Below are 144,179 nucleotides of genomic sequence, written 5' to 3' on the forward strand. Positions count from 1 at the left end.
CCATTAAGTGTTCAGTGCTTAACTAGTTTCCAATCTGCTGCCCAGTTGGGCTTCTTTGTATGGCGTGGGACCCAAGCATTGTTCTACACACCAGCCACATGGGTTCGGCCCAGCCGAATTCACTGAAAAGCTCAATAAACCCTTATGCCCATCACATGGACCCTATGGGCCCAACACTTACATTAAGTGGTCCCTGGGCCAAACCATCTTATAAAAACCCAGGGACTGTGGGCAGGTGCAAGATTATCCCATCAGGTACTATCCTAAATGGTCTTACACTTAACCTCTCATCCCTTAATGATCAAGCACTGCCCGACAAGAGAGGACCTCTCCCTTAGCTGCAAGTAACAGTGCCACACTCTCCACTCACATGGATCCCGGGAATTAAAACCATTTGCAAACATTTTGAAACCGTATAAATATATATATATATATATATATATATGTATATATTTATTTTGCACAACAAAAATTCCAACAATTGAAATCAACTGCCGGCAGTTTGGTTTCCATCAGAGAGAGTGCATTCCCGATCATTACCCTTTGTCCGACAAAGGGGCTGATCCTATCACTATGATCACCCACTCAGATGAATTCTCAGACTGTCCCAACATACCCAGGTTTTGATCCCCATCTAAGGATCTCACTGATTGGCATATCAAAGACAGCCCGATTCGACCCCTAGTGAAGTGTCATAATCGAGTCTAGGGGTCATGTGTAACTTTCTAGTTTTGCCCATCTATCCCCAAGGTCCAGGGCAATTCTGGAAATCTGGTCCGGTTCAAGGATTCGAGTAATCCCATACTGCATGTGCCTTGGGTCTCACCCTGGTGACCGAGACAGGCCATCCCAACACTTGGTGGCACACCAGTATTAGCCTTGGCAGGATAAATCTCCCCAGACTTATCCAATGGTTGTGAACATTTAAAACTAACATGAGTCTCTATAACTGTCTAGTTTTAGGGTCTTACACAGAATCATACCAAACAACATGAATCAAACATGCACTTTATTTATTTACACTAAATAATAAAAGTACATCAAATCGGATTGAAGCTAAGGGCATACAAAACTGTCTAACTGTATTGACCTAAGGGAAGGCTAAAAACCAAGCTATCGGGAAGACAATAGCAAGCTGCAAGGTACGTTAGCCTATCAGAAGTTAGGGTGGGAGGACCAAAGTCATCTGGATCCCGAGCCCAAGAAGAAGATGGGGCATCCGTCCTAGAGGACTTACCCTCTTCCTGAACCTTGGTCTGCCCGAGCCAAGATGGCTCAACTTCGGGAGCAGAAGCTTCCACTAAAGACAGAAGAGGGGAGTCACCTTGCGACGAGCTGACCTCCCCAGCAAGGGCCGCGGATTGCACCACGACACCCTCAACCTCACTAGAACTACCTAAAAGTCTATCTACGCTAGAACTGGACATGATTAAAAAACAAATCTCAACGTTTGAAATCAATTACCAATAGTTTAGGTTTCCATAAGAGAGAATGCATTCCTTGATCATTCACTTTGTCCGACAAAGGGGCTGATCCTGTCACTATGATCACCCAGTTAGGTGAATTCTCGGAATGTCCCAACATACCTAGGTTTTGGTCCCCTCTAAGGATCTCACTGATTGGAATATCAAAGACAACGCAATCCGACACCAAGTGCAATACCATAATAGTGTCTAGGGGTCAGGTGTAACATTCCAGTTTTTCTCATCTGTCTCCAAGGTTCAAGGCAATACTGGAATTTGGTCCGGTTCAGGGTTTCAAGAAACCCACACTACATATACCTTAAGTCTCACCCTGGTAGATGAGACGAGCCACCCTAACCAATTTGGTGGTACATCAATGTCAGCCTAGGCAGGATAAATCTCCCTAGATCTATCCAACGGCTGTGAAGATTATAAATTAACATGAGTCTCATATGTGTCCATTGTAAGGGTATTACACAGAAATACACCACAATGACATGAATCAATTATGTACTTTATTCATTTACAATAAATATCGAAAAATACATCAATCTGATTGGAGCTAAGGGCATAATTGTCTAATAGCATGCTAACGGGTCGGGCCAAATTACCCCTCATCAAAATCCTTGGCCCAAGCCCAAAAACTTGCAAGTAGGCTTCTGAACCAGGTTAAAAAATTCATGTTTGTCAAATTTCATTTGTTGTTTTTATTATGATGCACATATTTGTGCTTTTCATTTTTTAAGTAGATTCATCAATGAATATTTGGTTGAAATTATCTTGAATCAATCTACCTTACATTGACTCAAGATAATTTTTGTAACCAAATTTTAAAACCTGTCAATTCAACACCTGAACTCCTAAAGCATATCAATTTAGTTCAAAATCGTTAACCGCCATTAAAGTGGCATGTGAAAAGATGCAAATGCCCTTCGAATGTCATCTAATTTTCTTTATCAACCACCCAAATGCCCAAATCCATATGTCCTTCAAGTTGTTCACCATTGCTTTGGTTCAATCTTGATTTTTGAGGAAGAAGATGATGAACGATATCTTATTTTAAAGGGTAATTTTGATATTTTTAAAAGTTTAAGTGTAATATATCATCACGTGATACAAATAATTGGCGGAATACTAACCGCATGGACTAATTGGACATTTTGGGAGTTCAGGTACTGGATTGACACATTTTGAAATGCAATTTACCCTTCTAAAAAACATGCACATAAGACACTTCAGATTAAAATCTTATCCCTTGCCATATATCATGATCTCTTGCTACCACACCAATCATGCAACACCCATTTCCTCTCCTCGATGCAGCAAAATTGGTCCTCGCTTCACTCATACGAGGACTTTTCCGTTAGACCTTAATGACTATTTGACATGCAAATTTGTTAATTGTCTTCAAAGAGGAAAAAAAAAGAAAACTCCAAGCTAGAAGCTCAATCTAGCTTTATCAATGATCATTGATAGAGGTAAACAAGAATTTTTGAAAATCTTATTGTTTCTATTTTTCCAAATATGCCACAAAATCATATATGAATTTTCCAAGAGGTGTTTATTTGTATCAAGGCCTCTTCCATTTTTTCCCTCTTTTTTCCTTTAAACCAAACATAGCCTTAATAAATCATCGACAACCCAAATGTCACTAAAAAACTTAATTGACTTTCCATGCCCAAGATATTGATATCCACATCGTATAAATCCTTCAATCTAAGGTACTTATTTTTAACAACTTATACCCAAAGGTTATTAGGTTGAATAAAAATTTTCCACCATAGTTTTGTAATACAAGTTGCACTCATCCACCTCAAAGTTTTTGAGGACGCATCCACCATTTCTTTACATATTAAACTCTATTTAACCAAATTATTTGAATGTTTTTGTCTTTTTCCCCAAAAGAAATGTCTTGGCTTTCTATCAGTGCTTTCCACCATTGATTTCCGAAATTTGAAAGATTTCATTATTATAAAACCAAGGAACCATATAGATGGTTGACTTAAGGAGAGCAACCCTCATTTCTAAGGACATATTATTTCTTTTTCATCTATCTAATCTTTTTTTTTCTCAATTTTCTCCACAAATTTTTAAAAGTCTTTTCATTAACTTTGGCGATTCAATAATGGGTGTTCCTATAAATAACTCTCTCCCTCTTTTTTTTTCTAATAAATGGTAATTCTCAAAGTCCTTGAAATGAACCTCTCTTGTATCCTTTGGATACTTTTAGAGAACATAATTATTGATTTATTAAAATTTGGCCTCTAACCTAGTGTTTTGGCAAAGATTTCCATAATTTCTTTTATTCTAAAAGCATTATTAATCATTGTTTTAATAAAAATTAAGCAATCATCAACAAACTAAATATTAAGAATATTTGGTCCATTCCTTGAAACTCGAAAGCCTAACTCCTCTTTAGGTTGTCCTTGATTTTCAAAGACTAATTTAGATAGAGCTTTACTACACAACACAAAAATCTAAGGAGAGAGAAGGTTTCATTGTCTAATACCTCTTGAGAGTTTAAATATCCTAGACAGGGAACTATTAATTGACACTTAATAAGAGGCAAAACTAATATATTCCATTACCCAATTAATCTATTTCTCTACAAATTCATATTTTAATGAATATTAGTTGATTGTGGTTATCAATTTTTTAGGTATCATGCACTTCCAATATCATAGTTGGACTCTTTGTTCTCAATAATCTCTAAGAAATGATAATAAGCCATTCCATATCCAATGCATTTGGACTATGAATGCAATTCCATTCATAGTCCCTTTGGTTGTCAAGAAAGGATGGGATGAGAAAGAAAAATTTATTTTTTTCATTCATGGCACCCTGTATTTGGTTGTTGAGACCAATTAATCCTATAAAATTTGCTTCCTAATGTTTGGTTGTTGAGAAATTTTGCAAGATGATTGGTTTCATTCTACTTTGATAAATCCTTGCATTCTCCAATTCCACAACACAAACCGTATTTATGGGTGACATGGCATAGTAGTAGTTGAATCTTGCCATATAACATGCTAACATGGTAAAATTAAAAAAAAAAAAAACCTAAATATTGAAAATATAGCTTAGTCATATTAGTTAAGAAAATAACTCAAAATCCTATATTAACAATACCATTTAACACAAATGTCACAAGCAGATTTCCTATGTTCATTACAAGCAAATACTTCCAACCGTCATTTAAACAAGTATAAAACTTCCATAACCACCGAACTGACTACTTGATTGTGAATGGAGTTCTTTTGATTCCCTCACCTCCGCATTAATATCCTTTACATGGGCCTTGGGGGTGTTCCCAATTGTTGGGTGTTGGGGTATTGGGTTTATATTAAGTTGGTACTATTGCAATTATAATGCTACTTCTTTATAGGTGCTATAGAAGCAAAAAAATGCTTAGCTAAATTTATGGACTATGCACTTAGGCATTGCACTCTGCCCACGTAAAATAAATCCCTGGTTGGCGGCCTTTGAACATAATGTAATATTTTTCCACTTTACTACCTATAAACACAAACACATATTCCATCGAACTTGTAAACAAGTTGTTTGGGAAAATTTAGAAGTTTCACCAAACACTTGCTAAATAAATCTGTGAGCAAGAGCATATATTCATAGGAATCTCTGTATATAGTATTACCTACAACACCATCATAACAAGAAAAAAAAAACCACATTATGTAGTGGATTAATTCCAATGCACATATAACCTGTTAATAAACCTAAATCTGATTCTAATATCAAATTCAACACCATGATGGCAAGAAAAAGAACAACTACATTATGCAATGTATTAATTCCAATGCATGTAACTTGTAAATGAACCTACAAATAACTTAACCATCAAATTGCAAGATGTTTGAGAATAATCAATGGTTTCACCCAACACTTACTAAATAAACATGTAATCAAGAGCATATATTTACAAGAATTTGTATAAAATATCAAATCCAACACTACTAACAAGAAATAAACCAAATTGTGTAGTGGATTAAATTCAATGCATATATAACCTGTAATGAACTTGAATTTGCATCCAAAATCACATCCAACACCACCATGTCAAAAAAAAAAAGAAAAAAAAAACACATTATGTAGTGGATTAAATCCAATGCATATATAACCTACAAATGAATAAAAGGCTGCATCTAACACCACAATGATAAAAAAAAAGCAACCACATTGAGCAATGGGTTAAATTCAATGCATATATTACCTACAAACAACTTAACCATCTAGGCTACATTTGGAAATGATGCAAATAGAATGTAAATCCCATATCAGGGTAAATTTTCACTCTAGTTCACTTTTGCCTGTGTTTGGCAACATTACGTTTATGCATTGACAAATGACAGAAAACACATTTTCCAATGCATATTTACATTGATAATAAGATGTAAAAGTACATCAATAAAAAAGAAGTAAATTTGCATTCAAGTGGGCTTTTGATAAAATAAGGCATATGCTTTATTGGAATTCGTGTTTGCATCCATTACAGCTAAAAGTCTGTATGGTAACAAGGTAAATTCGTTAGTGAAAAACTTACCCAACATTACAATTTATATTAACCATTTTAACACTCTAGATATTTGCACTCACACTTATTCGCATCGTTTCTAAATGTAGCCCTAATTGCAAATAACTCCCATCAAATACATATATAACCTTTAAAAAATCGCACTATGTAAATGTTTAAACCATATCATAAAACAAATCTCCAATGCATCCCCAAAAGACATACAAACGATGCAATGGATATCCAATTAATTAATGTGTCATATCAATATCTAACAAGGATTCCAAGTCTAAGCTAGTATTCTTAAGTGAGTTTCATATACGACCATGCTTTCCTCAATTTTGGCTTGAGGGCATAAAATGCTATTGCCCTATTCTTGGACTAAGATAGAAAACCTATCGCTTTTATGAGGAAATCTAGGTTATCATCCCCAAGGTTGTATACATCATCAAATATTTTGTCATTCTTCAAGAGAGAAATACTCTTCTCTACTGCATTTTCTAGTGACATAATGCTATGGGCAATTATTTTCATTTTATCTAAAACAATGCTAGCATATGACATTCTTTTTTCCAATGAGCTCCTCCCTTCAACAGAGCTACCTTCTTCTAATGATCTAACCTGTAAGGTGAAGTCATCAGCATTGTCTCCCTCGTACACATCTTCATATACTAGCTCCTATATTTATTGTGTTTTATTGGGAGTTATTGATGTTGTTGCCTCCCATCTAAGTGTTTCTCTAGCCATGAAAGATCCAACCCTGGTTACTTGGTCATTACCATAAAATTATTGCAAGCAAATCATAATTATGGATTTCTTTCCTTCTAAATTGCTTTGTCTCATAAGGGTTAAATACTTAAACTACCCTTATGGTTTAACAAATGGATACAAACTTACCCTACTCTTTAAGAAATTACTTAAAGTACTCCGGACATTTCTGATAATGGACAACTATTAAGAACCTATAATGGAAATCTCAAAAAGCCTACTTTACCCTTGCTTTTTCTTCAAAATTTCAAAATGTAATATTCTTAAAAAGGAAAAAGGGCAATTTAACCTGATTTCCACCTAGATTCCCCTATTTTCTTTCCCATAATTTGAGTTTTAGACCATTCCAGTTCCCCTTTCACTATTCCCATGTTTTCTCTTCTTTGAAGAAGAAATACGAAAAGGGGAAGATGAAGTTATCTAAGACTGGCAATATAACTAATAAATGGGTTTATTTTAAGAAAATGGATATGCTCATGACATCATCAACATGTTAACCTAGATTTTCATGTGGATTGGATTCAAGTGAGTATGTCTTTATGAACCCCAGAGTTTATCTAAATCATGCCAATGGGTTGGACTAGTAGAGGGACAACCATGGGAATTTAGAATCATCAGAGGGTGATGAGGATGATTCAGATGGCCTTCCCCCTAATAGACCTAGATTTTGAGATGATATTGGAGGAGGGGGATTTATGAGAAGATTTGGAATTGTAGAAGAGGCAAATCCTAGAGAGGGCACAAGCTGAGGTTGCAAAAATACGGCAGGGTGTTTAAGACTGATTGCTTTCTGATTGATAAACTCAAATCCCAAAAAACTCCTTCCCAAGTTAACTAGCTTTTAAAATTGGTTCTTGGGCCTCTTCTGTTTTCTCTATTTGGTTCATAACTTCTTATCATAACACCGAGTTTCCATGTAAAGGTTTTCAGAAAGCCTTTGGAGAGAAAGAGAGAGAGAGAGAGAGAGAGAGAGAGAGAGAATGGGAATAGAGATGTTGGGAGTTTCATCTACTTGTATGTTGAGTACTTGTGTCCATGTTTATACTTGGTCCTTGCAATGTTAGTGAGTGAATATACTTGTCCCTCCAAGGTTGCAACATCAAACCAATTCTGAACATCTTTGTACTCTTTTCTATCAAGCATCACACAACTCCATGCCTTTACACTCAATTATTTTGATCTTGGAAAGAGAAATATTGCAGTAAAACAAAGCAAGCATCAACTGTCAGATATTCCTTTGAGAAACCCAACCTACTATTGTTTTGAGAATGTTTCTCATGTTCCTTGGCAGATGGGGTTTGATCTGTGAGAGGATTTTCTATTTGGTTTTATTTTGAAAATTTTAAGAATAATGAAGGGAAAAATTAACTATAAAAGGGTAATTTTGGAATTAAAAAAATTATACCGCTCATGTGATATCCCATGTGAATGGATTGTAATGATGTACTAGCAATAGGGGAGGATTTTGTCCATTGTTAGAAATGTTTGGGGTACTTTAAGTAAATTTTTAAATAGTTGGGTAGGTTTGTGTCCATTTGCTAAACCATAAGGGTAGTTTAACTATTTAACCCCATAATTAAATCTATCAAGTTTGCTACACTAGAAAAATACTATATCAAGCTTGCCAAATGTATCCTATCAATACTTTAGGCTTTACATCTATAGTATTCGTAAAGTTATTCTAAGAAAATCTACTTGAGTTGAGGATGTTTGACGGTGGTGAAGTTTTTCTTAATTTTTTTCAAGTGGTTTCTAATATTGTAATAATTGTAGTCCACCTTAAAGGTTGAGCTTATGCCCATGGCACCTGCATTATATGCCAGAGCTTTGAAGCTCTTGTCCACCTTGTTTTCAAGGTTTGCTTGTTCAACAAGGGTATCTATTAACAAGTTGTCTATTTTTGTTGTACAATACCTGGTAGACTTTGCAGATATAGTATCATCATGACTAGGTACCTAATCCATTGTTTGTTCAAATCAAGCAAGTGTAATTAAGTCAATCATTTCATGCATTTAATACAATATAACACACATTCAAGCAATTACAAATTGTGCAAATTCAATAGACAAAAGAAATGCACTAGTATAAGTTATTAAAATCATAAACATGATTAGAAAATATTAAAATATTAAAAATCCATACACAAAAAAATTTAATAACACAAGTTCAATCCAAGATCTGAAATTTCGTTGCCTAGATCGAAACACTTGGTAGCCTACCCACACTTGGTTAGTTATCTCCTCTCAAACTCAGTTCCCTTCTCAACTCTGTTCATTTCTACTAATGCATTGGGATGGTTGAGATGCTTGGGCATCCACCTCATCATTTGATTCTTCCCAAGTCATTTGGATCAAAGTCTGCATCTTCTTTATCTTGGTCATATTGAGACATGATTTGATCATTTGGATTTACTCTAATGACATGGTTATGTAATATACAACATGTAGGTACTATCTTCACTTGAGTTTTGAATGAGTAATGTTGTTCGAAAACCAAGATTGGGAAACACTTCTTGTAGGTAGTGTAAGGCTTGGTTGGGAGATGGTCTCTTTGAAAGACAAAGAAAGACTAGGAATCGGGGAGATTGACTTTCGGGCTCAGGGTGCTAGGCTAAGGAGTCCAAAGAAAGGGTGCTTGAATGATGGATGTTGAATGTTGAGTGTTGAATGAATTTCAGTACGAGGAGGATCTCTATTTATGGGGAAGATCCTGAGATCCTAAAAGGTAGGAGATATAAGTGTTTGTCTCCTATCGGGAAAGGAAATATTAGATTTGTTGTCAATCATTAAGTGTGCCACGTGTTTCATGGGGATTTTCCTGAGTATCAACTTTCCTTCCCCTGAAGATCCCTCATTACTCACGCATGCTACCACCTCTTGTGCGCTTTATTTTAATTGACGTGGCATTTAGTGATGTCGCCGCACAACTGGCGGTGTCTTGTTAATCCTACATGGCGTTCTACAACATCTTTCTTATGAGTTGTGGGTTTATTGCGGATTTGGGCACATGCAATCCTCACCATAGGCTCAACCCGAGTTTCTCGAGGCTCTTGGTCGTGAATGGACTCATAGGCATGCGGTGAACCACGGGTTTATCGCAGTTCTATGATGCACAATGTGAGTTCATCGCAGAACTTGTGGTACGTTGCGGGTTCATCGCAGTGGGAAAGTTGACTATGAGTTGTTCGTATGCAACCCCATGGTGTTAATTTAGTGTTTAATGTTCTTTGAGGCTCTGAGTGAACAATATATACCTACACTTCTTAAGGACACTAACGATTCTTGCAACTGCATTCTCAAGTGATGCATAATGAAGGTTGAACAATTCTCTTAGGTTCTCGAGTTGATGTGTACCCCATTCCTTTAGATGGTATCTTGTGTTGTGGTATGGTATTGTAAATCTAGGCTTTAAAGTAAACCCAACAACAATAAGATAATTTTTACTTGTTTAAATATATAAAAAAATATTAGAATCCAACCCCCACATTTACTTGGCAACATCTATATGGCCTACATGAATTTATATTAGTACCCATTGGAACATATGGTTTATTTCCCCTCGTTAGTGCGTTAGTTAACATGCAAAAAAAAATATGACGTAGCACCCTCTTATCCATGCAATACATATGTGAAATACAAGTTGAATGAACATGTAACAAGAATATATTGTGTCGAATAGGATTTATGGCCATGAAACCTAGCTACATCTGTGATAGGAATCTTTTTTGGTATATGTGTGTTATCAATTACCCCAACACAATGCATATTAAACATAATGAGACATATTTCAGAGTTTCACACAAGAGATAACAAATAAGTAACCTAATTGCAACTCAGATATAAGATATACACAAGAGCTGACTAGTTTTCTACCCCCAGCTTTTTCTTTTTTTGTCTTAATTGTACATTCATTCAAATCACTCCTTAGAAGTCAAATTTATTCATTTAGCCCCTAGGGCATTTTACATAAACAAAAATGCCTTTTATATAGTGTTTTAAACATTAAACTCTAACCCAACAAACAAAGCAACTTTTCACCATGGTGGTGGGTCAATTCTTCAACCACTAAGTCAGGTGTACCAAAGACAACCCGATCCCTGCTAAGGATCTCATTGATTGGCATATCAAAGATAGTCCGATCCGACACCTAGTGAAGTGTCATAATCGAGTCTAGGGGTCAGGTGTAACTTTCCAGTTTTGCCCATCTGTCTCCAAGGTCCAGGGCAATACTGGAAATCTGGTCCGGTTCAAGGATTCGAGTAATCCCATACTGCATGTGCCTTGGGTCTTACCCTGGTGGCTGAGATAGGCCATCCCAACACTTGGTAGCACACCAGTATCTGCCTTGGTGGGATAAATCTCCCTAGACTTATCCAATGGCTATGACCATTTAAAACTAACACGAGTCTCAATAAGTGTCCAGTCTTAGGGTCTTACACAGAATTATACCAAACAACATGAATCAAACATGCACTTTATTTATTTACACTAAATATCAAAAGTACATCAAATCGGATTGAAGCTAAGGGCATACAAAACTGTCTAACAAATATTACTTTAGATATTATTACTTTGGATTAAGTTAATTAATGTTGTTAATTTGGCCCTTATTTCAATAAATTAATTTAGATAATATTTTAATTTGGTTTAGTTAACTTAGTTTATAGGGTAAAAGACTTAAACAGCCCCTAAGTTTTATGATAAATATTCATACCTTCCCTCTAAGTTTTGAGAGGACTTAAACTTCCCCTCTTAAAACAAGATACCATTATATTTAACAAAACCAATAAAAATCATTTTTTTATCCTTCATCATTTTTAAAATTTTTAAAGCAACCCATTCAAACTATAACCTAAGGAAAGAAAAAGGATGAGATGGTTCTGTGGATGAATGAGATTCTTATATATGCAAATAAAGAATTCTTTCATGCAAAAGTATTTACATTTTTTGATAGGTAGCAAGAGTATTTAGATCAGGTCCATCAGGATTGAGTTCGCAGTGTTAGTCTATATGTAAACCGGTTCCCATTCTAGATATTCACTTAGGTGATGTTTGATAAATCTGAAAATTCAGATATGAAAAGTTAAAAAGATATTAAAAGTGTCTAAAATTCTGAAAAGAGGCATAAATGCTTTTCTACTTTTTAAAGGATCTAAATCCATAAGTTTGTTTGTGTTGGATCAACCCTTTACCATTTGAAATTTACTGATTTTACTATTTTACCCTAAAACATACTATTTGGAAATGTTGAATTCAATTTGCATTATCTCATAAAAAATAATTTTCAACCTGAAAATAACATTGAAACAATACAAATAAAAAATAATAAATTAATAATTAATAAATGAAATGGTTAAAATTTAAAAAAAAATAATTAATGAATATAAAAGTATTAAAATAATTAATAGTTACTAATTAATAATTTACATAAATAAAAATTAAAATAATTAAAAATTATTAGTTAATAAAAATAATTAATAAATAATAAATAACATAAGTAAATTTAATAAAAAATAATTAATGTTTAATAAAAAATATAAAAATAATTAATAATTAATAAAAATAATTTATAATTAATAATTAATAAAAAATATTATTACTACTCATCAAACCACCATTGTTGTGTGTTGCAACGGCGGTGGCAGTGGTGGGAAGACAGGGGAGAGAGAGAGAGAGAAGATAGGGGGAGAGAGCGAGAGAGAGAAGACAGGGGGAGAGAGAGATAGTTGCAACGGCAGAGATAGGGGGGAGAGAGAGAGAGATAAGACAAGGGGAGTGACAGATAGATGCAGTGGTGGAGATAGGGGAGGGAGGGAGAGAGAGAGAGAGAGAGAGAGAGAGAGAGAGAGAGAGAGAGAAGACAGGGGGAGAGAGAGAGCTGCCGCTGGAACTTGCAATGACGGTGGCGAGAATACAAGGTAAAGAGAGAGAGAGAGAGAGTATAGTGTGAAGAAAGAGAGAGAGAGAGAGGTCAAATGTTTAGGTTTTCTGGGTTTGGGGTTATTAGGGGTAATTCCCATAATTTCCAAAATATTGTAAGGATATTTTGGACTATGCACCAGCTCTGAAACTCGTCTGAGTGCGTTAAGAGCCAGCCCAATTTTAAGAGGTAAAACCAAACAAGGGGTGAGGTCTGAAAAGTAGCATTTTCAGATTTAGACCTCTAAAAAGTGCAATCAAACAACCCCTTAGTCTAATGACCAAGACAATGTATATTAATCTATATTTTGTAAAATAGATAGTTGTCCATATTTTATTATTTTTCATGTAAATAGAACTTTTTAGATAAGATCACAAGATGCAAATCTGATGTATAAATAGGTTCTGATGCAACTGCAACATGCCCTAAGGTTGTTGCTATACACAGAGGTGGGAAAGGAAGAAATTTTTACCCTTGGCAACGCCATCAGTGAAAATGTTTTTTTTTTTCATCTTCAAATCCTAGAATGAAGGGTAGGATTTATTAACATAGCTCCAATGATAACAAATCCCAATCTTAAAGAAGCATTTGTATCAGGAAAGCCACATGATAGCAAAGCATAGACAGTAGAAACCATACAAAATTCATAGTGAATGAAAGACACGATGAGAAACATTAGAAAAAGCAAGTGGTAATGCAAAAATCAACACGAGAAGGGGAAATCTTTCCACGACATTTGTTAGATCTACGACAATACTTCTAGGTCCAATTCTTTTGCTTGGTGTTGATACACAACCACCTATAAAGATGGATAAGATTTTTTTTTTTTTCAAACCCAGAAGAAGTGTTGTATTCCAAATCCGAAATGTAAGATTTTTTAAGACAACCGGAAGTTAACTTCTTGAAATAGAATTAAGATGAATCCATTCTTTTGACTTTCAAAGAATCAAATATATGGGATATAGGAAAAAGATGGCAATGGCTCCACATTAAAACATGAAAATATTACTTGAGGAGGTTGACGCCCAGATTAAAGTAGACACAAGAACTAAAGACAAAGGAATGACAAAGGGCAAGATTGGGTTTTTGAAAAAAAATTAGCAGACACATGAAATTAGGGGTGTAACTAGGGCAGGCCCAACCCGAGCCCAAACAGGCCCAGCCTGAAATTTTACATGGGTTGGGCTTGGATTTTTGGTCCTCAAGTTGGGTTGGGCCCAAGAAATTGGGCTATTTATTTTTCAGGTTAGGTAGTCTGACCCGGCTTTGAGCCTGGCCCAACTATACACATATGTATATATATATGTTAATTTTGCATACATATTTACAGATATATACATACATATTTGTATATATACATTTGCATACATATTTATCTACTTACATACATATATATATATATATATATATATTGCATACATATATACATAAATATATGTATACATATTTGCATAAATACACACACATATAATTTTAGAGTGGGTTCATTGACCAACTCGAGCTTGGCCCAGGCCCGAGCCCAACTTGAGTGCATCAAATTATAGTGTGGGCTGGGCTCATGTTGGGAAAATTGGGCTTGACCTTGGGTTCGGTTCGGGCTTAGGTCTTAAGCCCAAATTTTAGGGCGGGGCTAGGGTTGACCATAAACCTGGCCCAACTCGCTTGACTTACACCCTTGCATGAAGTCACATGTAAATGGATGTAAGGAGATTGTTAGCGGAGGGGAAGTTGTTGTTCGATGACATCATATAATAGGGGAGGCTTTAGTCCAATTTAAGAAAAAAGGGGATATTTCAATATTTAGGAGAAAATTTAAGGGAGGTTTAAGTCTTTTACCCTAGTTTATATTTACAAATTATTATTTTATGTAGGTCATGTCATGTTTTTGGTCTTGGACCAGGTTGATTAGGTAAACTATGGGGATGACAATTTTCCCCACACCTAGTGTGTCATACCCAGTGGTCCCCTGAATATAATATTTTGAATATATCTAAAATATTATTTTATATATAATATATATATATATATATATATATTATAAAGCGATTAAATCCCACATCAGCAACCCTCTCCTTTTCCCATTCCCCTTCTCTCTTCTCTCCTTAAACCTCTCTCTTTGTCCCTTTCCCCTTCCTAGCCCTTCCATGTAGCCACATGGCAGCCCTCTCTTCTACACTAGAGTGCTGCTTCAAATCTCTCTCATGTTCTCAATCACTTGGCCAATCCCCTCCTAAATTTTCTCCTAAACTATCTCTCCCACCTAAAGTTCTACCTAAAACACATCTTAATCTATATCGCCACATGGCAGACCTCTCTCCTTCATTAGAGTTCTACTCCATCTCTCTCTCTCTCTCTCGTGTTACCAATCGGCTCAACCCCCTCGTAAAATTTCTGCTAAACAGTCTCTCCCATCTAAAATTCCTCTTAATCTATATTATAAATGACTCTGTATCTCCTGCCCACAAAAACTCTTCCCACGTCTATCCACAACACACTACCCATGTGCATTGGGAGCATCTTCCCGTGCATAACACTATGTAGGAGGATGAGATGTTCTCCATGTGTGCATGCAATGTTATGTGGGTAGACGTGGGCAAACTTCTTGTGGGTAGAAGATTTGGACTCATTATAAACCATATAAAAACCAAAAACGTGGGTAAATTAATTTGGGTAGTTAAATTAATTTGTGAAATATTTTTTATATTTTCAATAATTATTGATATTATTGAATATTATTTAGTAAATATTGACACCTAAACTAGAATTTTTTGTAACTTTGGTAAATTGAAAATTTTAATTACTAAGAGTTACTTGTTGGAAATTACTGATTTTGGTAATTTAATCTTAGAAATAATTACTAAAAAATTAATAATTAATTATAATTATAATAAATACAAATTTAATAATAAAAAATTATCACTTATTTTTAGCAATTAGTAGTTATTGATATTTCTAGTAATTTTGGTCAATTTATTAATATTTAATGATATTATCAGACAATAATTAAAAATTTTCAGCAATTTTTTAGTGGAAAGTTAATTTCATTAAATAAAAATTTATTTGTTGTATTTTTAGTAATTTTGATATTTACTATAATTTTTTTAGCAATGATTAGTGATTTTGTTAATTTAGTGAAACTTAAATTATAAAATTTCAAATAAATAATTGGAAATTTTTAATAATTTCCATAAGTATTGGATACTACATCTATAATTACCATAATTAATGGAACTATAGTTATGGGTTTGGGGGTGTTATAGGTTTAGGGGATGACCCCAAGGTAGGAATTGCAATGGGCGGATCGGGGCGAGGATCATACTCCCCATTCCGGCCTTGAATTTTAAATTAATCCTTGTAAAAAATTTTAGCCTACATCCCTAGTCCTCGATAGAGAGGGCTTCCCCATTGGGGACCTGAATCCCTAAATTTTTTAATTAAAAGTTTGTTTTTAGAATGATATTTATTCAAAATAAAAGAAAAATTAAAATGCAAATAATATTTATATATATAATATAACACAAATAATATTATATATTTAATATAATATATACATATATATTTAATATACATAATTGGGGTTTAGGGCAGGGTGGGGACTCCACTCCCTGTTCCCAATCAGGTATTCCTATTAATTCCATCCCCACCCTATCCCTGTTAAGGCAATCTCCATCCCATCCCCGCCTGATTAGGGAGGCCAGGTATTTGGCGGGGATGGAGAAAATTGCCATCCCTACCCCTGGGTTGTGTAGTTCCATAGAACAATAAGTTTTAAGTTAAATTTCATGCATCATACGGGGCCTGCTAATGCATGCATACATATGTTAAATATTTTAAAGTATTATTTGTTTATACATTCTTAAATAGATTTATATTCATTTCAACTCAAACATATATTAGTTAAATTTTAAATAAGTTTGGAATAATGAATTGCTTTCTTTCATTCTAAGTAAATCCTTTTTTCATAGCAAATTTGTAATTAAAATTGAAAAAAAATAATTCAAGGATTCAGGTCCGAGAACTCGTTTCCATTGGGGAAACGGGGTTCAATTTTCTCCCCGATGGGGATTTAAGTTAAAGATGGAGGGTTACTTAGAAATTGGGGTCAAATTACTTAAATTAACTTTCTTGAATAAATTAATGCATTAATCATTTAATTCTTCATTGTAATTTAACCAATCTCCCCCTTTACTTATTTGGCCTATACAAATACCTCCCATAACTAACATAATTAATTTAAGTAACTTAAATAAGTTACTATAATATTTTTAATGCATGTTATTTACATTGTATAAACTGCATCATTAAGTTTTTTAGTCTAAATACCAACAAAAGTTTTTTTAGTCAAACATGTTCTTTTAAATTATTTAAACCTCCCCTATAGTTTGACATGTACAAAACTCTCTCATATTTATAAGGCAATTTCTTAAATGCCCTTATTAATTATTAAAACTAATGAATAAAAAATTAAAATTAATTAAAAAGTTTAAGGTGATGTTTGGCATTGATGATAATTTCTTGAAAATCACTGCCATGTTAGAACCACATAGAGGAATAGGCGTTGAAATTTTTATTTGATTGGGCAATTTTGGTGATTTTCAGGAAATCAACCAAAAACGGATCATTAAAATTTCTAGGGTTCACTTTCTTGGTGATTTCTTAAGTTAGAACCACGAGAACTCGTTTCCATTGGGGAAACGGGGTTCAATTTTCTCCCCGATGGGGATTTAAGTTAAAGATGGAGGGTTACTTAGAAATTGGGGTCAAATTACTTAAATTAACTTTCTTGAATAAATTAATGCATTAATCATTTAATTCTTCATTGTAATTTAACCAATCTCCCCCTTTACTTATTTGGCCTATACAAATACCTCCCATAACTAACATAATTAATTTAAGTAACTTAAATAAGTTACTATAATATTTTTAATGCATGTTATTTACATTGTATAAACTGCATCATTAAGTTTTTTAGTCTAAATACCAACAAAAGTTTTTTTAGTCAAACATGTTCTTTTAAATTATTTAAACCTCCCCTATAGTTTGACATGTACAAAACTCTCTCATATTTATAAGGCAATTTCTTAAATGCCCTTATTAATTATTAAAACTAATGAATAAAAAATTAAAATTAATTAAAAAGTTTAAGGTGATGTTTGGCATTGATGATAATTTCTTGAAAATCACTGCCATGTTAGAACCACATAGAGGAATAGGCGTTGAAATTTTTATTTGATTGGGCAATTTTGGTGATTTTCAGGAAATCAACCAAAAACGGATCATTAAAATTTCTAGGGTTCACTTTCTTGGTGATTTCTTAAGTTATAACTGATTTTGATTTTTTGAGAATGACATGACATCCAACATGGCATTAAATAATAACTCTAATACAAAAATAATGGGCCAGTACCAAATATACTCAGCCAATTTCTCAAAAATAGATCTACATTGGGTAAATGATATTGAACAACAATTTTTGATAATTTTTCAAAAGTCAATAACTTAAAATATTACCTATTTTTGGATAATTGTTAAGATAATCGATGTCAAATATCACCTAAATCATTAAATTCCTTGAGTAGTTAAGTTTCAATTTTTCTTTACAAAGCCCCGTACATTTGCACGGGTATATGTATATTCGAACTGAATTTAGAAATATGCACAAATCAAACCATCGTTTTGGCGACCATATATGATTGGACAGTGTATAAAAGGGCTCAAACATATTAAAACTATGATGCCGGAAAGGTACGATAACGGAAGAGCTTTGGCAATCAAAATACCCCATGATATTTGATGAATACAATCGGATTGGTCAATTTTTATGATACCGGTTGACTCGTAATAAGGTTTTCCGGTATCATAACCGTCAAAGAGATAACGTAGAAGAGACAAATGCCTCGCCTTCCCCCGGCCAACCGCCATTTCCGCCAACCTTGCTCCAAATTTTAACGAATTTACCACTATACCCCTTGATCCTACAAGAATCCACGGACTTATCCTGATCCCAAACTCACCAACTCCAGTTTATAGGGCTGTGAAAATAAAAATGATCTTGCCAAGTGGCAATGTGGCATCATCATAACTACGATACATCCATGGTCTTTGGTCCAACCCAACTTGGCACGAGCCGGTTCCAAAGTTTAATTGTCTGGTATTCATGTAAAACCGAAACTCTGGACCGGGTTAATCCATATGCTCTTTGTTGGACCCTGACATATTTGCCATTTGGCGACATTTCTCCCCCAGTCCCACAGTATAACACAATTGTACGAAAAGTGATGACAGATCGTATTATACGTTTAGGGCTTTGTTCTTTATTCTTTTACAGGTATCGAGAAAATCAATCTTCAATCTTGTTCCTGCTTCCTCCTTAACCTTAATCTGGAACCTTTTTTCTTTTATTTTTGCTGATTGGCAAATTTGGAACCTTTTGATTCGAATGATTTGCTATATATTTTGTATCAGATCTACCATTCTGATGCTCGACTCTTGATGGGCTAAAGATTCCAATCGTTCCGTTTAACGTGTGGATCTCCACCTTCTCATATGTAACTAGCATCATGAATTCATGATTTCATCTGACGTGATTATCTGTTTTTTCATTTTATTTGATCGTAAATAATTTTCTCTTTTGCAAAATTTACGTATGGTCTTAGCTGTAATCAATTCATGGTTGATCGTTCAAGGAGTATCGTTGAAAATTACAGAGGGGTATATTGGTAATTAAAAGATATTCAAAAATAGGGCATTTGTCGTAAATTTCATGTTGAATGCAGGAGCCAATCAGTAATTTCGCTCTGGTTTTGAAACGGGTTTCAGAAATCAGACCCCTTGGTGACCTGATCGAACATCATCGATCAGGTCTCATCTCTGCGTTTGTTTTAATTTTGTTTTTTTTTTTTTATTTTTATTTTCATTATCTTTCTTTTTTAGATAATCAGATTCATTCCATACGGTTTGCCGAAGGAATCAGAATGTGCAAAAATGGAATCTATCTGGAAAATTTGAATTTCTGATAAAAGCAAAACAAAGCTTCCTTTGAAGGAGGTCCTTTGATGCTTTTAATGGATTATATGCTGGTTTTGGTGAAGGAAAGCGTTAACTTTCCGAAGTTTTAATGACGGCGAAAACTCTAAAATACATACGGCCATGTTTCCGCCATTTAACCCTCTCTTGCAGGATTGCAACCTTCCTCCTTGATCGTTGAAACTACGTCCAGCGAGGATTCTTTTCCTCTCTTTTTTCCCGGTTAATTTATCAACAAACATGGCGGAGGGAATTTGTTGTTTCAGATATATTTTGCTTTTCTGATGGAACGACTAACAATCCATGTTGGCGAACTTTGTGCGGGAAAAGTTCGCTCTTTAGATGAAGGTTTCTGGAATCCTGTGTTTGAATTCGGCGAACGAGGCTAGAAAAACTGAATTTTGGTTAGCGTCCCTGTCCCACGGTTGGTTTCCGGTTTCTATCTGAGGAATTCTCGTTGTAATCCGATTTGAGGTTCTGGAATCATGTCAACGGAGACGCCTAGGTCCGCTGCTCGTAGCTCGCTGGAGGAAATGCTGGAGTCCATCCGGCAAAGGGACCAGCGGTCCAAAGATCTACCTCCGGCATTGCCCGTTCGTCCGACCTCCAAGGCCCGTCTCCCCGCGGCGAGAAGGGTTTTGGCTCTTAATTTGAAGATTGACAAATCCGTTCCAGAGTATTTGCCCGATAATAGCCAAGAGAAGGATAACGAGAAGAAAAACAACGACCGAACAGAGAAGGAAGAGAAGAGAAGGGACGGAATTTGTACAAAGGAAGATAAGGAACCAAGTCTCCATACTACCAACTTAGGGAACAAAAATATGAAGGCCGACCGGCCCGACCCGCCTTCCGAATCCCCTTATGCTACGGTGTCGCACGAAGGGGGACTGGAGGAATCTGATGATTCGAATCATGCAGCGGCAGTGCCTTCCACCTCGCTGCCATCAACTGGGGAATCTAGGTGGGAGGACAACATAGACTATATTGCGAAGAAGGTACACTGTGCTCTGCTCCTAAAAATCGTTATCAATAATTAAATACTTTCAAGCTGTATCAATAATTAAATACTTTAAAGGCATAAAAAGGATGAAGTGGGTCTTCTTTGACTGTAGGCAGTAGGCTTTCCTTCTTATCTCTGACAAACACAAAAATTCAGGTTTTCATAGTTCCGTACTTTATTGAAAAACAGAGGTCATCGAATGATTCTTCAGTCTTCACTACATTATATTACTTCACTTGATTCTTACACTTGAAAAATGTGACCGTATTTTTAGAAGTGCCATCAGGAGCAGCTAAAGGTACACATTCAAGATGCGATTAACACATATTGAACTGGGGCTCTGTTCTGAAGCAGACCAGGGGACTTTAGATGCCATGGTTGCGAGGATCTAACTCTTCAATTAGTTATCATATGGCCTTGTATTTCTGATCCTAAGTAAAACTACTTTGGCTATCTCTTTTATTGCAAACTAAGGATTGTATTCTTTCTGTTTCACTATGTGGACGTGCAATCTTGTTGTTTCAGCCACTTGTTGACACTTGCGCCCAAATATCTCTAAAACATTTTAACTGGGTCAGCATGGCCACTCTCTGGAGAGGATCAGAAAACCTTCATAATGGCAAACAGTTAAAATTTCTTGGGACCCATCTAAGTGATTTCTTTCTTGAATAACCTCTCCATAAAGGTCTGGGAAGAAGTGAAGTTGGTATTGTGGTTTACTGAACTGGAAGCTATCACTTGTTCTGGCCTGCTAGTTATCTGGGTTCTCCTTTGGTCAAATTTCTTTGTTAATTCTTATTGTTAGTTTCACTACAAAGGATGAGGAATCAATGTGGGGTAGGTACAAATGGATAGCAATGTTGGGGTTGGGCAAGGAAGATTATCTGCATGGTTCATTTTTCTCTGACCAATCATGCATCTTCTCTCTCTCTACACACACACATATACATGCATACGTACATGTATATACATAGTTCTTGTTTCCAATGAGATTACTTTCTTTTTGTGCAAATTCATAAAATTTAAGAATAATTTGTTTCCAGAAACTTCGGGTTTGGTGCCGTCTCTCAAATGACCAGTGGGAGTTAGGAAAAATTCGATCAACTTCTGGAGAAGATATGTGTGTTTTGATTTCAGATGGCAGTGTGAGTTCATAAACCCTAGGTGTCTTTTTGAAGCTACATGAATATTCAACTTTGGGTGCCTCCATGATGCGATTAGTTAGATTTATGTGCACTTATATTTTTCATTACCTTCAGGTTGTGACAGTGTCCAAAGGAAACCTCTTACCTGCTAATCCAGATATCCTTAATGGCGTAGACGACCTCATACAGCTTAGTTACTTGAATGAACCATCGGTTCTTTACAATCTTCAATACAGATATGCTCATAATATGGTTTATGTGAGTATTTTTTTATTCTTTTATGGATCAGATGCTGTTTCTTCCTTCCTTACTCCTTTTAACAATATAAAACTCTCTTTCTATAGAGTAAAGCAGGAACTGTTTTGGTTGCAATCAATCCCTTTAAAGATGTCCCACTATATGGGAAAGAATTAATTTCAGCTTATAGGGAGAAAGCTATGGACAGCCCTCATGTTTATGCTATAGCAGATGCAGCCTTCAGTGAGATGATGAGAGGTGAACATAGAATACTCATTTGGGAAAGTCTTTGTGCTTAGCCATACATAAACTTTTTTTCTGAAGTCACACATTCTTTTTTTTTTCCCTGGTGTTTTATATAGCAGATGAAGTAAACCAATCCATCATCATTAGGTAAGTTATCTATGCAGTATTTGTATGTAAACTGGGGGGCTTTTTTGGAACTTGTTGTATTGTTTTTGTTCTCTGTATGGGCTTTAAGCTTTTCTTCTTTTAATATGTCATATGAGTTTTTTACCTGCCTTGGTCTAAATATGAGTATGGACTTACTATAGTGGGGAAAGTGGAGCTGGGAAAACTGAAACAGCAAAAATTGCAATGCAATACTTGGCTGCACTTGGAGGTGGCAGTGGAATTGAGTATGAAGTCCTTAAGTCAAATTGTATATTGGAAGCATTTGGAAATGCCAAAACATCGAGAAATGACAATTCTAGCCGATTTGTGAGTTTCTCTTCCCCAAGGATGATATTTTCTTATGTATATTGTCATTTGAAGTTTGAAATATTTTCTTAATGAATACCTTTTTCTTATGATGTTTAAGCTTTCTGAAGGTATATGCATTTTGTAAAACAAACTGGTTGAGATTATTCTAAAGATTTTTGGTCTTAACATGTTTCTCATGCTGTGGAGCAGGGGAAACTGATTGAGATTCACTTCAGCACAACTGGGAAAATTTGTGGTGCTAAGATTCAAACTTGTAAGCATGTCTATATTGATCCGTTTTGCTTTTCTGTAATAAAGTTTCAATTTTTGTGATTTTCTGTTTCTGTAACGACTGACTTAGCTCACTTCTTCAACCATGTCTATGCTCATTAAACTTCAACTTACCGTAAAAATTGTGGATAGTTCTGCTTGAGAAGGTATCCCATTGTTGAATCTGAAACTATGTATTGTAGCTTGAATTTCATTTAATATCTTGTACCAACTTATTTATCCAAAAAAATCTTGTACTAACTTTTAATGTCCTGTCTCTTCTAAACAGTCAAGAGTGGTTCAGCTGGCTAAAGGAGAACGATCATATCATATCTTCTATCAACTCTGTGCTGGAGCTCCAGCCTCTCTTAAAGGTTGCCATTAATCTTGTTGCTTTCAAGCTAGCTTTTTATCTTGTTAGTGCTTACCTATCTAGTGCCTATTGGACTCTGCCTTTCTCTCTCTCTCTCTCTCTCTCTTTCTCGTCACATCAGCCCATTCCGTCTTTCTGTTCTATTAATTATTTTTTAATAAATGTAATTTGTCCAAAACTAATTATAATATTAGTGGACCTAATTTACTTAGCACAATTCAATTAAGTAAATTAGTTTAACATAATTCAATTAAGTAAATTAGTTTAACATAATTCAATTAGGTAAATTAATTAATTTATTAAATTTAACTCGATTGGCTTAACATGATAAATCTAATTTAATCAATTAAATTAACTTAGTCAACTTAAATTAACTAACAAAGTCAAATTAACTTAATAAATGTAAAACAGCTTAGTTTAGTTAACTAGGATACTTGTTGCATATCTGGCCTCCTTGGCTTGATCAGTTCAGGGATGGGGATTGCTTTGGCGGGGATGATCATGGGAATGAGGAATAAGTGGGGTACCTGATTGAGGATAGTTCTCCTCGATAAGGAACTCATCGGGACAAATTGAACAAATTGTGAAAGTAGTTTTGTATAATTACAATAATGCCACTACATATATTGGACAAATTTCTATTTTATCTTGTTGATTAATGATGATAGTTAACTGCTAAAAAAATTGAGATTTCTGATTTTTTCTTTCTTTTTTTTTAAAGTAAATCTTTCTCCCAAAGCAAGCTTTTAATTCAAAATAAAAAACAGAATTCGGGGATTCGGGTCCTCATTGGGGAACCTACCTCCATCAGGGATGGAGGTTCATTTTCTCCTCGATAAGGATCGGGGATGGGGGTGGGGAGTGAGTTAGAAATTGGGGACAGGGATGGGGAATACGGTTCCTGCCCCAAGCCCCCCTTGACATTCCTAAATTTTGCCATGTTAATATATTAAATTAACCAAAAAATTAGATATGTAATAGTAATAAAGAACTAATAATTAATAATATACAATACCAACACATGAAGTTAGTCACAATAAAACATTACTAAGATAAATTAGAAAAATTAAAATAAGTATTAGTAAGTATATATGCATAATATTTTATTAGATGTTTTAAATTATCTATTTAATATGAAATTATTATTTGTATGCTACACCTATATATTAGTTCCATTTAAAATAAATAAATAAAATCTAATAACAATAAAAAATTATCTAACAAAAAAAAAATCATACAAGTTTATCTAACAATATGTAACCCAAAAATAATGTTTGGGTTGGAATCAGTTTGGCTTTGCCCAATTGAAAATGTCACACGGGTCCTTCAACTTGACTTTTGTTTAACAAAGTCCGTGCATCGCACGGGCCACCCGCTTGATTAGATATGCTGGTTTAATTAACATAGCTTAATTATCTTTGTTAATGTAGTTTATATTGAAGTAAAAAACTTAGATTAATTATACCTATATGTGGTTAAATTAATTTATATATTGGTTTAGTTTAGATTAAGAGTGATTGGAGATAAAAAAACTTTGGTATTAATAAAGACTTGACCTATTTTGTGAGTAAATATATTATCCTAGATCAATTGTAAGTAAATATATAGATTCCATTTCTATTAATAGTAAAATAATTAATTATCTTTGATAAATCAATTATCTACTTAACTGTTTTTATTTTTCCGGGGCAATGATATATTGTTTACATTTCTTTTGAATCTCTTCTGTCATCACATTGGATATCGGGTATTCCCATGCAGCATGGGGCCCACTAGTGTATTATTAGTTTTTTGACTTCAGTTATGCGATATGTCATGTGTAGTCTCAATATGATTTAATGCTTGGCAGAGAGGTTGAACCTGAAAGCAGCCACTGGATACAACTATCTTAAACAGAGTGATTGCTTGACAATTGATGATGTTAATGATGCACAGAAATTTCATATATTAATGGTAATTCAAAAAAACATGTCTCTGCTACCGTACAGAGTACATTGTTTCCAGTTTTTTTGTCTTCCATGTTTCATGATTATATGGTTCTGCTTTTATTTTTCTTTTGTTTGACCAGGAAGCCTTAGATATTGTTCAAATTCACAAAGAAGATCAAGGGAATATATTTGCAATGCTTGCTGCAGTGCTATGGCTGGGAAATATTACCTTTCAGATAATTGATAATGAAAATCATGTAGATGTTGTCATAGATGAAGGTAATAATATGTGTATTGTATGGATCCTTGTTTTTTGCTAGTTTCTAGATTGATGTTAATGAGCTGATTTTCCTTTGGAGGAATGTTTGTAAGACAGGAAACTTGGACCTTTAACCTGGGCCTAGTTGGTATTGGCTTTAAAAACTGACCTGAGGCTACATGAATTATGAATTTGAGCCAACCTGAGTCTGATAACACATAATTTAGCATTATATTTAATTGTATGTACGTTTAAGGAGCTAAGGTGCTTGCCTTTCTGGTTAGGGAATTCAATTTAGTTTACTAACTTGGTATACCCAACATGACCTGATTTGGGCTCTTTTGGGTTAGGCTTATTTAGGCTTGGTTAATAATTGACTGTTCAGGTCTAAAAGATGGGCCTGGGATATGGCAACACTTTTTATCAGTCACCCAATATAAAGTTGCACCTCTAATAATTTTGTCAAGCAAATACTGCTTAATGTTGGATATGGCAATACTTCTCTTCTTTGGATTCTCTGCCCAAAACTTGAAGTAAATAAATATTTAAGAGTGTATATTGGATATTGAATTTTTTAATGTAAAAAGATTCAAGCACAAAGTTTGGATTGTAAATATGCCTGCTATTTCTTCACAAATTTATTGAATTAATAGAAGTGTGGTTTATGTTCTAAAGTAGTACCTATCATGATTCTTAATTTCGATATTGATGAACATTTTTCCATATAGATTTGGAGAAATTCTGGAGATATTTTTCTAATTTAGCTAAGACATTTGGAAAATCTAAGAAATTAGGAAAATTTTCTAGAAACATGGAATTAGTTAATAAACCTTCAAGAGATCATTAGAAGAAATATAATTACACATTTAAGGTTTAAAACCATAACAAACAACTATATGAATCAAATAGGAAAAATTAAGAGATTGTAATAGGTATGTTTCTCTTGGTCTCCCCTTCGGTCTTTAGCCATTTTCTCTTATTTATATATGTCAATTATTTGCCATTTAAACTTTTGTCTTTATTGTTACTATATGCTTTGATGAGATTTTGAATACTCTTTTGCAATAATATGCATTTTTCTTTTTGTTCTGAATTATAGTGACTTGGTAAGTGAATCATATGAAAATAGTAAGCCAATTATCCAATTACCAAGTCCCTGATAGTTCTTTTAAGAAAATACTTTTGAAATATTATGTTGATTTTAATGAAATATTGGAAAGTTTTTAATAATATTCTAAAATTTTTAAATTTTAAATATACAGTCTATTATTGAAATCTGAAATGTAGCCGTAATATCATAAAAATATCAGGGATATTTGGAAAAAAAGAATCATGGAAGATTTTGTATTGCCACACAGAAAATGGGGATATTTCAGGGAATTACCACCAAATATCATCGATATTTCAAACCATTGTACCTATAATTGATATTTTGATAATGTAAAAATAATAATAATTTATGAGTATAATTTTTTGAAGGGGAGGAGAGATTTAACTTTTAAGATGATCTTGTGTGGTAGATAGAAGTTCCTTGGTTCTACAAAATTTTGTGTTTACATTTGTTCTAAGTGTCTTGTTTTTTACCAATTGCTAGATTGGTTGCAACTTTCCTTTTCTTTTTTTTTCTAACTGAAACTTATTGTTATTGTAAAATTACTGGGGCACTTTTCTTTGATTTCAAGAAAGCAGTGTAAGTTCCTCTTTTTATATGGTTTTGGTTTTCCCTTTTGGTTATATAAAAAGGAGAAGACAGAACTGAGCACAAGGGGTTTATGACCTTTTATGATGGTTCAGATCATTTGATTCTTTACAGGGTTTAAGAGATAAAGAAAGAGGTAAGGAGGAAGAAGGTGCACAAGAGCATAGATTTGGGGTTCAGGGAAATTTCTCAGGCCTACATTATTTTCTATTTTTTCCACAGTTAAGAATCAGGTTGATCTTTCCCATGAACGAAGGCACAATGGCCAAACCTTGAAAATGCTTCGTTCTCTTGTATGCTTCTTTAAGTACATACATAAATATATAAGTACTTGTGTTGTTCATTTGCAATCATACATGCATGCAGAACACACATATATACCACCATCTTTCTTTGGTTATGCTTAACTCTTCTTTATATTTGTTACAGCGGTAACCTCTGCCGCCAATTTGATGGGTTGCAAAACCCAGGATCTAATACTAGCTTTATCTTGTCGCAAGATCCGAGCTGGAAATGATGATATTACTCAGAAGCTAACGTTGCAGCAGGTCTGATAAGTACTTAAATTGCAGTTTTAATGTCCCTCTCTCCCTGTCTTTCACTCACTCGATTACTCCTTAAACGACTGTTGCTTTTCTTCTATTTTTTATCAGGCTATTGATGCAAGGGATGCATTGGCAAAGTCTATCTATTCAAGCTTGTTTGATTGGCTTGTAGAACAAATAAATAGATCCCTTGAAGTGGGTAAACATTCCACTGGAAGAACAATAAGTATTTTAGATATCTATGGGTTTGAGTCATTTGAGGTATGTTTTTTATGGATGCATGATTAAGTATGCTGTATTTGCAATACAATCATGTCTTTTGCTGACTTCATTTGTACAATTTGCAGAAGAATAGCTTTGAACAATTTTGTATAAATTATGCAAATGAGAGGCTGCAACAACATTTCAATAGGCATCTTTTCAAACTGGAACAAGAGGTTAGCATCCCAGATCTCTTTTATCCTCAATTGCAGGGTAAAGATGACGCTAATTTAACTTGATTTTGCTGCATATTACCCTCCTGTTTAATGTGATGCTTCTAATTAATTCGGATTTAATGAGATATAGTTGTCATACTGGAAAATCTGATAACTTGAGAAGAACTTTCACATCTGATTTATAATTCTAGTATCTTCTGAGACAAATCTGCTCTCCTAACAAGCAAGATACGGTTTTGAATGTACTGCCAATAATCTAAATTTGTCTATTTTGAAGGGATTTTGACATCATCTACTTTTGGGTGGGTTCGATGTTGGGGTGATTTTCTGTATTTAAATTCTTGTGTAGAGATTTTCATTAATCCCTACCATTTTGTATTTTCATATCTTTTAACACTATTCATTGTTACTGATAAGAAAATGTTTTCTCCAAACATGAAAGAGATTATCAAGTCTTAAACACTTTATTTTCATTAGAAACCAGGAATTGATGCAGAATTATGGAAATAATTGGCAAGAAATTTACTGCTACTCTTGTCAACTTTGCAGATTGTTTTCACTTCAGCAATTCAGGATTTGTTTCTTCGCATTTCCTAGAATATTCTTTCTCTACTTGCTTGATAGGTAAAAGGCATCCAAAACAGAACAAGATGGGGAAAAACAATGTGGATCCAAGTTATCCAACACAGTTACCATTAACATGTAAAGGTGGATCTGTGGGTTTAATCCTTTAGTGGGCTATTTTTGGAGTGCTGAGTTGCCATTTAGGACTTAGGTTTAAGTGTGTAACCAGGCTTGCAAATACTGTATTTTGTGGTTCCTTTGGACACATTTTTATCAGATGCATTTGATTCCAACAGAATGGTGCTACTGAACTTCTAATTATAATGCATTGCCAACAAATAAATTGTGTTGGAGAACTGTGATTGTACTTTTATTTGTCATAAATGTCTACATTTGTATTGGTTTTGGTAATGTAATGACTATATCCCTCTCTCAAATTCAAATACCTTCTTACCTTCTCTTGTTGTTTCATATAGCAAGGACACCTCTGGTTAATTACTAGCGTTGTAACCCACTAATTTGCATACACTGATATTGTGCCAACTTTGTTATAATATATTCATGTGTACTCTGCTGAATTTCTTTCCACTTTCAAATGTTATGCTTGCATGTACAACTCTAGGTCTTGTTCCAATAATAATGTGATAAATAATGAAGCTGGATATCTATTTCAGGAGTATGCACAAGATGGTATTGATTGGAAAAAGGTTGATTTTGAAGATAACCAGGAATGTCTGAATCTCTTTGAGAAGGTAAATCTTCTAAACCTGCCTTCCTTCAATTGGATATTTTTCTACACGGAATTATTTCTCAGATTAGAAGCTAATAATCTTCACTATGATATGTTGTGCAGAGACCACTAGGGCTACTATCACTATTGGATGAAGAATCAACTTTTCCCAAAGCGACTGATTTGACCTTTGCAAATAAGCTTAAGCAGCATTTGAATGCTAACCCCTGCTTCAAAGGGGAAAGGGGTGGGGCTTTCCGTGTTTGTCATTATGCTGGAGAGGTGATCATGCTAACAGCTCAAAGGTTCACAAACTTGTTTTGGGCTCTATAGTTGCTCAGCCCTGTAGATATCAAATTTGAACAAGTTAGCTTGGTAATACAAGATATTAAAAGGGAAGATAATGAAGCTTTAGTTTTTTGCTCCTAAATCATTCAATGGAGTTTTAGTTTTGAGTGAATGATCACTCAAAGATCATTCAATGGGTTTTTGCTCCTAGATCATTCAATGACCTTTGTTTAGGTTGCCAACTGATAAACTCCATATTAGTAAAAGCTGTCTGTCTAGGTCAATCTCTTCAAGGTTAGCTTATATCATTAAGGAAATCCATATTGTATGAGCAAATTTTCAAGTCTAGTGGCATTTTTTTTTTAGATTTTTGACTCTATATTTTCAGAATTAAGATTCAATTTTCTTTAGCCTTACACGTCTGTGAACCTTCTGAAACCATTGATATCTTAGTTCTTAGTTTGTTTTTTACTCTACTAAGATGAGGAGATTTAACAGGTTTTGTATGACACAAGTGGCTTCCTGGAGAAGAACAGAGATCCATTGCACTCTGATTCCATCCAACTTCTCTTATCATGCAGTTGCCAACTAGCTCAGTTATTTGCTTCTAACATTCTTAATCAATCCCGCAAGCCAGAAGGTTCTTTGCGGCGGTTAGGTTCTTTTGATTCCCAGAAGCGAAGTGTCGGAACAAAGTTTAAGGTAAAGATTCCTATTTACTTATTTACTGAATTAGACCTAATTTTTGCAGCACTAATAAATATTAATTTGATTACTTTTAACAATTATGCCAAATTGGAAGCCATTTCCTATATGAAAACTACCTTTGTGAAGATATAAAGAGTAGAACGAATGGTACTTGCTGATGTAGTTAGGGAAATGCATATTCCATTTTTGGATATATTAGATATTTCTTGCAGAAAAGTGCATTTATATTAGATATTTAGAGCATATCTGGGAGAAAATTTAAGTTCTTGTTGAAGTGTCAATCCTAGATTCCTAGTGAAGTTTCCTCTTTTGGAGTTAACTTCTCTTGGCACCCATTATTGATATCATTTTTATAACAAGTGATGCATAATTAAGACTTTTTACGTGGCATCCCTTGATGGATGAGCACCAATAAAGGTGCTCACAGTTCGGTTAACCGAACCATGGGCCTAATTTCCAAACTGAATTGGTACTACTAGTTTTTGGAAAATCAGTAACTAAAATTGAACCGAAGTTAATCGGTCACTTGGTTGATCGGTTCAGTTGATCACCAGTTCGGCTTGTTGGTTTTTTTGTTCTTTGATATTTATAATTTAAATTATAAATATATAATAAAAATAATAGAAATACATATAAAATATCATGTTATAAATAATAAATAATATATATATATATATAAATAATGCATATATATATATTAATTTATAATATATATATATATACTGGTCAGTTCGATTAACCGCAATTTTTTTTATATTTGTTAACCAAAACCAAACCGGTACCTTCGGTTTTTTGAAAATACTGAATGAAAACTGAACTGGCTGGTTTTGTCTCGTCAGTTCGGTTCAAATTTTCAGTTTTTTATGATCATCCCTACACACCAAGAAGGCTAAATGTCTGAAGAAGATGGCAAACAGGCTCCATCCTAGTTGAACTAGATGGTGTCTTGATGAAACATACAAGATAAAAGCGCTATAAAGCCAAGATGAGATGTATTAGAAGGATTTGTGTAAAGTTGAACTATTGGTGACAATGCATATGAAATTGAGCTCGGGCTTGGATTTTGAAAAAATTCTAATGGGCCCGACCCGAAGCCTGAGACCGAGACAATGTAAAGTTGGGCTCGAAGCCCGATCCATGAACAGGTCTACCAGCAACCAAGGTTGAGCAAGGACAAGGACAAAGGGCTAGCAATTCTAATGAGTTTGAACAAGTAGAGTGTGTAGAAGATGTTCGAGTTACCAACACTCGAAATGGGGCCTATTTTATGTTCTTGGTCAAGTTGAAAGGGAAACCAACAATTGAGAACTCTTGGATTAGTGAAGAAGAGTTTATGAAGCTAGATGAAGACATGTGCAAGGCTGCTAAAATTGCTGCTCACATGGGGTTGAGCTCTTTTTAACCTGACGGGAATGATGAGCCCAAAAAAAAGAAGAAAAAGAAAAAAAAAGAAAAAAAAAAAGAAAAAAATGAATGTATTTTGTTTTGCATGTTTTTGTAGTAGGACCTCAAATTGTTGTTTTTAGGTAGCTTTGTTGACAGTTTGGGACCAGGGGTATTTTCGTCATTTTATAATTCAAATTTTGGTCAGGAGCAGTTGGGGGTGCACATCTGTTAGGTTTTGGTCTGGGTCTTTTTGTAACAAAATATTATCTTTTGGGGGGTTCATTGAAGTTAGTTTTGTTCTTAAGGAGTTGCTTGTGAGAGGGAAACATTCTAGGGGCTTATGTGTAAATATTTTATTTGGCTTCTCCAACAAGCCATTGGGTCTTATAAAAGAGAAGGAGGCTGTTTCTGTAGGGGTCTTTTTTGGTTCTTTCTCTCTTGGTTTGAGCTGTAACTCGGCCCTAGCTAGGGTTTTCAAGTATTGGAAGATTGGGTTTTGAGGAGTTGTCCCATTTTGGCACCTTCCAATCCCTCTATCGTTGCGTGTTTGCATGGGAGGTCAGCTTGCTGCTATTTTTACTATAGTGGAACTGTTACAGGAGTTGTTTTACTTACGGTTCAGGTCTGATATCCTTAAAAATCCAATTAGTTTTGTGTTTTCAGCTTGGTATTTCTTGTGCTTATTGCTGCATACTTGAAGTTCTACATGTAATTTGTTTTTGGGAGAATGACGGTTCAGCCAAGGGTCAGAATTCTTAGGCCCAAAGTACAGTTGGGGTAGGTGCCAGCTCGGAGTTGATGCCAATTCATGGGCAGGCATTGGTGTATAGAGTGGGGGTATTTGACATTTTGAATTTTTATAGGTTTGCAGTGGAATTCAGAAATCTGCAATGGGCTTGTCCGTACTTTTCTGTTTGTTTGTTTTTTTTTTTTGTCCACATCAATATCTAAGGACAAATGTTGGAAACTAAATCCCCATTTGAAACCAGAGAAGTTCAAGAGGAGGAAATGTAATGCCCATTTGGCCGTTGTTGGCAGTAATGTTCAGTATGTTTCTGCTTCATCTTCTGCCTTAGACTCCTTTGATGTGATGGATAAACTTCGGATTCTCTTGCTACACTTGGAAAAGAGTTGAACGTCTATATCTACTAGTTTTGGAAATCATTCTAGTGCCTTTGCTAAGATAGGTATTGCACTTGCTTGTTCCTCCTCTAACAACTCCTGGATTGTAGATTTTGGGGCTAGTAACTTCATGATCGGTATGTCTTCTTTCTTCACTTTGTATAAGTTAGCTCCAGGGAAGGGTAAAATTACAATAGCTGATGGATCTCAGGCTCCAATTTCCGGTCTAGGTGAAGTCAAGCTTACCAACAACCTCACCTTGGGTTCTATCCTCCATGTGCCTCAGTTACATAAAAATCTATTATCTGTTAGTTCCTTTATAAAATCTCATAATTTTTATGTGACCTTCTTTCCTACTTATTGTGTCTTTCAGGACTTGAGCACAGGGAGGATGATTGGAAGTGGACATGAGGCTAATGGACTCCATCTTTTTGATCACACATCTGAACAAGGGTTTCTGTGTCAGACTGAGTCCTATCCTAATGAAAATTTGAGCCTTTTAGAATTATGGTGTTGTTGTCTTGGCTATATGTATTTTGCTTCCATGAAACTTTTATTTCCGAAGTTGTTTACTTCTGTGTCAAACTTTAGAAATGAAATGACGAATTCAAATGGGTAACACAACATATGAATTTGACTATACAAGGGGTGGGAACTGGGAAGGGAGGATAGTGCATTTGCTGACTATCTAGCCAGCAAGGAGTAACTAGGAATCAGTTGTATTGGGCCCAATTGTAATTTTTGTGCTGTTTTTTTCTTTTAAGGAGTGAGGCTACACTTTGCACCTCCCCTTTGGAATGCTTGTAACAGGCATTTATCTTTTTGCTGATAATGAATTCTTAATGAACTTTTACCTATGAAAAAAATTGTGTCAAACTTAAATTTTCAGTGTGTAGCCTGTCATTTGTCAAAGCAATGTAGAACAACATATTTTGCGAGTAATAGAAAAAGTAATGTTGCCTTTTCTTTGATACATACTAATGTCTGGGGTCCATGTACTATTTTCGATACAAATATTTCCTTCTTTTCATTGATGACTATTTTTGATATAAATGGTTGTATTTGATGAAGAGTCTGGATGAGGTACTTACAATTGTTTAGAATTTTTTGAATATGATGGAGACATAGTTTGAGAAAAGAGTTAAAATCATAAGATCTGACAACGCAAAGGAGTACTTTGAAAAACATCCATGGCTTGGGGACTATTGTTCTAGATGCATGCTCCCACTCGTTTCTAGGGTTATGCTGTTGAGACTATTGTTTATCTTATCAACCGGTTTCCATCAAGAACACCAAGTCTTCAGTTTCCTCACAAGCTCCCTTTCTCTGATGATCCAGTGTTTAATTTACTCCTCAAGGTCTTTAGTTGTACTTGCTTTGTTCATGATCTGAGTTCTTCTAGACATAAGTTTGATCCTAAGTCCATTAAGTGTGTCTTCCTTGGTTATTATCTTATTTAGAAGGGATATAAATGCTTTGATCCTCTTTCTGGAAGGAGATATGTATCTAAGGGTTGTTACCTTCCTTGAGTCATTGCCTTTCTTCTAGTCATCCCGTCCTTCTCTTTAGGGGGAAAGTGTCAATGAAGATTAAACGCCTTTTTGCTTCCATATTCCTACCCCTGTCTCTACCTATCCATCTACTTCTTCTCCTATTTTCAATTTCCTTTCCCTCCTCCTCCTCCTATGTATCAGCTAGGGGTGCAAATGGATCGGATCATATCGAAGTCTGATCCTATATTCTCGGATTCGGATAGCCCCATATCGGATCTTTAGATTGGATAATAGGATCCGATAAAAAATCGGATAAAATTCATATCACCCCTATCCAATCTGAGATCCAATCTGATATATATGTTATTTATTTATTTATATAAATATATATAACATATATTATATATGTTATTTATTTATAAATATATTATTTATATTGCATTTTTGTAAATTTGTTATATTCTTTATTTTTTTATAGTTGAAAAGATACTTGTATTTTTTTGTTTTTCTGTATTTAAATTGTTACATCTTATTTTTTTCTTTTAATAATTTATTTTTTAAAATCAAATCAAATCAGATTGGATCAGATCCGAATATCTGATTGCCTCATTGGGTTCGAATTCAAATCCATGTTTATGAGATCTGATTGGATCTACAATTAATAGTGTTGGATCGGATTCGGATATACCCTGATTCGAATCCGATCCGATCCGTTTGCATCCCTAGAATCAGCCTTGGTCTTGGTAGTAGTTTTTTATTAGGCATAGTAAGAGGATGACTCTTGATGTTGAGTGTCGACCATAATCTGAACTCTTGGATTCAGGTAATCTTTGTAGAGAAGATGGAAGGTAGTTATGTAATTTTATCTTTCTTTCTTGTATTTTAGTAGGCATGTACATTAGCGTACAACTTCTTTAATAATTTTGTAAGGACAAACTTGTCCATTCATATTTCTTTAATATAAATACTATCCTTTTGGGTTGGTTCGATCAGATTGATCAACCTTAACAGATTTGGACTATTGGCTTTCCTCTTGTCTCTTCACTTTCTCACGAACTAATATGGTATTAGAGCAGGCTGTTCTCTGATCCATTATTTCTTTTTCAATCTGTTTAAGAACTATCCTCATCGTCAATTGGTTCTGGACTGTTTTGATCATTCTAGGAACCAGTTTTCTGTGTTTTGTGCATCCAGCAAGAGAGATTTTATTGGATCTCTCTCTGAAGACATCTATTTGTAGTGAAAATTGAAAGGAAGTGTCACCTGGTCTTCTTCTTCATCCTTTGAAAGTTTCATCGGTATCAGAGAAGTATTGAGAGAGATCTATACATCTCTTCTGGGCAGCAACAACGAGTCTTTCCTTTTTTGGACTGTGTTCTTAGATTTCAACTATTGCTGAATCTTGGACACTCTTTTCTGATTGTAAGAGGTTTCTTCTCTTAGTTTTTGACTCTCTTGAATTGGTTTTCTTCTTATATTGCTTGCTTTGACTGTTTTTTCTTTGTGTTCTTACTCGACATGGGTCTGGAAAAGAATGAAATTATTCCTATTAAGTTCGATGGAACCAACTATGCTCTCTGGAAGTTTCACCTTCAATATTTTGTTGAAGGGAAGGGTATGTGGGGTTATATTGATGGTTTCACATCCATACCTGATGCCGATGATATCAAAGGACTGTGTTTCGACTGCTGCTACAGTAGTCCGAACAGGAAGAAGAAGAAGAAGAAGAAGAAGAAGAAGAAGAAGAAGAGAAGAAGAAGGGTCAGTTGAAAATCTGATGGTTAACCCATCCAGTCGACCCCCTTAATCTATATTAGATTCTAATAATGTTTACAAAGACAGAAATGCCCTTACTTAAGTGTGGGGCAGAGTAACTCTAATAACACTGCCACATAAGCAAGTTACTTAATAAACAGAAGAAGACTAAACTACCCCTATTCGGCACATCTTAACACTCCCCCTCAAGCTGGAGAATATATGTCATATAATCCCAGCTTGTTACATAGATAGTTCACTTTCCCTGAGCTTAGAGCTTTTGTAAACAAATCTGCCCACTGGTTATTGGAGCCCACATGTTCTGTATTTATCTCTCCGGCAAGAACCTTCTCTCTCACAAAGTGGCAATCAACCTCTATGTGCTTTGTTCTCTCATGAAAGATAGGATTGGATGAGATATGGAGTGCAGCTTGGTTGTCACAGTACAATTTCATAGGTTTATCCATGTGAAACCCAATTTCTTGTAGGAGATTCCTCAGCCACACTAATTCACAGGTAGTGTGAGCCATGGCCCTATATTCGGCTTCAGCACTGCTTCTGGCTACAACCGTCTGCTTTTTACTCTTCCATGTCACAAGATTTCCTCCCAGAAATGTGCAATAGCCTGTAGTAGATCTTCTATCACTCATTGAGCCTGCCCAATCAGCATCTGTATACCCAACTACTTCAAGTTTTCCTCCTGGTTTATACAATAGCCCATGGCCTGGAGCTCCTTTCAGATACCTCACAATTCTAAGGACTGCATCCCAGTGAGGTATACGAGGGTTCTGCATGAATTGGCTCACCACACTGACTGCAAAGGAGATGTCGGGTCTTGTGATAGTCAGATAGTTCAACTTTCCCACTAGTCGTCTATACCTCCTAGGATCTTCAAATACTTCTCCTGTATCACTGCTCAACTTAACATTTGGTTCCATAGGGGTCTCAGCCGGTTTTGCACCTAACAGTCCTGTTTCTTCCAATAGATCAAGGACATATTTCCTTTGGCACAGATTCACACCTTGTTTTGACCTGACAACCTTTATTCCCAAGAAATACTTTAATGTTCCAAGGTCCTTTGTTTGAAAATGATTTTGCAGAAATACCTTTAATTTGCCAATCCTCAATTTATCACTACCAGTGATGAAAATATCATCCACATAGACCACTAATAAAATCTTCCCAGCTTCTGAGTCATAGCTGAACACTGAGTGATCAACCTAGCATTGCTTCATTCCAAAACTCTTCATCACTTCGCTGAACTTCCCAAACCAAGCACGTGGAGATTGCTTCAACCCATAAATTGCTTTCTTCAGCTTGCACACCTTACCACCCTCCCCCTGAGCAACAAACCCATGTGGTTGCTCCATATATACCTCCTCCACTAGATCACCATGGAGGAAGGCATTCTTTATGTCAAGTTGAAGGAGAGGCCAATCATACATAACTACCAAGGAAATTAGGACACGAACGGAACCATTTTTAGCCACCGGAGAGAATGTCTCCATGTAGTCCACACCATACAACTGTGAGTAACCTTTAGCAACAAGTCTGACCTTCAGACGCTCCACACTACCATCTGGCAAGTATTTCACAGTAAACACCCATTTACAGCCCACAACATGCTTACCAGGTGGGAGAGTAGTAAGTTCCCACGTTTGAGTATGTTGAAGAGTAGAATGGTATGCTGTGAAGTAGTTTGAAGGAACCGTTCATATTCATCACGCGGAACACTCACCATCTCCCTCCCAGAAGTAGATGTAGATGTGGGAGGTGTTCGGTCTGCCAGTTTACTGTCACTAATAGCAACCTCGCCTGCTACAGCATGATTAGCCCATTTAGAGGGAGGGCCATGTAGGTCATAACAAAAATTCACTGTGTGTCCATCCCTACCACAATGAGTACACTTCCTTGTAGAGTTGTTTTTTCCTTTGCCACGGCCTCCCCCTGAGTCACGGCCACCCCGACCAATCATGGAATTGCCACGGCCCCCTCTGGAATGACCTCCCCCTCTTGTACTATGTCCACCACCTCTAGCTGTCACAAGTGCTGATCTATCATACTGTGTGGGGTTCTCTGTTTGGCCCAAAGAAATTCTACGAAGTCTTGAGAATACTTCCTCAAGTGTAGGAAGAGTAGAGCCCCCCAATATTTGAGCTCTAACTGGTTCATATTCCGACCAGCCCCACTAAAAATCTTGTAACATCTAGCTGCTCCCTTTGCTGTTGCTGAACTTGAATATCTGGAGTAAGGGGATGATAGACATTGAGTTCATTCCTTATATTCTTCATGCAGGCATAGTACTCTTCTAGTGTTTTGGTTCCTTGTTGTAAATCAAAGTACTCCTAATACAGCTGGTATACTCTTGTTGTGTTATCTTGTCCAGAATATAGTTTCTTAGCATGCTCCCATATATCCTTAGCTATATCAAGGAACATGAAGTTGGCACTGATTTTGGGTTCCATACTATTCCACAGCCAAGTCATGATTTGAGCATCTTCTTGTTCCCAATCATCAAACCCTGGAGAGTCAACCGGTGGCTTCTCATCTTTTACATGCTTTACTTTCTTCTTTGCCTTGAGAAAAACTTCCACTGATTTAGCCCATGGAACATAGTTCTCCCCATTTAGCTTAATTGAGGTCATTTGTACCCCTAGGTAGTCGGAGGAAATTACTACACTAGGTTTCTGATCATTGTAGCCATCTCCTATTGCTGCCATTGTACTCTTTCACAGTTGTCTCTAACTTTACTTCTCAGCTACAAGCTGATTGATGTTGTTCACAGTTTGATATTTCAGCACCTATTGCAGCCTCAAAACGCCACAGTGGAAGCACACACTTGTTCTTATTCACACTACTGCTGACTTCACACACTTACGTCCCACATAAGCATCAGTTTACCATTCACTAATCACAAGTAGAGGCCCTCTTACAACCACTCAAGCACCACAACACAGCCAAATCTGCTGCTCCCAGTTCAGACTTGTTTAACACACTTAAGAGGGCATTACACAATCACAAGGAGTTCGGCAAGGTCACTGCATTCTACCTTACACCACTCGGCCACTTACAGCAGCCTTAACACCATTCAACAACTTACAACAGCCCTACACCATTCGGCTACTGCACACACAGCCCTTCCTAGGGCAACAATGAACCTAGTTCTCTAGGTTCTACTCAATACTAACAGCTTCTTGTAGGGTTTCTACCCAGAAATATGAGTAACACTATAAGAAGAGAGAACCAACCTTCCTTTGAGAATATCAATCAGCCATTCACTGCTGAAGTCACTTTCCTTGTTGAAGAAGGTTATGCGCAGCAGAGAGACAAGCTGTAATGTTTCTGACCTAGGGCGAACCAGTTCTCTCCATCGACTGGCCAGAAACGAAGGTGAAGAGTCACGAACAATGCTGAGGTGCTTTACCAACTGACGTAGGTCAAGTGCATGGCTCTGATACCATGTTTCGACTGCTGCTACAGTAGTCCGAACAGGAAGAGGAGAAGAAGCAGACGAAGAAGAAGAAGAAGAAGAGAAGAAGAAGGGTTAGTCGAAAATCTGATGGTTAACCCATCCAGTCGACCCCCTTAATCTATATTAGATTCTAATAATGTTTACAAAGACAGAAATGCCCTTACTTAAGTGTCGGGCGGAGTAACTCTAATAACATTGCCACATAAGCAAGTTACTTAATAAACAGAAGAAGACTAAACTACCCCTATTTGGCACATCTTAACAGGTTGAAACAGTGGAAAATTGAGAATGCACAGGTTGTTTCGTGGATTCTTGGTATTGTTAATATGGATGTAAGTATCCCGATGAGAGGACTCAAATCTACCCATGACATGTTTGAATACCTTGAAAATGTGTATCGGCAATTGAATATGTCTAGGCAAATATTAGATTGAAGTTGATATTTTCTCTTATGTTCAAGTGGAGATGTGGATTTAGGAATATTATGCTGGGTTTGTGAACCTTTGGACTAATATGAATTGGCTCACTTTGGGGATCTCTCTAGGACTGTTGTGTGAAAACTATGAAGAAACATCTTAGTAAGAGAAAGACTGCATTTTTTGATGCATTTTAGATCTGATTATGAAATTCTACGCTATAGTATAATCAACAAAGAGCTTATACCCGATCTTGATATAATACTTGGTGAGTTATTAAGAGAGGAAACTCGTCTCCTCACTCAGTCTGCACTTGATCAGGAGAAGGAACATGGAATAGATACTGTCTTAGTTACCAAACAGAAGGGGAAGAAGGATTTCTTGAAGATGCATTGTTATGAATGCAAGGAATACGGACACGTAGCATTCCATTGCATGAAGAAAAATTTTTGCACCTATTGCAAATAGCAAGGACACATTATTGTGGAATGTCCAATTAGGCCCCCAAGAAAGGACAACATAAGGCTTATCAAGTCTCAGTTGAACTGACTCCAACTGATACTACATCCTCCTCATCAACTGAAGATAAGATTCGTGAACTCGTGTCCTCGGCTATTTCCTCTACTTTTTCTACTATTGGACTGGCTAGTAAGTCTGTTTATTTGTGTTCTTGTCCTTCACAATGTGGATCATTGATTCCGGGGCCTCAAACCATATGACTAGGGCCTCCTTTGGTCAGTCTTCTAAACCTTACACCTCTGTCAACCACATTATTACTGGTAATTGTGATTCTCTTCCTATATGTGGATGTGATGATTTATTTCTATCCATTTCTAAGTTTACACCCTTACATCTCCCCAAAACCTCTTTTTGTGCCTAAGTTGACTACTAGCCTTATTTCTGTTGGACAACTTGTTGATGATGGTAATAATGTTTTGTTTACTCGTGATGGTTGTTTTATCCAAGACCAACACACTGGGAAACTGAAGGGGAAGGGGCATAGGCTTGGAAGATTGTTTGCTCTGGAATTTGAGAATAAGGAAGCTTCACCAAACTCTTGTTTGTTATCCACTACTTCTAGTTTTCCTCCTACCTCTTGTAATAATGTCTGGCACTTATAGCATAGATATTTGGATCACACTCATGCTAAGAACTTGGATAATTTATTTTCTTCTGGTTGTTTGCCTATGATTGTTACTTCTTTTAAGAATGTTGATAAATCTTGTTTAATTTGTTGCTATAGTAAAAGTCATGTTTTGCCTTTTCCATCTTCTACTGAACATGCTTCTATACCTTTTTACCTTATTCATAGTGATGTGTGGTTGTCTTTAGTTATTTCATGTTTGGGTTGTAAATATTTTGTATTGTTTATTGATGATTGTACTCGATACACATGGGTTTACTTCCTTCAGAAGAAATCAGAGGTCTTTCCCATTTTTAAGAACTTTCATGCTATGATTAGACCCAATTTAAAAGAACTATAAGCATTTTGAGGTTAGATTCAGAGGGAGAGTACTTTGATGGTGAGAATGATGAGTTTCAAACCTACCTAAAACATGGCATTTAGTCCCAGAGATCATGCCCAGGTACACCTTAATATAATGGGGGTATTTGAGCACAAGAATCGTCACATTGCTAGTATGGTGAGATCCTTGTTACAAGACTCCCATGTTCCCATTACCTTCTGGGTGGAGGCAACCTGCATTGCAGTTCATCTCATCAACATTCTTCCTACTGCTATCCTTGAAAATTCTTCCCCCCATCAATCCTTGCTTCATCGTCCACCTAATTTATCCATGCTTCACGTCTTTGATTGTGTTTGTTTTGTCCATTTCCCTCCTCATGAACGCACTAAGCTAACAACTCAATCTGCTATTTGCGCATTCATGGGATACAATTTAGAACACAAGGGATTTCTCTGTTATGATCCCAAAGTCTAAAGATCGCGCACTTCTCATAATGTCATTTTACTTGAGAACCTTTCATTCTATGAACATATTAGTAAATCACCTGGACCATCCTTTTCTATTCTACAACATTTTGGCTCTACAAGTGATCCTCCTCCCACATCTCGGCCACTTCAAGTTTATTTCAGGAAGCATCCAACTCACCTATTGCCTATGCCTCCTCCACCTTTAGCACTAGTGAGTGGTCATTCATCTCCATCTATCACTACTGTAAGTTCCTCTTCCCATCTTGTTAATTTGCTTTCATCCATTTCTTTGCATCAGTCATCTCGTGCTTCTCGTCCACTTGGCTGTTATGGCTTATATTCTAGCCATAGCTCCTTCTCAGCTATTCCGTCATCCATAGATATTCCTAAGTCTTACAACTAGGCTATAGCAGTTAAGCATTGGAAAGATGCTATGGACTCAGAGGTTTAGGCTTTATTGGAGAATGACACTTGGGAGCTTGTCACTCCGCCCCCAAATGCCTCCATCATTGGTAATTAATGGGTTTACATAGTGAAACTTAAATCAGATGGTACTCTAGACAGATATAAGGCCCGGTTGGTTGCTCAAGGCTACAAGCAAGAATATGGAATTGACTATGATGAGACTTTTGCTCCAGTGGCCAAAATGACAACAGTCCATTTACCCTTAGCCATTACTGCTATTAGACAATCGACAGTTTATCGGATGGATGTCAAAAATGCCTTTCTCCTTGGGCATTTACAAGAAATAGTTTACATGAAACCACCTCTCAGTTACTGTGATGATCCTCTTATGGTGTGTAAACTGAAGAAATCTTTATATGGTCTTAAACAAGTTCCATGAGCTTGGTTTGACCACTTCCGTACTGTGGTGTTGGAGGTTGGCTTTCAGCAAAGTGCTTCAGATTACTCTCTTGTCACTTTCAAGCGAGCACAGGGGTTGACTCTTTTCTTGGTATATGTTGATGGTATACTCATCACTGGAGTTTGAAGAAAACTGAAGAGAGGAGAGCTGAGAGTTCGGCAATGAGGGTCTGAGAAGAGAGTTTCGAACTTACCCTCTCTCTGCACCCTAACACTATTTTATTTAGATATATTTGAATAATTACAAGGAGGCCCTTAGTTGGGCAAGAATTTACAAAGAACTTAATATTGACAGGATGGGCCGAGAATAAGGCCCATTACAGAAAAGAAACATAAAAAACAAGAAAGAATAAACAACCTATGGGCCATTCGGCCCATCTTCTCTGCACTCCCCCTCAAGCTGAGCATAGATGTCAATCATGCCAAGCTTGCTGGTATCATGCTGAAGTTTTGCCTTGGGAATGCCTTTGGTGAGAAAATCTGCCAACTGTCCTTTAGATGTGATGAAAGGAAGACACACTTCCCCCGAAGAGACCCTTTGCCTAATGAAGTGTCGATCAACTTCAATATGCTTGGTTCTATCATGTTGCACTGGGTTGTGAGCAATGTTGATGACAGCCTGATTATCACAGTACAACATCATTGGCTTGTCATATTCAACTCCAAGTTCTTCCATCCAAGATTTGAGCCATAATAATTCAGAAACTCCATGTGCCATGGCCCTGTATTCTGCTTCAGCAGAAGACCGAGCAACAACCGATTGTTTCTTGCTTCTCCAAGAAACAACATTACTAGCTACCAAGCTGCAATACCCAGAAGTAGATCTTCTGTCATCAATGTTCCCGGCCCAGTCAGCATCGGTGTAGGCTTCAAGTTTCATATGACCATGCTTGGCAAACAGAATACCCTTTCCGGGGGAGCCCTTCAAATAACATAGGATTCTCTCTGCAGCTGCCAAATGAGTGTCTCGGGGAGCATGCATGAATTGGCTAATGCAACTGACTGCATATGCAATATCTGGCCAAGTCATGCATAGGTACAAAAGTTTCCCAAGGAGTCTCTGAAAGATTCCTTTGTCTTCTAACTATGTCCCTTCTGAGGCTGAGAGTTTATGACTCATATCAATAGGAGAAGCAACTGGTCTAGCACCCATCTTTCCAGTTTAGAGAGCAAGTCAAGAACATACTTCCTTTGGGAGATAAGAATCCCATCCTTGGATCGAGCCACTTCTATGCCAAGAAAGTATCTCAATTCCCCCAAATCATTAATCTCAAACTCTGTATGGAGAAAAGATTTTAGATCATGAATTCCTGAAACATCATTACCAGTCACTACAATATCATCTACATACACAATGAGGTATACTGCTAGAGGTCCACTCCTCTTCACAAAAAGAGTATGATCGGACTGTGTCTGCACATAACCAAAGTTAAGTGTTGTTCTAAATCAATCAAACCATGCACTAGGGGACTGTTTTAGTCCATAAAGAGATTTTTTCAGCCTGCATACCTTCCCTTTCATATCAGTTCCATACATCCCTGGAGGAAGAGACATGTAAACCTCCTCATGTAATTCACCATTCAGAAATGCATTCTTCACATCCAATTGGTAAAGGGGCCAGTCAAAGTGGGCAGCTAAAGATAGAAGAACCCTCACAGATGTCATCTTGGCAACAGGTGCAAAGGTCTCTAAATAATCAATCCCATATGTCTGTGTATAGCCTTTTGCAACCAGCCTGGCCTTGTACCTTTCAATGGTGCCATCAGCTTGGTATTTGATAGTAAAGACCCACTTGCAATCAACTGGATCCTTCCCTTCAGGCAAATCCACCACTTCTCATGTGTCATTCTTGTGTAGGGCATCGATTTCAGATCTCATAGCATCCCTCCATTCTGGAATCTTAAGAGCTTCTGACACAGAACTGGGAATAGGGTGAGAAGCAACAGAAGAGAGATAGGCAAAGTATGAAGGTGAAAGCAAACTGTAAGAAAGGTGCTTGGAAATGCAGTGTGCAGTTCTGTTTTCCTTTCCTAACAGCAATGGGAATATCAAGGTCAGGGAAGGATGAATCCAAAGGTGCTGAAACAATACCTGTTGTCTCTTCTGTGACTGGAAGTGTATGAGGCTCATGTGTTGTAGGAGAAACAACCTGCACATTTCTGGATCTTTGCCTTTGATACACCTTGGGATTGAGGATAGGACGAGGAGGTAAAGGAGAAAGAACACTGGGACAGGGAGAATGGAACGACTTTTCCGCCTTTGATTCATTTGAAGGAGAAGCATACTTGTCAAATGACTCAACTGGAACAGGAAGAGGAAGGGCAAACACCTGTGACAAATCTTCCCCTTGTGGACAATGTCCTTCTGGAGAGGAACCATAAAAGGGGGAAAGCTCATCAAAGGTGACATCCATTGAGACATACCGATTGCCAGACTTTGGATCAAAACAACAATAACCCTTCTGTGTGGGGGAATAACCAAGGAAGATACACTTTTGAGCTTTGGGTTCAAATTTATGCCTTTGGACACTTGGAACATGAACATAACAGGTGCAACCAAAGACACGAATAGGAACAGGAAAAAGGTCCTTGTCCGGATGAAGAAGAGTGAAGGGAGACTTAAACCCCAAAACCCTGGATGTCATATGGTTTATAAGGTAGGTAGCAGTAAGAACAGCATCACCCCAAAACCTGGTAGGAACATGTGAGGCAAATAAGATACTTCTTGCAACTTCAACAATATGCCTATTTTTCCTCTCAACAACCCCATTTTGTTCTGGGGTCCTAGCACATGAGCTTTGGTGAATAACCCCAATGACAAAAAGATAGCAGGATAGGTTTTTCTCAAAGTATTCTTTTGCATTGTCCGATTTGAAGATTTTAATCCTGGTATCAAATTTGGTTAGAACAAATTCATGGAATTGTTTTACAAGTCTTGGAACTTCATCACGGGATTTCATCAGGAATATCCAAGTGAACCGAGAAAAATCATCAATAAACAGGATAAAATATTTGTAGCCACCCATGGAGGGTAAGTGGTAAGGTCCCCACACATCAGAATGCCCAATATTAAAAGGATCAGAAGATCTTTTATTGCTCAAAGGATAACTGTTTCTACAATGCTTTGACAATTCACAAGACTCACAATGAAAACTGGACAAACTAATTCCCTTAAACAGTTCAGGGAATAGATGACTCAAGGCAGAAAAAGACAGATGACCAAAACGACAATGACACAACATAATCCAACTAACAGACTCTGAAGAGACAGATCCGAGAGCAACATTCCCAAGATGATCAGTGCATTGTCCCGGAGTATCAAACAGGTATATTCCGTTCGCCTCATGGCCACTCTCAATCACCTTCTGAGACTCCAGATCCTGAAAAACACAGTAGGAAGGAAAAAAGGTTACACAACAGTTTAATGACTTGGTTAAACTACTCACAGACAACAGATTTGTATTTAGTTTAGGTACATGGAGGGCAGAAGGTAGGAACAAGGAATCCGTAGCCTTGATGGTTCCCTTACCAGAGATAGGGGCAAGTGAACCATCAGCTAAAGTGATTTTATCACGTACAGGAAGTAAGTCATATGAAACAAACAAGGTAGACAGATTGGTCATATGGTCAGAAGCACCTGAGTCAATAATCCAAGGGATTTTGAGATTACCTGAAGTGGTAGCATGATTGGCAGAAGCCCTTATACTTAAATGAGCAAATGCTGAAGCAGTAGAATTTCTTGAAGGGTTGGAAGGAGAGGTCACATCACTCAGCTGACTGATCATCTTCCCAAACTTTTCATATTCTGCTCTCATGGCTGCCAACTGTGCAGAAGCAGACATCTCTTCACTATCTGGCCCGGTAGCTACATTTGCACTTCTTGATCTTTTACTATCATGTTTTTTCTGAAACCGAATGGGAACAAGATTAGGATGTAATTTCCAGCACTTGTCTTTGGTGTGTTTCGGCTTCTTGTAGTACTCACATATAACTTCTTTTTTTCCTGTGCCACCAGAAGTTCCAACATTCCCTTTAGGTTTAATCCCCATATTGGCAAAGTGATCATTAATATCAGCCCCTTGAACCTGAACAACCCTTCTGCTCTCTTCACTACTCACCAATGCATAAGCTTGTGACAAAGAGACACACTCCTTAGAAAGAATATTTTGTTTTGTGATATCATATTCTGGGTTTAGTCCAGTTAAGAACTCAAATACCCTGTTCCTTTCAATCAATTTTCTGTAGGTCTCTGCATCATTGGTGGTGTCCCAAGTTACAACTTCTATTAGGTCAATCTCTTGCCATAGGGACTTCAGGGTTGAGAAATATACAACAAGAGGTTTCTCCCCTTGCCTTAAATTCTTTACATCACTTCTCAATTTATATGCCCGGGCCACATTGAGTTTTTGGGAATAGGTTTCTGCAACACTGTCCCAAATTTCTTTTGCTGAATTTATCCATAGGTAGTGTTGACTGATTTGTGGCTGCATTGAGTTCACAAGCCACCCAATGACAGTGTAATTTTCTTGCATTCACTTCTCATAGGATGGATCATCTTCTGGGGGAGCCTTCTTACTCCCGGAAATGAACCCCCACTTTCCTCTACTACATACATGAATATTTACTGATTGTGACCATGCCAAATAATTAGTTCCATCTAGTTTAACTGTGGTCATAGTCAATAAGGAATCACTTGGAGTCTCCTGAACCAGTCCATATTCAGCACTACTTTTGTTTTCAAACTCTGAGGAGTACATCATGTAAACACTCCAAATATGATTTCAGATGACTTCTACAAGTATACTGAATAAGGACAAGAAGGCAACACACTGAGTTCAGCCGACCACAAGAAGGCAACACACTGAGTTCAGCCTTCAAGAAGTAAACAGAAACTTCTAGGCACTCAGCTGAAGTGCCTTTGCAAATCTGGACTTCAAGGTAAATACCACTTGGCATTGCTGAAATAGCCCTTTTTACAAACACAGTGTGGGCAATAGAGACAACCCCACTGTCAAAAAGAAAAAACAGGCCTCAAGAACAGTTCGTACAGCCCCCCAAAAACAGCCAAGTATAAGTAACAATCCACAACCTTGTTACAAGGATGTTTCGTCAGTTTTAACAGTCCAAGAAGGAGTGAAAAACAGCCCAGAAATTTCTAGGTTAAACCAGATTCAATGGCAGCCGAAGGTAGTACAGAACAACCAGAGTTTTCGGACACTTCAACAGTCCAAACACATTCGAAAGCAATACAGAACAACCAGAAGAAAACTGAACCCAGAAATCTGAGCACAACTTACAGTTTCGAGCTTCAAACCAGAACCGAGCTGTTCCCCTTCCCCTTTTTTCTTTTCTCTGATTCTTCCTGGCCACCGAACCACTTCTCCAAGAGATTCGAGTCTTGGGCACTTCCAATAACCTCCAAGAATCAGGCAACACGAGTTAAGCTTCCAGCCCTAGGATATTGAAGTTCAGGTATGCTTTGATACCATGAAGAAAACTGAAGAGAGGAGAGCTGAGAGTTCGGCAATGAGGGTCTGAGAAGAGAGTTTCGAACTTACCCTCTCTCAGCACCCTAACACTATTTTATTTAGATATATTTGAATAATTACAAGGAGGCCCTTAGTTGAGCAAGAATTTACAAAGAACTTAATATTGATAGGATGGGCCCAGAATAAGGCCCATTACAGAAAAGAAACATAAAAAACAAGAAAGAATAAACAACCTATGGGCCATTCGGCCCATCTTCTCTATAGAGTTGATGTGGATGGCATTAACACTTTGAAGCTCCTTCTCAGCAACTCCTTCAAAATGAAGGATCTTGGACTTGTCGCATATTTTCTTGGGCTTGAAATTCAGCGATGTCCTTAAGGTTATTTTGTTAACCAACAGAAATATGCCTCTGATTTGGTGACACTTGCTCGCTTGACTGATTCTAAACAAGTGGATACACCTCTGGAGCTTAAGCGTAAGCTAAGCAAGGATGAGGGTGAGCTTCTCCCTGATGCTACTTTATATTGGCAGCTTGTAGGTAATCTTATCTACCTAACTATGACTAGACCGGACATTTCCTATGCGGTCCAGCTTGTGAGCCAGTTTGTATATGCTCCATGTCAGCCCCACTTCTCTACGGTTTTCCGAATCATTTGTTATGTCAAGGGCACTCTATCTCATGGCTTGTTTTTCTCATCTTCATCCTCCACCCAGCTTCGAGCTTATGCAGATGCAGATTGGGCAGGTTGTCTTGACACTCATCGTTGCACTACTGGCTGGTGTATTTTTCTTGGTGATTCTTTTGTTTATTGGAAATGCAAGAAACAACAAACCGTTTCCAAGTTATCTACAAAAGCAGTGTATAGAGTAATGCCCTTAGCATGTAGTGAAATAGTCTGGCTCAAAGCTCTACTTCATGACTTGGACATTAATCACTCATCTGCCATCCCCTTGTTTGCTGACAACATCAATGCGATCAAGATTGCATCTAACTCGGTATTTCATGAGCGCACTAAACATATTGAGGTGGATTGCCACTTCATTCGTGATTGTAGAGAAGATGGGCCAAATAGCCCATAGACCGTTTGTCTTATTTTATTTCTTTATGTTCTTTGCTGTAATGGTTCTCAACTTGGGCCTTTTCTCTTATTTATTTATTTTTTTAATTATCTGCCCAACTAAGGGCCTCTCCGTAAATTACTAAAATTAAGTTAATGAAATAGGATTAGGGGTGTAAGAGGAGATTATGTTCGAAATCTCTCTCTGAACCCTTATTGCCGTCACCTTCTTTTCTCTCTTCTTGAAACCTGATCTCTGCTATTCTCAATCAATTTTCTGCAACTTTTTGAACAGTCCTTTCATTTCAAAAGGCTGTTTTTCTTCTTGGTATCAGAGCGGGCTGCTCTTCTTCTCTTTTCTCCTCTTTTTTCCCATACATCGTGTGTATGGAGAACTGAATCGGATGAATAGTTAAAGGAACTTTTTTCAGCCCAGTTGTTAGTGGTTTCTGGAGAGGAGACTGTCTTTGTCGTCCTCTTGACAGTTTCAAGTGTATTGCCTGAAACCCTAATTAACTTTTTTCAAGACTTCTTGTTCTTTATCTTGAAGATCGATTCAAGTTGCTTGGTGTTTTGTGAAGTCTACAAGGTGCTACTGAGTTTTCTCTGTTTCTCCTGGGTTCCAAGTGTGATGTAGTTAATAGGTACGGCTGCATAGAGGTTGATTCACAACACAGTATTGTTTCTGTCTTTATTGATTGTTATTTGAAGTTATTAGAGGTTATTGTAGAGAAGATGGGCCGAATGGCCCATAGGCTGTTTATTCTTTTATTCTTTCTTACTGTTTATGTTCTTGTCTGTAATGAGCTTTACTCTGGGCCCATCCTTTCTATGTTATGTTCTGTGTAAATTCTTGCCCAACTAAGGGCCTCCTTGTAATTATTCAAAGTTTATCTTAATAAAATGGTGTTAGGGTGTTAGAGAGAGAGTAATGTTCGAAACTCTCATTCTCTACACCCTCATTGCCGAACTCTCAAGGTCTGTTTTCTTCATGGTATCAGAGCAGGCCTGAACTTCAGTATTCTAGGGCTGGAAGCTTCAGCTCGTGTTGCCTGGTTCTTGGAGGTCATTGGAAGTTGCCCAAGACTCAAATTTCTTGGAGAAGTGATTCGGTGGCCAGGAAGAATCAGAGAAAAAAAGGGGAAACAGCTCGGTTCTTGATTTGAAGCTTAAATATTGTAAGTTGTGCTCAGACTTTTGGGTTATTTTTTCTTGTTCTGCACTGTTAATCTCCGAAGTTCCTTTGGAAACAGTACAGATATTCAGCTATCCTCTGATCAGGTTTAATCCAGAGATTTTTGGGTTGTTTTCATTTCTTTTCTGGACTGTCAAGTAACCAAAATACCTCTGAAATCAGTACTGCTGTTTATTGTCCTTTTTGGATTGTTTTTGGGCCCCTGTATAGACTGTTCTTTGGGGCTGTTTTCATCTTTGACAGTGTGGTCTTCTATACTGCCCACTCTGTGTTTGTAAAAAGGTCTCTTCGACAGTAGGGACTGTTCTCTTCCCTTGTGGGGTACTGTTTGGAAAGTACCTAATTTTTTTGTTTAAGAAAGGGAGCTTGGACTGGGTGCACTGTGTTTGGTAGTTTTCTGATTTATTCTTGAAGGCCGAACCAAGATTGTTGGTGTCTCATGCTGTCAACAAGGTGCTGCCTCTGTTTTTTGGGCTCTCTCAGCTTAGGTGTGACTCAGCTTTGTGTATTGCTACTTGAGGCTGGTTTAATACAGCCCTTGTTCATCCTCATCCGGTGTTGTTTTGGTTGAAGTTTGCTGAAATCTTATTTGAAGTGGTTAAGAGGATGGACTCATTAGAGATTGAAAACAAGAATGTGGCTGAATTCGGACTGGTTCCGGGAGCTCCTGTTGACTCTTTATTGACTGTGACCACAGTCAAGCTAGATGGAACTAATTATCTAGCATGGTCACAATCAGTAAAGATTTATATATGTAGTAGAGGAAAGTAGGGGTTTATCTCCGGGAGCAAGAAGGCTCCCCCAGAAGATGATCCATCTCATGAGAAGTGGATCCAAGAGAACTACATTGTTATTGGGTGGCTTGTGAACTCAATGCAGCCACAGATGAGCCAGCACTATCTATGAATGAATTCAGCAAAGGAAATCTGGGATAGTGTTGCTGAAACCTATTCCCAAAAACTAAATGTGGCTAGAGCCTACAAGTTGAGAAGTGATGTGAAGAATGTGAGATAGGGGGAGAAACCATTATCTGTATACTTCTCAACCTTGAAGTCTTTGTGGCAAGAAATAGACTTGATAGAAGCTATAACCTGGGACACCACTAATGATGCAGAGACCTACAGGAAACTGGTTGAAAGAAATAGGGTGTTTGAGTTCTTAACTGGACTAAACCCATAATATGATATCACAAAGCAGAATATTCTATCCAAGGAGAGTGTCACATTGTCACAAGCTTATGCATTGGTGAGCAGTGAAGAGAGCAGGAGGGCTGTCCAGGTTCAAGGGGCTGGTTTTAGTGATCATTTTGCAAATATGGGGATTAAATCCAAAAGGGTTGCTAGGACTTCTAGTGGCTCTGGAAAGAAAGAAGTGGTATGTGAGTACTGCAAGAAGCCGAAGCACACCAAAGATAAGTGCTGGAAGTTACATCCTGATCTTGTTCCAATTCGGTTTCAGAAAAAACATGATGGTAAAGGGATAGGGAGTGCAAATGTGGCTGCTGGGCTAGATAGTGATAAGTACTATACTGAAGAAATGTCTGCGTGTGCACAGTTGATAGCCATGAAAGCAGAATATGAAAAGTTTGGAAAGATGATCAGTTATCTAGAGGATGTGACTTCTTCCAACCCTTCAGGAAATTCAGCTCCTTCTGCGTTTGCTCATTCAGGTACAAGGGCCTTTGCCAATCATGCAACCACTTCAGGTAATCTTAAGATCTCTTGGATTATTGACTCAGGTGCTTCTGATAATATGACCAACCTCTCTACCCTGTTTGTTTCATATGACTTGCTTCCTGGACGTGATAAAATCACTTTAGCCGATGGTTCACTTGCCCCTATTTCTGGCAAGGGAACCATCAAGGCTACAGATTCCTTGTTCTTACCTTCTGCACTTCATGTACCTAGACTAAATACAAATTTGTTGTCTGTAAGTAGTCTAACCAAGTCACTCAACTGTTGTGTAACTTTCTTTCCTTCCTATTGTGTTTTTCAGGATCTGGAGTCTCAGAAGGTGATTGGGAGTGGCCATGAGGCGAACGGAATATACCTGCTTGATACTCTGGGACAATGCACTGATCATCCTGGGAATGTTGCTCTTGGGTCTGTTTCTTCAGAGTCTATCAGTCGGATTATGTTGTGTCATCGTCGTTTGGGTCATCTGTCTTTTTCTGCCTTGAGTCATCTATTCCCTGAACTGTTTAAGGGAATTAGTTTGTCCAATCTTCATTGTGAGTCTTGTGAGTTATCAAAACATTGTAGAAACAATTATTCTTTGAGTAATAAAAGATATTCTTTTCCTTTTAATATTGTGCATTCTGATGTGTGGGGGCCTTACCACTTACCCTCCATGGGTGGCTACAAATATTTTATCTTGTTTATTGATGACTTTTCTCGGTTCACTTGGATATTCCTGATGAAATCCCGTGATGAACTTCCAAGACTTGTAAGACAATTCCATGAATTTGTTCTAACCCAATTTGATACCAGGATTAAAATCTTTAGATTTGACAATACAAAAGAATATTTTGAGAACCTATCCTGCTATCTCTCTGACATGGGGGTTATTTATCAAAGCTCCTGTGCTAGGACCCTAGAACAGAATGGAGTTGCTGAGAGGAAAAATAGGCATATTGTTGAAGTTGCAAGAAGTATATTATTTGCCTCACATGTTCCTACAAGGTTTTGGGATGATGCCGTCTTCACTGCTACCTACATTATAAACCGTATGCCATCCAGGGTTTTAGGGTTTAAGTCTCCCTTCAATCTCCTTCATCCGGACAAGGACCTTTTTCCTATTCCTCTTCGTGTCTTTGGCTGCACCTGCTATGTATATGTTCCAAGTGTCCAAAGGCATAAATTTGAACCAAAAGCCCACAAGTGTATCTTCCTTGGTTATTCCTCCACACAGAAGGGTTACTGTTGTTTTGATCCAAAGACTGGCACTCAGTATGTCTCAATGGACGTCACCTTTAATGAGTTTTCTCCCTTTTATGGTTCCTCTCGGGAAGGACATTGTCCACAAGGGGAGGATTTGTCACAGGTGTTTGCCCTTCCTCTTCCTGTTCCAATTGAGTCTTTTGACAAGTCTGCTTCTCCTTCAAATGAATCAAAGGCGGATAAGTCGTTCCATTCTCCCTGTCCCAGTATTTTTTCTCCTTTACCTCCTCGTCCTATCCTCAATCCCAAGGTGTATCAAAGGCAAAGGTCTAGAAATGAGTAGGTTATTTCTCCCACAACACATGAGCCTCGTACACTTCCAGTCACAGATGAGACAACAGGTACTGTTTCAGCACCCTTGGAGTCATCCTTCCCTGACCTTGATATTTCCATTGCTGTTAGGAAAGGAAAACGGAAGTGCACTGCTCACTGCATTTCCAAGCACCTTTCTTACAGGTTGCTTTCTCCTTCCTACTTTGCCTATCTATCTTCTGTTGCTTCTAACCCTATTCCCAGGTCTGTGTCAGAAGCTCTTAATATTCCAGAATGGAGGGATGCTATGAGGTCTGAAATTGATGCCCTACACAAGAATGACACATGGGAAGTGGTTGATTTGCTTGAAGGGAAGGATCTAGTCGGTTGCAAGTGGGTTTTTACTATCAAATATCGAGCTGATGGCACCATTGAAAGGTACAAGGCCATGTTGGTTTCAAAAGGCTATACACAGACATATGGGATTGATTATTTGGAGACCTTTGCACCTGTTGCCAAGATGACACCTATGAGGGTTCTTCTATCTTTAGTTGCTCACTTTGACTGGCCCTTTTATCAATTGGATGTGAAGAATGCTTTTCTGAAAGGTGAATTACATGAGTAGGTTTATATGTCTCTTCCTCCAGGGATGTATGGAACTGATATGCAAGGAAAGGTATGCAGACTGAAGAAATCACTTTATGGACTAAAACAGTCCCCTAGAGCATGGTTTGAGAGATTTAGAACAACACTTGTTAACTTTGGTTATGTGCAGACATAGTCTGATCATACTGTTTTTGTGAAGAGGAGTGGACCTCTGGCAGTATACCTCATTGTGTATGTAGATGACATTGTAGTGACTGGTAATGATGTTTCAGGAATTCATGATCTCAAATCTTTCCTCCATACAGAGTTTGAGATTAAAGATTTGGGGGAACTGAGATACTTCCTTGGCATAGAAGTTGCTCGATCCAAGGATGGGATTCTTATCTCCCAAAGGAAGTATGTTCTTGACTTGCTCTCTGAAACTGGGAAGATGGGTGCTAGACCAGTTGCTACTCCTATTGTATGAGTCATAAACTCTCTGCCTCAGATGGGACATTGTTAGAAGACAAAAGAATCTTTTAGAGGCTTCTTGGGAAACTTTTGTACCTATGCATGACTCGGCTAGATATTGCATATGCAGTCAGTTGCATTAGTCAATTCATGCATGCTCCTCGAGACACTCACTTGGCAGTAGCAGAGCGAATCCTGTGTTATTTGAAGGGCTCCCCAGGAAAGGGTATTCTGTTTGCCAAGCATGGTCACGTGAAACTTGAAGCCTACACCGATGCTGACTAGGCCGGAAACATTGATGACAGAAGATCTACTTCTGGGTATTGCAGCTTGGTGGCTAGTAATGTTGTTTCTTGGAGAAGCAAGAAACAATCGGTTGTTGCTCAGTCTTCAGCTGAAGCAGAATACAGGGCCATGGCACATGGAGTCTCTGAACTTTTATGGTTAAAATCATTGATGGAGGAACTTGGGGTTGAACATGACAAGCCAATGATGTTGTACTGTGATAATTAGGCTGCCATCAACATTGCTCACAACCTTGTGCAACATGATAGAACTAAGCATATTGAAGTTGATCGACACTTCATTAGAGAAAGGGTCTGTTCGGGTGAAGTATGTTTTCCTTTCATCACATCTGAAGGACAATTGGCAGATTTTCTCACCAAAGGCATTCCCAAGGCAAAACTTTAGCATGATACTGGCAAGCTTGGCATGATTGACATCTATGCTCAACTTGAGGGGCAGTGTAGAGAAGATGGGCCGAATGGCCCATAGGCTGCTTATTCTTTTATTCTTTCTTACTGTTTATGTTCTTGTCTGTAATGGGCCTTACTCTGGGCCCATCCTTTCTATGTTATGTTCTGTGTAAATTCTTGCCCAACTAAGGGCCTCTTTGTAATTATTCAAAGTTTATCTTAATAAAATGGTGTTAGGGTGTTAGAGAGAGAGTAATGTTCGAAACTCTCATTCTCTACACCCTCATTGCCGAACTCTCAAGGTCTGTTTTCTTCCTGTTATTTTTGATGTGTTTTAAGAAGATGGACCCTTCAAAAGTTGAAAACAAGCATGTTGCTGAATCCAAACAGGTTCCGGGAGCCTCTGTTGACTCTTTACTGGCTATGACCATAGTCAAGCTAGATGGAACTAATTATCTGGCATGGTCACAATCAGTAAAAGTTCATATCTGTAGTAGAGGCAAATGGGTTTATATCTCCGGGAGCAAGAAGGCTCCCTCGGAAGATGATCCATCCTATGAAAAATGGATGCAAGAAAATTATATTGTAATCAGATGGTTAGTGAACTCAATGCAACGTCAAATTAATCAACACTATTTGTGGATGAATACAGCAAAGGAAATATGGGATAGTGTTGCTGAAAACTATTCCGAGAAATTAAATGTAGCCAGAGCATACAAGCTAAGGAATGATGTGAAAAATTTAAGATAGGGGGAGAAACCTTTGGCTGTTTATTTCTCAATACTAAAATCTCTATGGCAAGAAATTGATTTGATGGAAACTATAGCCTAGGAAGGCACTGATGATGCTGAAACCTATAGGAAACTTGTTTAGAGAAACAGGGTATTTGAGTTTTTGACAGGGCTGAATCTCGAATATGACATCACAAAGCAAAATATCTTATCCAAGGATAGTGTTTCATTGTCTCAAGCCTATGCCTTGGTAAGCAGTGAAGAAAGTAGGAGACTAGTCCAGGTTCAAGGGGCTTAAATGATCACTTTACTAATATGGGGGTGAAATCTAAGGGAATTACAGGAAATCCAGTTGGATCAGGGAAGAAATAAATCATTTGTGAGTACTGTAAGAAACCAAAACACACAAAAGTCAAGTGTTGGAAATTGCATCTAGAGCTTCTTCCCCTTCATTTTCAAAAGAAATCTGATCGTACCCTCTTTGTGAAGAGGAGAGGATCTAAGGCACTATATTTGATTGTGTATGTTGATGATATAGTTGTGACTGGTAGTGATGTATCAGGGATTAATGATCTTAAATCTTTCTGTTAACAGGTGTATTATATGTACTGTACACAAACTTAGTACCCGCAGGGGTATTTTCGTAATTCTGTAGACATATTGTTATGTACGACTAGAACAGTATAAATAGAAAGCTTCACTCGACTGAAGCTAAGTTTTCTTGAGGCCTTAACTCAGTTGCCTCTTATTCTTCTTCCTCTTCTCTTTCTTCTTCTTTTCTCCTTCTTCTTTTCTTCTTCTTCTTGGTCTCCTGCTCAACATGGTATCAGAGCAGGTTTGTCCAGGCCTAGAAAACAACTAGCTGAGGTCTCTCTCCTCTGCTGCGAAGGAGCTATAGTACTGATGCTTGAAGACAAGGAAGAGGAAGTGTTTCTAGTGCTGCGGTTAGTCTTCACTGTCGAGTAGGGCTCTGCTACAAGTATGCTGACTGTTCAACTTCCTAGCACAGAAAAAGGGTTCGGCTACATGTTTTTTTGCTGGTAACTGGGTTGCTTCGGCCAAGAGGACTGTAGAAATCCATCCCAGATGTTCGAAGGAAGGCTCTGACCTGAAGGGAAGTTCGAGTTCATGACTGTACTGCCTATTGCTGGTACTGAATTTTTTTTCCCTGTTTATGGCTTCTTGCACGACTGTTAATGTTCCAGAATCTGAGTAGGGACTGTTCCTCTTCCTCCGATTGTATGTTGCCCTAGTCTGCACTCTAAGGGGCTGTTGATGAACCCTAGAACTTGAGTGACTGTTCGGCTGCCCTTGGAAAGTGGATATCAGCCGATTAGGTGTGGTGAATCACCACTTGTATTGCTACTCCTACTGTGTTTTTTTTTTGGGGCTGAGAAGCTGTATCAAAGTTGTGAACTGTAGGTCTTTCAGACCTGGTTACACTGCATGTGCAGTTCGTATATTGTTCTGTGCACTCCTACACAGTGTAGGTGATAAACCCTAGTACTGCAGTTGCAGTGTTTGTGCTTGGTTCTCTGTGGGGCCGAAAATCAGCAAGTGTCTAGTTGTGGACTGTTGCAGCTCTGTAAGACTGTGCTTTGGTTTTGTGTATTTCTGAACTGAGAATCATGAGTAGTGAAGATTCAGCTACATCCAGAATCTCCACAATGCTGAATGGAATGAGTGGGAATAGTGATCTATCCTTCCCTATGGCTGTTGTTCCTCTTGACGGGTTAAACTACCTAGAGTGGTCAAGGGGGATCAAACTATACATAACTGCAAGGGGAAAAGTAGGCTACATAAATGGAAGAATTAAAGAACCACCTTCTGGAAATGCAGAACATGATAAATGGGATCAGGAGAACAATATGGTTATGTCATGGCTTTTGATCTCCATGCAACCGCAAATAAGGAAGAACTTCATGTGGGCTGAAACTGCAAATGAGATATGGGATCAGGCAAAGTCCACATATCCTGAACTTCGACACTATGCCAAAATTTATCAACTGCAAGCAGCTTCATCTACTTGTAAACAGGGGGAGAGGAGTTTATCAGTTTATTACTCTAACCTGACAACTGTTTGGAAGGAGCTGGACCATTACCATAACATTGAGTGGAAGTGTGAGGAAGATTCAAAATTGTATAAGAAACTTGTCTCACAGCAAAGGGTGTTTGCCTTTTTACATGGTCTCAATCCTATCTATGAACCCATCAGAGTACAAAATTCTAAGTTCTAAGGATCTTCCTTCAATTCAGGAGGTCTATGCTCTTGTCCAGTCTGAAGAGAGCAGAAGGAACTTGATGAACAACACCGGAGGGGATGCAATTGTGTTGGCGGCAATGGGGGGTCCTTCTACTAGTGGTGGACCTTCTTTCAAGAGAGGGGATCTCCAGAAGAAAGCAGAAGACAAGGAAAAATTGTGGTGCACTAATTATCAGAAGCCCCGACACACCAAAGATACTTGTTGGGATCTCCATGGGAAACCGAAGTGGGCTCAGGATTTACCTAAGAAGCAAGGCTCAGATGGTATTAGAAGACCCGGGCAGCAAGGTACCAAGAAACACCACATGGTTACTCGGGAGAATCAGCCCTCCACTGTGACTCAACCACCACATGGCCAACATAACTACTCTGGATCTGACCCAAGGGAGGATATTGTCAACTCCTTCCGTGACCATTTGGAGCTTTATGGTAGAACAATTCGCCAGATGGATGCTCCTCCCACCACCTCTTTTGCATCCACATCAGGTAATCCTACCACAACTTTCCATGTTGCTTCTCATGACCTTGACTCTCCATGGATCATTGATTATGGAGCGTCAAAACACATGATTGGTATGTCCTCTTTCTTCCAAACTTATCACCCTCTTTTCGGAAGAGATAAAGTGAGACTAGTTGATGGATCTTACTCTCCCATAGCTGGTCAAGGAACTCTCTCTCTTCCCCTTGGCCTTACTCTTTCTAATGTTCTTCATGTTCCAAAATTTCCTATGAATTTGTTTTCAGTCAGTAGTGTTACAAATTCCTTAAATTGTTTCGTGACTTTTTTCCCTTCCTATTGTGTGATTCAGGATCTGGCCTTGGGGAGGACGATTGGTAGGGGTCGTATGGTTGATGGACTCTATATGCTGGAGAATACGTCTGGCCTTCTTGTTACCGAGTCTATGAGTCAGTTTAGAAAGAGTAAAATGTATTTATGGCATTGTCGTTTGGGTCACTCGTCTTTTGAGTCATTGAAAGTTGTTTTCCCAGAACTGTGTAAGTCCGTGTCTGTTTCCAATTTTTCTTGTCAAACGTGTCAGTTAAGCTAGCATTGTAGAACTCAATTTCCTCAAAGAAATAGTAAATCTGAGTTTCCTTTTCACATTGTGCATTCGGATGTGTGGGGCCCTGTTACTTTACCTTTTGAGAGTGGCTACAAGTACTTTATTACCTTCGTTGACGATTATTCCAGATACACTTGGGTATATCCAATGCGAAGTCGTGAGGAAGTACCAAAAATTATCCAAGATTTTCAACGGATGGTCTTCACCCAATTTCAGACCGAAATTCAAATATTTTAATCAGACAATGCAAAAGAGTTTTTTCATAGTGACCTCACAGAGTTCTTTGCTTCACATGGCTCACTTCACCGGAGCTCTTGTGCCCGCACGCCACAACAAAATGGTGTGGCTGAACGGAAGAACCGTCACCTTCTTGAAGTGGTACGGGGTTTACTACTCCACATGAATGTTCCCAAATGTTTTTGGCTTGAGGCCGTCCTTTGTTCTACATACCTCATGAACCGAATGCCCTCTCGTTGGTTAGAGTACAAAGCTCCACATCAGCTTCTCTTTCCTAAGGCCCCTCTTCTTTCTATTCCTCCTCGTGTTTTTGGTTGTTGGTGCTTTGTCCAAAACCTTTCCCCCACCCGGGGAAAATTGGACTCTCGTGCCATCCCGTGCATATTTCTTGGCTACTCATTCTCTCAAAAAGGGTATCGTTGCTTTGATCCTGTTTCACGGAAATTCTATGTCTCCATGGATGTTACCTTCTTTGCGGATGAGCCCTTCTTTCCTGTTTCTCCTTAGGGGGAGTGTAGGTATGAGGAGAAACTGGTTCAACTTCCTCCTCTTCCTACTCCTTCTCCTTCTCCCCTTCCTCCTTCTGATCCTCCACCTTTCCGTGTTTTTTCTCGTCGTCGTAAAGGCCAATCAGGTTCAAGAGCTGAGGAGAATCCAGAAGCCGTACCTCAAATGCCATTAGATTCTTTGGGGGAAGATCATACTCACTCAGGTAACTTGAATCCCAACCTCCTTGTTTCTAATGATCTTGACCTTCTCATTGCCCACAGGAAAGGTGTTAGGTTGTGCACCACTAAACACCCCATTTCCATCTTTGTTTCCTATGAGAACATCTTACCTTTATTTCGTGCTTTTCTTACCTCCATTGACAGTATCCCTATTCCCAAGAATGTGGCAGAAGTTCTCTCAGTACCAGAATGGATGAAGGCCATGAAGGAAGAAATTGATGCTCTTCATAAGAATGGCACATGGGAACTTGTTGATCTCCCTGAGGGAAAGGATCTAGTTGGATGTAAATGGGTGTTCACTGTTAAGCATGGGGCTGATGGAATTGTGGAGAGGTATAAAGCTCGTTTAGTGGCAAAGGGTTTCACTCAAGTATATGGGGTTGATTATGCAGAAACCTTTGCACCTGTTGCCAAAATGAACTCTATTAGAGTCCTTTTCTCTCTTGCTGCCAATCTGAATTGGGATCTACATCAGCTCAACATCAAGAATGCCTTCTTGAATGGTGACCTTGAAGAGGAAGTTTATATGGTTCAACCCCTCGGTTTTTTGGCTCAAGGAAGTGAACAAAAGGCGTGCAAGTTGAAGAAGTCTTTATATGGGCTGAAGCAATCACCAAGGGCTTGGTTCAGCAGATTTCATACTGCAGTCCAGAAGAGGGGATACAAGCAATGTCAGTCAGATCACACACTGTTTGTAAAAAGAGTAGAAGGTAAAATGGCTGCCCTAATAGTATACGTGGATGACATAATTGTTACTGGTGACTGGAAGGATGAAATTCAAAGTTTGAAGGGCTTCCTTGCCACTCAGTTCGAGGTGAAAGATCTAGGTCCCGCCAAATACTTCCTTGGGATTGAGGTTGCCCGATCAAAAAGGGGTATCTTCATCTCTCAAAGGAAATATGTCCTAGATTTGCTTAAGGACATGGGGTTAAACCAGCTGACTCTCCCATTGATCCTAACCATAAGTTAAGTGACAGTCAAGGTGAACCACTTAAGGATGTGAAGCAATTTCAGAGGCTTGTAGGGAGATTGTTGTACCTCTCTATGACTCGTCCAGACATAGCATATGCTGTTGGTGTCCTCAGTCAGTTCATGCATGCACCTAGGTCCACCCATCTTGAAGCAGCAGAGAGAGTACTACGGTATCTTAAGAAGTTCCCGGGTGCTGGTTTATTATTCCAGAAACATGGACACTTGAGGGTTGAAATTTACTCAGATGCGGATTGGGCTGGATCTCAAAGTGACAGGTCTACTAGTGGTTACTACACCTTTGTAGGAGGGAACCTTGTTACTTGGAGGAGTAAGAAACAAACCGTGGTAGCTAGATCCAGTGTTGAAGTTGAGTACCGTGCAATGGCACACGGAGTAGCCGAAGGTACGTGGATAAAGAATCTATTGGGAGAGTTGGGTTTTCCAGTTGGTAAACCCATTACTCTGTGACAACAAGGCAGCTATCAGTATTGCTGCCAACCCGGTACTACATGATAGAACAAAGCACATTGAAGTTGACAAGCATTTTATCAGAGAGAAAATCATCACAGGCGAAGTATGCACTCCATACATCAGCTCTGAAGACCAACTTGCAGACTTATTTACAAAAGGGCTAAACTATTCCAGACATCAAGGTCTCTGTGACAAGTTGGGCATGATTGATATCTATGCCCCAACTTGAGGGGGAGTGTTAACAGGTGTATTATATGTACTGTACACAGACTTAGTACCCGCAGGGGTATTTTCGTAATTCTATAGACATATTGTTATGTATGGCCAGAACAGTATAAATGGAAAGCTTCACTCGACTGAAGCTAAGTTTTGTTGAGGCCTTAACTTAGTTGCCTCTTATTCTTCTTCCTCTTCTCCTTCTTCCTTCTTCTTTTCTCCTTTTCTTCTTCTTCTTGGTCTCCTGCTCAACACTTTCCTTCATACAAAGTTTGAGATCAAAGATCTGGGGGAATTGAGATATTTTCTTAGCACTTGACTTGCTCATTGAAACAGGGAAGGTGGGTGCTAGACTAGTTGCTACTTCTATTGGTATGAGTCATAAACTCTCTGCTTCAGATGGAGTATTGTTGAAAGATAAGGGAGTCTTCCAGAGGCTACTTGGGAAACTTCTCTATCTGTGCATGACTTGGCCAAACATTGCATATGTTGTCAGTTGCATTAGTCAGTTCATGCATGCTCCCAGGGAAACTAACATGGCAGCAGCAGAACGAATTCTATGTTATTTGAAGGGTTCTCTTGGAAAGAAAATTCTATTTGCTAAGCATGGTCATATGAAACTTGAAGCTTACACAGATGTTGATTGGGCTGGAAATGTCGATGACAGAAGATCTACCTCTGGGTACTGTAGCTTGGTGGCAGGTAATATTGTTTTTTGGAGAAGTAAGAAACAACCAGTTGTTGCCAGATCTTCATCCAAAGCTGAATTCAGAGCAATGTCTCATGGAGTTTCTGAGCTGCTGTGGCTTCGATCCCTGATGGAGGAACTGGCTATTGAGCATGATAAGCATTGATGTTATACTGTGATAATCAGGCTGCCATCAACATTGCTCACAGTCCAGTGCAACATGACAGAACCAAACATATTGAAGTTGACAAACACTTCATTCGAGAAAGAGTGGCTTCTAGAGAAGTTTGTCTACATTTCATCACTTCTGAAGGACGGTTAGCTAATTTCCTTACCAAGGGCATCCCCAAGGCTAAACTTCAGCATGATACTGGCAAGCTTGGCATGATTGACATCTATGCTCAGCTTGAGCTTGAGGGAGAGTGTAGAGAAGATGGGCCGAATGGCCCATAAACTGTTCGTCTTATTTTATTTCTCTACGTTCTTTGTTGTAATGGGCCTCAACTTGGGCCTTTTCTCTTATGTTATGTTTTTTTTAATTATCTACCCAACTAAGGGCCTCTCTATAAATTACTAAAATTAAGTTAATGAAATAGGATTAGGGGTGTAAGAGGAAATTATGTTCGAAATCTCTCTCTGAACCCTTATTACCGCCACCTTCTTCTTCCTCTTCTCTCTTCTTGAAACCTGATTTCTGCTATTCTCAATCAATTTTCTACAACTTTTTGAATAGTCCTTTCATTTTAAAAGGCTATTTTTCTTTTGTGATCTTCTTCTTGTGGGTCACATCTCTCTACCACATGTCTCCTCGGGCCTACAGCTTGCACACCTCCACCAAAGCTATGACCAAAGCCTGACATAATTTTCTTATAGACAAACTGATGCTTATCCCCCAACATTAGTTTGAGGGGGAGTGTAGAGAAGATGGAGGGTAGTTATGTAATTTTATCTTTCTTTCTTGTATTTTAGTAAGCGTGTACATTAGTGTACAACTTTAATTATTTTGTAAGGACAAACTTGTCCATTCATATTTCTTTAATATAAATACTATCCTTTTGGGTTGGTTCGATCAGATTAATCAACCCTAACAAATCTAGACTATTGGGTTTCCTCTTGTCTCTTCACTTTCTCACGAACTAACAATCTTGAAGCTAACGCATCTGCTATTGAACCTCATACCTCAAATTCTGATCTTGATCTTCCTATTGCCATTTGTACAGGAAAGTGGAAATGCACCACCAATTACCCTATTACTAACTATATTTCCTAGGTTGCTCCCTCACTCCCTTATTGTGCCTATATTTCTGCTATTTCATCTGTTTTCATTCCTCACAGTGTTGTAGGGGTAGTGCAATTAACTCAATAGAAGGAGGCTATGAACCAGGAGATGGAGGCTCCTATAAAGAACATATAGTGATATAGTGGACCAGACCAGATATATTTACTTGTGGTCCCATAAGTTCAGTTTTTTGTTGCTTAATTTTTTGCTTTAAGCTTTCTTTCTTGTACTGTTGTAAGTAGCAGGGCATTTTTGTCCTTTTACCTAATGTTATGTTAAACACATATAAATAATACTGCTTAGGGCAGTAGTAATAGAACATTCTGCCCCATTCCTCTCCTATTCTGCTTCTCTTCTCTCTTCTTCTCTTTTGATTTTTGGGTTATTTTTCAACCTAAAAGTTCTGTTAACAATAGTAACTTCAAATTGGTATCAGAGCATGTTTAGTTCTGCTTGTGAATCTCATGTGAGGTCTTCCTATCCGGCTACATAAGATTTTAATAGGGCTGGAGATTTAGTTCTCTTCGTGGCCTGATTCTTGGAGATCAGTGGAGTTCGAAGCTTGCCCAAGACACTTCTGTTCTTGGAGATTGCCCAGCAGTCGGGAAGAATCAGAGAAAACTTAATTTGAGGTGAGATTTAGGGTTTAAATCTCAGATTAAAGGTGCCACCCAAAAGTTTCTCGTAGTCTTTTCAACTCTCCTGAAGTTTTGTAACAGGAGGTAGGGTTTTTGAAATCTCTATGAGCAGCTGTCTTTTTTTCATCTTTCTCCAAGACTGTTTCTACGGTTTCCTTTAAAAGCAATAATACGATTTCCTTTAAAAGCAATAAATCTACCGGATTGTTGTCCCTGTTCTCAGTTTTGGGTTTTTTTTTTCTATTCGAATGTGGAGCCGAGTGTGTTCTTTCCTTCTTACTTATCTCAGACCTAGGACTGAACTAGTGTTAATCAAACCATTCAGAGTCTCAAACAGACTCCTAGAGATGGTTCAACAGATTTAAGAGGGTTATTTTGAAGATTGGAATTTCTCTTTTTTTGATCAGTAAACATGTATTTTATTAAATTTCATAGTTTATACAATTTGGTGATGGGTCTGTTGATCCCTTTAATCACTCTATTCTATCCCTCATTAAAGTGCAGCTCAAAATAGTTGTTGTCTCAATGCCCCCTATTTTGCTAAAACATCAACTAGCCCATTTGCACTTCTTCGGACCCATTTAAATTCAGCCTCAACCTCCTTTGCATTCTTTTCCACTTCCCTAATCACATGTCTAAACGTCCACGGGGTATGGCTTCTGTTTGCTGCCCAGGAAATTACTACTTTTGAGTCCCCTTCCACCTCAGCATGTTTGTATCCTAACTGTTTGGCTAACTTTAACCCTTAGTAATGCCAAAAGTTCAGCCTTCTGTGAGTTTCCGATGTCAATCGGTCCTGAGAACATTACCCAATGTCCTCCTTTCAGAATTTCTGAATACTCCTCCTGAAATGCCCAGATTTCCAAAGGAGCTCCCATCAAAATTCAGTTTCACTTTATTGCCTTTTGGTGGTTTCCACTCCAGCCTTACTTTATCTCTTACTCTTGATGACTGTGCTACTTCAGACCAGGTTCTTAGAATGTCTGTGACTGAGAAGACTTGAAAGCTATCCAAGGGTTTTACCCAATGAGCTACTTTTACCTTGATGCTATCAACCATTTCCTCTACTGTTATGCTTTTTTCCAAGAAAATCCTGTTATTCCTCTCTTCCCATATTATGCAACAAATTGCTGCCTTTGTTGCTTTCCACATTACCATCCCTCTCTTCTTTCGTTGTCTCAAGAAGTCACAGTTAAAGAGTCTTGCGACATCTTGAGGGGGAACCCACCTGCAGCCAAAGAGAGTACAAAAGAATTCCCAAATTCGAAGCATAAAAGAACAGGATATCAATAAATGAGATAGGGTCTCGCCACTTTCCTTACACAGAGAGCACACATGAGGAGAAAGGCAAATGTATGGCCTTCTTCTCTGCAACATAGCACAAGTGTTTACCTTACCAAGGAATATTTCCCAACAGAAGGCTTGAATCTTCAGGGGAATAGGCTTGCACCAAATTTCTTTCACAGGGAAATCCCCACCTAGGGGGTTGGGGGAAGCAAGTACTCTGAAGAAAGAAGAGAAAGAAAAGAGACCGTCTGGAGAGCCTACCCAGGTTCTAGAATCTTCCAGTGAAGGGTCCAAGTGGATTTGCCCTAGAAGGTCCAACAATAGGATTAAAGACTCACACTCATTTTCCCTTAGTCCCCTTCTGAAGCCCAAGTTCCAGTTTACACCATTTGGGCAGTGTTCCCAACATGGATATAGCTTCCCCTTAAGGTTAGATAGCACAAAGAAATCAGTCTTTAAGTGGGGTTTCCCCTACCCATAGATCTTCCCAAAACAGAATTTTATTACCTTGTCCCACATCGAACTGGACGGAATTTAGGAAAGTAGGGTAGATTTCATGAGTTGCTTTCCAAGGAGAACGAAGAACTGTGAGGGTAAATTTTTGCATCCCAACCATTTCCATCCACCCCATGAATGCTCTTAATCACTTTGTGCCATAGTTTGTCGCTCTCAAAGGGAAACCTCCATAGCCATTTATCTAGTAGAGTTGTGTTCCTTAATAGGATGTTCCCAATTCCTAAACCCCCTTCTTCCTTAGGTTTGCTAACCTACTCCCACTTGATCAAATGGTCCTTCCTTTCCTCTCCTGGATCCCAATGGAAATCTCTCATAAACTTCTCTAAGCACCTTGTTACCCTATAAGGGATTCTGAAGGTTGAAAGGAAATAGGTGGGGAGGTTTGCCAGTGTGGCTCTAATCAAGGTTATTCTTCCACCCAAAGAAATATAATTCCTCTTCCACAGGGCTAACTTCCTATCAAACCTTTCTAAAACTGGTTTCCAAAACCCAACTGACCTAGGGTTTCCTCCTAAAGGTAGACCTAGGTAACTGATAGGCCAAGATCTCAGTAGACCTAGGTAACCTTTCTAAAACTGGTTTCCAAGATCTCTCAAAGGGAGATCTTGCACCCCAAGATCTCAGTAGATCTTATTAGTTCTCCTTCCTCCAAATTGACCCCTTCAATTCCACTTTTGGTCCAATTTATCCTTAGCCTTATCACTTCAACAAAAGTATTCAGCAGCACCTACAGATTTTCCACCACTTCCTCATTGTTTCCTTCACAGCAAAAGATGGTGTTGTCTACAAATTGGAGATGGTTAACAATCACCTGATTTCTACCTATCTTCCAACCTCTAATAAGGCCTTGATCATCAGCTTTTGCCACCATTCCGCTTAACACTTCTGCCACTAGGGTAAACAAGAATGGGGGATAGGGGGTCACCTTGCCTAATTCCTCTCCTAGACGGGAAGAAGTCCTTTGCTGCACCATTGATTAGGATTGAGTAATTAGCTGAACTTAAGCATCCTTTAATCCAAGACCTCCATCTATCTCTAAATCCCAGTCTTTTTAGTATGTTGAGAGTGTAAGGGCATTTATGTCCTTTCGTGTTTTTTTGTATTTGGGCGCCTATTCAAGGGCCCATTTGTAAAGCATTCAGGGTGTGAATAGTAACAAACCTGAGATTCATGACAAAACCCTTTCTTCTTCCTCCTCTTCTTGTCCTTCTTCTTCTTCTTCTTGATTACTTTAACTTGGTATCAGAGCGTCAAAAGATCAAGGAGAGCAACAGCCGCTGGTCGTGACTTAGACGAACTTGTTGACGTACGTTATCGGTTGACATCAGTAGCCCATACAATCGGCATCACCCATTTGCAGTTTTGATACCCATTGATGTGCCTCGTTATTAGAGGAATTTTGATATACATTTCATGGAGGTTTGAAGCTCTTTTACATTTTTTTGGATTTTTCAGATGAAAAATGGGGAAAACTACAGATTTGGAGTTTAAGGGTTGCATGCTCACATGGTGGGCTGGTTGCTGTTAAATCCACTTTCTAAGATTACAGGAAGCAATCTCAGATTTTTTGGAGCCCTAAAATTTTTTTGGGAATTTTTTTCTTCCCCTATTTTTCCTCCAACACCTTTTCTTTTGTTTTATTGTTGTAGCCCGTGTTTAACCTTCAAGGAAAGGTGTTTGGGTGTTCAGCCAGTGTTGGGAGATTGTGGTGTTGGTGCGAAAAGTGTTTTTAGAGGAGTGGTGATCAATGGACTCACACAAGGATGTGTACGCACATACCTATGTCCTCCTGGGAAGTAATGACAGTGCTGGAAGGAAAATTACTACTGTAAAGCTTGATGGAGCAAATTTTCTTGAATGGTCTCAATCAGCTAAGCTTACAATCGGAGGAAAAGGTAAGCTTAGGTTTATTACCGGTAAGGAAGCTAAGTCGAAGCCTGAAGATCCAAATTATTCCAAATGGGAGCAGGATAGTTTGCTGGTTATATCATGGCTTGTATGCTCTATGCAGCCTCACATTGCCCACAATTATATGTTCCTTCCAACAGCTAAGGACATTTGGGATAGGTTAACTTCAACTTATTCTCAAGTTAAGAACACGACTATAATCTATCAATTGCAAAGAGAAGCATGTAATATGCGATAGGGGATGAAATCAGTGGCCATTTAGAAGCTTTGGAGTGGAAGGATCCTATTGATGCTAAACAATACAGGAAGTGCATTGAGAAAAAACCAAGTTTTTGATTTTCTTGCTGGACTGAATGCCGATTATGATTTCACCAGGCAACACATCCTTAGTGTTGATATTTTGTCACTCTCAACAACATATTCTTTGGTGCAGAATGAAGAGAGGAGGATTGCCATGATGCAAGTTCCTGTTAGTGAGAACACAGCTCTTGTGTCTACAAAACCTAAACAGAGTTCTGGTAAACTTGAAGAGGTAGTTTGTGAATATTGCAAGAAGCCAAAGCACACCAAGGATAGGTGTTGGAAACTAAATCCTCACCTAAAGCCCGAGAAGTTTAAAACCAGAAAGAAGGTAAATGCTCATGTTGCTAAGCTAGTCATGATTCTCAGAGTCACATGCTTAAGGGAAATTCTTCTGCTCAGGCATCTACTCTTGACACCTCTGATGTGATGGAAAAATTGAGAGGCATCTTGCTCCATCTTGAAAAGAGTGGGTTGCCTACATCTGCTGGTTCACATACACCTTCTATTGCCTTTGCAAAATCAGGTATTGCACTTGCGTGTTATGCCTCATTCTTTGGCTCTTGGATAATTGACACAGGAGTCAGTGATCATATGATTGGTATGCCTTCCTACTTTACCATGTATAAACTTTTTTCAGGGAATGGTAAGATTATTATTGCTGATGGATCTCTGACCCCAATCTCGGGTTTGGGTGAAGTTAAACTTAACAACAACCTTTCTCTGAAATCAGTTCTCCATGTCCCACAACTGCATAGAAATATCTTATCTGTTAGCTCACTTACAAAGTCTCATAATTGTTCTATAACCTTCTTTCCATCTTATTGTCTTCCAGGATCTGAGTACGGGGAAGACGATTGGCAGTAGACATGAAGTTGATGGAGTTTATCTTCTTGATCAGTCTCCAAAGTTTGGGTTAATGTGTTAGTCTGAGTCCTGTCATGATGAAAAACTAAGTCGATTGAAATTGTGGCATCACCATCTTGGGCATGTGTCTTTTGGTTCATTGAAGTTTTTGTTCCTAGTTTGTTTGAGTCCTTGTCTAGTTTTGGTCTACAATGTGAAGTCTGTCAACTATCAGAGCAATGTAGAACCACATATTTTGCAAATAATAAGAGAAGTAATGTTGCTTTCCATTTAATACATACTGATGTTTGGGGACCTTATTCTATTCCATGTATGGGTGGTTATAAATATTTCATTCTCTTTATTGATGACTACTTGTGTATACCTTGCTGTATTTGATGAAGAGTTGAGATGAAGTTCCTTCAATTATAAAAGGCTTTTTTAATATGGTGGAGACACAATTTGAAAAGAAGATTAAGATTATTAGATATGACAATGCCAAAGAATACTTTGAGAAGCACTTACAAACTTTCCTTGAAGAGAAAGGAGCAATTCACTAAAGTTCATGTCCTCATACCCCCAACAAAATGGGGTATCAGAGTGGAAAAACAGACACGTGGTTGAAGTTGCCAAGGGATTGTTATTCCAAATGCATGTCCCAACTCGGTTTTGGGGGGATGCTGCACAAACAGTTGTATATCTTATTAACAAACTTCCTTTACGGACCCTTCATCTCCAGTCTCCTCATTAGCTTCTTTTTTCCTGATGAGGATACCTTCCATCTTCCTCCAAAGGTCTTTGGGTGTGTCTATTTTGTCCATGACATGAGTCCTTATAGGTTGAAATTTGATCCAAAGTCTATTAAGTGTGTCTTCTTGGGATATTCTTCAATCCAAAAAGGGTGTTGTTGTTATGACCCTTGCTCTGGAAAAAAGGTATGTGTCCAAAGATGTCACATTCTTTGAGTCTACTCCCTTCTTTTCCTCTTCTCGTCCTTCTCTTTAGGGGGAGAATGCTAGTGGAGATCGGACTCCTTTTTGTATGTCGATTCTTGCTCCAGTTGTAATTGATATTGTCGATCCTTCTCCTTCTCCTCTTCCTCCTTGTGGTGGTAGTAATACTCCTCCTGTGCCTTGGTCTTGGCACCACTAGTTTGTTAGATGGAAAAAGAGGATAACTCCAGAGATTGAATGTCCATTACAATCGAACTTCCTGGACTCAAGTAATGTGGATTCCGAACCTCTTCTTGTTTTTGATACTTGCGGTGAACCTGTTACTAAGCCTCCTAGTGTGGTTTTCTGACCTTAACCTTCATATTGTGGTTCGTAAAGAAAAAAGGACATGTGTTAAATATCCTATCTCAAATAATGTCAATTATGATACCTTATTTCCCTCTTATTGTGCCTATATCTCTTCCATTGCTTCTGTTTTTATCCCTCACAGTGTTACTGAGGCAGTGTAGTTCCCTCATTGGAAGGATGCTATGAACCAGGAAATGGAGGCACTTGAGAAAAATCAAACATGGGAAATTGTTTATCTTCTAGTGGGCAAAGTTCTTGTTGGATGTAAGTGGGTTTACATAGTGAAGCATAAAGCTGATGGCTCAATTGAAAGGTATAAATCTCGGCTTATGGCAAAAGGGTACACTCAATCTTACAACATTGATTATCAGGAAACCTTTGCTCTAGTAGCCAAGATGAATTCAATTTGAGTTATCATGTCCTTTCGCTGCCCATTATTCTTGGCCCTTGTATCAAATAGATGTTAAGAATGCCTTCCTTAATGGCGACCTTCAGGAAGAAGTTTACATGGAACTTCCTCCTAGAGTAAACATCCCTGGGAGTGAAGCAAAGGTTTGTCGTTTGAAGAAACCCCTTTATGGCCTTAAATAGTTCCCTAGAGCTTGGTTTGACACATTCAGAAAAACTATATTAAAAATTGGTTTTTCTCAATCTCAAGCTAACCATACATTGTTTATCAGGAGAGCAAATGGAAAAGTGACTATGTTGATAGTATATGTTGATGACATTGTTATCACAGGGGAAGATATCTCTGGAATTGCTGAACTGAAGTCTTTTTTTGCTATTGAATTTGAAATTAAAGATCTTGGAAATCTTTGGTATTTCCTAGGGGTTGAGGTTGCAAGGTCAGAGAGGGGCATTTATATTTCTCAGAGGAAATATATCCTTGATCTGCTTCAGGAAGTAGGGAAATTGGATTGTAAACTAGATGAAACTCCAATTGATCCCAATCATAAGTTGGGAGTTGATGATGGAGATGTCCTTCATGACAAAGCTGTGTATCAAAGACTTGTCAGTCGCCTTCTCTACTTGTGTTTGACTAGACCAGATATATCATATGTTGTGAGTGTGGTTAACCAATATATGCACAAGCCTAGATCATCTCATATGCAAGCAGTGAATAGACACTTGCCTATTTAAAAAGGATGTTTAGGAAAAGGGATGTTGTATCCTAACCATGAGCATCTCAAGGTAGAGGCTTATTCTGATGCTGATTGTGCAGGTTCTATTGATGATAGGCGGTCTACTTCTAGCTAATGTACCTTGGTGGGTGGTAATGATATATCTTGTAGAAGTAAGAAACAATCAATTGTGGCTCGATCTAGTGCAGAGGCAAAGTACAGAGCTATGGCTCATGGAGTTTCCGAATTGTTATGGCTGAAGAACTTGTTGACAGAAATGGGAGTGCAGATTGATACTCCAATGATAGTATATCGTGACAATCAAGCAACCGTAAACATAGCCCACAATCCTGTTCAACATGATCGTGCAAAGCATATAGAGGTTGATCAGCATTTCATTAGAGAAAGAGTTGCCAATGGAGAGATTTATTTACCTTTTGTGAGGTCTGAAGATCAATTGGCCGATTGTCTTACTAAAGGTGTCCAATCAAAGCTTGACAACAATTTGAACAAGCTGGGCATGACAAATATCTATGCTTAGCTTGAGGGGGAGTGTTTAGAGTGTAAGGGCATTTATGTCCTTTCATGTTTTTTTTTTGTATTTGGGCACCTATTCAAGGGCCCATTTGTAATTTTCTTCAATATTTTAAGTAAAACATTCTTCAGCAGTGTGAATAACACAACTGAGATTCACGACAAAACCCATTCTTCTTCCTCATCTTCTTCTTCTCCTTCTTCTTCTTCTTCTTCTTAGTATTTTTAGGACGACTTCCCAATTTACGAAGTCATAGGCTTTTTCTTGATCTACTTTACAAACCAACCCCTTTCTTCTACCCTTTCTTCTTTCCACAGTGCATTCATTAGCGACCAAGATTTGATCAACAATCTGCCTTCCTTCTACAAAAGCACCTTTGAAAGGAGAGGTGATCGAGGGTAACACCTTTTTTAGTCTTTCTAATAAGACCTTTGAAAGAATTTTGTAAACACTCCCAATGAGGCTTATTTGTCTAAAGTCTTTAGGAGTTTAGGCCTCCCTCTTCTTTAGAATCAAAGTGATAAATGTGGCATTTACTCCTGGTAAAACCTCCCCTTTTGAGAAGAATTCGTTAAAGACTTCCAAGATGTTTGATTTCACCATATCCCAACACTCTTGATAGAAGGCCATGGAGAAACCATCCGGCCCAGGGGCTTTAGACCTGTCCATTGAAAAAGTTGCTTCCTTGATTTCTTGTAAAGAAAATATCCTTTCTAGAGTGAGAGATTGCTCTTTTGACAAAACATCCCCTTCCAACTTTGGCAAGTCTGGCATCACTTCACGTGGGCTTGAGAAAATTTCCTTAAAATGATTTACAAAAATCCTTGTAATCTCCTGACCTTCTCGTACCACTTGTCCCTCCTCCACACTGAGGATTAAATTCTTCTTTCTCCTTCCATTTGCAAGAGAGTGAAAAAAATTAGTGTTTCCATCCCCCTCCATGAGCCACTGACACCTGGATTTCTGTCTCCAACAAATTTCCTCCTTTTGTAATGTTAGAGTGAGCCGAATAGGAGTAGTTTAGTAATCTCATGTCAATTAAGTACTTTGCTTATGTGGCTGTTTTATTAGAGCACTCTGCCCAACACTTAAGTGTGGGAAGTTTAGTCTTTGTAAGTGTAATTAGAACCTAATAAACATAACGGGGTCGACTGAATGTGTGACTAATGAGTTTCGACTAAACCCTCATGTTCTCTCTTTCTCTTGTCTTCTTCCTCATCTTCTTCTACCTTCTTCACTGGTTCGGATTACTGTAGCTGCTCCAAAACATGGTATCAGAGCGAGGTTTCTGACCTGCTTCCGCTTGGAAAGCATCTCAGCTGTGTTCGTGACACCCTCTTCTTCATTTCTGGTTAGTTAATGGAGAGAGCTGGTTCGCCCTAGGTCTGAGACATCACAGTTCGTTGCTCTCTGCTGTGCACAGTTTTCTTCATCAAGGAAGGTGATTTCAGCAGTGAATGGTTGGTTGATACTCTCAAAAGAAGGTTGGTTATTTAGTCCTTTTGTGTTGCTGGTATTTCTGGGTAGGAACCCTTCAAGAATCAGTTAGTACTGATTAGAACCTAGAGAACTAGGTTCAGTGTTGCCCTAAGAAGGGCTGTGTGTGCAGTAGCCGAATGGTGTAGGGCTGCTGTGAGTTGTTGAGTGGTGTTAGGGCGGCTGTAGGTGGCCGAGTGGTGTAAGATGGAATGCAATGACCTTGCCAAGCTCCTTGTGGTCGGGTAATGCTCTCTTAAGTGTGTTAAACAAATCTGAACTGGGTGTAGCAGTTTGACTGTGTTGTGGTGCTTGTGATGCACAATTTTTTTTATTGTGTGGTTGTAAGAGGACCTACTGTTGTGTTGTGGTGCTTGTGATGATTATGTGGGTTGTAGGTGTGTGAAGTCAGCAGTAGTGTGAAGAAGAACAAGTGTGTGCTCCCACTGTTGTGTTTAGGGGCTGCAATAGGTGCTGAAGTATCAAACTGTGAACAACATCAATCAGCTTGTAGCTGAGAAGTAAGGTTAGAGGCAACTGTGAAAGAGTACAATGGCAGCAATAGGAGATGGCTACAATGATCAGAAACCTAATGTGGTAATTTCCTCCAACTACCTAGGGGTACAAATGACCTCAATTAAGCTGAATGGGGAGAACTATGTTCCATGGGCTAAATCAGTGGAAGTGTTTCTCAAGGCAAAGAAGAAAGTAAAGCATGTAAGAGATGAAAAGCCATCGGAGGACTCTCCAGGGTTTGATGATTGGGAGCAAGAAGATGCTCAAATCATGACTTGGTTGTGGAATAGTATGGAACCCAAAATTAGTGCCAACTTCATGTTCTTTGATACGGCTAAGGATATATGGGAGCATGCTAAGAAGCTATATTCTGGACAAGATAACACAACAAGAGTGTATCAGCTTTATCAGGAGTATTTTGATTTACAACAAGGAACCAAAACTCTAGAAGAGTACTACGCCAGCATGAAGAATATAAGGAATGAACTCAATGTCTATCACCCCCTTACTCTAGATATTAAAGTTCAGCAACAGCAAAGGGAGCAACTAGATGTTAAAAGATTTTTAGTGGGGCTGAAGTCGGAATATGAACCAGTTAGAGCCCAAATATTGGGGGGCTCTACTCTTCCTACAGTTGAGGAGTATTCTCAAGGCTTCGTAGAATTTCTTTGGGACAGACAGAGAACTCCACACAGTCTGATAGATCAGCACTTGTGACAACTCGAGAGGTTGGACATAGTACAAGAGGGGGAGGTCATGCTCCCCGAGGGGGCCGTGGCAGTTCCATGATTAGTCGGGGTGGTCGTGACTCAAGGGGAGGCCGTGGCAGAGGGAAGAATAACTCTACAAGGAAATGCACTCATTGTGGTAGAGAGGGACACACTGTGAATTTCTGTTATGATCTACATGGCCCTCCCTCTAAATGGGCTAATCATGCTGTAGCAGGTGAGGTTGATATCAGTGATAGTAAACCGGCAGATCGAACTCCTCCCACATCTACATCTACATCTACCTCTGGGAGCGAAATGGTGAGCGTACCGCGTTATGAGTATGAACGGTTCCTTCAAACTACTTCACAACATACCACTGCCACACTTGCCCAATCAGGTATTGCTTGCATGTCATCTAAAACCTCTCCTTGGATTATTGACTCTAGAGCCTCAAATCATATGACCAGGACTCCAGGTGTGTTCTCTTCTCTTTATGAAAACCACACATCGCAAACTGTTACACTTGCCAATGGGTCCTCATCTCCCATATGGGGTGTTGGTAATGTTGACATGGCTTCTGTGCCCTTATCATCTGTTTTATATGTCCCTAAGTTTCCATTCAATCTTATGTCTGTTAGTAAAATAACCACAGCTCTTAACTGTTTTGTTACCTTCTTTCCTTCCACTTGTGTTTTTCAGGATCTCAAGAAGGGGAAGAAGATTGGTGGGGGGCATGAAGCTGGTGGACTGTATTATCTTGACGGCGGTGGATCTTCAATTGCTCTTCAGACTTCACTTACTCCTCTACAATGGCATTGCCGACTGGGACATCCATCTCTCAAGGCTCTCAAGATTTTGGTCCCGTCATTGAGTCATTTGTCAGTTTTGCAATGTGAGTCATGTCAGTTTGGGAAACATCGTCGTGTGTCCTTCAGTCCAAGAGTTGAGAGTCGTATGTTGAGTCATTTTTCTTTGGTTCATTCAGATGTTTGGGGTCCAATCAAAATAGAGTCTTATAATGGGTACAAGTATTTTGTCTCCTTTATTGATGATTGTTCAAGAATGACATGGATTTACTTAATGAAAGAAAGAAGTGAATTGTTTTCCATTTTTCAAAAATTCCATGCTGAAATACGCACACAATTTGGTGTTTCAATCAAAATTCTCCGTTCAGATAATGGTCGTGAATACTTTCTTACTTCATTTCAACAGTATTTAGAACAGCATGGCATTATTCATCAGACATCATGTGCATACACCCCTCAACAATATGGGGTAGCTGAATGGAAGAACCGTCAGCTTCTTGAAACTGCTCGGTCTATTCTTCACCACATGAATGTTCCTAAACGTTTTTGGAGTGATGCTGTACTCACTACACGTTTTCTCATTAATCTAATGCCCTCCTTCATCCTTCATGGTCGGTCCCCCTTCTCTATCTTGTTTCCCACTTTATGTCCCTTCCCATTAATTCCTCGTGTCTTTGGTTGTGTGTGCTTTGTCCACAATCTGAGCCCTGGAATAGACAACCTAGATGCACGCTCAATTAAATGTGTCTTCCTTGGCTACTCACGGACTCAAAAAGGGTACAAGTGTTATAATCCCATTACTTGGAAGTGCTATGTCTGCCTTGATGTCACCTTTTTTGAGTCAGTCCCTTCTTTTCAAGTCCTGAAGCGCCTTCGTCTCCACCCGCACTTCCTCTTCCTCTCCCTCTCCCTGTCAGTGATCCAGTTCCAGATGTTGTTGTTGGAGTAGACTCATCACTTCATCCCGTGCAGATCACCACCGAACGTCCACCAATCTGGCAAGTGTATACACGTCGAACGACACCAGCCCCTCCTCCAACTTCTACCTCATCTGCGGATCCTCTCATGGCTCCTATTGTTGAACCTTCAAACCTTGACCTACCCATTGCCTTACGGAAAGGTAAACGCAGTTCTACCCTCCATCCCATTTCCAATTTTGTTTCATTATCTCGTCTTTCTACATCACATCGCCAGTTTGTTTCCCTTTTATCCTCTATTTCCATACCTAACAATGTTCAAGATGCTCTCAGTTCACTTGATTGGTGGCGGGCAATGGAGGAGGAACTTTCTGCTCTTCAACATACTCAAACGTGGGAATTTACTACTCTCTCACCTGGTAAGCATGTTGTGGGATGTAAATGGGTATATACTGTGAAATACTTTTCGGATGGTAGTGTGGAGCGTCTGAAGGCCAGACTTGTTGCTAAAGGTTACTCACAATTGTATGAAGTGGACTATATGGAGATATTCTCTTCGGTGGCTAAGATTGGTTCTGTTCGTATACTAATTTCCCTGGCAGTTATGTATGATTGGCCTCTGTTCCAGCTTGATATAAAGAATGCCTTTCTCCATGGTGATCTTGTGGAGGAGGTATATATGGAGCAACCACCTGGGTTTGTTGCTCAAGGGGAGGATGGTAAGGTATGCAGATTGAAGAAGGCAATTTATGGGTTGAAACAATCGCCGCGTGCTTGGTTTGGGAAGTTCAGTGAAGTGGTGAAGAGTTTTGGAATGAAGCAGTGCCTGGTAGATCACTCAGTGTTCAGCTATGACTTAGAAGCTGGGAAGATTCTATTAGTGGTCTATGTGGATGATATTGTCATTACTGGCAGTGATAAATTGGGGATTGGCAAATTAAAGGTATTTCTGCAAAATCATTTCCAAACAAAAGATCTTGGAACATTGAAATATTTTTTGGGAATAGAGGTTGCCAGGTCAAAACAAGGTGTAAATCTATGCCAAAGAAAATATGTTCTTGATCTATAGGAAGAAACAGGATTGTTAGGTGCAAAACCGGCTGAGACCCCTATGGAACCAAATGTTAAGTTGAGCAGTGATACAGGAGAAGTATTTGAAGATCCTGGAAGGTATAGACGACTAGTGGGGAAGTTGAACTATATGACTATCACGAGACCTGACATATCCTTTGCAGTCAGTGTGGTGAGCCAATTCATGCAGGACCCTCGTATACCTCACTGGGATGCAATTCTTAGAATTGTGAGGTATCTGAAAGGAGCTCCAGGTCGTGGACTATTGTATAAACTAGGAGGAAAACTTGAAGTAGTGGGGTATACAGATGCAGACTGGGCAGGCTCAGTGAATGATAGAAGATCTACTACGGGCTATTGCACATTTCTTGGAGGAAATCTTGTGACGTGGAAGAGTAAAAAGCAGACGGTTGTGGCCAGAAGTAGTGCTGAAGCTGAGTATAGGGCCATGGCACATATTACCTGTGAGTTAGTGTGGTTGAGGAATCTTCTACAAGAAATTGGGTTTCACATGGATAAACCTATGAGACTGTATTGTGACAACCAAGCTGCACTCCATATCTCATCCAATCTTGTTTTTCATGAGAGAACAAAGCACATAGAGGTTGATTGCCACTTTGTGAGGGAGAAGGTCCTTGCTGGAGAGATAAACACAGAACATGTGGGCTCGAATGATCAATGGGCAGATTTGTTTACAAAAGCTCTAAACTCAGGGAAAGTGAACCATCTATGTAACAAGCTGGGATTCTATGACATATATTCTCCAGCTTGAGGGGGAGTGTTAGAGTGACCCGAATAGGGGTAGTTTAGTAATCTCATGTCAGTTAAGTACTTTGCTTATGTGGCTGTTTTATTAGAGCACTCTGCCCCACACTTAAGTGTAATTAGAACCTAATAGACATAAGGGGGTCGACTGAATGTGTGACTAATGAGTTTCGACTAAACCCTCCTGTTCTTTTAAGATCTCTTCCAGTTTTTGCTTTTGATTCCATCTTTCCCCTCTTTCTTCTTCTGGAATTACTCTGGGAGCCTCTTTCTTATCTAGCTCCTCTATCCTCCCCACCAAGCTATCTTTTATTTCTTCTAACCTTCCAAAATGGGCTTTATTCCAATCTTTTATTTTTTCTTTTAGCCTCTTTAGTTTCCTAGCAAAGCTTATCATTTTCAACCTCTCTAGAGGTTTGAATTCCTCCCACCACTTCTTTTGCCTCCCTAAGGTTGAATCTTAGGAAGATCATGCTCTTTTCATAACAAGAGTTAATGGACATGTGATTATGTTGATTATGTATGTAGGTGATATTGCTGTTACTGGAGATGATGTTTCAGGAATTAGCCAGTTGAAATTCTTCCATGCTTTTGAATTTGAAATTAAGGATTAAGGACCTTGAGCTTAAATATTTCCTTGGAATTGAAGTTGCAAGATCAAAGAAAGGAATTTTCATTTCTCAAAGAAACTATGTTTTGGACTTACTCCATGAGGTTAGGAAATTGGGGTGCAAACCTGCTGAAACCCCAATTGATCCTAATCACAAGTTGAGTGCTACTATTGGAGATATTCTTCTAGGCAAAGGGGTTTATCAAAGATTGGTTGGTTGACTCCTTTACCTACATATCCTATGCAGTTAGTGTGGTAAGTCAGTATATGCATGAGCTATAGACCTCTCACACGCAAGTTGTCAACAAAATTCTTGCGTATTTGAAGGGATATCTTGGTTAGAGGATGTTACTCCAACCATGGACATCCGAAGGTTGAGGCTTATATAGATGCAGGTTGGGTAGGATCTATTGATGATAGAAGATCTAGATCTGGCTATTGTACTTATTAGGAGGCAATGTGGTTTCATGGAGAAAGAAACAACTAGTTGTTGTTTGTTCTAGTGTAGAGGCATAATACATGGCAATGGCACATGGAGTGTTTGAAGTATATTGTCTAGATGGGAATCTAGACAAATACTCCAATGAGACTCTACTGTGATAACCAAACAGCTATAAACATTGCTCATAATCCTGTGCAATATGACCATACAAAGCATATTGAAGTAGATAGAGAGAACATAGCCAATGGAGAGATTTTCCTACCCTTTGTGAGATTAGAAGACCCACTTGCTGATTGTCTCACCAAGGGAGTCCACAAACCAAAGTTTGATAGTAATTTAGGCAAGCTAGGCATGGCAGATATCTATGCTCAGCTTGAGGGGGGGAGTGTTGAGAAACATTGTATTGCAAGGGTATTTTTGTCTTTATCCTTGTTTATATTTTGGGCACCCAAGTAAGGGCACTATTGTAATTTGTCATCAAGTTAGAATTATTTGGTTTGTGGGTGTGGACAATGAATGACATACCACATTCGAACAAACCCTTCTTCTTCCTCCTAATCTTACAACTTAGCCACTTCCCATGCAAAGATAAGCCTAACACCATAAAAGGAAATAATGCTCTTTATAGTGACATTATTTTTTATAATATTGTTAAAATCTTACGATTTACGATATGATTCATGATTTGAATCATGTATCCAAGGGTTTCGATTCAAATCTTATGTCTGAATTCTTTTCTACCAAAACCTGACAATTTTTATTTGAATCCTATGATTTAGTTTATAAATCTTATGATTCATACTGTTGAAGTTCGGCTTGCCCTAGAAGTCTGTTTTGTTTGTTAGCTGAAAAGTAAAGTAAACAACAAGAAAGAAGAGAGGAAAGAAGAAGGAAGAAAGAGGAAGGAGAAGAGAAAAGGTCTGGTTTGAAAATAGGAAAAGTCAACCCTAGTTTCGGCCAGACCTGTTATTATATTATTAATGTAATTGGAAAAGACATAAGTGCCCTTATTTAAGTAACAGGCACTCGAACTAACATAATAGTACACATCAGCACTCTCAACAGGTACAAAGACCGAAATACCCCTTCACTGACTTCCAGCTTGTTACATATGTAGTCCACTCTCCCCCGACTCAAACCTTTCGTAAACAAGTCTGCCCACTGATTTCCCGTATTAACATATGCAGTCTCTATCACTCCATTCAGCACCTTCTCTCTCACAAAATGACAGTCACTTTGATGTGCTTGGTTCTTTCATGAAACACCGGATTGGAAGAGATATGAACCGCTGCTTGATTGCCACAATATAGCTTCATTGGAGTACTGATGTCATATCCTATCTCCTGTAGAAGGTTCCTTAGCCACACTAATTCACAAGCAGTATGTGCCATGGCCTTATATTCTGCTTCTGCACTGCTTCTTGCCACAACTGTTTGCTTCTTACTTTTCCACGTTACCAGGTTACCCCCCAGAAAGGTGCATTGCCTGTGGTAGACCGTCTATCAGACATAGAACCTGCCCAATCAGCATCGGTGTATCCTTCTACTTCCAATTTTCCGCCACTTTTGTACAGCAAACCACGGCCAGGAGCTCCTTTCAAGTACCTCACAATCCTTAGCACTGCATTCCAATGTGGGACCAAAGGTTTCTGCATGAACTGACTCACCACACTAACCATAAATGAAATATCTGGCCGAGTAATGGTTAGGTAGTTTAATTTGCCTACAAGACGTCGGTATCTGCCAGGGTCTTCAAATACTTCACCTATATCACTGCTCAGCCTCGTATTTGTTTCCATAGGTGTCTCAGTCGGTTTAGTACCCAACAAACCTGTTTCTTCCAGTAAATCAAGCACATATTTCCTCTGACACAAATTAATGCCATGCTTAGATCTTGCTACCTCTATGCCCAAAAGGTATTTCAATTTGCCAAGGTCCTTTGTCTGAAAGTGTTCCTGTAGGAATGCCTTCAATCTGTCAATGCCCATTTTATCATTCCCAGTCACAACGATATCATCTATATACACCACCAGTAGTATTTTGCCTGCCGGAGAGTCATGACTGAAGATAGAGTGATCAACTTGGCACTGTTTCATACCAAACTTCTTGACCACCTCACTGAACCTACCAAACCATGCTCGAGGGGACTGTTTAAGTCCATATATAGCCTTCTTAAGTCCGCATACCTTACCATCCTCCCCCTGAGCAACAAACCCTGGTGGTTGCTCCATGTAGACCTCATCGAGCAAATCACCTTGCAAAAAGACATTTTTGATATCTAGTTGATGTAGAGGCCAACCATACATAGCTGCAAGGGAGATGACAACACGAACTGACCCTATCTTAGCAACCGGGGAGAATGTCTCTGTGTAGTCAATGCTATAGATTTGGGAGTACCCTTTTGCAACCAGCCGCGCCTTCAGGCGCTCAACACGACCATCTGGCAAGTACTTAATGGTATACACCCACTTACAACCGACAGTCTGCTTCCTAGGAGGAAGAGCGGTGAGGTCCCAAGTGTGATTATGATGGAGGGCAGAGAGCTCTTCTTCCATAGCACGACACCACTCTGGAGAGGTAAGGGCTTCCTGGACATCCTTAGGAATAACCACTGAGGATAACACGGAGATGAACTGGCGATGGGAGGCAAAGAGGTGAGTAAGGGAAACAAAATTGGAAATAGGGTGAAGAGTGCAGGTGCGTTTACCTTTCTGTAAGGCAATAGGAAGATCAAGGTCGGAGGCTGGTGTCGGATCTGGAGCCGGATCTGTTGACGGTGATGAAGCCGGAGGAGGCGCAGCCGGTACACGTGGGTGATGTGTATACACGTGACGGATAGGTGGGCGGTCAACGGACGGTGGCACCAGAGGCAAGGACGTAGGCACGACTGGAACCAGAGGAGGATCAGCCACAGGAAGGGGAAGAGGAGGAGGTGATGTGGAGGAAGCAGCATCACCGGACCCCACGAAGAATGGAGTAGACTCGAAGAAAGTAACATCAGCACATACCAAAGAACGACGAGAACTGGGATGGTAACACTTGTACCCTTTCTGAGTCCGGAAATAGCCAAGGAAGATACACTTAAGGGATCGTGCATCTAACTTGTCAGTCCCGGGACCCAGATTATGGACGAAGCAGACACCCAAATACCCGAGGAGGAAGCGGAAACGGAGACATGTTGTGGAACAAGACACTAAAAGGAGAACGACCATCAAGAATAGACGTGGGCATCCGATTAATTAAGAAACAAGAGGTGAGCATTGCATCACTCCAAAAGGGTTTGGGAACATTCATGTGGTGCATGAGTGAGTGTGCCGTTTCCACAAGATGTCGGTTCTTTCTCTCAGCAACCCCATTTTGTTGTGGGGTGTAGGTACAAGAAGTTTGGTGTATAATGCCATGTTGGTCCAAGTATTCTTGAAAAGATGAAGACATGTATTCACGACCATTATCAGAATGGAAAATTTTGATGTGAACGCCAAATTGATTGCGGATCTCAGCATAAAATTTCTGGAAGATGGCAAATAATTCACTTCTTTCTTTCATTAAATAGAGCCACATCATTCTTGAAAAGTCATCAACAAAAATAACAAAATATTTGTCCATTATATGACATCACTTTATAAGGACCCCAAACATCTGAATGAATTAAAGAAAAAGGACTCGACACACAGTTAACAACCCTAGAACTAAAGGGAACACGATGGTGTTTCCCAAATTGACACGACTCACAATCTAGAACAGAAAGTTGACTCAATGAAGGGACCAAGAACTTCAGCACTTTCAGTGAAGGATGACCAAATCTACAATGCCACTGGAGAGGGTAAATAGATGACTGAAGGGCCGTTGACGTTCTTCCACCACCATCAAGATAATACAGTCCACCGGCTTCATGCCCTCCACCAATCTTCATCCCCGTCTTGAGATCCTGAAAAACACACATAGAGGGGTAAAATGTAACGGAGCAATTAAGGGACTTGGTCAGCTTACTAACAGACATAAGATTAAATGGAAGCTTAGGTACATATAAAACAGAGGATAGGGACACAGGGTCTAGGTCAACATTACCAACACCACGAATAGATGATGTGGAGCCATTAGCAAGGGTAACAGATTGTGATGTTGAGCAATGAGTGAGAGATGAAAAACAAGCCATACCTGAGTGTGCAAAGGTAGCTGTGTTCTGCTGCGACGTGGATTGAACAAACCTTTCATACTCATCACGAGGAACACTCACCATCTCCTTGCCTGAACCATCTGAAGAGGTAAAAGGCATTTGGTCAGTTGACCGGTTCTCCTGTCTAAAGCTGAACTGGTGTCACTAGTCATGGCATGGGTTGGCTCACATCGAGGGTGGACCATGTAAGTCATAGTAGTAGTTAATAGTATGTCCATCCAAACCACAATGAGTACACCTCCGTGGACCCGAGCCACGTCCTCTACCACGAGCTCCCCCTGAATCTCTACCTCCAATACGACCACCACCACGGATATGTGTAGATCCACCACTACCACTCCGGCCATACACTGGACCATTGAAGAGGTAGAAGGCATCTGGTCAACTGACCGGTTCTCCTGTCTAAAGCTGGAACTGGTGTCACTAGTCATGGCATGGGTTGGCCCACATCGAGGGTGGACCATGTAAGTCATAGTAGTAGTTAATAGTATGTCCATCCAAACCACAATGAGTACACCTCCCGTCATGTGATTGGAGGCTCCAGAGTTAGTAATCCAGGGGTTGGGTGTGGATGCCAAACAAGCCATACCTGAGTGTGCAAAGGTAGCTGTGTTCTGCTGCGACGTGGATTGAACAAACCTTTCATACTCATCACGAGGAACACTCACCATCTCCTTGCCTGAACCATCTGAAGAGGTAAAAGGCATCTGGTCAGCTGACCGGTTCTCCTGTCTAAAGCTGAACTGGTGTCACTAGTCATGGCATGGGTTGGCTCACATCGAGGGTGGACCATGTAAGTCATAGTAGTAGTTAATAGTATGTCCATCCAAACCACAATGAGTACACCTCCGTGGACCCGAGCCACGTCCTCTACCACGAGCTCCCCCTGAATCTCTACCTCCAATACGACCACCACCACGGATATGTGTAGATCCACCACTACCACTCCGGCCATACACTGGACCACTGAAGAGGTAGAAGGCATCTGGTCAACTGACCGGTTCTCCTGTCTAAAGCTGGAACTGATGTCACTAGTCATGGCATGGGTTGGCCCACATCGAGGGTGGACCATGTAAGTCATAGCAGTAGTTAATAGTATGTCCATCCAAACCACAATGAGTACACCTCCGTGGACCCGAGCCACGTCCTCTACCACGAGCTCCCCCTGAATCTCTACCTCCAGTACGACCACCACCACGGATGTGTAGGTCCACCACTACCATTCCGACCATACACTGGACTACTATTGCCACCACGGCCAGGCTGGGCTCCTCGAGCCCCACTTCTGCCACCTCGTCCTCTCGACACTGCAAATGCTGATTTATCTGAGATATTAGAGTTTTCCATAGACCCAATCGAAGTCCTCCTAAGATGAACAAACATCTCCTCTAAAGATGGAAGGGCAGATCCTCCTAGTATCTGGGCTCGTACTGGTTCATACTCAGACTTCAGCCCCACCAGAAACCGAGTCACATCAAGCTGCTCTCTCTGTTGCTGTTGAACCTTGACATCAGAAGTGAGAGGGTGATAGACATTTAACTCATTATGGATATTTCTCATACTGGCATAGTACTCCTCAAGGCTCTGATTTCCCTGTTGCAGATTGAAGTATTCCTGATACAGTTGATATACCCTAGTTGTATTATCCTAACCAGAATACAATTTCTTAGCATGATCCCACACCTCTTTGGCTGTGTCATGAAACATGAAGTTCACACTGATTCTGGGTTCCATACTATTCCACAACCATGTGATGATCTGTGCATCTTCCTGTTCCCAGTCTTCGTACTCCTGAGAACTAGGGGGGGTTTCTCCTCTCTTATGTGCTTTACCTTCTTCTTTGCCTTTAGAAAAACCTCTGCAGACTTGGCCCAAGGGACATAATTCTCTCCATTCAGGGTCATTTGGACATTCAGGTAGTCAGTAGATATCATCACACTAGGTTTACTATCACTGTTATCTACCATTGTCGAATTCTCTTATCACTAAATCCCGAGCACTACACACTGCACACTGCACACAGACACTTCACCGAAATCTGCACACTGATTTCAGCAATAACAAAGGCTGAAAGCCGTACTTGTAACACCACAAATCCTACTCTACAGCTACCGGAAGTTTCACCATTAAGTAAACACTACTTCCCTTCGAATCACACACAAACCAGCATAAACCCTAGCATAAACCCTAGCATACTGCAATCTGAAAACCCATCATACGATCTGTACCACACCTCTCATGTGTTCCATAACAGAAATTATGCATAAAAAAACTCCTTACCTCATCGCCTGAAGGCCAACCACACGAAGGAATGAAACACCACTGCACCACCCGCACCAGCCCTACATTAATTAGGGGAGGGCTTAGAAACCACAACAACCAATCACCAACAACACCACCGGAGGCATAGAAACCTCCAAGGGAAGAGGGTGATCACTCCTTTTCAGCCCTTTTCCCAGTCTCCAACCAACGACTGAGAAATCCAAGAGAAACCCTAGTTCGAATGCGTAGAAAACAGAATTCTAGCAGGTCTGATTTGTTTAATGTAGCTCTGATACCATGTTGAAGTTCGGCCTGCCCTAGAAGTCTGTTTTGTTTGTTAGCTGAAAAGTAGAGTAAACAGCAAGAAGGAAGAGAGGAAAGAAGAAGGAAGAAAGAGGAAGGAGAAGAGAAAAGGTCTGGTTTGAAAATAGGAAAAGTCAACCCTAGTTTCGGCCAGACCTATTATTATATTATTAATGTAATTTGAAAAGACATAAGTGCCCTTATTTAAGTAAGAGGCACTCGAACTAACATAATAGTACACATCAGCACTCTCAACAGGTACAAAGACCGAAATACCCCTTCACTAACACATAGGATTCCTACGATTGAAATAAGTTCAATTAAGAATTAGTTTTCTAATTTAACATTTTTTTTTGTTTATATATAGTTGTCAAGGGAGACTTGTTTTAGAGCCCTTACTAGAAAATGATTTTTTTACATTATTCACGATTAGACATTGACTCACACTGACTTATAGAAAATGATTTATTTACATTATTTAAGATTAGACATTTGATAGCTATGATTATAACCCTAGCAAGTGCACTAGTTATCAAGTAGTATAAAAATATCGTTCCCACGAGGATTTAACAAAATAAGTATTAGAACTACAGCCTTCCTTAATTATTTGGACAATCGAATTTCAGATTTGAAGATAAAAACTAATGAAAAGCAGAAAAAAGGAAAACAAGAGCAGAAGTAACAATGCTAAAGTATGTAACGATTGGTTGAATTCGCTAGGGCTTTCGGTCCACCTAACCATTCTGTTAGAGTGAGCCGAATAGGGGTAGTTTAGTAATCTCATGTCAGTTAAGTACTTTGCTTATGTGGCTGTTTTATTAGAGCACTCTGCCCCACACTTAAGTGTGGGCAGTTTAGTCTTTGTAAGTGTTATTAGAACCTAATAAACATAAGGGGGTCGACTGAATGGGTGACTAATCAGATTTCGACTAAACCCTCCTGTTCTCTCTTTCTCTTGTCTTCTTCCTCATCTTCTTCTTCCTTCTTCACTGGTTCGGATTACTGTAGCTGCTCCAAAACATGGTATCAGAGCGAGGTTTCTGACCTGCTTCCGCTTGCAAAGCATCTCAGCTGTGTTCGTGACACCCTCTTCTTCGTTTCTGGTTAGTTAATGGAGAGAGCTGGTTCGCCCTAGGTCTGAGACATCACAGTTCGTTGCTCTCTGCTGCGCACAGTTTTCTTCATCAAGGAAGGTGATTTCAGCAGTGAATGGTTGGCTGATACTCTCAAAGGAAGGTTGGTTATTTAGTCCTTTTGTATTGCTGGTATTTCTGGGTAGGAACGCTTCAAGAATCAGTTAGTACTGATTAGAACCTAGAGAACTAGGTTCATTGTTGGCCTAAGAAGGGCTGTGTGTGCAGTAGCCAAATGGTGTAGGGCTGCTGTGAGTTGTTGAGTGGTGTTAGGGCTGCTGTAGGTGGCCGAGTGGTGTAAGGTGGAATGCAGTGACCTTGCCAAGCTCCTTGTGGTCGTGTAATGCCCTCTTAATTGTGTTAAACAAATCTGAACTGGGTGTAGCGGTTTGACTGTGTTGTGGTGCTTGTGATGCACAATTTCTTTTTATTGAGTGGTTGTAAGAGGGCCTACTGTTGTGTTGTGGTGCTTGTGATGCTTATGTGGGTTGTAGGTGTGTGAAGTCAGCAGTAGTGTGAAGAAGAACAAGTGTGTGCTCCCACTGTTGTGTTTAGGGCTACAATAGGTGCTGAAGTATCAAACTGTGAACAACATCAATCAGCTTGTAGCTGAGAAGTAAGGTTAGAGGCAACTGTGAAAGAGTACAATGGCAGCAATAGGAGATGGCTACAATGATCAGAAACCTAATGTGGTAATTTCTTCCGACTACCTAGGGGTACAAATGACCTCAATTAAGCTGAATGGGGAGAACTATGTTCCATGGGCTAAATCAGTGGAAGTGTTTCTCAAGGCAAAGAAGAAAGTAAAGCATGTAAGAGATGAAAAGCCATCGGAGGACTCTCCAGGGTTTGATGATTGGGAGCAAGAAGATGCTCAAATCATGACTTGGCTGTGGAATAGTATGGAACCCAAAATTAGTGCCAACTTCATGTTCTTTGATACGGCTAAGGATATATGGGAGCATGCTAAGAAGCTATATTCTGGACAAGATAACACAACAAGAGTGTATCAGCTTTATCAGGAGTATTTTGATTTACAACAAGGAACCAAAACTCTAGAAGAGTACTACGCCAGCATGAAGAATATAAGGAATGAACTCAATGTCTATCACCCCCTTACTCTAGATATTAAAGTTCAGCAACAGCAAAGGGAGCAACTAGATGTTACAAGATTTTTAGTGGGGCTGAAGTCGGAATATGAACCAGTTAGAGCCCAAATATTGGGGGGCTCTACTCTTCCTACAGTTGAGGAGTATTCTCAAGGCTTCGTAGAATTTCTGTGGGACAGACAGAGAACTCCACACAGTCTGATAGATCAGCACTTGTGACAACTCGAGAGGTTGGACATAGTACAAGAGGGGGAGGTCATGCTCCCCGAGGGGGCCGTGGCAGTTCCATGATTAGTCGGGGTGGTCGTGACTCAAGGGGAGGCCGTGGCAGAGGGAAGAATAACCCTACAAGGAAATGTACTCATTGTGGTAGAGAGGGACACACTGTGAATTTCTGTTATGATCTACATGGCCCTCCCTCTAAATGGGCTAATCATGCTGTAGCAGGTGAGGTTGATATCAGTGATAGTAAACCGGCAGACCGAACTCCTCCCACATCTACATCTACCTCTGGGAGGGAAATGGTGAGCGTACCGCGTTATGAGTATGAACGGTTCCTTCAAACTACTTCACAACATACCACTGCCACACTTGCCCAATCAGGTATTGCTTGCATGTCATCTAAAACCTCTCCTTGGATTATTGACTCTGGAGCCTCAGATCATATGACCAGGACTCCAGGTGTGTTCTCTTCTCTTTATGAAAACCACACATCGCAAACTGTTACACTTGCCAATGGGTCCTCATCTCTCATATGGGGTGTTGGTAATGTTGACATGGCTTCTGTGCCCTTATCATCTGTTTTATATGTCCCTAAGTTTCCATTCAATCTTATGTCTGTTAGTAAAATAACCACAGCTCTTAACTGTTTTGTTACCTTCTTTCCTTCCACTTGTGTTTTTCAGGATCTCAAGAAGGGGAAGAAGATTGGTGGGGGGCATGAAGCTGGTGGACTGTATTATCTTGACGGCGGTGGATCTTCAATTGCTCTTCAGACTTCACTTACTCCTCTACAATGGCATTGCCGACTAGGACATCCATCTCTCAAGGCTCTCAAGATTTTGGTCCCGTCATTGAGTCATTTGTCAGTTTTGCAATGTGAGTCATGTCAGTTTGGGAAACATCGTCGTGTGTCCTTCAGTCCAAGAATTGAGAGTCGTATGTTGAATCCTTTTTTCTTTGGTTCATTCAGATGTTTGGGGTCCAATCAAAATAGAGTCTTATAATGGGTACAAGTATTTTGTCTCCTTTATTGATGATTGTTCAGGAATGACATGGATTTACTTAATGAAAGAAAGAAGTGAATTGTTTTCCATTTTTCAAAAATTCCATGCTGAAATACGCACACAATTTGGTGTTCCAATCAAAATTCTCCGTTCAGATAATGGTCGCGAATACTTTCTTACTTCATTTCAACAGTATTTAGAATAGCATGGCATTATTCATCAGAACGGAAGAACCGTCAGCTTCTTGAAACTGCTCGGTCTATTCTTCACCACATGAATGTTCCTAAACGTTTTTGGAGTGATGCTGTACTCACTGCATGTTTTCTCATTAATCGGATGCCCTCCTTCATCCTTCATGGTCGGTCCCCCTTCTCTATCTTGTTTCCCACTTTATCTCCCTTCCCATTAATTCCTCGTGTCTTTGGTTGTGTGTGCTTTGTCCACAATCTGAGACCTGGAATAGACAAGCTAGAAGCACGCTCAATTAAATGTGTCTTCCTTGGTTACTCACGGACTCAAAAAGGGTACAAGTGTTATAATCCAATTACCCGGAAGTGCTATGTCTGCCCTGATGTCACCTTTTTTGAGTCAGTCCCCTTCTTCTCAAGTCCTAAAGCGCCTTCGTCTCCACCCACACTTCCTCTTCCTCTCCCTGTCAGTGATCCAGTTCTAGATGTTGTTGTTGGAGTAGACTCATCACCTCATCCCGTGTAGATCACCACCGAACGTCCACCAATTTGGCTAGTGTATACACGTTGAACGACACCGGCCCCTCCTCCAGCTTCTACCTCATCTGCGGATCCTCTCATGGCTCCTATTGTTGAACCTTTAGACCTTGACCTACCCATTGCCTTACGGAAAGGTAAACACTGTTCTATCCTCCATCCCATTTCCAATTTTGTTTCATTATCTCGTCTTTCTACATCACATCGCCAGTTGGTTTCCCTTTTATCCTCTATTTCCATACCTAACAATGTTCAAGAAGCTCTCAGTTCACCTGATTGGCAGCAGGCAATGGAGGAGGAACTTTCTGCTCTTCAACATACTCAAACGTGGGAACTTACTACTCTCCCACCTGGTAAGCATGATGTGGGATGTAAATGAGTGTATACTGTGAAATACTTGCCAGATGGTAGTGTGGAGCGTCTGAAGGCCAGACTTGTTGCTAAAGGTTACTCACAGCTGTATGGAGTGGACTACATGGAGACATTCTCTCCGGTGGCTAAGATTGGTTCTGTTCGTGTACTAATTTCCCTGGCAGTTATGTATGATTGGCCTCTGTTTCAGCTTGATATAAAGAATGCCTTTCTCCATGGTGATCTTGTGGAGGAGGTATATATGGAGCAACCACCTGGGTTTGTTGCTCAGGGGGAGGATGGTAAGGTATGCAGATTGAAGAAGGCAATTTATGGGCTGAAACAATTGCCACGTGCTTGGTTTGGGAAGTTCAGTGAAGTGGTGAAGGGTTTTGGAATGAAGCAGTGCCAGGTAGATCACTCAGTGTTCAGCTATGACTCAGAAGCTGGGACGATTCTATTAGTGGTCTATGTGGATGATATTGTCATTACTGGCAGTGATAAATTGGGTATTGGCAAATTAAAGGTATTTCTGCAAAATCATTTCCAAACAAAAGATCTTGGAACATTGAAATATTTTTTGGGAATAGAGGTTGCCAGGTCAAAACAAGGTGTAAATCTGTGCCATAGAAAATATGTTATTGATCTATTGGAAGAAACAGGACTGTTAGGTGCAAAACCGGCTGAGACCCCTATGGAACCAAATGTTAAGTTGAGCAGTGATACAGGAGAAGTATTTGAAGATCCTGGAAGGTATAGACGACTAGTGGGGATGCTGAACTATCTGACTATCACAAGACCCGACATATCCTTTGCAGTCAGTGTGGTGAGCCAATTCATGCAGGACCCTCGTATACATCACTGGGATGCAATTCTTAGAATTGTGAGGTATCTGAAAGGAGCTCCAGGCCGTGGACTATTGTATAAACTAGGAGGAAAACTTGAAGTAGTGGGGTATACAGATGCAGACTGGGCAGGCTCAGTGAATGATAGAAGATCTACTACGGGCTATTGCACATTTCTTGGAGGAAATTTTGTGACGTGGAAGAGTAAAAAGAAGACGGTTGTGGCCAGAAGTAGTGCTGAAGCTGAGTATAGGGCCATGGCACATACTACCTGTGAGTTAGTGTGGTTGAGGAATCTTCTACAAGAAATTGGGTTTCACATGGATAAACCTATGAGATTGTATTGTAACAACCAAGCTGCACTCCATATCTCATCCAATCCTGTATTTCATGAGAGAACAAAGCACATAGAGGTTGATTGCTACTTTGTGAGGGAGAAGGTCCTTGCTGGAGAGATAAACACAGAACATGTGGGCTCGAATGATCAATGGGCAGATTTTATTACAAAAGCTCTAAACTCAGGGAAAGTGAATCATCTATGTAACAAGCTGGGATTCTATGACATATATTCTCCAGCTTGAGGGGGAGTGTTAGAGTGACCCGAATAGGGGTAGTTTAGTAATCTCATGTCAGTTAAGTACTTTGCTTATGTGGCTGTTTTATTAGAGCACTTTGCCCCACACTTAAGTGTGGGCAGTTTAGTCTTTGTAAGTGTAATTAGAATCTAATAAACATAAGGGGGTCGACTGAATGGGTGACTAATCAGTTTTCGACTAAACCCTCCTGTTTTCTCTTTCTCTTGTCTTCTTCCTCATCTTCTTCTTCCTTCTTCACTGGTTCGGATTACTGTTGCTGCTCCAAAACACATTCCAATGAATATTAATGGATGAGATTGTCCACGATAATTTGTTATTCCCATAAGCTGAAGTTTTTCCAGTTTTATTTAATATTCTCTCTCGAGATATACTAAAACTACTTCTATCAGGTAACCCCTCGATCTCTTGAATAGAGTTCTCAAGATAGAAGCGTATTAAGTCCAAGGAAAAAACTATTATATTCAGATGAATCATGTGTATGTACCCCTATATACCATTCAATTCACACCACGAATTATATGGTCAGCTATGTGAATTCCTCTCTCGATTCATTCACATACGCCTGATCAATTAAGAGATGGTCACTGCTAATAGCATTAAGTAAGATAATTCATAGATTATATGGAAATCACGATCTTGAATAAACCAGAATAAAAATATATTCATTGATATGATTAGGCTTTCCACAACCCTTACTACAAATAAATTAGTTCATACTAGCAGAAATAAAACAAACAAGAGGAAAGAAAGAACTCATGGTTTCGCCCTTGGAGTTGAGTTCTCCTATTTTCCTTGCCGCCACTTTCTTCTTGCAGTCTTCTTGCTTTCTTGACTGATTGCTCCTCTGCTTATTGATGCCTCTCTAGTCCGCCCCCTACCCCTTTATATAGCTTAAGGGGAGGGGGTGGTCTCCTACTCTTTCTTGAAGTTAATCTCTTAAAAATAGAAAGTCCTAGTCTAATCCTATTCTTATCTCTTTATCTTTATGGGATTACATTATAAATTTAGATCTGATAAGACTCTTCTCAGTTTCTTGTTCTTGGATTCGTATTAGACCTCCTCTGCGAATTGGGCTGCTGCCAGGCTTTTCTGCAAGTTGGGCTTAAGCTGCGGATTGGGCCTTCCTACGAATTTGCCCCGACTTTGGGCCCGGATTTGACTTCGATGTAGGCCGAATCTGCGAAAGCCCAAAACATGAAAGTTGTGGATTTTTTCTCTTATCTATCCAGTGGGTCTTGAATCAGCCCAATCGGAGTTCGGATACGCGAGTTAGGCCCAAATTACTGAACGGTGCCGAAACTGTGAAAAATCATCCGATTTGCCTTTCTTTGCTCCTGATGCCTTCTTTCATGCCCTGAACCGAAATGCAAGAAATATGAGTCCAATTAAGTACTAATTAAGTATGCAAGACAGAATATTTGCGGATAAAAATGTGATAAATTCTACTCTCATCAACATTGACTCTCACTGACCTACAGGGAACTACAACAACTCGACCCCTCATCGGATGGTATGTAGTGTAGCCCCTCTAGGGGTCTACCCACTTCTTATCCTTCCCTAATCCATTTCCTCTCAGACTTTCAGAGCATAACAACCATTGCCACTCCATGGAGCTTACAGACTGAATATTCATGATTCAACCTGTACAGTACCTTATTTAGCATGACACTTGGGTTGAGTATTTGTCAAATTTTGCATAGTTATGATCCAGATGTAGTTGAAATTCTTCAGCTCAGGTAAACCGACTTGCACCTCTAACTATTCCTAGGTTGGGTCAGATGAACCCAAAACCAGGTCAAAAGCATTGATAGAACGCACCATGTTGGTAACTAAATTCTCTAATTACTTCATATAATGTGTCCTGCATGTGGATGTAGTTGAAATTCTTCACATACTCTTGATGAGCCCAAAACCAGGTCAAAAGCATTGATAGAATGCATCCCCCTCCTTAAGTTGGGACTTTGGCTTTCGGAGAGGCTTGAGGGATGATGAACTTAACAGTGTTTCAGATCTGTTGTCCCTTCTTGGCCGTGTCTTTTTGGACCCCCTTAGTTTGGATGTGAGATTATAGTCCCTTCACCCAAAAGGTTACTTCACCTGTGCTTCCTTTTTTAAATCCCTTTGCTCTTCCCAGGGATAGTGGGGTTTTCCAACCAAGGAGATTTGACCTAGACTGTTTCCACCTAAAGTTATTATTTTCTGTTGGGAGGTGTTTTATAGAAAGATTAATACTTTGGACTGTTTGCAGAGGAAAAGGCCTTCTTTATGTTTGTCCTCTAACTGGTTTGTACTTTGCAGGGCTAGTGGTGAGGATTGCTCTCACTTACTTGTATCTTGTTCCTTTTCTAGTGCTATTTGGAGTTGGATTTTCTCTTTGTTTGGGTGCAGGTGGAATCTGTTCACAGATTTAAGTCAGCTGTTTGATCCTTCGTTTTTTGTGTGGCCTACAAAAAAAGGAAAAATAATGTGGAGATGTATTAGAGCAGCCGCCTTGTGGACAATATGGGAAGAAAGGAATGCAAGGGTATTTAAGGAGGAGGAAAGAAGCACTCAAGCTGTTGAGAACTGTATCTTAATTAGCGCCATTCATTGGTTAAGAACTATGGACTTATTTCATACATTCTCTGATGATTTTTGGAGAAATTCGATAGTGGTGGCTAACATCCATACAAGGAAAGGATAGGAAATCTGTAGTGTGGATGCCTCCACTTGAAGGATGGGTAAAGCTGAATTTTGATGGAAGCAACCAAGGAAACCTGGGCCCATCGGGGATAGGAGGGGTGCTGAGAAATAATGAAAGCAAAATATTAGCATTGTTTTCAGGTCTCATGGGAAAAGGAGACTCCAATAGATCTGAGATATTAGTGGTGGTACAAGGTATTCATATTGCACAACAATTAGGAGTCCAGCACTTGGTAGTTGAAGGGGACTCTGAGATTGTTTTGGGATGGCTGACAGAACTGGCTTCAGCTATGTGGCGGCATAGAGATGTGTTAAGGAAAGTCAACTGGATCACAAGAAACGTGACTTACCTTTCTTTGGGTGGGAAGATCAGTAAATTCCTTAGCGGATGGGTTAGCTAAGCAAGGGGCTTCAAGGGAACATTTATTTTGGGCTGCTTTGTAATTTTAGTTCTGGTTAATTCTGGTCAGGTCTGTTTTAATTTGATGTAATACTTGTTAGAAGAGGTAACAACTCGTGCCTCCTCTTGGGTCGACTGTATTGCCTCATATTTCTCAATTAATAAATTATATTCATTAATAAAAAAAAAAAACATTGATAGAATGCACCATGTTGGTAACTACATTCTCTAATTACTTTATATAATATGTCCTGCATGTGGATGAGATTCCTTGCTAGCCAGTTTAGAGCAGTGGTTTTCACAAGCTGGAAAAAATTCACAGATGACATTTTAAGTGGTGGTTCAAAATTCTTTTCTGCACAGCATGTAATTTTGGTATGCTGTTGAAAATTCCCACTGTTGACACATTATACAGCCTGTATATTTGAAAGTTGAAACTTCTTTGAATATTGTTGTGAATGTAGGGTCAACTCTTTAAACTAATGCAACAGTTGGAAAGCACCACTTCCCATTTTATTCGTTGCATAAAACCAAACAGAAAGAAGCTTCCTGGTGTGTATGAAAAGGATATGGTATTGCAGCAGCTCAGATGCTGTGGAGTCCTGGAGGTTGTGAGGATCTCAAGATTTGGGTATCCAATACGAATGACACATCAGCAGTTTGCTACAAGGTAGTGGATAAGAACTTTCAGTAGTTTACCGATTCCTCTTTAGTTATTTTTCTTGGACACTTCAAAAAGGGTTCCATGCCCATTTTAGATACTTGAATATTTAGTGTAAATCCCGTCTCAGATGCTTTACCCAAGCGTTGCCCTTGATGTGTCCATGTAAATATTTGGATAAAAATGACGTGCTTTTGTTTCCTTTCAGGTATGGATTTCTTCTATTGGAGAATGTTGTCTCTCAAGACCCATTGAGTATATCAGTTTCCATTCTTCAGCAATTTAATATCCTTCCAGATATGTATCAAGTTGGGTATACAAAGTTATTTTTTCGAACAGGGCATGTGAGTTTTTTCCCCCTTCTAAGTCATGTGGACTAGTTTTATTCTCTTACCTTTGTTCCTCATATAGAAGAGAAGATGGATGCCAATTTTGCAGTTTTCCCATGTAATTACAGTACTACATGTTGCATTATTTATGATTATAATCCATCTTCCTTGACCAACTTTCAATTCATAATGGAACTTGCATTGTGCACTTAATGACCACTAGCTCAAGTTAGTAATTGCTGAAATCAAAATTCCAAATCTTGTTATTCATGGGAAAATACCAAATGATTAGAATCTTTTATGTTCTTTGTAGGATTATCCTGGAAATTTTTTTTTATCAATAATAGGAAATTTCATTAAGAAAAAGGAAATAGTGCAGATTATGAGTAACCTCAGCTACCCCACTGGTCTGCAAATCCATTTTCTGCTCTTGGAATTCACTAAATTAATAACTGCATGTCCTTGGATAGGCTTTTAATCTTCTTGATTTCATTTATGAAAGACCAGGTGGTCTTTTCTTTCTGCTTTATCCAGCTTATAACCACTTTGGAGTCGCCTTCCACAACTAGCTTTCTCACTCCCAATTCCGTAGCTCTTTGTATCCCAAAAACCACTGCCTTTAGTTCAGCTGTAGTGGAGTCTCTCCCATTCCAGTAGAGCCCAAACGCCCAAATACAACTCCACTACAACCCCCTTGTCATTTCTTATCACTCCAATTCCAGACGTTCCTGGATTACCAAAGCTGCTTCCATCAAAGTTTAATTTGAGAAAACGGGGGGGTGTCCCAGTTCCTTAAGACCTTCTTTATTGATGAAGAGGAATCAACTGTTCTCCAATTCCTGGAAAATATTAGGGAAAACTAAAAAAAGGAGTATCGGCATATTCATGTATCAAGTGTGTCTTTTCTATTAATTACAATTTCCTTCAATATTATTATAGCTGCCTTCATGTTTAGGAATATCAAAACAATTAAATAAAAATTTAAAGGAATGTTAGCAAATTAAAATAGTTATTTCTATGGTTCAGTGAAAAAAGAGAGTAGAGAAGAAGAGAAAAGAGAAAGAAGTTAGAGGAAGAGAGACTCAAATGATTGGAGTACCAAAGATTGTGTTAGCAACACCCTTATTGTTATTTATACTAGGGTGTCATCACTTAAAAAGGATAAAAAGATACTTTTACCCCCCCCTCTCATGGCAAGAACTTTAGTATTACAACACTCCCCTTCAAGTTGGTTTATAGATGTCAATCATACCGAACTTCTTTACATATTTCATTGTGCCACAGATATTCAACCCCTTAGTAATAACATCTGCAAGTTGTTCTTTTGTATTTACATAAGGAACATACCTCTCCCTTCTCAATATTTTCATGGACTGGGACCATGGACAATTGGATTAGCTGCTATGTTGTTGGTTGCTTTATTGTCACTGCAAACCCAAGCTCTCCTAGGAGGTTTTTCATCCACATTAATTTAGCTAATCCATGAGCCATAGCCCTATACTCTTCAGCACTTGATTGAGCAACAACTCCCTGCTTTTTACTCCATCAAGTAACAATATTACCTCCTACAAAGGTACAATAACCACTCATAAACCTCTGGTCGTCAATTAAGCCTACCCAGTCAGCATCTGTGTAGACCTCTGCCCTCAAGTGGTCATGTTTGGCAAACACGAGACCTCTACAGGATGTTTCTTCAAGTACCTAAGCACCCTTTCTGTTGCTACAAAATGTGATGCTTTGGGGGCATGCATATACTAGCTAAGAACATCAACAACATAGGTGATATTTGGGCGAGTCATGGATAGATACAACAATCTCTCAATCAACCTCTGAAATTGGTTTACATCTGCAAGGACCTCTCCCTCATCACTTCTATCAAGTTGTCTGAAACCAAGGAGGTTCAGACCTGTTTAGAAAACAAAAGGAAACTAGAGATGAAGAGAAGAGAAGAGGAGAGAAGAGGAGAGGAGGAAGAGAGAATAGAAGAGAAAGAGGGGTTCGGTCAGCTTGGTCTGCCGCCCCAAGTGATATTTAAAATTAGGTCTACAACAATAAGTGGTACAATGACAGGAATGCCCCTGTCACTAGAAACAATAGAAAAAAAGAATTCTAACAGTATTCTAACAGCACTATAAACAAAGGAAAAACATATGAACAAGTAGGGACTACAAGCTGGTCAACCATTTTCTTTACACTCCCCCTCAAGTTGGGAAAATATATTGATCATTCCCAACTTGCTTAAATTTGACTCAAGCTTGATTTTGTTGACTTCCTTGGTGAAGACATTGGCAAGCTGCATATTAGTGGCATCATAAGGAAGGCAGAAGGGTTCGACTAGAAGAGAAAAAGTCACTCTACCCAGCCGACCAACTTGGTATTTATAATGAATAAGTTGAATTACAAAAGATAGTATTGTCCCTTACAAGAGGTGGGACACATTACTTAAACTTGAATAAAACAGACCATTCACTTCTAATTAGATAGACAAAAGACCAAAATACCCCTATATTGTCGACTTTAACACTCTCCCTCAACCTGGAGAGTATATGTCATATAGTCCCAACTTTTCACATATGTAATCTACTTTGCCCCGAGGCAGCCCCTTTGTAAAAAGATCTGCCCACTGGTTTCCTGAGCTCACATGAGATGTAGTTATCACTCCACTAATCACTTTTTCTCTTACAAAGTCGCAATGGACTTCAATATGCTTTGTTCTTTCATGGAAGACTGGATTAGAAGAGATGTGTATAGTAGCTTGATTATCACTGTATAACCTCATGGGTCTGTCAATTGAGAACCCCATCTCATGTTACAAATTCTTCAACCAAACTAGTTCACATGTAGTATGAGCCATAGCCTTGTACTCAGCTTCTGCACTGCTCCTTGACACCACTGTTTGTTTCTTTCTCTTCCAAGTTACAAGATTGCCACCAAGGAAGGTACAATATCTTGTAGTTGACCTTCTGTCTGACACAGAACCAGCCCAATCAGCACTTGTATACCCTTCTATCTCAAGAGTTCCTCCACTTTTGTATAATAGACCACGACCTGGAGCACCCTTCAGATACCTAACTATTCTTAGAACTACTTCCCAATGAGGAATCCAAGGATGTTGCATAAACTGACTTACCATACTTACAACAAATGATATATCTGGCCATGTGATAGTCAGATAGTTCAATTTTCCCACCAACCTCTTGTACCTTCCAGGATCATCAAACTCTTCACCTGCATCAATACTCAACTTAGCATTTGGTTCCTATTGAGCAGGAGACCAAGAAGAAGAAGAAAAGAAGAAGGAGAAAAGAAGAAGGAAGAAGGAGAAGAGGAAGAAGAATAAGAGGCAACTGAGTTGAGGCCTCAAGAAAACTTAGCTTCAGTCGAGTGAAGCTTTCTATTTATATTGTTCTGGCCGTACATAACAATATGTCTACAGAATTATGAAAATACCCCTGCGGGTACCAAGTCTGTGTATAGTACTAAGTCTGTGTACAGTACATATAATACACCTGTTAACACTCCCCCTCAAGTTGGGGCATAGATATTAATCATGCCCTACTTGTCACAGACACCTTGATGTCTGGAATATTTTAGCCGTTTTGTAAATAAGTCTGCAAGTTGGTCTTCAGAGCTGATGTATGGAGTGCATACTTCGCCTGTGATGATTTTCTCTCTGATAAAATGCTTGTCAACTTCAATGTGCTTTGTTCTATCATGTAGTACCGGGTTGGCAGCAATATTGATAGTTGCCTTGTTGTCACAGAGTAGAGTCATGGGTTTACCAACTGGAAAATCCAACTCTCCCAATAGATTCTTTATCCACATTACCTTTGGCTACTCCGTGTGCCATTGCATGGTACTCAGCTTCAGCACTGGATCTAGCTACCATGGTTTGTTTCTTACTCCTCCAAGTAACAAGGTTCCCTCTTACAAAGGTGCAGTAACCACTAGTAGACCTTCTGTCACTTTGAGATCCAGCCCAATCCGCATCTGTGTAAATTTCAACCCTCAAGTGTCCATGTTTCTAGAATAATAAACCAGCACCCGGGAACTTCTTAAGATACCATAGTACTCTCTCTGCTGCTTCAAGATGGGTGGACCTAGGTGCATGCATGAACTGACTGAGGACACCAACAACATATGCTATGTATGGACGAGTCATAGAGAGGTACAACAATCTCCCTACAAGCCTCTGAAATTGCTTCACATCCTTAAGTGGTTCACCTTGACTGTCACTTAACTTATGGTTGGGATCAATGGGAGAGTCAGCTGGTTTAACCCCAATCTTTCCAGTGTCCTTAAGCAAATCTAGGAGTAGCTAACACAATTGCATCCCCAATGGGATCAATGGGAGATCCCCTCTCTTATGGTTGGATTTCTACAGTCCTCTTGGCCGAAGCAACCCAATTACCAGCAAAAAAACATGTGTCCTTAAGCAAATCTAGGAGTAGCTAACACAATTGCATCCCCAATGGGATCAATGGGAGATCCCCTCTCTTATGGTTGGATTTCTACAGTCCTCTTGGCCGAAGCAACCCAATTACCAGCAAAAAAACATGTAGCCGAACCCTTTTTCTGTGCTAGGAAGTTGAATAGTCAGCATACTTGTAGTAGAGCCCTACTCAACAGTGGAGACTAACCGCAGCACTAGAAACACTTCCTCTTCCTTGTCTTCAAGCATCAGTACTATAGCTCCTTTGCAGTAGAGGAGAGAGACCTCAACTAGTTGTTTTCTAGGCCTGGACGAACCTGCTCTGATACCATGTTGAGCAGGAGACCAAGAAGAAGGAGAAAAGAAGAAGGAAGAAGGAGAAGAGGAAGAAGAATAAGAGGCAATTGAGTTAAGGCCTCAAGAAAACTTAGCTTCAATCGAGTGAAGCTTTCTATTTATACTGTTCTGGCCGTACATAACAATATGTCTACAGAATTACGAAAATACCCCTGCGGGTACTAAGTCTGTGTACAGTACTAAGTTTGTGTACAGTACATATAATACACCTATTAACAGTTCCATAAGGTGTCTCGGCTGGTTTGGCACCTAATAGCCATGTTTCTGCAAGCAGGTCAAGGACATATTTCCTTTGACATAAGTTAATTCCGTGCCTTGACCTTGCAACTTCTATTCCTAGGAAGCACTTCAGCTTACCCAGATCTTTCGTGTTGAAGTGATCTTGTAGGAAGTTCTTCAATTTGTCAATCCTATTGTTGTCACTCCCAGTTATGACAATATCGTCCAAATACAACACTAGTAAGATTTTCCCATCTTTTAAGTCATGGCTGAACACGGAATGATCTACCTAACACTGTTTCATCCCAAAATTTCCTTTTTAAGTCTACAAACTTTACCATCCTCCCCCTAAGCAACAAACCCTGATGGTTGCTCCATATATACCTCCTTAATTAGATCACCCATGCAGGAAGGCATTCTTGATGTTAAGTTGCAAGAGAGGCCAGTCATACATTACTGCTAATGAAATCAACACACGAACTGAGCCAATTTTAGCCACAGGAGAAAATGTCTCCATATAGTCCACACCATACAACTGAGAATAGCCCTTGGCCACTAACTTGGCCTTTAATCGTTCCATACTGCCATCTAGAAGATACTTCATTTGTGTAGACCCACTTACACCCAACAACATGCTTATCGGGAGGGAGAGTAGTAAGTTCCCACGTGTGATTGTGTTGTAAAGCAGACAATTCCTCTTCCATTGCTTGTTGCCACCTTGGAGAGGTAAGAGCTTCTTGGACAGTTTTGGGAGTGGAAATAGAGGATAACAAGGATATAAGATGGCGATCGGAAGTAGAAAGGTGAGCAATTGAAACATAATGAGAAATAGGATGAGATGTACAACTACATTTACCTTTCTACAATGCAATAGGAATATCAAGGTCCGAAGGAGGAGGTGCAACCACAAGATCTGTCAACAAGGACTGAATTGGAGGAGGGGCCGGTGCTCTTCTGTGAGTATACCCTTGTCGGATTGCTGGCCTCTCAGTAATAAACCTGTATGGGAGAGGGAGGGGATGGAATAGGAACCATGGAAGGGGGATCCGCAACCGGAACAGGAACCATGGGAAGGGGGTCCTCAACTGGAATAGGAAGTGGAACCACGGGGGAAGGAGAAGGGACCTCAGTACTCGAGAAAAATGGACTGACTCAAAGAAAGTGACATCCAAACACACAAATGACTTGTGAGAATTAGGGTTATAACACTTATACCCTTTTTGAGTTCTGGAGTATCCAAGGAAAATGCATTTAGTAGCACACGCATCTAACTTATCTAAACCAGGACCTAAATTTTGAACAAAACAAAGACATCCAAAGACTCTCGGGGTAAGAGGAAACGGAGACAGAGTGGGAAACAATACTGAGAAAGGGGATTGATTTCCAAGGATGGACATAGGCATCCGGTTGATGAGGAAACATGATGTTAGGACAACATCACTCCAAAAACGCTTTGGGACATTCATATTAAGCATAATGGACCGAGTAGTTTCAAGTGTTAGTTTTTCCGTTCAGCCACACCGTTCTATTATGGGGTGTAGGAACAAGAAGTTTGATGAATTATCCCATGGTGCTCTAAGTATTGCTGAAATGGTGTTGAGGTGTACTCTTTTGCATTATTGGAGCGAAGAATTTTAAAATGAACTCCAAATTGGGTACGTATTTCAGCATAAAATTTTTGAAAAATAGAGAACAATTCACTGCAATCTTTAATAAGGTAGAACCATGTCATCCTTGAAAAGTCATCAACAAAAATTACAAAATACTTATAACCATTGTATGACACCACTTTATTTGGACCCCAAACATCTGAATGAACTAAAGAAAAAGGACTCAAGACATGACTATCAACTCTTGGGCTAAAAGAGACTCTATGGTGTTTCCCAAGCTGACACGACTCACAATCCAATGATGGAAGATGACCTAAGGACGGAACTAACAACTTCAAAGCCTTGAGAGATGGATGACAGTACAAAGCTTGCTGAATTAAAAAATATGAAATAAAAGGAGTTTTTTGAAGAAAGAAGGAAGAGAGAAGGAGAAGAAGAGAAGAAGAAAAGTTGAAAAGAAAGGAGAACAATAATTTGGCCGCCCCCTTCATTTATTATTTATATTAAAAATAATAGAGCAGTACAAAGACAACTATGCCCATATAAGGCGGCAAGACATAAAACAACATATATAAGACACAAAAACATAATAAAATTTGGACTCACATTAACTACTGTGGTCCCCACCTCCTATCTAACAACTAACATAAAACATCTACTTATAAAAACATCATCAAATTGATTAATCTTCAACACTCCCCCTCAAGTTGGGAGCAAATGTCACGCATTCCCAACTTGCATAGATCATGTTTAAGCTTGTTCTTTGCCACCCCTTTAGTGAGAACATCAGCCAACTGTAACTCTGAAGAGACATAAGGAAAACAGACTTCTCTGGTTGTTACCCTTTCTCTTATAAAGTGTCTATCAACTCCAATGTATTTTGTCCTATCATGCTGAATTGGATTGTGGGCAATATTGATTGCAGCTTGATTGTCACAGTTTAACATCATAGGTTCCTCTGCTTTCACCCCAATCTCACTCAAAAGAGATCTAACCCAAAGAAGTTCTGAGACACCATGAGCCATGGATCTATACTCAGCCTCTGCATTTGACCTTGCCACAACCGCTTGCTTCTTACTCTTCTAGGAGATCAAGTTTCCACCTACAAAGGTACACACTCCTGATGTAGACCTCTTGTCATCTAAGCATCCTACCCAGTCTGCATCTGTATAGGACTCTAGTTTCAGATTCTTATGATTTGAGAAAAGAATGCCTCTACCAGGGTGCATTTTCAGATATGCAAGTATCATCTCAATAGCTTCCCAGTGCTGAACCCGAGGTGCATGCATGTACTAACTCACAACACTAACAACATAAGAAATATCTGGTCGTGTCATACACAAATACAGCAGTCGGCCCACCATTCTTTGATATCTCCCCACATCCTTTACCAACTCACCATCCACACCATTAACTCAGTGATTTGGATCAATAGGAGTGTCTGCTGGTTTGCTCCCTAGCTTCCCAGTCTCCCGCAATAGGTCAAGTACAAACTTCCTTTGTGAAATAAAGATCACATACTTGGATCTTGCAACTTCAATCCCCAAGAAGTATTTGAGCTCACCAAGATCTTTGATCTCAAATTCTTGCTGCAATGATATTTTGAGATCATCAATCTCCTCTAGATCATTTCCTGTCACCACTATATCATCCACATACATAATCAGAATTGACACCAGAGCATCTCTCATCTTCACAAAGAGAGTGTGATCAGACTGTGTCTGTGTGTATTCAAAACGGATAAGTGCCCCTCTGAACCTATCAAACCAAGCCCTAGGTGACTGTTTCAGTCCATATAGAGATTTTCTGATTCTGCACACCTTTCCCTTACCAACATTCTCATAAAAGCCTACTGGAATGTCCATATATACCTCCTCCTATAAATCACCATTGAGGAAGGCATTTTTTGACATCAAGCTGGAATAAAGGCCATGAATAGGTGGCTGCTAGAGATAGAAGGATACGAACTAAACTCATCTTAGCTACTGGTGCAAAGGTTTCTAGATAATCAACACCATAGTTCTGAGTATACCCTTTTGCTACCAACTTTGCCTTGTACTTCTCTATCATGCCATCAGCCATATACTTCACTGTGTATACCCATCTACATCCGGCTGTCTCCTTGTCTGGGGGGAGATCAACTATTTCCCAAGTTTGGTTTTTAACCAAAGCATCCATCTCATCTTGCATGGCTGTTTTCCACTCAGGTTTGGAGAGAGCCTCAGTAACATTCCTAGGTATAGACAAAATCCAGGGAAGAAAGAAAAGCACGGTAGGAGGGTGATAAGGCATTGTAGGAAAGATGGTGTGAAATGCAATGGGTTGTACACTTTCTCTTCCCCTTATGAAGTGCAATGGGAAGATCAAGGTCAGTGGGATCAATTGCAATAATGGTGTTAGGGACAGAAACATTATCATCAGAAAGCATAACAGGCTTAGGCTTAAGAGGAATACTTGGAACTATATCTGCCGAATCTGGAGTTTCAGAAGGACTGATAGAGAGTGGTGTGGGTTGAGGATGTGTGGAGTCAACATCATCTGTTGGTGCTGATATTTCTGTGAGGCTGCTCGTAGTGGCTCAGGTAATGAAACTAGAGGTGTAGGTGCTGGCTGAACTGATGAAGGCACCAAAGAAATAGGAAGAGGAACAGATTGTGAGTTCTCCTCCCCAAAACTCTCCCCCTGAGAACCACTTGTGAAGAAGGTGGATTCAAAGAAGGTAACATCCTTGTGACAAATCTGCTCCTTAACACTGGGTCTTAACAACAATACCCCTTTTGGTTCTGAGCATACCCAAGAAAAACACATTTCTTGGCCTTAGGATCCAATTTCTTGTGATGAGAGCCAAGAATGTGAACAAAGGAAACACACCCAAAAACCCTCAGAGGTAAATGAAATATCTCCCCATCTGGAAAAAGCAGACTAAATGGCACCTTAAACCCCAAAGTCTGTGAAGGAACACGGTTAATCAAATGCACGGTTGTAAGAACTGCATAGGAACTGAAGCACACACCATAAGATTCTTGCCACCTCCACAACGTGTCTGTTTTTTTTCTCAGTAATTCCATTCTGTTGTGGTGTATATGCACAACTGCTCTGATGAATTACCCCATGTTCTAGGAAATACGTGGTTAGGTCCATCTCAAAGTACTCTTTGGAATTATCTGATCTAAAAACCTTAGTTCTCACTCTAAATTGTGTGAGAACCATCTGGTGAAACTGTCATACCAAGTTAGGAACCTCATCATGTGATCTTATCAAATATATCCAAGAATATCATGTATAATCATCCACAAACAAGATAAAGTAACGGAATCATCCCATGGAAGGGATATGATATGGCCCCCATACATCAATGTGAACAATATTAAAAGCAAAAGTAGTTCTTTTATTACTTGGTTTAAAAGGCTGTCTACAATGCTTTCCTAACTGACAACTCTCACACTCCAAAGTAGATAACTGAACAGACTCAAACAACTTTGGGAAAAGACATTTCAAAGAACTAAAGAAAAGGTGCCCCAAGCGATTGTGCCAGAGCATAATCTGGTTCACTGACTCTGACCCACTACTACTGCTACTGCTAACATGATAGCTCTGATGTCTCAGAATCTCATCCAGAAGGTAGACTCCATTCACCTCATGACTACTCCCAATCATCTTCTTTGACTCCAGATCCTGCAAAATATGATTACCAGGAAGAAAGGTCATGGAACAATTCAAGTTCTTTGTCAAAGAACTAACAGGTAGTAGGTTGGTATGAAGTCTAGGGACATGTAAAACAGAAGACAGAGTTATATCATTGGTCACTCTAACTGTCCCTTTCCCAGCAATGAGAATATGTGAACCATCTGCTGTAGAGATTCAGTCTCTACCAGAACACAACTGATAGGAACTGAAAAGGGTAGGGTCATTATTCATGTGCTCAGATGCTCCTGAGTCTATAATCTAGGGAGGTCCCTCCTTACCTGAAGTGGATGCAAGATTTGTAGTTGAATATGAACTACCTGTATATGCAAAGGAAGAGGTGTAGTTGGCTCCTGCATTCTGTTGTCCATCTGGAATGCTAGTGCTAGGTGAATCTTTCTTACTCATAAGCTGTCCAAACCTCTCCAATTCTGTCCTCACTGCTGCTACTGCAATAGATTCTCAATCCGTTTGGGAAAGAGGGACCGAAGAGTCTCTTGTAGTGGCTACATCGCATTTCCCTTCTTGTTCCTTTTCCGGGCAGGCATAAGATTTGGATGAAGCTTCCAGCAAGTATCCCTAGTATGCTTAGGCTTCTTGCAATAATCACACACCAAGTCCTTCTTATCTTCCCTTCTAGTCTCATTACTCCCCCTGTCTCCATTCGGCTTTGGTTTTGTTGTACCAACCATAGCCGACTGGTCAATCCCAGGATGTCTCAGCATTACATTCCTCCTACTCTCCTCTCCAGAGACAAAGGCATAGGCTTGAGAGAGTGTCACACCCTTCCTAGAAAGAATATGCTGTCTAGCAATGTTGAATTCAGGGTTTAGCCCTGCCAAGAACTCAAAAACCCTATTCCTCTCTACCAGTCTGTGATAGGTTGTTGCATCATTTACACTTTCTCATACCACAGTTTCTAAGTGATCTATTTCCTTTCATAGAGTTTTTAGCATGGAGAAATACACAAGAGATTTTTCTCCTTGTTTCATACTTATCACTTGATTCCTAAACTGATAGGCTTTGGCTTCATTTTGTTTTTGAGAGTAGGTTTCAGTCACTCCATCCCAAATCTCCTTAGCAGTATTAGCCCATAGGAATTTTTTTGCAATATGAGGTAACATAGAATTACACAGCCAGGACATTACCATGTAATTCTCCTGCACCCATTGGGAAGAGTCTGTATCAGGTTTCTTCTCCTCTCCAGTAAGATACCCTAATTTTCCACAGGCACCAATAGCCACCTTAGCTGATTGTGCCCACTCCAAATAATTTGTACCATCAAGTTTTACTGTAGTAATGATCCCAGACCAAAAAATATCACTACTACCTCCAACACCCAGTCCCACAGTACTAGTAGATTTCATCTCGGTATTCCAACTCTCCATCTTACTTCAAACAGTTCAACAGTAAGAAAAAATAGATTGGAAACCTTCCAAAAACAATTTAATATCACACACACAGAAACAAACCCTTTCGGAAGAAGAAAACCCTAGCTGGAGAGAAATCTCTCTCCTCCCCATGCCTCCCAACAGAGAGAAGAGTGAATTGATCACTCCAGGAGGCTCAAAAAAATCCAGAAACGAAACCGCACTCTTCAGAAAATCAAAAGAAAGCTAACAATACCTAGCCGCCCAAGATCAGATAAAAAACAAAGAGTCCAACTTTTCTGGGACTCTTCCCCATACTCTAGTTCTTCTTGATTTTGATGCCGAACAATAGATAACCTTCCTGATGACTAGATCCCTCCAAAAAATCCAAGAATTGGGCAATCTACAGATGATCGATCAGCCCTTTATTACTTCATGTAGTCGGCTGATCTAGGGCTGCATGAAAATGCTTCTAGAAACCCTAGCCGCTACTCTGATACCAAGTAGAAAGCTTGCTGAGTTAAAAAATATGAAATAAAAGGATGAGAGAGATTAAGGCCATAAGGAAGAGAGAACAATGTAAAAAGAATCTTCTGCTAGTTGAACCTTTATCTCTGTTAGATAGCAAACTGTAGGATGTGAAGAGAGAGGGCTTACTAATCATGTGGTTTGAAGCCCCTGAGTCAATGATCCAGGAGGAGTCTCAAGGTAGAGAGGTGACATGGAAAGTTGAAGCATGGTCACTTGCTATAGATACAAATGAGGTAGATGGGGTGGGAGATACCCCCTCTAACTAGCATAAGGCCCTACCGCACTGCTAAAGCTGTTCTCTCAGGGAACTTTTGATATCTTCCTTGGAAGCCAAACTTGTAGGATGCTCCAGAGGTTTAAGTTGTCAAATTAGCTGAATTGAACTTCTTAGGTGTCAGTTTCTTTGTGTTCTTAGGCCTCCCAATCAGATTCCAATGGGTCTCCCTAGTATATCTAGGTTGTTGGCAGTGAGTACACCAAAGCTTATCCTTGTAATCACCCTCTGACTTCTTATTTCCATCATTCTTCTTTATGCCACTAGTACCACCTTTTGCTGCCAAAGCTACCTACTACCCCTTTGGAGAATTCTATGCATTCTCTTGCTTTCTTTAGATAGCACAAGTGCATATACTTCCTGAAATGAAGGAAGCTCCTTACTCCCTAGAATCTTCACCCTTATGGGTTCATACATAGGATTAAGACCCAATAAGAAAACAAACACCCTTTGCTCTGACACGAGTTTCTTAAACTTATAAGTCCTGGCATCACCTTCATCCTTCCAGTCAATAGTCTGGTAATGATCTAACTCCTTCCAAGTGGAGGAAGGAGCTGAATAATAAGCAGGAGACTTATCACCTTGTTTGCAGGTTGAAGATCAACTAGCAATTGATACACCCTTGCATAATGCCTCTGTTCAGCATAGGTGCTTTGGCTTGCTTCCAAATCTCAGCTGCAGTTTCAGCCCACATAGTGTTTTTTTTTTCCTCGCTTGAGGCTGCATGGAGAAAAGGGGCCATGACATTTTCTGTTCTTCTGGTTCCACCTGTCATGTTCTGCAGTACTTATTTTTGGTTCCTTCATCCTCCCATTGATGTAAATTGTCTTTCTCCTTCTGGTTATAAATAACCTAACACTCCTAGATGACTAAAAGTAGTTAGCCCATGGAAATTAATGCTGTCCATGCTATTACTAGTTATGGAAGAATACGAGGAAATCCTTGAGGTTGCCGAATCATCAGTAGACATGAATGCACACAGCCAAAAGGCTAGAGGGGGCTGTCACACCACTACAGACCACAACAAATGCTGTGAAGGCTATTCAGAAGGCCAATCTAACTCCTAGACAACAACAACAACCCCGCCCCCCCCGCCCAAAAAAAAAAAAAAAGGAATAAACGGCTCCAAACCAACACCCTCCAAACACATGAAGGAGAAAACCCTACAATATAGAAACACTGTTCCATGCTGAGAAAAACCTTCAAGATTCTGTTCACCAATCTGTTACTGTGTACAGGTCTCCTGGAAACATCCAAACTTCATTTGGCACTAACCCTTGCAGTCACACAGTCACACTGATCTTTGATCCTCAAAAACCATACAAATTGGGATCTGCGATCCTTTACTCATCCAAAGAATAACCTCCTTTGGTCCCACAAGGAGAAGAAAAAAGAAAAAGAAGCAGGAGATCTAGGTCAAATTGAATACTTCCTGTATGTCCCAAATTAGAAAAGATAATAACAAGGGAAAAAATAGCAGAAGGAAGCTTGACCACCTACGATCCCTGCTCTGATACCATATAATCCAGCAGAAAGTAAGAGAAAAATAAGGGAAGAGCATGCAGGAGAGGAGGAGAGAAGAATGTTTAAATCTCAAAAAGTGGGGCTGGCAGCATCCTCTCATTTATTTATATTAGGGTGACATAAGCTCAACATAAAATAAAGTAAAAGTGCAGATATAACCCCTGTGGCTACTACATATTATTACAACAGGAATATTGCAATGGGCAACCCTCTTTACTTTTCTGGGCACTAAACCCTAGATTATTTTTCTTCTTGATTAAGATAATTTCTGTCTTTCAAATTATTAAATTGCATATATTTTTACTTCTTTGTTAAATTGAGATTTACTGCCTTTCTATGTCAATGTGGTTGGCTGTACAGGCATGGCTAACTGGAGATGTGGAAACATTCCAACTTTTTTATTATGGAAGTTTATTTAATGTTTATTCTCCTATTGGATTTAGACAGATCTATGTACATATTGTTTTGTTCTATTTTAAATCAGCATTAATTTTTATACCTAATTTTGTTAAATGTTTGGTGCTTCATAGACTGGTGTATTAGAAGATGCAAGAAATCGATTGTTGCAAGGGATAGTCATTGTTCAAAAATTGTTCCGTGGTTGTCAAGCTCGTCGTTATTTCCGAGAACTGAATAGAGGAATAAGTACCATGCAATCATGTAATGCATACGAAGCGATTCTATTTCAATGGTTTCCATTTTATAAACATTCTATTTACTTGTTCTGTGATGATGATGGATATTGACATAATTTTGTCTCTACGTATATGATGGAACCAATTTTACTTGGTCAGTTGGCCTTAATCAGTTGCATATGTTTTTCTTTCCTTCTCTTTTGTTTTTTGCCCCCCCGCAAGGTAACAATAGGTTGTGTCTTATTGGACTTAATGTGCATTCAGTTGTCAGGGGTGAAAATGCAAGAAAGGAATATCAGGTTTTGGTAAAGAGGCAGAAAGCAGTTTTTCTCATACAGAAGCATTTGAGACGGAAGATTGCTCTTAGAAAAATCAATGATAAACAGAAGGCTGCCATTCTTATGCAGTCTGGTATATTTTTGTTGATTGTACATGCTTGTGGCTGTTCAATTGCATAAAATATCCCCCTCCCTCCACCTTTTCTCTTTTGGTTCTGTTGATAACTCTACATATTTTTTCCAGCAACTCGTGCTTGGCTGGCTAGAAGGCGCTTTAATGATATGAAGAATTTGGTAAACTCAAATCTCAGTAATGAAAAGCCTGAAGCTAATCCAGATAAGGAGATTCCACAAAGGGTATTTCTATCTGGCTTGTACCTATTAAATAAGAAAATGTTTCTTTCTACCAGCTGTTCCTAATTGATAAATCATAATTACTTCCTCTGTGTAGTACTAGGAGAATGCTTCATCCATATGGTTCCAGATGGATTGGCATTTCTTCATATCTGAGTTCTATAAAAAACAATCAGTTTGTTGCAATGGGGTGCCTCATGTAACTTATAAATAGGGTCAAATTCTTGAAATATGACTCAGGAACTCCATGGACTACTACTGTATTTTGTTTTCCAAGATTCTGAGGGATGCTTTTAGGATTACATTGTCCAATTATGATATCTTTTGTAGAACAAAAAAACAATGTATAAAATTTCCCCATGTCTATGGCTGTAAAAAAGGAAGCTAGATATCTACTGTTCTGTGTCCTATTGAAATGGATTTGAGCTTCTATTTGGATAAGTGAAGAATGCTGTAATTCTTGCTTCTTTCACAGGATGTTGAACAGGAGCATGTTCAGGTTCAATCTTCAGCTTTGGCGGAGCTCCAGAAACGAGTCCTGAAAGCAGAAGCAGCATTGGCCCAAAAGGAAGAGGAAAATGCTAAACTGCAGCTGCAACTTCAGCAATATGAGCAAAGGTGGTTGCACTATGAGGCAAAGATGAAATCCATGGAGGAAATGTGGCAAAAGCAGATCACATCCTTACAGGTAGCTTTACCTTCACTGGAAGAAAGATGGGAATATCTATTATTAACAGATTTGTAGCGGGACACACAGACATGAACGTTTATACTTCTAAATATATCTCTTTTCTTTTTATTTGAATTGAAATATCTTATTATATCTTATTGGAGCTTTTAATAGTGGGACACAAACACATACACATTTATACTCTCTGTTTTGACATTTTTCCAGTATAGTGCATCTATTTGGGCTTTCAACTGAGCAATGGGGTCACGTCTAGATGCTAACCATTCTAGTCTTGTTGTGATGCAGATGAGCCTAGCTGCAGCCAAGAAGAGTCTTGTTGCAGATGAAATTGCAGGCCAACTTGGAAGGCCTGTTGCTTCACCAGTGCCTCACAATAATGGTTATGAGGAATCAATGTCTGTGGGTACCCAAAATCCAGATGACACCATGCGAATCATATTACCTAACCCACTTTCCGGGTCTGGTAATGTACCTGGGCGAGTGTCTGATACTGGTCTCATTGCAGTCAATCAGCTGAGGAAGGAATTTGAGAAACGGAAACAGGTCTTTGATGATGATCTCGAGTGTATTCTGGAGGTCAAATCAGGACAGTCTACTTCCAATAGGAACCCTGATGATGAACTTCGGAAGCTGAAGCTAAGATTTATGGCCTGGAAGAAAGACTACAAGATTCGGTTATGGGAGACAAAGGCAATGTCCCACAAGCTTGGGAACTCAGATATGGATAAGAATCATAAGAAATGGTGGGGGAAGAAGGGTGTGAGAGGCACGTAGTATATTGAATTCTTAAAATTTATTCCGTCTTTACTGGCCATTTTTGAGTTATTTAGCCTCGAGGTGGCCAGTGCTTCTCATGCAAAACTGGGGGGATACTGCATTGCAGCAAGGGAGAAAGGAAATAGGCAAATAGCTCGAGCAGAATTTGAAGAGAACATTTATGGGAAGGCCATTTTTATGGCATTTCCAGTGCAGTTCCCACCCACCCATTCCTGACTGCATCTCGGGTGTTTCTGGTCTGTGAGAGTGTGGTTGGGTTGCAGGAGGGGCAGCCGTTGAGAAGAAGATTGGATATCTATCTAACATTTTTTTTATTTTGGAGGAATCTTATCCTTGTTTATAGCCAAAAGGGCATGCGAAAGGGTTTTTCCTTGTGTAAATTCTGTTATCGTTCATGTAACCCCAAAGTATATAGCATTTTCTTTTTGTTGATAAAGAAAAAGATTCATTAAACCAAGAAAGAAGAGGGCAAAAACAAGAGAAAAGCCAAACTAATATCACAGCAAGAGGAAACACCAAGAAAACAAGCAAAGAAACAAGACTCACACGACATATGCAGCGTTGTAAAACCCAGATTTTGCTACCGCATGAACAGCAGAATTAGAGCTTCGAGAGCACCAACTGAACTAGTACCGAACCTGAATGGTCTTCCATCATACAACTAACCAATTGCAGCGTTTTAACATGTTATGATCCTTACGGAACGCAGAATATGTCCATGGAAATGAGAGGTCATCGTGCAATCACTTCTAATGCTGTGTTTGATTTGATAGAAAATAAGAGAACAAAAAAAGGAAAATTGAAGGAAACTTCTTAAGGATTGGATTGATCCGTTGGACCTTGGTAGTTGAGTTGCTCATCTGCCACAATGGTTATACTTTTTGTTTGATTTTAAAACATGGATCTTATATTATTGAAGAGTGTTGAATATATATTTAATTAGGGTCCATTTGGTCCATTGCTCAAACGGCGTTGTTTGAGTTTTTATTGACACCCATCTAACTAAATATATAAACAGGACTACTTTTCAAGAAACGAATACATTTCAATTTTTAGTTGAAACTCCGACTGTAAATGCATTTTGTTAATGGGTTTCTGGAGCCAAATGCCAATGGAAACGAAAATAAACTTTGTTTGATTTCATGGGGAACTCGTGCTTATCCAATATAGCAGTTGCTGACTTACACTGATCTGGTCCTCTTAAGTATAGAGAATATGAAAATAGCACCAACACCAGAATTATTACAAGATATTCAATCTTAATAACTGATAAACATAAGATCCACTCTTCAAATCCCACTACATAATCTACAGAAACACTTCACATATTTGTTCATTTTCACAAATTAACATGGAAGCAAAGAACTGCAATGAAATCTAGGATCCTGGAACGAATTTAGTGGCATAGACCCATGCATTGTTAGCAACAGGGTTGTCGAGGTGGTCCAAGAGGTTCTCGAGAGGGCCCTTGCCAGTAACTATAGCCTGGACGAAGAACCCAAACATGGAGAACATGGCGAGCCGACCATTCTTGATCTCCTTCACCTTGAGCTCGGCAAATGTGACAGGGTCATCAGCAAGGCCTAGTGGGTCGAAGTAGGTTCCACCAGGATAGAGGTTGTTTCCCTCGCCAACTCCTGGAAGGCCATTGATGCGGAAGCCCTCGACCAGTCCCATGAGCAGCACTTGGAAGGCTAGCACTGCCAAGATGCTCTGAGCGTGGACAAGGTTGGGGTTGCCCAGATAGTCAAGCCCCCCTTCAGAAAAGATCTGAGCTCCAGCTTTGAACCAAACTGGTTCCTTGAAGTCCACTCTGACCCATTTCTCAAGAACTTCTGGGGTGATGCACCCGAGTGCGCCCAGCATAGCCCATCGGCCATGGATCACCTGACATATTTCATGCATAAATATATCAAAATAGATAATTTTTTCATGGAAGAAAAGCGATAAGAAAACAGGATCCCAAACAGTAAGAGGATGCTGATGGTCGATGGATTACCTCAAGAGCCCTGTTCCTGGCGAAGGCCTCTGGGTCTGCTGATAGTCCGGCAGTGTCCCAACCGTAGTCACCTGGAAATTCTCCGGTGAGGTATGAGGGGGTCTGAGCAGAGAAGGGTCCCAAGTACTTGACGCGTTCTGGTCCATACCATAACTCATTCCCCTGTTAAATTTACAGAGTATGCTTCACTCATACAGCAACAACCCAACAAGGAAAACCTAAAAGACAAACAAAAGATGAAGGCCAACACTGAAACCTATCTGGTTCACTACTTAGTACCTACCATAGTGAACTTGCCAGTTCCCATGGAAATGACATCTCTAAGTGGGTTAGCGTTGGATCCCCGGGTCTGACCCAAGAAGGGGCTTGGTCTAAGGACAGTGCTGGAGCTGGCGGATGCTGCCATGAGTGTAGCCACCATCTTTATTACCTTCCTGTCCGAGTTGCCGGAAAGGACCGAGGAGTTTTGAGTATTGAGTAGTTGTTTCAGTTGGAGCTGACCAAGGTGTTGATGGTTGTGAGAAAAAATTGCAATCCGGAGAGTAAGCAAGTGAGCTGAGAGCAAGTCTAGAGAGGGGGAATCTAAACGGGTGGCTAGAAATGTTAGGACTTAGGAGGAATGTTCTAGTGGGGATTTTGAGGTCTCAATCAACCAATAGGAAGGCTTTAAAGGATATGAAGCATCTCCAATTCATATCACTCTATCCACATTTTATCTTGTTCTCTAGAAAGGGTCATGTCGAAAAGAGACATAGCCATCAAAACTCTATTGAATGGGATCCAATCCATTAAGAAACTTTGAACCGCACGATATGACCCCAACCATCATTCTCTAACCCCTTTGGCTTTTAATTTTCATTTCCACGGTTCGTGTGGAAGAGAGTGAAGGGGATGGGTGGCTTGAACTGAATTTGGACTGTCATACGAGCAACTTGGTCTAGTCGTTCTGAACAGTTTGCTTCTCAGCATACTGGGCTGCAGATAAAATTACTCTGCATTGCATCTATTAGTAAAGTTGGTCTGAATGTTGTGTATTTATTAAAGAGTCGTATGTTCAAAATGTACAACATCAAAGTCATTGCTTTAGTTCAGTTTCTTAATGGTATTCAAAACATATAACATTCTGATCAATTTTAGTTTAATTTCCTAATGGTAATCAATATCCAAATTTAATCTGAATTTGATCCATAATCTGATGGATAAAGTTCGATTCCAATCTGAATAAAAAATAATCAAATTAAATTTAGAACTTTCTATCAAAAGAAATTAAATTTAGATCTATGTTATCTAATTATCCAATTCCATCCTGATAGTGCACGATCTGGAAGCTCCTAGCTGGATGATGATTTGGATCTTAGTCGTGTAGTGAACTGGACCAAGCTACAAGACAGAGGATTAGAGAACCTGTGGCGGTTAACCCGGCGAGGTCGCTCTGATGCTTAAGCCAATACTATGTTGTGATTGCAAAATAGAATCTGAGTGCTAGAGAGCTTGGATGCAAGTAATCGTGCGTGTACTTGGACCATGGAGGGGTTGATGCCTTTATATAGTTGAGTTATTGCAGGTTTCTCGAAATAGTTTCGAGATCTGCGGCTTGAATGGATGAGGTATGTTCCCGCTTTTGTCGGGGAGTAACGTATCAGTCAATGAACTTCATTATCACCGCCCGATTCAGATGGGGAGAAGATAAGGCTTGTCGTTATAAGGTATAATCCCGCAATATTAGAAGTCTACTGGGAAGCTACTGGGATTGATTACGTGTCACTTCGGTTCCTGGGCACCAAACTAGATTAGCCGCCGAGGTGACCTGTTGCCGAAGTGACTTTACGCCAAGCTTCGCATACCGCTGATTAGGCTCCCCTTGTTGAGTTGTCATCTGACATGGAAATCGCGTCCACGTGACTTTTATTTACTAGGTCATGCCAAATTACTCCTCATCAATTGCCCCCCACTCCTCGTGGTAGGGGTCCTAACCCGGTGTGGGGAGTTCACGACGAGCTTAGGTGGATTTGGCGCGAAATCTAGGTGATGTGGAGGGGAGTCGCTAGTCGGACCTATTCGACCATTCAGTTCAACCAAGAAGTAACCCAGATCACATACCCGGTACACGCAGACGTCAAGCCGTTTATAGACTCTGTGGATGGCAAAACACGTGCTAAATCGATTTCAACCTTGGTGGGAATGCAACCGAATTTCCTAGGAGTCATCGGATCGTGTTGATCTTGACCATTGATTCCCGGATATACTGGCTATAAATAGGGGCCAAAGGGCTCATTTTCTTCGCCACAAGTCTGCAAATCCGCAATCTTTGAGGTCGCGCTTAAGTCTTCCAATTCGGTATCAGCCCTTTCTGGGTCCGAGGTCGCCTCTTTTTCTTCGGTCTTCCTTTTGGTGAGTCTGCCTTCCTTTGATTTTTTTCCTTTTGATTCCGTTGTCCTTTCCTTTAATATGTCTAGCCTTAGCTTAGATAGTCTTCTAGATGGGAGCGGCGAGTCCGCTGGGGCCAAGGTGGGTACCTCGGCTTAGACCGTGGATCCTCATCCTACCGAGGTGGTCACTTCAGGATAGGACGCGGTCCTCAGTCTGCCCGAGGTGGACTCACCTCGACGAGAGCAAGAGGCTTCTGGTAAATCAGCTTCCACCTTACATTGAGGTTGGCTACCAAACAACTTCGGCCCATTGATAATGACGGCAGACAGGCTTGTAGCCTTAGTAGCCCAGTACAGACTCCCTGACAACCTTGTATAAGCATCCCCTTAGGCAACTTTCCTTGGGATCATGATCACAACGAGATCGTGATCTTCGAGGAGTAGCTCGTAGCCAGTTTGTGTCTTCCACTTCACCTTCTTATAATCGAGATCGTTAAATTCTTTAACATTACCATATACCAGCTACACCCGAACTCTATCCGTAACATCGTAGGGACCATTTCTCTTTTCCACGATTACAACTGTCCCCTTGACCTCGACGTCTTCTCTTCAATCCTTTCCATTAAGAAAAACTCGTCCTGCGTTCTGCCCGAGCACAGGCGAACTTACTGCTTGTCTCCTTGTCCCAGGTACAAATTGTTGCACGAGCTCCCTAATAAGGTCCCAGCCTAGAAGAGGCGTTACTTTGTGGTCCACAACACCGACGGGTGGCCCTTCCCGACTCACTGGAGGGCAGCCATATAGGACCCTGGCGTTAGACTAGATCTAAAGACAAGGGAGGAAGTCCGATCTTGGGCGGAGCTCGGCCTGAAGTTTGAAAACTTCGTGACCGAGGAGAAGCTCGTGCAGGCAGGCCTAAGTCCTCTTGGTAGGTCGCTATTTGCTGTACATTTTCTATTCATTTTACTTCGGTATTGTATCTGACTTAGCTCCTTTTTTATCACAGTTGCCATGGACGACATCCCTGCCGATGAGCTCTTTTGGAGTATGAAGAAGGGGAAGAAGAAGAAGAGGGCCTCAAAAAAGGCTCGCGTCGAGACCGAAGCAGCCACAACTGAGGCTGCCGTTCCTGAGCCCGAGCACCCACCAGTTGTTGAGCAGCCTCCCATAATCGATTTGGTCGAGGAGGCTACATCTTCAGAAACCGTCCCAGCAACCGCCACTTCTTCGGGCAGCGATGCTCCAATTCGGAGCATTTTGACTCCGAAGTTTGGCCTTCTCAAGAGCAAGGATGTGGTGTTCACTGAAGAGGTCGCTCGTTGGGCCGACATGCCAGTTGCTCAGCTTGGGGCCCGAGCGGCCACACACTGCATGGCGGTATGTTCTTGAACTTGTCTTTCAAATTGTCTTGTACTTAGATTTTTCGTATACTGATACTTGTTTTCTTCTCTTGGAAGATGAACCCCTCCATTCACGCCTTGGCTTATCAGTCCGAGGCGAACCTAAAACGGACTCTCGAAGCTGAGGAGTCTTCTCGAAATGCCCACATTGAATTGAACTTAGTTCGCAATGAAAGAAACCAATTGAAGAACGACGCGCGAGCCAAGAAGGAGCTGCTAGCTCTGCTGATGTCAGAGAAGAAGGAGCTGAAGGAATGGAAAGATCCATCATATGGTCGTCCGGATAAAGCGGAATAGAATGGGTGAATTTCAAAATTTCTTTCCTTCCTACGAAGGTGTGTTGGACAGTTTTTGTATGCCCTTAGCTTCAATCAGTTTTGATGTACATTTGATATTTAATGTAAATAAATGAAGTACATGTTTGATTCATGTTGTGTGGTATATTTCTGTGTAAGACCCTAAAACTAGACACTTAATGAGACTTGTGTTGGTTTTGAATGTTCACAGCCGTTGGATAAGCCTGGGGAGATTTATCCTGCCAAGGCTGACACTGGTGTGCTGCCAACCGTTGGGGTGACTTGTCTCAACCGCCAGGGTGAGACCCAAAGCACATGTAGTGTAGAATTAATTGAACCCTTGAACCGGATCAGATTTCTAGTATTGCCCTGAACCTTGGAGATTGATGGGCAAAACTGGAAAGTTACACCTGACCTCTATACCCGATTATGGTACTGCACTAGGTGTCAGATTGGGCTGTCTTTGATATGCCAATCAGTGAGATCCTTAGCGGGGGTCAAAACCTGGGTATGTTGGGACAATCTGAGAATTCATCTAAGTGGATGATCATAGTGACGGGATCAGCCCCTTTGTCAGACAAAGGTAATGATCGGGGATGCACTCTCTCTGATGGAAACCAAACTGCCGGCAGTTGATTTCAATCGTTGGAATATTGTTTTGCAAAATTTATATATATGATATATATTTAAGTATGGTTTCAAAATTGTTTGCAAATGGTTTTAATTCCTGAGATCCATGTAAGTGGAGAGTGCAGCATTGTTCCTTGCAGCCGAGGGAGAGGTCATCTCTTGTCGGGCAGTGCTTGATCATTATGGGCTGAGAGGTTAAGTGTAAGGCCATTTGGGATGAGCCCAAAAGCTTGTCTAATCTATAGATAGGATTAAGAAGAGTTCTAATCCAAATACTGATTTGGAAGAGGGGCAACTCCTGATATGATCAGGAAATCCTTTTCTTAATCATTAAGCAACTAGAAGAAACCATAATCGAATTACATGAATTTGAACCCTAGGGATACAAAATACAACCTGTAGTTTTGTGAGATAGGATCTCATAAACACTAGAGAAGAAAAGCAGTTCGCCACCTTCTTCTCCAGTTTCCTCCTATTACAGCCGTCACCATCTGTCACTGTTCGTTTTCTCTGCCAGACATAGATCAAGAATAGTTCTTGATATCAGTCTTTGTTGAAAAGGCTGATTCGGTTTTGGTGCTCATTGTCATCCAAAGAATTCTTGTAAAGGATTCAATGTGTAGGACGCACCCTGCTGGTTTTGTTCCACAGTTGCTGTGTCATCTTCAGCAGGAGCAGATCTTGGTGTCTTCTTTGGGCGTGAACACCAACTTTGGGAGATATAATTTCTCTGGATCAGGTATAATTACTCCCTTTTCCTTTTGGTTCTGATCTAATTCGGTTCTGGTTCAAGTAGGATCCTTGAACTTTGATTCTAAAATTAGGGAATGTGATTCCCAGTTGAAAGGTAAGTAGAAAATTTTTGAAATTCGCCCCACCCATTCCACAACTGTTTTGGCATCCATACGATGGATTCTACCATCCCTTTAAGTGGTATCAGAGCTACGGGTTCGAATCTTGAACCAAGAATTCAGATCTGAACTTGCACAATTCGGTAGAAGTTGTTCTATTCGGGTATTGCGCAGATTGCTGTTTTATTTCAAGAAATTGTTTCTTGTTGAGGGCGATTGATCTGAAATTAATTTTGTTTAAATCTGAAATTTATTTAGAATGGTTCTTGATTTATTTTTTGATTTAATGGACTGTTCATACCTGGAGATCGAAGTGCAGATTTGGCGCAGATTGTCTGCGCATTCTCTTTTGTAATTTCTATTCAATTTGGTCTGTAAAATAATTATTTTATTTTTCTAGAATGAATGTATAGGATTCAATCAATGATGTAATTAATTAATAGAAATAGGATTTCTATTTTATTTTATTTTCTTGATTGAAGAAGACGGCGGCGCTGGAGATTCGTAGATGGAGGGAACGCATTATGCGTTTTGCAGTTTATGAAACTGCAACCCCAGTGAGTAACCTCTGTTTTGCAGGTGGTGCGAACAGTCCATATTTGATTTATGATTGTCTAAAAATCAGAAATATTAATTTCAGATCTTTCCTTAATTAATTCTTGAATTAAAAATCAGTTTTGGACCATCCCGGACCAGATTGGACCAAATATGTTTGGACCGAATCTAGGGTTCGAAAGGGGACTGTTTTCAGTCCAGTTTTCTCACACCATCAGGCCCAAATCTGATGTTCAATTGCAAGGGGAGCCACTTTGGTTTGGCCTAAATTAGAACTACGACGTAATTTTGTTCCCTCTGATAATATGAGTGCATGTGATAGGGAGATCCATATGATGGACTCTCTAAAGGCCTTCCATCATTAGCATGATGATGGATCCTTTAGTAATGAGGAAACGCACCATAAAATTGGGCTATCCATTTGCTGTTGGGTCTGTCAAAGTGTTTCATAAGATGATAGGGGCGTCATAGACCGATGTGGGAGGGGCTTCACCAGAAAATGGGAACTCTCTCATGGTACCTTGGCGTAACCTGAATATGATGGGTGAGCACTCACTGGACAGAAAGGTTTACCTGAAAATGGCTTTGAACCTTGTCTGACAGAGGCCAAAGGGAAACTCATACGATGAGTGGATGTGATCCGTCGCAGAAAGGTGGTGGGGTTACATAGCTGAAATAGTTGGCTCCATGCACCCTATGTGATTTCCCACATTTCTAGAGACATCTCGTCGTCTCCATCACTGAGATAGGAGGGAAATCTCAGAGATGAACAAATGGAAATGGAACATAGATTAAAAGCCATATCTATGTAGGTAACATGAATCAAACTAAAGGTTGTGGACTAACGTTTTGTTGTTTTACTAGAAAATGGCAACAGACAATTTGCTAAGTTGCTTGACGACAACAAGCTTAAGGGACCCAATTATGTCGGTTGGTAAAGAAACCTTATGCTGGTCCTAGCTTTAGAAAAACTGGATAAGGTGGCTAAAAATCCTACTCTGGATCGTCCGGGGGACAGGGCTTCTGAGGCCCAAAGGAGAGAACACCAGGAATGGGAGGATAAAAACTCCCTAGCCCGCTGCTATATCATAGCCTCTTTCGACAATCCAATACAGAGGCAGTTCGATCAGATCGAACTCACCAAAGACATATTGGATAATCTAAAGACTATATACGAAGAGCAGAATCATTCTACTCGACAAAAGGTCCTGAAACAGTTTATGACCGCACAGATGACTAAGGGGCAGCAAGTGCATGACCATTGTCTTTGGATGATGGGCTACATAAATGAGCTGGAGGCCCTTGGTTCCAGGCTAGATCTAGTCACACAGATCGATGCTATTCTCAACTCTCTGCCTCCATCCTCCAACCCGTTCATTATGAATTATAATATGAACAAGCTGAATGTCAGCTTTTAAGAGCTCAGCAATATGTTGCAAAGAGCTAATGAATTAATAAGGAAGGATGAGCCGATAGCCATGCTTGTTGAAGCTGGAAAATCTGGCAAGAAGAGGAAGGCAAAGAGAAAGCCTCAGAAGAAAACCACCAAATCTAAGAAACAAAAGAAAGACAAGGCATCCGATGCCTGTCACTTCTATAAGCAGGCCGACCACTGGAAGAAGAATTGTCCCGCCTACCTGGAATCTAAGAAAGGTACTTTCGAAACTTGGGTCATGGAAACTAATTTGTTAGTAACTTCTGTGTCCTGGAGTGTTGACTCTGGGGCTTCAACTCATGCGTGTAATTCACTACAGGAGTTCAAAGTAAGTAGAAGGCTGAGTGAAGGAGAAGTGACACTATACTTGGGGACTTCTGCAAGTGTTGCAGCTACGGCAATAGGAACCGTAGAATTGAATTTTAGAGAAGGGATTCTTGTACTGAAAGACAGCCTTTATGTACAAAATCTAAGAAGAAATTTGATTTCTGTTTCTAAACTGTGTGTGGATGGATATACTGTCTCTTTTAGTAATATGATTACTATCAAAAGGAACAACAAATTCATCGCATGTGGGGAACTAGAGAACGGTCTCTATGTTCTACATCCTTCTCTAGAAGCTAATCTAACCGAAACAACATCGGTCAAAATCCCCAAAAGGACTCGTGACATGATACGTGCCTGTGGCATTACCGTCTTGGCCACATCGGTATTGACCGAATCACAAGATTGGTAAAGGATGGTCCTCCTTTGGGTTTTCTAATCGTAGAAAACCTTCCCACTTGTGAGCATTATCTTAGAGGCAAGATGACAAAGCGGCCATTTAACGGTAAGCTTGAAAGATGTACAGACACACTTGATCTTATACATAGTGATGTATGTGGTCCCCTTAGTGTTAGGACACGCAATCAACACGTGTATTTCATCACCTTTACCGATGATTTTTCACAATATGGTTATGTGTACCTAATGAGACATAAATCAGAATCCTTTGAAAAGTTCAAAGAGTTCAGACAGGAGGTCGAAAAATAGTTAGGGAGAGAAATTAAGGCCCTTTGACCAGATCGAGGTGGCGAGTATCTCTCTAATGAATTCAGGGACTACTTGAAGGCCAATGGGATTATCTCACAGTTGGCTCATCCTACAACACCCCAGCTTAATGGTATTTTAGAGAGGAGGAATAGAACATTGCTTGACATGGTCCAGTCACATCTCACACACTCAGAATTGCCCACATCCTTTTGGGGATATGCGTTGGAGACCGCAATTTACGTGTTGAATAGGGTTCCAACCAAATCGGTTCTGAAAACACCATACGAACTATGGACCGGAAAAAAACCAAGTGTCAGACACTTGAAGATTTGGGGTTGTCCTGCGCACGTTAAAAGAATGAGTGCGGACAAGTTGGAATCCAAGACCAGCCGTTGCCTGTTTGTAGGCTACCCAAAGGATTTAGTGGGTTATCTATTCTATGACCCAAGTGAGCAGAAAGTGTTCTGCAGTCGAAATGCCATGTCCTTAGAGACGGATTAAATCTTGGACACTCATCGTCAGGAAATAGTTCTTGATGAGGAGAGCTCAGGATCAGTGGAAGATGTCCCGCAGGTTCCAGGTAGTGACCAACCAAGAAGATCCACTCGGGTATCCAGGCCACCAGTCCGTTATGGTTATGACCAGGATAGTTACCTGGTGGAAGCCTTGACTAGTGAGGAGGATCCCGTGACTTACGCGGAAGCTATGTTGGACATAGATTTTCAGAAGTGGGTGGAGGCCATGAGAGCTGAGTTGGACTCAATAGAGGCCAATGGAGTCTGAACACTAGTCGATCCACCCTCCGGGGTAAAAGCAATTGGTTGCAAATGGATTTATAAGAGGAAGAAGGGCCCCGATGGCAAGATTGAGACCTACAAAGCTCGTTTGGTAGCGAAAGGGTATACTCAGAAAGAAGGTATCAACTATGAGGAAACCTTTTCGCCCGTGGCCATGCTTAAATCCATTAGGATTCTGCTAGCTGTAGCAGCATACCATGACTACGAGATTTGGCAAATGGATGCCAAAACCACGTTCTTGAATGGAGATCTTAGTGAAGATATCTACAAGTAGCAGCCACAAGGTTTCATTGCTGCTGGTCAGGAACACATGGTATGTAAACTTAATAGATCCATATATGGACTTAAGTAGGCTTCTAGGAGTTGGAACATCTGTTTTGACTCTGCCGTCAAATCGTTTGACTTTGAGCAGAATCCGGATGAGCCCCGTGTTTATAGGAAGTCCAGTGGAGATAAGGTCACCTTTTTGGTGTTATATGTGGACGATATCCTACTCATTGAGAATGATGTAGGAATGTTGACTTCGGTCAAGGTATGGCTTTCGCAGCAGTTCTCCATGAAAGATCTTGGAGTTGCTTCCTATATACTGGGTCTTCGACTCTATAGAGATAGATTGAAGCAGATAATTGGATTATCCCAGGCTGCTTACATTGACAAAATTGTCAAAAGGTACAGCATGGAGAACTCCAAGAAAGGAACTATTCCTTTCAGGCACGAAGTCACTCTCTCCAAGAAGATGTCTTCCAAGACTTCTGAGGAGATTGAGGGCATAAAAGACATTCCCTATGCCTTAGCCGTATGGAGCATTATGTATGTCATGCTGTGCACTCGCCCTGACATTGCTCAGGCGGTGAGTGTTGTAAGCAGGTTCCAGGCCAACCCAGGGCAGGAGCATTGGACAGCTGTGAAGAACATACTTAAATACATTCGAAGGACAAAAGAGTTTTGTTTGGTATTCGATGGTAGTTCACTGCAAATTCTGGGGTATACTGATGCCGATTTCCAGTCGGATCCAGATGATAGAAAGTCTACATCTGGGTATCTTTTCATGATAGGATCGTGTGTTGTTTGCTGGAAAAGCAGCAAACTGGGGTCCACAGTAGAGTCCACAACCGAAGCTGAGTACATTGCTGCAAGTGAAGCTGCCAAGGAAGCTATGTGGATGAAGAAGTTCGTTCACGAATTAGGAGTGGTTCCATCCAACACATCACCCATCCCGTTGTTGTGTGACAACAATGGAGCGATCGCCCAGGCTAAGGAGCCTCGAGCCCACTTGAAGTCAAAGCACATCGAGAGGAAGTACCATGTACTGTGGGAGATCGTTGGTAGAGGGCACGTCCTGATTCAAAAAGTAGCATCAGCGGATAATGTGGCAGGCCCATTAACTAAGCCACTCACACAGAAGGTGTTTGAGATAACACATGGAAAGTATGGGACTCCGGCTTGTACTTAATTGGACCTAAGTGCAAGTGGGAGCTGTTGGACAGTTTTTGTATGCCCTTAGCTTTAATTAGTTTTGATGTACTTTTGATATTTATGTAAATAAATGAAGTACATGTTTGATTCATGTTGTGTGGTATACTTCTGTGTAAGACCCTAAAACTGGACACTTAATGAGACTTGTGTTGGTTTTGAATGTTCACAGCCGTTGGATAAGTCTGGGGAGATTTATCCTACCAAGGCTGACACTGGTGTGCTGCCAACCATTAGGGTGGCTTATCTCAGTCGCCAGTGTGAGACCCAAGGCACATGCAGTGTAGGATTAATTGAACCCTTGAACCGGATCAGATTTCCAGTATTGCCCTGGACCTTGGAGATTGATGGGCAAAACTGGAAAGTTACACCTAACCCCTATACCCGATTATGGTACTGCACTAGGTGTCAGATTTGGCTGTCTTTGATATGCCAATTAGTGAGATCCTTAGCGGGGGTCAAAACCTGGGTATGTTGGAATAGTCTGAGAATTCATCTGAGTGGGTGATCATAGTGACGGGATCAGCCCCTTTGTTGGACAAAGGTAATAATCGGGGATGCACTCTCTCTGATGGAAACCAAACTGCCGGCAGTTGATTTCAATCATTGGAATTTTGTTTTGCAAAATTTATATATATGATATATATTTAAGTATGGTTTCAAAATTGTTTGCAAATGATTTTAATTCCCGGGATCCATGTAAGTGAAGAGTGCAGCATTGTTCCTTGCAGCCGAGGGAGAGATCCTCTCTTGTCGGGCAATGCTTGATCATTATGGGCTGAGAGGTTAAGTGTAAGGCCATTTGGGATGATACCTGATGGGCTAATCTTGCACTTGCCCACAGTCCCTGGGTTTTTATAAGATGGCTTGGCCTAGGAACCACTTCGTGTAAGTGTTGGGCCCATAGGGTCCATATGATGGGCTCAGGGGGTTTATTGGGCTCTCTAGTGAATTCGGCCAGGCCTTGTAACAGAGGCTGGGCCGAACCCATGTGGCTGGTGTGTAGATCAATGCTTGGGTCCCATGCCATACAAAGTAGCTCAACTAGGCAGCAGTTTGGAAGACTTTTGAGTACATAACCTTATTGGGCCTAAAGCCCATTTCGAACTCGGTTGATTTGATCAGTCATTATTAAGGGGCGAATTTGAGATTAGGATGAACCCAAAAGCTTATCTAATCTACCGATAGGATTAAGAAGAGTCCTAATCCAAATATTGATTTGGGTGAGGGACAACTCCTGATATGATCAGGAAATCCTTTTCTTAATCATTAAGCAACTGAAAGAAACCCTAATCGAATTACATGAATTCAAACCCTAGGGAGACAAAATACAACCTGTAGTTTTGTGAGATAGGATCTCATTAACATTAGAGAAGAAAAGCAGTTCACCACCTTCTTCTCCTGTTTCCTCTGTTGCAGCCGCCACCATCTGTCACAGTTCATTTTCTCTGCCAGAGAAAGATCAAGAATAGTTCTTGATATCATTCTTTGTTGAAAAGGCTGATTCGGTTTTGGTGCTCATTGTCATTCAAAGAATTCTTGTGAAGGATTCAGTGTGTAGGATGCACCCTGCTAGTTCTATTCCACAGTTGCTGTGTCATCTTCAGCAAGAGCAGATCTTGGTGCCTTCTTTAGGCGTGAACACCAACTTTGGGAGATATTATTTCTCTGGATCAGGTATAATTACTCCCTTTTCCTTTTGGTTCAGATCTGATTCGGTTCTGGTTCAAGTAGGATCCTTGATTCTTGATTCTAAAATTAGGGAATGCGATTCCCAGTTGAAAGGTCGGTAGAAAATTTTGAAATTCACCTCACCCATCCTGCAACTGTTTTGGCATCCATACGATGGATTCTACCATTCCTTTCAAGGTGTTCTGTTAGACAGTTTTGTATGCCCTTAGCTTCAATCAGAATGATGTACTTTATGACTTTATTGTAAATGAATAAAGATACATATTTGATTCATGTTCCCTTGGTATGTTTCTGTGTAATACCCTTAAACTGGACACTTAATGAGACTCGTGTTAGTTTAGAATGTTCACAGCCAGTGGGTCGGTCTGGGGAGACCTATCCTGACAAGGCTGACACTGTAGTGCCACCAAGTCGGTTGGGGTGGCTTGTCTCAGCTGCCAGGGTGAGACCCTAGGCACATACAGTGTAGGATTAATTGAATCTTTGAACTAGACCAGATTTCCAGTATTGCCCTGGACCTTGGAGATTGATGGGCAAATCTGGAAAGTTACACCCGACCCCTAGACTCGATTATGATACTACACTAGGTGTCGGATTGGGCTGTCTTTGATGTACCAATCAGTGAGATCCTTAGCGGGGGTCAAAACCTGGGTATGTTGGGACAGTCCGAGAATTCATCTGAGTGGGTGATCATAGTGACAGGATCAACCCCTTTGTCGGACAAAGGTAATGATCGGGGATGCACTCTCACTGATGGAAACCAAGACTGCCGGCAGCCGATTTCAACCGTTGAGATTTGTTTTGCAAAATATATTTTATATAAGATATAAAAGTATATATGTATGGTTTCTAAATTATTTGCAAGAAGGTTTTAATTCCCGGGATCCATGTAAGTGGAGAGTGCAACACTGTTCCTTGCAGCCGAGGGAGAGGTCCTCTCTTGTCGGGCAGTGTATGATCATTATGGGCTGAGAGGTTAAGTGTAAGACCATTGAGGATAACACCTGATGGGCTAATCTTGCATCTGCCCACAGTCCCTGGGTGTTACAAGGTGGCTTGGCCCAGGGACCACTTAGTGTAAGTGTTGGGCCCATAGAGCTCATTTGATGGGTTTCAAGGGGTACACTGTCTTCAGCAGTGCATTCGGCTAGGCCTTGTAACAAAGGCTGGGCTGAACCCTTGTGGCTGATGTGTAGATCAATGCTTGGGTCCCACGCCATACAAGGAAGCCCAACTGGGCAGCAATTTGGAAGGTTTTTTGAGTACATAACCTTAATGGGCCTTAAGCCCATTTCGAACTGGGCTGATTTGATCAGTCATTTAAAGGGGGCGAATTCTGAAGTGGGTCAGCTAAAAGGATTGGGCTTAGACCCTATCCACTCAGAGAGTCCAAGATCTAAATAAGATTTAGATCTGCAAACCTCCTAATTAGATTAGGAGACAGCTGATCTGATTTGTAGATAAGATAAGGATTATCCCTTATCACTAAGGGACTTCTAACCCAAATATGATTTGGATTAGCAACTCCTAATCTGATTAGGAGCTGATCCCTTTAAGATTATAAAAGGGGAAGGGGGCGGCAGCCTAAAAACACAACATCATCAACATCATTCTTCTCTTAAAGAAAGAGAGATTGAGAGATTTCCTGCATACTGTGAATTCTCTCCTGCCGCCACCTTCCTGCCATTGCCATTCCTTCAGTTCGATCTCCAGTTCTTGGGAGCAATCAAGATTGGATCTTGATTTCAATCTTTTGTGAAAAGATTGGTTGGAGCTGTACTCAAGTCGTCCAGTTGATCCTTACGAAGGATCAAGTTCTTTTGAAGAACGTTGCTGATTCTACTCCACCCTGCACTGCGCCATCTTCAGTGGGAGCAGATTTTGGATCCTTCCTTGGGCGTGAACACCTCCATTGGGAGATAGTATTTCTCCGTATCAGGTATAATCCTCTCCCACTCCTTTTGGTTCAGATCTGGTTCAGTTTATGGTTCAAGATTGATCCTTGAAAATATGATTTTCTAAATGGGGAATACGATTCCCAGTTGAAGGGAGAGATAAAATTTTTGGAATTCGCCCCTTATTCCGCAATCTTTGGGCGTCCATAAGATGGATCTCTCATCCCTTCAGTTCATGCCCAAAAAAGTCACCAAAGACTGCTCCAACTGAAGATGGCACAGTGTAGGATGGAGCAGAATCAACAACGTTCTTCACAAGAACTGGATCCTTCGCAAGAACCCACTAGACGACAGGTGAGCACAACTTCTTTTCAATTCTTTCACAAAGAACTGAAATCAAGAACGCTTCTTGATGACTCCCACGTGAGTGGAGACGAACTGCTAATGGCGGCGGCGGTAGAAAGGAGGTGGCATGGAGAAATTGGCACAGTCTCACTATAAGCTGATTTCTCTCTTCTGTGTTGTATCTGTATCTCAGATAAATGTGTCTAGAGGCTGCCGCCCTCTCCTCCTTTTATAACCCTAAAGGGATCAACTCCTAATCCTATTAGGAGAAGTTGATCCCTTTAAGTGATAAGGTAGAGTCCTTATCAAATCTGCAGATCATGATCAACCCTCCTAATTTGATTAGGAGTTTCTTGTTTTGAATCATATTCAAATCTGGACTCTTACTGAGTGGATAGGGACTTTCCCTTATCGTTTAAGGCTGGTCCATATCTCAGATTCGCCCAATTCAAGCCAATCTAATTAGCCCAACTCGTATTGGGCTTTTGGCCCATTAAGTGTATATGCTCACTTAAGCCTTCCAAATTGCTGCCTAGTTGGGCTTTCTCTGTATGGCATGGGACCCAAACATTGATCTACACATCAACCTCAAGGGTTCGGCCCAGCCTTTGTTACAAGGCCTAGCCGAATTCACTAGAAAGCCCAATGAACCCCTTGAGCCCATCATATGGACTCTATGGGCCCAACACTTACACTAAGTGGTCCTTGGGCTAATCCACCTTGTAACACCCAAGGACTGTGGACAGATGCAAGATTAGCCCATCAGGTTTAACCCTCAATGGCCTTAGACTTAACCTCTCAGCCCATAATGATCAAACACTGCCCGACAAGGGAGGACCTCTCCCCCGACTGCAAGGTATAGTACTGCACTATCCTCTTACATGGACCCCGGGGATTAAAACCTTTTGCAAACAATTTTGGAAAACTTATATATATGTATATTTTGCAAAACAAAATTTCAATGATTGAAATCAACTACCGGCAGTTTTGGTTTCCATCAGAGAGAGTGCATTTCCCTGATCATTACCTTTGTCCGACAAAGGAGCCGATCCTGTCACTATGATCACCCACTTAGATAGGTTCATGAACGATCTCAACATACCCAAGTTTTGACCCACTCTAAGGGTCTCACTGATTGGCATATCAAAGATGGCCCAATCCGCCACCTAGTGCGGTGCCATAATCGAGTCTAGAGGTCAGGTGTAACATTCTAGTTTTGCCCACTAATCGCCAAGGTCCAGGGCAATACTGGAATTCTGGTCTGGTTCAAGGTCTCAAGCTGATCCCACACTGCTTGTACCTTGGGTTTCGCCCTAGTGGCAGAGACAGGCCACCCCAACCGACTTGGCGGTACATTAGTGTCAGCCTTATCAGGATAGATCTCCCCAGACCGACCCACTGGCTGTGAATATTCTAAACCAACACAAGTCTCATAAGTGTCTGGTTTTAAGGGTATTAGACAGAAACACACCACATGACATGAATCAAATATGCACTTTATTCATTTACAATAAATGTCATAAGTACATCAAACTGATTGGAGCTAAGGGCATACAAAACTGTCTAATAGCTCCCACTTGCACTTAGGTCCAATCTGGAATAAGCCAGAGTCCCATACTTTTCACGAGTTTCTCAAACACTTTCTATGTCAGTGGCTTAGTCAATGGGTCTACAACATTCTCCGCTAAAGCTACCTTCTGAATCAGGACGTCCCCTCTACCAACAATCTCCCGCAGTACGTGGTACTTCCTCTTGATGTGGTTGGACTTCGAGTGGGCTCGTGGCTCCTTAGCCTGAGCAATGGCCCCATTGTTGTCGCACAGCAACGGGATGGGTGATGTGTTGGATGAAACTATTCCCAACTCTTGGATGAACTTCCTCATCCACACGGCTTCCTTGGCAGCCTCACTTGCGGCAATGCATTCGGCTTCGGTTGTGAAATCCGCCGTGGACCCCTGTTTACTGCTTTTTCAGCAAACAACACACGATCCTATCATGAATACGTAACCAGATGTAGACTTTCTATCATCTGGGTCTGACTGGAACTCGGCATCAGTATACCCTTGGATTTGTAGTGTTGTACCATCGAATACCAGACAAAACTCTTGTCCTCCGAAGGTACTTAAGTATGCATTTCACAGCGCTCTAATGCTCCTGCCCTGGGTTGGCCTGAAATCTGTTTACTACACTCACCGCGTAAGCAATATCGGGGCAAATGCACAACATGGCATACATGATGCTCCCGACGGCTGAGGCATAGGGAACATTCTTCATGTCCTCGATCTCCTCAGATGTCTTGGGAGACATCTTCTTGGAGAGAGTAACTCTGTGCTTGAAAGGAACGTTTCCCTTCTTGGAGTTCTCCATACTGTACCTTTTGACAATTTTGTCAATGTAAGTAGATTGGGATAATCCTATTATCCGCTTCGATCTACCTCTATAGAGTCGAAGACCCAGTATGTAAGACGCTTCTCCAAGATCTTTCATGGAGAATTGCTGTGAAAGCCATACTTTGACCGATGTCAACATTCCCACATCATTTCCAATGAGTAGGATATCATCCAAATACAGAACCAAGAACGTAACCTTATCCCCATTGGACTTCCTATATACATAGGGCTCATCCGGGTTCTGCACAAAATCAAACATTTTGACGGCAGAGTCAAACTGGATGTTCCAACACCTAGAAGCTTGCTTAAGTCCATATATGGATCTATTCAGATTACATACCATGTGTTCCTGACCAGCAGCAATGAAGCCTTGCGGTTGCTACATGTAGATATCTTCAGTAAGATCTCTGTTCAGGAATGCGGTTTTGACATCCATTTGCCAAATCTCGTAGTCATGGTATGGTGCTACAGCTAGCAGGATCCTAATGGATTTAAGCATGGCCACAGGCGAAAAGGTTTCCTCATAATCGATGCCCTCTTTCTGAGTATACCCTTTCACCACCAAGCGAGCCTTGTAGGTCTCAACATTGACATCGGGGCCCTTCTTCCACTTATAGATCCATTTGCAACCAATTGCTTTTACCCTTGCGGGCGGATCTACTAGAGTCCAAACTCCATTGGCCTCCATTGAGTCCACCTCAGCTCTCATGGCATCTACCCACTTCTGGTTATCTATGTCCAACATAGCTTCCGCGTAAGTCACGGGATCCTCCTCACTAGTCAAGGCTTCCACCAGGTAACTATCCTGGTCATAGCCATAACAGACTGGTGGCCTATATACCCGGGTAGATCTTCTAGGTTGGTCACTACCTGGAACTTGTGGGACATCTCCCACTACTCCTAAGCTCTCTTCATCAAGAACAACTTCCTGACGATGATTGTTTAGGATGTAATCTTCCTCCAAGAAATGGGCATTCCGACTACAGAACACCTTCTGTTCCTCTGGGTCATAGAATAGATAGCCCATAGAGCTTTTGGGGTAGCATATAAATAGGCAACCCAAATCTTCAAGTGTTTGACACTTGGTTTCTTTTCGCTCCAAAGTTCATATGGAGTGCTCGGAACTGATTTGGTTGGAACCCTATTCAGCACGTAAATCGCAGTCTCTAATGCGTATCCCCAAAAGGATGTGGGTAACTCCGAGTGTGCGAGAAGTGACCGGACCATATCTAGTAAGGTCCTATTCCTCCTCTCTGAAACACCATTAAGTTGTGGTGTAGCAGGAGGAGCTAACTATGATATTATCCCGTTGACCTTTAGGTAGTCCCTGAATTCGTCAGAGAGATACTCGCCACCTCGATCGGATCGAAGGATCTTAATTTCTCTCCCCAACTGTTTCTCGACCTCTTGTCTAAACTCCTTGAACTTTTCAAAGGATTCAGACTTGTGTCTCATTAGGTACATGTAACCATACCGCGAATAATCATCGGTGAAGGTGATGAAGTATACGTGTTGGTTACGACTCCTAACATTCAGGGGCCCGCATACATCACTATGTATGAGGTCAAGCGTGCCCGTACATCTTTCAGGCTTGCCGCCGAATGGCCATTTTGTCATCTTACTACGAAGGCAAGGCTCACAGGTGGGAAGATCTTCTACAGTTAGAAAATCCAAAGGACCATCCTTTACCAACCTTGTGATTCGGTCAATACCGATATGGCCAAGACGGTAATGCCACAGGCACGTGGGACTAACGGTATCATGAGTTCTCTTGGGAACGTTAACCGACTTAGTTTCGGATATATTGGTTTCTAGAGAAGGATGTAGAACATAGAGACCGTTCTCTAGTTCCCCGTATGCGATGAATCTGTTGTTTCTTTTAATAGTAATCATATTACTAAAGAAAACAGAATATCCATAAAGACAATCTTTAAGTACAAGTGATCATTCTCTAAAAAACAATTCTATGGTTCCGATGGCCGCAGCTGTAATGCTTGCAGAAGTTCCCAAGAAGAGTGTCACCTCTCTCTCACTCAGTCTTCTGCTTATTCTAAAACCCTGCAATGTGTTACATGCATGAGTCGAAAACCCAGAGTCAATACACCAGGAAGCAGAAGTAACCAACAAATTGATTTCTATGACACAGGATTCGGGATTACCTTTCTTGGATTCCAGGTAGGCAGGATAGTTCCTTCTCCAGTGGCTGCTCTGGTGACAATGGTGACAGGCATCGGATGCCCTGTCCTTCTGTTTTTGGATTTGTTCCTTTTTTTGGGGCTTCTTCTTAGATCTCTTCTTCTTGCCACGCTTGTCAGCTTCCATAAACATGGCCACGGGCTCATCCTTACGAATCAGTTCCTCAGCCCATTGCAACATATTGTTGAGCTCTTGTAAGCTGACGTTCAGCTTATTCATGTTATAATTCATGATAAACTAATTGTAGGACGGAGGTAAGGAATTCAGAATGGTGTCTACCTTGGTGACATGGTCTAGCCCGGACCCTAGGGCTTCCAACTCATTTACGTATCCCATCATCCGAAGACAATGGTCATGCACTTGCTGACCCTTGGTCATTTGAGCGGTCATTAATTGCTTCAAGACCTTCTACCGAGTAGAACGATTCTACTCTTCGTACATAGTTTTCAGACTGTCCAATATGTCCTTGGCCAGTTCAATCTGATCGAACTGCCTCTGTATTGGGTTGTCCAGAGAAGCTATGATATAGTAGCGGGCCAGGGAGTTCTTTTCCTCCCACTCAAGGTAGTCCCTTCTGCGGGCCTCAGAAGCCCGATCACCCGGACACTCCGGGGCGGGGTTTTTGGCAACTTTATCAAGTTTTTCAGAAGTCAGTACCAACATGAGGTTACGGTACCAGTCAGCGTAATTAAGGCCTTTAAATTTGTTGTCATCAAGAAGCTTGGTGAATTGTCCGTTAGCCAGTTTCTGGTAAAATAGCAAGACGTCAGTCCACAACCAAATTTGATTCATGTCATCTACATAGATATGGCTTTTAATCTATGTCCCATTTCCATTTGTTCATCACCGGGATTTCCCTCCTATCTCAGTGACAGAGACAATGACAATTATGTCTCTTGGAAATGTGGGAAATCACATAGGGTGCATGGAGCCAACTGTTTCAGCTGCAAAACCCCACCACCTTTCTGTGAAGGATCATTTCCACTCATCATATGAGTTTTCCCTTTGGCCTCTGTCAGACAAGGTTCAGAGCCGGTTTTAGGTAAACCTTTTTGTCCAGTGAGTGCTCACCCATCATATTCGTGAACACCAAGGTACCATGAGAGAGTTCCCATTTTCTGGTGAAGCCCCTCCCACAACGGGTTATCACAAGGGGTTCAAGCTCAGCCAGTGGTTGACCCGACATGAATTTCCCCACCTCGATGTCAGTGTAGGATTAATTGAATCTATCAACTGGACCAGATTTCCAGTGTTGCCCTGGACCTTGGAGATTGATGGGCAAAACTGGAAAGTTACACCCGACCCCTAGACTCGATTATGATACTGCACTAGGTGTCGGATTGGGCTGTCTTTGATGTACCATTCAGTGAGATCCTTAGTGGGGGTCAAAACCTGGGTATGTTGGGGCAGCCCAAGAATTCATCTGAGTGGATGATCATAGTGATAAGATCAGCCCCTTTGTCGAACAAAGGTAATGATCGGGGATGCACTCTCACTGATGGAAACCAAGACTGCCGGCAGCCGATTTCAATCGTTGAGATTTGTTTTGCAAAGTATATTTTATATAAGATATAAAAGTATATATATTATGGTTTCTAAAAGGTTTGCAAGAAGGTTTTAAATCCCGTGATCCATATATGTAGAGAGTGCAACACTGTTCCTTGCAGCCGAGGGAGAGGTCCTCTCTTGTTGGGCAGTGTATGATCATTATGGGCTAAGAGGTTAAGTGTAAGACCATTGAGGGTAATACCTGATGGGCTAATCTTGCATCTGCCCACAGTCCCTGGGTGTTACAAGGTGGCTTGGCCCAGGGACCACTTAGGGTAAGTGTTGGGCCCATAGAGCCCATTTGATGGGTTTTAGGGGGTGCACTGTCCATAATAGTGTATTCGGCCAGGCCTAGTAACAAAGGCTGGGCCAAACCCATGTGGCTGATGTGTAGATCAATGCTTGGGTCCTACGCCATACAAGGAAGCCCAACTGGGCAGCAGTTAGGAAGGTTAAGTGAGTACATGAGCTTAATGGGCCTAAAGCCCATTTCGAACTGGGCTATTTATTTAGTTAATAATGGGGCGAATTCTGAGATGGATTAGCAGATAGGATAGGGTCTTGATCCTATCCACTCAGAGAGTTCAGATCTGAATGTGATTCAGATCTAGAAACCTCTTAATGAGATTAGGAGAAAGCTAATCTAATCTGCAGATAAGATAAGGGTTTATCCTTATCACCTGAAGAGAAGCCTGATCCAAATAGGATTTGGGTAATCAGCTCCTAATGGGATTAGGAGCTGATCCTTTAGGTTAACAAAAGAAGGAGGGGGCGGCAGCCTTTAGAGGGATGAGACAATCAGATTTTCTTTAGTGTTGAAATCACAAGAAGAGAGAATTCTGCACCCTGCGAATACTCTCTTGCCGCCTCCCTGTTCCTGCCGCCATGTTTGCCAGTTCGATCTCCAATTGTGGGAGAAGTCAAGATTCGATTTTGACATCAATTCTTTGAGAAAGAATTGATAGGAAGCAGTGCTCACGTGCCATCCTGCTGATTCTTGCGAAGGACAGAATTCTTGGAGAAGAACACTGCTAATTCTGCTCCATCCTGCACTGCGCCATCTTCAGTGGGAGCAGTCTTTGGATCCTTCATTGGGCGTGAACACCTTCGTTGGGAGATACTATTTCTCTGTATCAGGTATAATCCTCTCTTACTCCTTTTGATTCACATCTGGTTCAATTTATGGTTCAAGAATGATCCTTGAAAATATGATTTTCTAAAATAGGGAATGTGATTCCCAATTTAAGGGAGAGAAAAAATTTTTGAAATTCGCCCACTTATTCCGTAATCTTTGGGCATCCATACGATGAATCTCTCATCCCTTCAAAGGGAACATGAATCAAATATGCACTTTTATTCATTTACAATAAACTCATAATGTACATCATTCTGATTGAAGCTAAGGGCATACAAAACTGTCCAACAACTCCCACTTGCACTTAGGTCCAATCAAGTACAAGCCAGAGTCTCATGCTTTCCACGTGTTTCTCAAACAGTTTCTGTGATAGTGGCTTCGTCAATGGGTCTGCTACATTTTCCGCTGACGCTACCTTCTGAATCAGGACGTCCCCTCTACCAACAATCTCCTGCAGTTCGTGGTACTTCCTCTCGATGTGCTTCGACTTCGAGTGGGCTCGTGGCTCCTTAGCCTGAGCAATGGCTCCATTGTTGTCACACAACAATGGGATGGGTGATGTGCTGGATGAAACTACTCCCAAGTCGTGAACGAACTTCTTCATCCACTCGGCTTCTTTGGCAGCCTCACTTGCGGCAATGTACTCGGCTTCGGTCGTGGAGTTTGCAATGGACCCCTGTTTGCTGCTTTTCCAGCAAACAGCATACGATCCTATCGTGAAAACATATCCAGATGTAGACTTTATATCATCTTGATCCGACTGGAAATCGGCATCTGTATACCCTTGGATCTGTAGTGAGCTACCGTCAAATACTAGACAAAACTCTTTTGTTCTTCGAAGGTACTTAAGTATGTTTTTCACAGCAGTCCAATGCTCCTGCCTTGGGTTGGCCTGAAATCTGTTTACTACACTCACTGCCTGAGCAATGTCAGGATGAGTGCACAGCATGGCATACATGATGCTCCCTACGGCAGAGGCATAGGGAACATCTTTCATGTCATCAATCTCCTCAGAAGTTTTGGGAGACATCTTCTTGGAGAGAGTGACTCCGTGCCTGAAAGGAACATTTCCTTTCTTGGAGTTTTCCATGCTGTATCTTTTGACTATTTTGCCAATGTAAGCAGATTGGGATAATCCTATTATCTGCTTCGATCTATCTCTATAGAGTCGAAGACCCTGTATATAGGAGGCTTCTCCAAGATCTTTCATGGAGAATTGCTGTGAAAGCCATATTTTCACCATAGTTAACATTCCTACATCATTCCCAATGAGTAGAATGTCATCTACATACAGAACCAAGAAGGTAACCTTATCTCCACTGTACTTCTTGTTGACACAGGGTTCATTCGGATTCTGCTTGAAGTCAAACGATTTGACAGCAGAGTCAAAATGGATGTTCCAATTTCTAGAAGCTTGCTTAAGTCCATAAATGGATCTATTAAGTTTACATACCATGTTTTCCTAACCTGCAGCAATGAAGCCTTGTGGCTGCTGTATATAGATATTTTCAGTAAGATCTCCATTCAGGAATGCAGTTTTGACATCCATCTGCCAAATCTCATAATCATGGTATGTTGCTACAGCTAGTAGGATCCTAATGGATTTAAACATGGCCACACGCGAAAAGGTTTCCTCATAGTCGATGCCCTCTTTCTGAGTGTACCCTTTCGCCACTAGTGATGAAGTGGGCCGTGAACATGTCCGATGGAACCCGACGCCAGGTTTCTGTACCAGGTCCAAGCTACTCCTTTGAACGTTGTGGAGAAAGCCACACACATACAAGCCTCATCGGCCCCGGCGAGGTGCATTTGGGACTAGAATGTATCCACATGATCATTGGCATCAAAGGACCCATCGTACTTGTCATGTGTTGGGACCTTGAAATCTTTCGGCATGGGGTTGCTAGGAGCTCAGGTGTTAGGGGAGAAGGCCCGTTCAAAAGAGCAGGTGTTGTTCCTGTGACCACCGAGCTCACCTCCTCTCTTTCCTGACCTTGGTCAGCCGGATGGTTGGGGTTTGCTGCTGGATCATTTCTTGCTGATGAATGGCGAGTCTTGCGACATCACCACTACTACTTTTTCGGTGGAGCAACATTTGTACTGCCGGCCTCCATGTTGTTAGGCACTTTGATCTTACTTCGAATAGTAGGGCGAACCGGTTCAGAGATTCTTCTTACCGCCTCTTCCTCGTCATGTGTTTGATGCTGGTTGCTGCGAGGAACCGAGGGGTCTCTCCTGGAGCCCGCACCTCGGACCTCGGATCGGTGCTCCACTTGGGAAATTTGCCAGATGCGCCTCTCGGGCTGGCTGGGTTTGGGTCTATTTCTTGAGCTTTCTCTTTGAGAGGTAGGGGGAGTACGTCGGTCACCTACGACACCCTAGGGCGGGGTGCACCCCGAATTGGGGGCCAGTACTTGCAGAGTTCTCTCCCTGCGAGGTAGGGATTGGTGCTGGTTGTTCACCGGCTGGTTTGGTTGCAGTGGTGGGAACTGCTGCTGATACTATTGATAAAAGTAATATTGTTGGAATTGATGAATCTGCTGCATCTGAATCAATGGACACTCTTGGATGCAAGTAATCGCGCATACTTGGACCATGGAGGGGTTGATGCCTTTATATAGTTGAGTTATTGTGGGTTTCCCGGAACAGTTCCGAGATCTGTGGCCTGAATGGACGAGATCCGTTTCCGCTTTAGTCGAGGAGTAACGTATCAGTCAATGAACTTCATTATCGCCGCCTGATTCAGACGGGGAGAAGATAAGGCTTGCCGTTATGCGGTATAATCCCGCAATATCCGAAGTCTGTTGGGAAGCTACTGGGATTTATTACATGTCACTTTGGTTCCTGGGCCCCGAACTCGATTAGCCACCGAGATGACCTGTTGCCGAGTGACTTTACGCTGAGCTCCACATAGCGCTGGCTAGGCTCCCCTTGCTGAGTTGTCATCCAATGTACCGATCGCGTCCACGTGACTTTTATTTACTAGGTCGTGCCAAATTACTCTGAAGGGATGAGAGATCCATCCTATGGACGCCCAAAATATTGCGGAATAAGGGGCGAATTTCAAAAATTTTATCTCTCCCTTCAACTGGGAATCGTATTCCCTATTTAGAAAATCATATTTTTAAGGATCAATCTTGAACCATAAACTGAACCAGATCTGAACCAAAAGGAGTGGGAGAGGATTATACCTGATACGGAGAAATACTATCTCCCAATGGAGGTGTTCACGCCCAAGGAAGGATCCAAAATCTGCTCCCACTGAAGATGGCGCAGTGCAGGGTGGAGCAGAATCAGCAACGTTCTTCAAAAGAACTTGATCCTTCGTAAGGATCAACTGGACGACTTGAGTACAGCTCCAACCAATCTTTTCACAAAAGATTGAAATCAAGATCCAATCTTGATTGCTCCCAAGAACTGGAGATCGAACTGAAGGAATGGCAAAAGCAGGAAGGTGGCGGCAGGAGAGAATTCGCAGTATGCAGGAAATCTCTCAATCTCTCTTTCTTCAAAGAGAAGAATGCTATGGATGTTGTTGTGTAGTAGGCTGCCGCCCCCTTCCCCTTTTATAATCTCAAAAGGGATCAGCTCCTAATCAGATTAGGAGCTGCTAATCCAAATCATATTTGGGTTAGAAGTCCCTTAGTGATAAGGGATAACCCTTATCTTATCTGCAGATAAGATCAGCTGTCTCCTAATCTAATTAGGAGGTTTCCAGATCTAAATCCCATTTAGATCTTGGACTCTCTGAGTGGATAGGGTCTAAGCCCAATCCTTTCAGCTGACCCTCTTTAGAATTCGCCCCCTTTAAATGACTGATCAAATCAGCCCAGTTCGAAATGGGCTTAAGGCCCATTTAAGGTTATGTACTCAAAAGGCTTCCAAATTGCTGCCCAGTTGGGCTTCCTTGTATGGCGTGGGACCCAAGCATTGATCTACACATCAGCCACATGGGTTCGGCCCAGCCTTTGTTACAAGGCCGGGCCGAATACACTATTAATGACAGTGCACCCCCTGAAACCCATCAAATGGGCTCTATGGGCCCAACACTTACACTAAGTGGTCCCTGGGCCAAGCCACCTTGTAACACCCAGGGACTGTGGGCAGATGCAAGATTAGCCCATCAGGCATTATCCTCAATGGTCTTACACTTAACCTCTCAGCCCATAATGATCATACACTGCCCGACAAGAGAGGACCTCTCCCTCGGCTGCAAGGAACAGTGTTGCACTCTCCACTTACATGGATCCCGAGAATTAAAACCTTCTTGCAAACAATTTAGAAACCATACATATATAGTTTTATATCTTATATAAAATATATTTTGCAAAACAAATCTCAACGGTTGAAATCGGCTGCCGGCAGTCTTGGTTTCCATCAGTGAGAGTGCATCCCTGATCATTACCTTTGTCCGACAAAGGGGCTGATCCTGTCACTATGATCACCCACTCAGATGAATTCTCGGACTGTCCCAACATACCCAGGTTTTGACCCCCGCTAAGGATCTCACTGATTGGTACATCAAAGACAGCCCAATCCGACACCTAGTGTAGCATCATAATCGAGTCTAGGGGTCGGGTGTAATTTTCCAGTTTTGCCCATCAATCTCCAAGGTCCAGGGCAATACTGGAAATTTGGTCCAGTTCAAAGATTCAATTAATCCTACACTGTATGTGCCTAGGGTCTCACCCTGGCAGCTGAGACAAGCCACCCCAACCGACTTGGTGGCACTACAGTGTCAGCCTTGTCCGGATAGGTCTCCCCAGACCGACCCACTGGCTGTGAACATTCTAAACTAACACGAGTCTCATTAAGTGTCCAGTTTAAGGGTATTACACAGAAACATACCAAGGAAACATGAATCAAATATGTATCTTTATTCATTTACAATAAACTCATAAAGTACATCATTCTGATTGAAGCTAAGGGCATACAAAACTGTCTAACATACTCCTCATCACATCCAATCTACTTGCAACCCTAATATTGGCAACAACTTTGTATTATAATGATGATTTTTGGAGGATTGGTGCAATGAATATCCCCTATGAAATTGAATCCACTCATGGAGCCAATCCTTTCATAGTTGAGTTGGTCACTTGGTCACAAGGCATCTCTTGTATTCAAAGTTTTTTAAACCATGAAAGGCAGGCACTCCATTCTAGTGGGCCTTGTGTGCACCCTGCCACTAAACCCACAGCATTCATTGAGAAGAGATTGTTGCTAGAGAGGTTCAAATCATGCGCAATAAGAAGTACAATCACCAAAACTGAAATGATAAACGCTAGTTAATCCATCCATGTAAAACTCACATGGTAAGAAGAAATAACATGTATGAATGGTAGAAAGAAAAAAACAAAAAAAAGTTGCAAAAGGGAATCAGAAAGTTGATCTTTTACAAAAGAAAATATTGTCTAAGGAAACTCTACACCATTACCGTCTGTTCAGTGCAATGTGCTCGGAGGATTACATAGTATTCTGTATGTGTGGGACGAATATAGCTGTCATCTTTGCTGTGCCTACATATTACCATCTGAGCATCAGATGATGCCTTGGGGAAGGTCAGCAATTGCTTTTCTACAAGCCTTAACCGTGATTCATATGGTTGTGATTGAGACAGAGTTGTCGAATCCTTCTTGTTATCATCCACGTCTTTCTCTGAGAAAGGATTCTGATGCCAAACTAAGACAAAGAAGTGCAGATTCACAGCCTTGTCTAGAAAAAACTTCACCAAAGCCAATTCAGGGCTGCTCCCTGTGAAGTTATTAATCTTAATTGTGTGGAGATCAGAGAAGACACACTCAGAAGGCTCTTTTACATCTGGCATTATGGAATCCTCCCATGGTGTAGGATCGTCACCATAATCTGGGAGCTGAGAATTTCATGTCAGAGTTTAGAGATGATGAAATGATCTCTTGTCCCTAGAAAAGCAACAAAAAGCAAGTTCTCTGTACCTGTATGAAAAGCTTCTCCAAGCATGGAAATCTAGTGTTTTTAAAGAACCCATACATGTAACTCAGATATCCATATTGTAGCGTCTCCATCAGAAGCTGCAGCTCCAGAAGATTGGGGAAAGTAATCGGAAATTCATTGGGAATGAGCTCTTCTGAGATAGTTATATCCTAGGAGAGAATAAGTTATCTACAGACACTGAAATCAGAATGGATTGGTATGAATTATATTTATATACTTACCGAAAGAAAAGCGCTGCATATAGTCAGAATTTTGATGTGAGAGACACTCCAAAGAATGGTCATGTAATCATGTTCGGGTTTATTACTAAAACAACTAAGTGAACTAACGAAGGCATCCACTAAGGAACAGAAGTTCTGGAACACATGATATGAATAAACCAGTTCACCACAGTAATGGAAAGATTGGAGATTTGGAGCAGTGATCTCAATACCATTATCCTCACATTTCACGATCCTCAAGCTCTTGAGTTGCGGGGATGGATCCAAAACCTTGATTGGATCGTT

The 144,179-nt window shown here is 40.2% G+C and overlaps 3 protein-coding genes across 4 annotated transcripts; 1 reads left to right on the forward strand and 2 right to left on the reverse strand.

Moving 5' to 3' along the window:
- Nucleotides 1–19,469: 19,469 nt before the first annotated feature.
- LOC104612607 (myosin-3) lies at nucleotides 19,470–114,025 on the forward strand. 2 transcript variants are annotated; one of them, XM_010280083.3, is made up of 24 exons: nucleotides 19,470–20,699; nucleotides 21,748–21,849; nucleotides 21,964–22,107; nucleotides 22,194–22,344; nucleotides 22,449–22,479; nucleotides 22,641–22,806; nucleotides 22,999–23,062; nucleotides 23,212–23,225; nucleotides 23,348–23,432; nucleotides 25,281–25,384; nucleotides 25,500–25,638; nucleotides 27,747–27,865; nucleotides 27,971–28,123; nucleotides 28,210–28,299; nucleotides 29,538–29,615; nucleotides 29,717–29,875; nucleotides 30,380–30,583; nucleotides 96,401–96,606; nucleotides 96,806–96,941; nucleotides 111,458–111,587; nucleotides 111,827–111,973; nucleotides 112,085–112,197; nucleotides 112,670–112,882; nucleotides 113,171–114,025. In XM_010280083.3, exons 1-24 carry the CDS (start codon nucleotides 20,190–20,192, stop codon nucleotides 113,657–113,659), a joined length of 3,747 nt encoding a protein of 1,248 aa, XP_010278385.1. In that variant the 5' UTR covers nucleotides 19,470–20,189; the 3' UTR covers nucleotides 113,660–114,025. The 2 variants fall into 2 exon arrangements, with proteins under 2 accessions (XP_010278385.1, XP_019055858.1); XM_019200313.2 differs by having other exon boundaries at nucleotides 19,471–20,699; nucleotides 22,452–22,479.
- Nucleotides 114,026–114,774: 749 nt separating this feature from the next.
- LOC104612608 (chlorophyll a-b binding protein 13, chloroplastic-like) lies at nucleotides 114,775–116,347 on the reverse strand. Its single transcript, XM_010280086.3, has 3 exons — nucleotides 115,945–116,347; nucleotides 115,662–115,823; nucleotides 114,775–115,549 (listed from the first exon to the last, which is right to left on the reverse strand). Exons 1-3 carry the CDS (start codon nucleotides 116,080–116,082, stop codon nucleotides 115,040–115,042), a joined length of 810 nt encoding a protein of 269 aa, XP_010278388.1. The 5' UTR covers nucleotides 116,083–116,347; the 3' UTR covers nucleotides 114,775–115,039.
- A 26,355-nt stretch (nucleotides 116,348–142,702) lies between these two features.
- Nucleotides 142,703–143,853, reverse strand: LOC148803872 (uncharacterized). The gene is made up of 2 exons (XM_088896792.1): nucleotides 143,655–143,853; nucleotides 142,703–143,572 (listed from the first exon to the last, which is right to left on the reverse strand). Exons 1-2 carry the CDS (start codon nucleotides 143,742–143,744, stop codon nucleotides 143,126–143,128), a joined length of 537 nt encoding a protein of 178 aa, XP_088752918.1. The 5' UTR covers nucleotides 143,745–143,853; the 3' UTR covers nucleotides 142,703–143,125.
- Nucleotides 143,854–144,179: the final 326 nt, after the last annotated feature.

This window comes from Nelumbo nucifera, chromosome 1 (genome assembly GCF_055504915.1).
Source record: "Nelumbo nucifera cultivar China Antique chromosome 1, China Antique-T2T, whole genome shotgun sequence".
Classification (NCBI taxonomy): Eukaryota; Viridiplantae; Streptophyta; class Magnoliopsida; order Proteales; family Nelumbonaceae; genus Nelumbo; species Nelumbo nucifera.

What these genes read in the sequence shown, in the direction of transcription:
- LOC148803872 (XM_088896792.1), bottom strand. Translation starts at nt 143,744, where the DNA reads ATGGAGACGCTACAATATGGATATCTGAGTTACATGTATGGGTTCTTT. An exon ending in TGGAGAAGCTTTTCATACAG is followed by an intron (nt 143,573 to 143,654) that starts GTACAGAGAACT and finishes TGAAATTCTCAG; the next exon opens with CTCCCAGATTATGGTGACGA.
- LOC104612608 (XM_010280086.3), bottom strand. Translation starts at nt 116,082, where the DNA reads ATGGTGGCTACACTCATGGCAGCATCCGCCAGCTCCAGCACTGTCCTT. An exon ending in GAACTGGCAAGTTCACTATG is followed by an intron (nt 115,824 to 115,944) that starts GTAGGTACTAAG and finishes TAAATTTAACAG; the next exon opens with GGGAATGAGTTATGGTATGG. An exon ending in CCAGGAACAGGGCTCTTGAG is followed by an intron (nt 115,550 to 115,661) that starts GTAATCCATCGA and finishes GAAATATGTCAG; the next exon opens with GTGATCCATGGCCGATGGGC.
- LOC104612607 (XM_010280083.3), top strand. Translation starts at nt 20,190, where the DNA reads ATGTCAACGGAGACGCCTAGGTCCGCTGCTCGTAGCTCGCTGGAGGAA. An exon ending in AATAAGTACCATGCAATCAT is followed by an intron (nt 111,588 to 111,826) that starts GTAATGCATACG and finishes ATGTGCATTCAG; the next exon opens with TTGTCAGGGGTGAAAATGCA. An exon ending in AGCAGATCACATCCTTACAG is followed by an intron (nt 112,883 to 113,170) that starts GTAGCTTTACCT and finishes GTTGTGATGCAG; the next exon opens with ATGAGCCTAGCTGCAGCCAA.